General features: G+C 42.1%; 6 protein-coding genes, 1 long non-coding RNA gene and 1 pseudogene across 15 annotated transcripts; 3 read left to right on the top strand and 5 right to left on the bottom strand.

Annotated features, from left to right (window-relative positions):
- Positions 1–1,888: 1,888 nt before the first annotated feature.
- Positions 1,889–6,543, bottom strand: LOC112221410. Its single transcript, XR_002949020.2, has 6 exons — positions 6,361–6,543; positions 5,506–5,611; positions 4,995–5,113; positions 4,776–4,903; positions 4,585–4,686; positions 1,889–2,489 (listed from the first exon to the last, which is right to left on the bottom strand). It is a non-coding gene; the product is annotated as an uncharacterized LOC112221410 (long non-coding RNA).
- A 13,778-nt stretch (positions 6,544–20,321) lies between these two features.
- On the top strand, positions 20,322–28,572 carry LOC112221811 (mitochondrial ubiquitin ligase activator of NFKB 1). Of its 4 annotated transcripts, none has more exons than XM_024384166.2 (5): positions 20,322–20,345; positions 22,652–22,789; positions 23,107–23,315; positions 23,620–23,831; positions 27,756–28,572. In XM_024384166.2, exons 2-5 carry the CDS (start codon positions 22,670–22,672, stop codon positions 28,271–28,273), a joined length of 1,059 nt encoding a protein of 352 aa, XP_024239934.1. In that variant the 5' UTR covers positions 20,322–20,345; positions 22,652–22,669; the 3' UTR covers positions 28,274–28,572. The 4 variants fall into 4 exon arrangements, with proteins under 4 accessions (XP_024239934.1, XP_024239931.1, XP_024239932.1 ...); XM_024384163.1 differs by lacking the exon at positions 20,322–20,345 and adding an exon at positions 21,920–22,000; XM_024384164.2 differs by lacking the exon at positions 20,322–20,345 and adding an exon at positions 21,927–21,985.
- Positions 28,573–59,127: 30,555 nt separating this feature from the next.
- Positions 59,128–100,487, bottom strand: vwa5b1 (von Willebrand factor A domain containing 5B1). The gene is made up of 22 exons (XM_024384162.2): positions 99,983–100,487; positions 95,862–96,048; positions 95,450–95,611; positions 94,926–95,148; positions 94,437–94,591; positions 92,817–92,948; positions 91,498–91,622; positions 82,018–82,194; positions 80,212–80,322; positions 79,512–79,714; positions 72,415–72,529; positions 71,748–71,933; positions 71,215–71,422; positions 70,836–71,038; positions 68,153–68,420; positions 67,724–68,032; positions 66,376–66,513; positions 64,971–65,093; positions 64,185–64,256; positions 63,632–63,701; positions 61,225–61,348; positions 59,128–61,140 (listed from the first exon to the last, which is right to left on the bottom strand). Exons 2-22 carry the CDS (start codon positions 96,043–96,045, stop codon positions 60,406–60,408), a joined length of 4,023 nt encoding a protein of 1,340 aa, XP_024239930.1. The 5' UTR covers positions 96,046–96,048; positions 99,983–100,487; the 3' UTR covers positions 59,128–60,405.
- An 877-nt stretch (positions 100,488–101,364) lies between these two features.
- Positions 101,365–106,334, top strand: LOC112221808 (ATP-dependent RNA helicase DDX19A). 2 transcript variants are annotated; one of them, XM_024384159.2, is made up of 12 exons: positions 101,365–101,606; positions 101,959–102,028; positions 102,134–102,184; positions 102,281–102,416; positions 102,627–102,719; positions 102,955–103,081; positions 103,350–103,464; positions 103,726–103,903; positions 104,137–104,374; positions 104,486–104,648; positions 104,810–105,001; positions 105,095–106,334. In XM_024384159.2, the coding sequence occupies exons 1-12, from the start codon at positions 101,550–101,552 to the stop codon at positions 105,154–105,156; spliced, it is 1,482 nt and encodes a 493-aa protein (XP_024239927.1). In that variant the 5' UTR covers positions 101,365–101,549; the 3' UTR covers positions 105,157–106,334. The 2 variants fall into 2 exon arrangements, with proteins under 2 accessions (XP_024239927.1, XP_024239928.1); XM_024384160.2 differs by having other exon boundaries at positions 102,979–103,081; positions 105,095–106,331.
- Positions 106,335–106,375: 41 nt separating this feature from the next.
- On the bottom strand, positions 106,376–108,018 carry ubxn10 (UBX domain protein 10). Of its 2 annotated transcripts, none has more exons than XM_042303756.1 (2): positions 107,911–108,018; positions 106,376–107,470 (listed from the first exon to the last, which is right to left on the bottom strand). In XM_042303756.1, the coding sequence occupies exon 2, from the start codon at positions 107,430–107,432 to the stop codon at positions 106,605–106,607; it is 828 nt and encodes a 275-aa protein (XP_042159690.1). In that variant the 5' UTR covers positions 107,433–107,470; positions 107,911–108,018; the 3' UTR covers positions 106,376–106,604. The 2 variants fall into 2 exon arrangements, with proteins under 2 accessions (XP_042159690.1, XP_024239929.1); XM_024384161.2 differs by having other exon boundaries at positions 106,376–107,495; positions 107,911–107,993.
- A 3,371-nt stretch (positions 108,019–111,389) lies between these two features.
- LOC112221807 (ceramide-1-phosphate transfer protein) lies at positions 111,390–117,519 on the bottom strand. 4 transcript variants are annotated; one of them, XM_024384156.2, is made up of 4 exons: positions 117,419–117,519; positions 116,719–116,771; positions 116,404–116,552; positions 111,390–113,021 (listed from the first exon to the last, which is right to left on the bottom strand). In XM_024384156.2, exons 1-4 carry the CDS (start codon positions 117,483–117,485, stop codon positions 112,499–112,501), a joined length of 792 nt encoding a protein of 263 aa, XP_024239924.1. In that variant the 5' UTR covers positions 117,486–117,519; the 3' UTR covers positions 111,390–112,498. The 4 variants fall into 4 exon arrangements, with proteins under 4 accessions (XP_024239924.1, XP_024239926.1, XP_024239925.1 ...); XM_024384158.2 differs by having other exon boundaries at positions 117,426–117,511; XM_024384157.2 differs by lacking the exon at positions 117,419–117,519 and having other exon boundaries at positions 116,719–117,401.
- Positions 117,520–122,132: 4,613 nt separating this feature from the next.
- Positions 122,133–133,639, top strand: LOC112221518 (annotated as a pseudogene).
- A 2,555-nt stretch (positions 133,640–136,194) lies between these two features.
- LOC112221409 (lysophosphatidic acid receptor 6) lies at positions 136,195–137,440 on the bottom strand. The gene has a single exon (XM_024383558.2). The coding sequence runs from the start codon at positions 137,438–137,440 to the stop codon at positions 136,457–136,459; it is 984 nt and encodes a 327-aa protein (XP_024239326.1). The 3' UTR covers positions 136,195–136,456.
- Between the last annotated feature and the right edge of the window lie 6,739 nt (positions 137,441–144,179).

The following is a 144,179-nucleotide window of genomic DNA, read 5'->3' as shown; positions in this document are numbered from 1 at the left end:
TCAAAATAGGCTTTACAGCCAAAGCTAGACAAGCATTTGTGTAAGTTTATCGATAGCCTAGCATAGCATTTTGTCCAGCTAGCAGCAGGTAACTTGGTCACGGAAATCAGAAAAGCAATCAAATTAAATCGTTTACCTTTGATGAGCTTCAGATGTTTTCACTCACGAGACTCACAGTTAGATAGCCAATGTTCCTTTTTTCCAAAAATATTATTTATGTAGGCGAAATAGCTCCACTTGTTCTTATTCGCCTGCAATATCAGTTCTGTCATGCTCACAGACAATATTATTACAGTTTTGGAAACTTTAGAGTGTTTTCTATCCTAAGCTGTCAATTATATGCATATTCTAGCATCTTGTCCTGACAAAATATCCCGTTTACTACGGGAACGTTATTTTTCCAAAAATGAAAATACTGCCCCCTAGTCACAAAAGGTTTTAATAAAGAGAACAGTAATAATAGAATAGTCCACACATCTACCCCCTTTTCATTCTGAGGGGCATTATAGAGAATCAGCTTTGTCCCCGTGGCATGGTAAAAACAGTCATCACGCTGTGTAATGAAGTATTTGTGTCCCATGTTCATTAGACAACAGCACTGGAACAAAATGTCAGTTGAGGAAAATTTGGCAACTCCATTGCTGCTTTATCATTAACTTGACTGTGACCGAGAGGGTGGAGTCGGCTACTGCTATTAAAGGCCAGCATCCACTTTGCTGAATGAGCTGCAGTTTGGGTTTGTTTACAGGAAGCTGGAGCCTTTGTATGAGTCTTAAATAATGATCCTACTCCCTATAAAAGGGCAAAAACATTTACCAGATCCATATACTGACCCTTCTCTAAAGTATTACACTTCACAGGGAGCCATATCAGGATGCACACTTGGACACAGCTTCAGCTCCAACCCTTAGCCCAGCTGGCTTTTTCTGGCACCCTCACCCTTGTCCATTTGTTATCAGCTCTCACATGTGCCCCAAGCCGGGGTGCAGAACGCTCCTATAGACGGATTGGTTGTTTAGCAACAAAACCGACGCGTGCGCAACTATGGAGCAAAACAGACTGGGTTGGCTTAGACTGTTAATAACATGTCAACTATATTTGGTCTCTGACGTCTATTGAAAACAAAGTTGCAAAACGGGCACTTGTTTCTCCAATACATTGTTACAGTTGTTGGTTGGTTAGCTAGCTAGAAAATCTTAGCCATATTAGCATAGATGTGACATCAGTCAAAACAAGACATGGCATCAAGAACAAGATCAAACAAGCTGAAACGAGACACTTAAGATTCACCACAGGGCAATTTCTTGTCATTGTTGCCAGCCATCTGGCCATCCAGAACCATAACACACGGCCTTCTGCCCATTTGAAACACACATAGTTGTCAATAGCAATCAAATTACTCTTATCTGAGCCCCCCCCAACTATATGCTACATATTTCTGTCTAGCGGGGCAAGCTAATTGAATTCGGCTCCCTCTTCATCACACTACACGTATCCATCGGGCTGTAATCAATGAAAATATATATATATATATATATGTGAGAGTGAGAGAGAGTGAGAGTGAGAGAGAGTGAGAGAGTGAGAGAGAGAGACCTGTCTGCCTTCTCTTAGTTGTCTGATTCATGGAGCTACATGAGAGCTAAGAATAGGACAACAAACTGCATCAACCAGGATCTTTCTGATGTTGCACTCTCTTGAAAAGAACCCTGATATGTATACTACAATTCTACTCATGGTGCAACAAAAATCTTCCAGACATAGGGTCTGTACTACTGTTGGCTATTGTCATTCCGTGTAACACAATGAGAGCAGTAACTTGGAACAGCATTGTGTAAACCTTTATCCATGTCAAAACTGTTATGCTATTTATTGTTAAAGTCAAGAACAGTTTAAATCAATTTATTGCACCCCAAAACAGATGTACAAGCCACTTTTTTTCAAATAAAAAAGCTCAACAAATTATTTCTGGCACAGGCTTCTGGAAATTCAAATTATATATATATATATATATATATATACACACACAATAAACCAAAAACAGGCACAGTCTGACCTTTAATGCTTTTAACTTCTTAAGAACTCTTTCAACCCCTTACTCATTAGCACTCCCACTTACCCCCCTTGTGGTAAGGTACATATTTCAGGGAGGTTGAAGTCGCCTGTAGTATTTCTGCCACTAGCCTTTGATTAGCCAAGACTCACACGTGGTGTAAAGGTGGAAAACAAACATAAGCTAGAGAAGTTATCCAAATGTCATGACTTGGACTCCACTGTACCTATAATGACAATGTAAAAATTGGAGTCGTCGAAGGCCCTCTATTTCCATTCATATTGAACGTTGACATGAGGCCGTTTGTCAGAACACAAAATATATACTTTACAAGCAACACACCATGACCTCACTTAAAAGCGAAACATATGGTAATAGTTTACTGGTGCATTGCTCTCTTCACCCAGTCTGGGATGTCTCCCCCCCAGCTTTGAGAGATCTGTAATTTAAACAAAAGGATGCATTATATGTGTGCAGGATTTTTCCATCCAGTACTATGCAGCAATATACAGTGCATTCGGAAAGTATTTAGACCCCTTGACTTTTTCCACATTTTTATTTTTTACATTTTTACCCCGTTTTTCTCCCCAATTTCATGGTATCCAATTGTTTAGTAGCTACTATCTTGTCTCATCGCTACAACTCCCGTACGGGCTCGGGAGAGACGAAGGTTGAAAGTCATGCGTCCTCCGATACACAACCCAACCAAGCCGCACTGCTTCTTAACACAGCGCGCATCCAACCCGGAAGCCAGCCGCACCAATGTGTCGGAGGAAACACCGTGCACCTGGCAACCTTGGTTAGCGAGTACTGCGCCCGGCCCGCCACAGGAGTCGCTGGTGCGCGATGAGACAAGGATATCCCTACCGGCCAACCCCTCCCTAACCCGGACGACACTAGGCCAACTGTGCATCGCCCCACGGACCTCCCGGTCGCGGCCGGTTACGACAGAGCCTGGGCGCGAACCCAGAGTCTCTGGTGGCACAGCTGGCCCTGCAGTACAGCAACTTTTTCCACATTTTGTTACATTACAGCCTTATTCTAAAATTGATACCATTTTCCTCATCACAATACCCTATAAAAACAAAGCGAAAACAGGTTATACACTTCTGCAAATGTATAAAAAAAACTGAAATACCTTATTAAGTATTCAGACACTTACATAAGTATTCAGTATCATCCTTGTTTCTACAACTTGATTGGAGTCCACTTGTGGTAAAGTCAATTGATTGGACATGATTTGGAAAGGCACACACCTGTCTATATAAGCTCCCACAGTTTACAGTGCATGTCAGAGCAAAAACCAAGCCATAAGCTTGAAGGAATTGTCCGTAGAGCTCCTAGACAGGATTGTGTCGAGGCACAGATGTTGGAAAGGGAACCAAAACATTTCTGCAGCATTGAAGGTCCCTAAGAACACAGTGGCCTCCATTCTTAAATGGAAGAAGTTTGGAACCACCAAGACTCTCCCTAGAGCTGGCCGCCCGGCCAAACTGAGCAATTGGGGGAGAAGGACCTTTGCCAGGAAGATGACCAAGAACCCGATGTTTACTCTGAGAGAACTCCAGAGTTCCTCTGTGGAGATGGGAGAACCTTCCAGAAGGACAACCCTCTCTGCAGCACTCCACCAATCAGGCCTTTATGGTAGAAAGGCTAGACGGAAGCCACTCCTCAGTAAAAGGAGTTTGCCGAAAGGCACCTAAAGACTCTCAGACAATGAGAAACAAGATTCTCTGGTCTGATGAAACCAAGATTGAACTCTTTGGACTGAAAGCCAAGTGTCATGTCTGGAGGAAACCTGGCACCATCCCTACAGTGAATCATGGGGGTGGAAGCATCATGCTGTAGGGATGTTTTTCAGCAGCAGGGACTGGGAGACTAGTCAGGATTGAGGCAAAGATGAACAGAGCAAAGTAAAGAGAGATCCTTGATGAAAACCTGCTCCAGAGTGCTCAGGACCTCAGACTGGGGTGAAGGTTCACCTTCCAACAAGACAACAACCCTAAGCACATAGCCATGACAATGCAGGAGTGGCTTCGGGACAAGTCTCAATGTCCTTGAGTGGCCCACCCAGAGCCCGGATTTGAACCCGATCAAACATTTCTGGATAGACCTGAAAATGGCTGTGCAGCAGTGCTCCCCATCCAACCTGACAGAGCTTGAGAGCATCTGCAGAAAATAATGGGCGAAACTCCCCAAATACAGGTGTGCCAAGCTTGTAGTGTCATACCAAAGAAGACACGAGGCTGTAATTGCTGCAAAAGGTGCTTCAACAAAGTACAGAGTAAAGGGTCAAAATTATTATGTAAATATGATATTTCCGTTTCTTCATGAATTTGCAAAAATTGTTAAACGCCTGTTTTTGCTTTTTAATTATGGAGTGTTGTGAGTAGATTGATGAGAAAAATAATTTCATACATTTTAGAATTAAGGCTGTAATGTAACAAAATGTGGAAAAAGTCAAAGGGTCTGAATACTTTCCGAATGCACTGTATGTCATTCAACTCAAACCAATGAAACATTTAATTTCTTACCATATATTTTTAAATCATTCTTCATTAGCTGCTCTTCCATCTTTAATAATCTTCCCGTCACAGATGTCACAAACGAGATATAGGACTCTTTTTTTCAAAATTCTGAAAGTAGTTTTACATTTGTTCACTTCCAAATCGAACAGCCTAATTTAAATATTCAAAATGATTTAAAAAGGAAGTGTCATAGTTACTTCCGGCATAGGAAAAGGGTCTGAGCTTTTGCAGCGCTTTGGTGAGGGGCATCTCTCATCTGAAGAAGCAGAAGGAGACCGCTGTCTCCCACATGAATGATCCCTGGAGAATGAAGGATCAAGATTCTCTGCAGTAAAAAATTGGACAACATCATGGCAATTCTTGGTACAACTAGAATACCAATTGTGTTGGCTTTCGTTGTGAAGGGTCCTCCTCACCTATAACTACTTGGTGGCTTTCGTAGCATTTTAGTTTGCTATTTCCACTCACCACCAATACCTGGTGGCTTGCAGGGAGTTTTCGCCTTTTGCTTGTTAGTGGCACCGGCACAGGTTTTCTGGTGAGCCGGAGCAGATTTTAGTGGGGGCTTGGGTAGGCCTTAAAATCCAACACATTAAAGTGTAAAACATCCAGCATTTCTCTACACACATTTGTAAGGCAACCTAAAAGGCAACCTAAATCTAAGTTTAGGTTTCATACTTCATACAGGAAAAGGGTCTGATCCTTTGCAGTGATTTGGTGAGGGGGATACCTCAATTAAGAAGGCAGAACAGAAGGATACCTCGAGCCCTCATGCTCCAGGATTAAGCCATGTGAGAGACCAAGATGATTATCCGCAACAAAAGATTGGACAACATCATGCCAATTGTTTTTACAACTAGAAAACCTTTCTCAAATGCAATGATCAAGAATAAGGAGTTGGCTTATGGTGTGAATGGTTGTCCTCACCGTCATTAGTTGATGGCTTTTGCTGCGTTTTAGCCTTTTGCTTCTTGGTAGCGGTGGCACAGGTTTCCTGGTGCTTCAGGCATATTGTGGTTGGAGCTTGGGTTGCCTGAAAATAAACATGTAAAATAATAAACGTGTAAAACAACATCGAGCCTTTTTCACATTTGTCATGTGTTCAAGTCTTCTTCCACTTCAATAACTTAAAGTCAACCTAAAAATGACCAAACTTTAAACCAAAATCTACCCTCCCAAGCCCCTAACCCCTAGCCTGGAAATCCAGGTAGATTTCAAATCAGCTTCACGTTTGTTTCACTACACTAACAATGGTGAAACATGGATTGATTCCGTCTGGGCTATCTTCCCACTAGCCACATGCTTGTAGATTTGAAAGGATCAGTTAAAGTAATATGGTACAAGGTCCTCCCAGTCTATCAAAAGGCAAGATTTATTATTCAGTGGCTGGGGTTTAGGGACAAAGGGTCGATTAGTAATCAGTATTGCAAGCTACCATACTTACATAACCTGGAGGCAGTAGTGGCTGGAGGTGGGAGATTACATTCCTCGTGTGATTATAAATGTCAATTTAAAGAATATAAATCCTGCCAAGTAAATTGAATATACACAAACTGTCAATGTGTGTTTAAACATACAGTACCAGCTATAAATTCTTTGAAAGTAGTTTTTTCGGTTTCTCTTGGCGACCTCCTCCACTTCACTTACTTTGGTGACTTCGACGTTGTCACATTGCTGTTTTGATTCTGAATGGTGGGGTGAGCTTTCGAACAACTAAAGGTCATCTATAACGACAAGCAGTTTTTACCTGATACTTGAATGCAATAAGTATCTGCTATTTACCTGATGTCAGTTGTAACGACAGAAGCTTGAATGACTTCCATTTCAGAGAGGGTGTGGACAAATCCTTTATTGTTTTCATATTTATTTTGGAGACATCACACAGTTTGGTCTTTGATCCAGTGCTCTGGAGTAACACCTACTTCCTCTTCCATCCACACTGCTCTGGCCCACATCCTCTGAGATTTGAACCTGGGCAAATATAATATAACAACAACATAATATAAGCCATAATCGCAAACCAAACTACTCCAATAGATGTGATCTTACTTGGCAAAACTGTGCAACAGAGGGATCATTATGAATTGCCTATGATAGGGCAAACACAGCCTTGCTGATTAGGTCCTCGGGATAAATAATGTTTATTTAGCATTTGCGGATATTTGCGATACTTGCGGAGTTGAAGTCTTTGGAAGCGCATGGAAGAATGAAGAAGTTGTCCGTTTGAGTATGGTGAATGACATCGCAGACAGGGTTTCCATAGTCTCTTATTTCTTTGACAAATGTCCTGGAGGAGGAAGCCACTATCTTGCATGTTATTCTTGTTGTATGCTTGGATGTTCTTGGCAGTATGTTTTACTTGGTGTGATTCAGACAGTCGCCTTGTCATTTGTACCAATGGATTATGTGGGCTTTTGGTGGCATGTTTAAGCCACCGCAAATGGTTCTCAAACTCTAAGCAATCAAGGTAATTGAGTGAGCAGTTGTGAAATGCAACATGTGCCAAGTGAGTGAGACCATGTACATTGTAAAATGTATCACCATAGACACTCTTGCTCAACAAAGTGCATCAGCATCTGTTTGGCATCATCAAGGTAATGCCTCATCTGATCATCTCAATCTATCAAAATTGACATGGCTACTACACTGAGGGACAAAGTGGTGATAGACCCTTTTGGAAACAACATCCTTCAATACTATGGCACCAGTGTAGAGCAACATCTGCCTGTACTCAGTGGCCATCCATCGTTCAAGTTCTGCAAGTGACTGAGGTTGTCGGGTAAACTATTTGCAATCAGTCTCAAATAGAGATCAGGAAAAGGAAAATCAACATCCTCCTGATGACACTCAAGCACACCATATGCATATAATGTAATGAAAGCACTGAAATACAAGAAACACAGATTCAACCACGACCAGGGAGGTTTTTTAATGCCTCACAAAGAAGGACACCGATTGGTAGATATGTATATAAAAAATGTAAAAAGCAGTTGCTGAATATCCCTTTGAGCATGAAGTTATTAATCACACTTTGGGTGGTGTATCGACACACCCAGTCACTACAAAGATACAGGTGTCCTTCCTAACTCAGTAGTTGGAGAGGAAGTAAACTGCTCACAGATTTCACCATGTGGTGATTTTAAAACAGTCACAGTGGTTGTGATATGAGAACTGAGAATGGATCAACAACATTGTAGTTACTCAACAATACTAACCTAAATGAGTGAAAAGAGGGAAGCCTATACAGAATAAAAAAATATTCCGAAACATGCATTCTGTTTGCAGCAAGGCACTTAAGTAATACTGCAAAAAAAGTAGCAAACAAATGTACTTTTTGTCCTGAATACAAAGAGTTATGTTTGGGGCAAATCCAACACAACACATCCCACTCTTCATATTATCAAGCATGGTGGTGGCTGCATCATGCAGTGGCCTAGTTATCGTTTTGACTTAAACATGCTTGAAAATCTATGGCAAGACTTGAAAATGGCTGTAAAGAATCAACTTGACAGAGGTTGAAGATTTTTTTCAAGAATATTGGGCAAATAATGTGCAAGGGTTTCAGGGACTTACCTAAAAAGTATCACAGCTGTAATCACCACCAAAAGAGCTTCTACAAATGATTGACTCAGGGGTGTGAATACTGATGTAATTACATTTGTGTGCGTGCATCTTCCGGAACATTAAGCCCCTCTTCTCTGAGAATGACCAATAAACGACGTACTGCACCCATGGTGAGCTTGTTTTCATTAGCTCAAAATACCAGCTTCACACATGCCACCATTTGTTGCAGTTTGAGAAGATCCTGCATCACACACTATCAGACAACCGCTCAATCTTATCACTATCAAACAATCTTTCAGTTTACCTGGAAATTCAACGTTGAATTCTACTGTACATTGGGCAGAAATGTGTACCTCAGGTCTCAGGACCTCTTATAAGCCAAAATGTTGAATAACATTCTATTTTAGCGTACTTTACCAGTTGTCCGTGTGGTTGATCCATTTGGCGGTCAGAATGAAGATTTTCACGATATACTACATAACCAACCAAAAGTATGTGGACAACTGCTCGTCGAACATATCATTACAAAATCATGGGCATTAATATGGAGTTGGTCCCACCTTTGCTGCTATAACAGCCTCTACTCTTCTGGGAAGGCTTTCCACTAGATGTTGGAACATTGCGGGGACTTATTTCCATTCAGCCACAAGCGCATTAGTGAGGTGGGGCACTAATGTTGGGCGATTAAGCCTGGCTCGCAGTCGGCGTTCCAATTCATCCCAAAGGTGTTCGATGGGGTTGACGTCGGGGCTCTGTGCAGGCCAGTCAAATTCACACTGATCTTGACAAACCATTTCTGTATGGAACTCGCTTTGTGCACGGGGGCATTGTCATGCTGAAACAGGAAAGGGCCTTCCCCAAACTGCTGCCACAAAGTTGGAACCACAGAATCATCTAGAATGTCATTGTATGCTGTAGCGTTAAGATTTCCCATCACTGGAACTTAGCCCGAACATTGAAAAACAGCCAAAGACCATTTTTCCTCTTTCACCAAACTTTACAGTGGGCACTATGCATTGGGGTAGGTAGCGTTCTTCTGGCATCCGCCAAACCCAGATTCGTCTGTCGAACTGCCAGATGGTGAAGTGTGATACATCACTCCAGAGAATGCGTTTCCACTGCTCCAGAGTCCAATGGCGGTGAGCTTTACACCACTCCAGCCGATGCTTGGCATTGCGCATGGTGATCTTAGGCTTGTGTGCAGCTACTCGGCCATGTAAATCCATTTTGGGAAGCTCCCGACAAACAGTTCTTGTGCTAACGTTTCTTCCAAAGGCAGTTTGGAACTTGGTAGTGAGTTTTTTTTTACCATTGTTTCTACAGAATGTTTCCACTTCACAATAACAGCACTTACAGTAACTGAGCTCTTCAATAAGACCATTCTACTGCCAATGTTTGTCTAAGGAGATTGCATGGCTGTGTGCTTGATTTTATACACCCGTCAGCAAAGGCTGTGGCTGAAATAGCCAAATCCACTAATTATAGCGTACCAGTATTGTGATAAAAACAATACCAGATTTCCCATGGCAAAAAGAAAACATGAATTAATCTAAACTCTACGCTCCTATAAAAAGTGACATACAGTACCTACCCTAATAGGAATGTGAGACAATATAGCCACAGAAAAGTATAATTATATCAACTTTTCAAAGCGCTGGTAGTGCATTTAGATGCCTACCACCTGAACCATGCAAACCAGTGCACGAGCTCGGCAGTTATGGATGTGTCTCCTGGATGTATTTTTATCTTGTGCGCATGCTTCAGGTGATAGAAATCTGAGCACACTACCAGCGCTTTGAAAAGTGGATGTTATAATACTTTCTTGTGGATATATTCTCGCATGCCTACCGCCACACGGACAACCGGTAAAGTACGTTAAAATGTCCTTTTATTCAACATTCTGGCTTGTAGAGGTCGTGAGAGGAAACTTTCCTGATTCAAAAGCTAATTTCTGCCTGACGCAGAATTCAATGCAGTTCAACGTTGGGTTTCCAGGCACCCTTTTCAAACAATCACTTGTTGTAACGCTGGAGGAGGTGTCACTCAAGTAACCATCTACACTGGTTTAAAATGTCAGAATTTAGAATTGACCGTTTATGATAAGCCATGGCTAAATTGTAGTTGTCCAACAAACATTCAAACTAAGTTATATTTGCATGTATAGGTGACACAAGGATTGTCTTCTCCACAGGGCTTGAAATTGGTTGTGCTCTGCGTTAATTATCATAGGCTACCCATACTAATAAGGCAATCAGGTCAGTTGACGTCACGAATAGGTTGACAAGACACTCTTTTCACTTCAATGTAAATTTGTAAACCACAAAACGTCATATGGCAACTTAGCCCTAAAAATAGAAGAACAAATGTATGATATTAATATTATAAACATTTACATGTGGATATTGTCATATATATATATATATATATATATATATATTATGAACAACATATTTATAAAACACTATCTAAAGGGAAAAGTTAATATCATGAATTTGGCATCCTATTTATAGGGCTAATGGTAACCATTTCTAAAGATCAATCACGAATGAATGATGGCATTGCTAGCTACACGTTGAAATGAAGGTGTCCTTTGGGCAAATCAGCTGTCAATGTACTACGTTGAATGTAGCCTACATAAACACAACGTCACTCTGAATTTAATTTCACATAGCTTGTGCAAAACAAGTTTGAGACGTTATTTTCAACTATTCAGTGTTAAGGTAGAGCATAGCGACGCGAATGAGTATGGAAACTGATCAGTAGCATACGTGTCGGCATGATAGCTCAGCAGAAACGAATACAGCTTGTTTCCAAAGCTAAGCAGGGTACCTAGAGGTAGGCAATCTGGATGGTAGACTAGTTCTCACTTAAGTGCATTACCCATCATGTAGGAGTCACTGTTCAGGCAGGGACTGTGGCTTCAGATTTTATTTCAATATACAGTAAGCATCTCTTTATTTAGGTTGATGGCATGATGTTGAAACAATGACGTTGATTTAAACATAGCATTTTACTATCAATATTGAAACAAGGTCTAATCAAATATGAAATTCAACAACATTTCAACCACCCACTATACTGTATATGGATGAAAAACAGACTTTCTGTGCTTCCAACTTTGTGGCAACAGTTTGGAGAAGGACCTTTCCTGTTTCAGGATGACAATTCCCCTGTGCACAAAGAGAGGTCCATACAGAAGTGGTTTGTCGAGACTGTTGTGGAAGAACTTAACTGGCCTGCACAGAGCCCTGACCTCAATCCCATCGAACACCTTTGCGATGAATTCGAAAAACCGACTGTGAGCCAGGCCTAATCATCAAACATCAGTGTCCGACCTCACTCATGCTCTTGTGGTTGAATGGAAGCAAGTCCCCACAGCAATGTTCTAACATCTAGTGGAAAGCCTTCCCAGAAGAGTGGAGGCTGTTATAGCAACAAAAGGGGGACCAACTCCATATTAATGCCCATAAGTTTGGAATGAGATGTTCGACGAGCACATCCTTTTGGTAATGTGGTGTATCAATACACACTTGTACACGTGTGAAGTAGGACAAATATAAGCAACCACCTAAGTATCATATATTAAAATTGGAACGCTTTTGAGTTGAGGCATCATCTTTTAGAACTTACGCGTAGGTCACCAAACATGACATTTACAGAGAACCTTCACAGAAACATCTGACTCCCTTCACAAATAGTAATTGATTTGTGTTCAATATATCCTGAACCCAAGAGCCTTATGAGCAATAAATACAGCTCAGCTGTAGCCTACTTTAATACAACTGTTTCGTACAGTATACAGAGGATGTTCTGAACAAGTTCCATGCAGTATGCTCAATTCTATCCCAAACGTACAGCTTCATAATCAGAATCCTTAAATGCTCCTTCTTTAGATGTAAAACATTTCCCTAAACCCACTGCTTATGGAAACACATGACAGTGGCTAGATTAATGGCACCTCTGTTGGAATGATTCAGCATCATTTGCATTGTGTAATTCTGCATTCTGCATGTATATTATAAACGCGCTTCACGTTTGACGTTTTCTAAAGGACAGACAGGAAGAGAAAATGAAAACCTGCCATAACACAAGCCTGGCCAAATAGCTTCATTACTCATCCTGTGCTGCTTTTGTTTGGTGTAATCCTCAAAGGCAACACTCCAGGCTTTTAACTTATAGCACATACTGTACCTACCCAGAATGCCATCTGATTTGAATGTCTGAGTGATGTGGTTTCTGTTTGATCACATGCTTTATCAAATGCTTTTATATGCAGGAGAAGAAATAACAGGGTCGATGTTAAAGAAACACTCCAAAGCCATTATAATAAGTGCAGAAGAAAGAAAAAGTACTGAGTCCTTAGTTCTTTCTAAGGGTGTTTACAAGTTACAGGGAAAATCTCATGATCAGATATGACATGTTTCTCGTTGTAATATCATCAATAATCCATTTTTATTGAGCCAATCTTCATTTTACATTACAGATAAATTGGATTCATTTAGCAGACACTCTTATCCAGAGCGACTTACAATTAGTGCATTCATCTTAAGATGGCTAGGTACATTTTTCCTCAATAACAAAATGATCAGCAAAGTCAGTGCTAGTAGGAAAAGGGTAAAGTAGTTATGATACTGTAATAGATGTAACAGGCATCACCATCACACTGACTCAGGATCAGAGCATCATAGTTCATCCATGGTATTGTATCGTTGAGTCCTATGTTGAATCTGTGTTACAGATCCTTATCCCCCTTTTTACGAAACTGAGGGAAATACCGAAGCATACCATACCATTCATACCAATGTGGGATGAAGAAAACAGAGAATCCGTTACAATTTCTGTAACATTCCTCACCACACATATTTACTTTGCACATTTTGATGAGAGTTGGTAGAAAGAGCTGCTAGATATGAATAATATTGCAGATTCTCAGAATTGACAGCATGAAAAGACTGGGGAATGCACAAATCTACTTGACTACCAGATGAGCATGTACATAATTCCCAATCAAAACAAATAAGCAGGCTACACATCCAGGCCTGGAGCTACATCACTGCATCAAGGTGACTAATATTGAGATAAAGACCTCAGGCATGTTTGGTTCCCTTTTTCAGTTGATATGGAAGAGGTTATGCTACACCTCTCTTGTATTTGGGGCTCCCGAGTGGCGCAGCGGTCTAAGGCACTGCATCTCAGTGAAAGAGGCATCACTACAGTATCTAGTTTGAATCCAGGCTGTATCACATCCGGCCATGATTGGGAGTCCCTTATTGCGGCGCACAATTGGCCCAACGTCATCAGGGTTTGGCCGGGGTAAGCCATCATTGTAAATAAGAATGAGTTCTTAACTGACTTGCATAGAGAAATTTAAAAGTTGAATGATCTCAAAGCCTGATTCAGTGTACTGAATGTTTTTATTATATATTTTTTAATATAAATTAATTCCCCATAGCATTCAAAGGAGAAACCAATTTTTTTTTAAATATCAAATGTTTAATTATCGATACAAAACATTTTAATCGTTGATATCAAAAATGTTGTAACGATTCTCCTCATCTTCTGAGGAGTAGGAAATATCGGACCAATGCACAGCGTGGTAAGTGTCCATGTTGTTTATTAAAACCAGAACACTGAAGCAAAACAAAAATAGAACCAAACGCAACAGTTCTGTCATGTACTACTCACACACAACACTAAACAGAAAATAATCACCCACAACTCAAAATGGGAAAACAGGCTACCTAAGTATGGTTCTCAATCAGAGACAATGATTGCCAGCTGCCTCTGATTGGGAACCGTACCAGGCCAAATACATAGAGATAGAAAACATAGAATGCCCACCCCAACTCACACCCTGACCAAACTAAAATAGAGACATAAAAAAGGAACTAAGGTCAGGACGTGACAAATGTAAATTATTATTATTTTTTAAATTATCAATATCAAAAATGTATTTCTCCTTTGAGAAATTATATCAAAATAATTTCACATATTTAGCATTATTAAGAGGTGGTACCACAGATCCCAGAGTGGTGTGGGGCACGAAAAAAATCTGGGGCCTGTAGTTTTTCCTGATCTGATAACCCAAGCAGGTAAAACTCCGGACCTTATACGGTATGACGTGGTGATTCTGTTGTGAAAAGGTTTAATATGGGCTATGATTGGATCAGATTAGAAACAATCAGGTCACATGATTTAAAACAATTCCTGGATGAAAACCCTGTCAAACTGCTGCAAACTTGTCCATATAAATGATATGTTAAAGAAGGACTAGGGGGGTTTCCTAGACACAGAAAGCAACATCACTGAACAATAAAACTCACAGGGCCTAGCTTGCTTTATACAGGTTTGCATCGTGTAGGTTAGTCCTGCCCTATTCAACTGTAGGCCTAATAAAATAAAAAATCAGTCTGTCAGCTATTGTGTTTATTGATTAATTAAATCTAGGTAGCCTAGTCAGCCCAAGTTTGAATATAAACCAAATTTGATCCTTTTCACATTTTATCACAAACAAAATGTTACTGCGTTGTTTTACCTGGCCAGAGGGACAGGGTACATAGTAGGCTAGACTATGCAGCCGCTGTTGTTAGTAGCCTACAGTTGATCAGACTTAAAAATAGCCTCATTACCAAATCAAATCAAATCGCATTTTATTTGTCACATGCGCCGAATACAACTGGTGCAGATTTTACAGTGAAATGCCTGCTTATTAGCCATTCCCAACAATGCAGAGTTGGAAATTGTGCAAATTGTAACACGAGAGGAATAAAATCAAATACACAAGAATGGAGCTATATATAGGGAGTACCAGTACCAGAGTTTCCATGCAATACAGCATGTCAGATCGCTAATATTCCGGTGTATATGTCAAGGCTCAGGAGAAGACCCAGATGCAGACAGTTTCGATGTAACAAAAGTTTATTACAAAAACTGGGGCAGGCAGACGACAGGTCAAGGGCAGGCTGAGGTCAGTAGTCCAGAGCAGAGTTCGAAAGGTACAGAATGGCAGGCAGGCTCAGGGTCAGGGCAGGCAGAGATCAGTAATCCAGGGTGGTATAACAAGGTACAGAACGGCAGGCAGGCTCAGGGCAGGCAGAGGTCAGTAATCCAGGGTGGTATAACAAGGTACAGAACGACATGCAGGCACAGGGTCAAGGCAAGCAGAATGGTCAAAAACCGGGAAAGCTAGAAAACAGGAACTAGAGATGGACAGGAGCATGGGAAAAACTGCTGGAAGGCTTGATGAAACAAAACAAACTGGCAACTGACAAACAGAAAACATAGGTATAAGTACACTGGGGATAATGGGGAAGATGGGTGACACCTGGAAGGGGTTGGAGACAAGCACAAAGACAGGTGAAACAGATCAGGGTGTGGCAGTATACTGTAGGCTGCGACATTTACGTTTAAGAGTTTTTACTTGTGTCAGGAGTGATGTTATCACTCTTGCTGAATAAATACCGGAGGTAAGTGGAGAGTGTGCGTTCAGCTTTGTGCGTTGTGCCCGGCCCGCATGACCTGCAATTTCCATGAATCTGATTGGTCAAGACACTCACAAAGCCTGCAGCAGCACTCCTATGTGAAGGACAGAGAAATTGTGGGAGAGTTGACAAATTATGAGGCAAATCGGCCAAAAGAAACGCACTTTGCCCTCTTGATTTAGTTCAATAAAATAAAAAGTGACTGAAAAGTGCTGGGGCAAATCTCGCCTCACCATTCGTTTTCCAGCGGCACTGCCATAATTACTACTTGGTGGAAGCACCATTAGCAGCCATTAAAGATGTGAATAATTTTGAATAAGATGAGTACTGTGGTGGCAGCATCGTGCTATGGCTATGCTTGTTACTGGAAGGGGCTGGGGAGTATGTTTGGATCAAAATAAGTATTAAAGTAGCAAAGGACAGGAAAACCTAACCCTCCGATAGTTCATTTTTTTCAGAGGAACAATTACACAAATTCTAATGCCAAAGACCCACCAGAATGGCTTTCCAATAGGTGTTGAGTGTTCATGAATAGTCTAGTAGTCTCAGCCCTGACCTAAATCTGCTTGAAAGTCAGTGACAAGCATTAAATATTGTTGTCCATCAATGATTCCTAACCAAATGCACTGAGCTTGAGTAATTTTGACAAAAACAATTGATATGTTGCCCAAAGAGTTGTACAAGGTTGTAACGCACTTCTATGAGTAGTGGGTGTGGAGTCAGGTGCAGGGAACAGAGGGTAAAGGACAACCAGGTGCATAACAAAGACCGGCCCAAAAACAGGACCCAACCAGTCTGGAGAAAAACACATAACCACAAACATGAATAGAGGAAATAAGCCCACACAAAAGCAGGTGGGAATCACCGGCTTAAATAGCCCAACTAAAACCTAAACAAGAAACAGGTGTAACCAATAAGACAAAACCAACAGAAAAGTGAAAAGGGATAGGTGGCAGCTAGTAGACTGGTGACGACGACCGCAGAGCGCCGCCCGAACTGGACGAGGAGCCACCCCCCCCGACGCCGGCCTCGAGGGCGACCCGGAGGGCGAGGCGCATGATCCAGATGGAGACGATGGAAATCCCTCAACTTTGACGGAACCAAGATGTCCCCCACCGGTACCCAGCACCTCTCCTTCGGACCGTACCCCTCCCAGTCCATGAGGTACTGCAGGCCCCTCACCCGGCATCTAGAGTCCAGAACAGCACGTACTGTGTACGCCGGGGACCCCTCGATGTCCAGAGGGGGCGGAGGGACCTCCGGCTCCTCACCTTCCTGGTCCCCTACCAGCTACCACCGGCCTGAGGAGAGACACCTGAAATGAGGGGTTAATACGATAGTAAGAAGGGAGTTGTAATCTATAACACACCTCGTTTATCCTCCTCAGGACTTTAAATGGCCCCACACACTGCGGCCCCAGCTTTCGGCAGGGCAGGCGGAGGGGCAGGTTTCGGGTCGAGAGCCAGACCCTGTCCCCCGGTGCGAACATGGGGGCCTCACTGTGGCGGCTGTCAGCATTCCTCTTCTGCCATCCACCAGCTTGCTTAAGAGATTCCTGGACGGCCCTCCAGGTCTCCTTAGAGGGCTGCACCCACACCTCCACCGCAGGAGCCTCGGTCTGACTCTGATGCCACGGTGCCAGGACCATCTGGTAGCACAACACGCATTGAAACGGTAACATGTTCATGGAGGAGTGGCGGAGTGAGTTCTGAGCCACCTCCGCCCATGGGACGTACCTTGCCCATTCTCCTGGCCGGTCTTGGCAATACGACAGCAGAAACCTACCCACCTCCTGGTTCACTCTCTCCACCTGCCCATTACTCTCAGGGTGATAACCCGAGGTCAGGCTGACCGAGACCCCCAGACGCTCCATAAACGCCCTCCAAACTCGGTACGTGGACTGGGGACCCCGATCAGAAACTATGTCTTCAGGCCGGAAGACGTGGGTAAATAGGGCCTCCGCAGTCTGTAGGGCCGTAGGGAGACCGGGCAATGGGAGGAGACGGCAGGACTTAGAAATCCGATCCACAACGACCAGGATCGTGGTGTTCCCCTGAGACGGGGGAAGATCGGTAAGAAAGTCCACCGACAGATGAGACCACGGCCGTTGTGGAACGGGGAGGGGCTGTAACTTCCCTCTAGGCAGGTGCCTAGGAGCCTTACTCTGAGCACAAACCAAATAGGAAGAGACATAGAACCTCACGTTCTTAACTAAGGTGGGCCACCAGAACTTCCCCCCAAGACCCCGCACTGTCCTCGCCACACCAGGATGATCCGAAGAGGGTAGCGTGTGAGCCTACTGTATCAATTGATTTGACAATGTGGAGGCGCAGGTTCCAACCGTAAAACCCGCTCGATGTCCGCGTCCACCTCCCATACCACCGGTGCCACCAGCCTTGAAGCTGGAAGGATGGGAGTAGGATCGATGGGCCGATCCTCGGTGTCATAGAGATGGGACAGCGCGTCGGCCTTCGTGTTGCACAGAAGCAGGCGGGCATCACCGGCTTAAATAGCCCCCCGAACAGGAAGAGGAGCCACCTTCGGTGGGAGTCGTGACAAAGGTTAGTAGAATCTTATTAAAAATTATTCACAGCTGTAATGGCTGCTTCCACCAAGTATTAACTCTGGGGTGTGAAGACATACCTAATTAATACATTTTAATTTTAAAAATTCAGGCAACAAAATGTTGAAGAATGGGTAAGGGATGTGTAGACTTTCACTAGCGACTGTATGTAGGAGCATGCACATGTAATCCTGCCCCCATGAAGGTCATTACCTTAGATTTTATTTATATCGAATCTCTGTGCCTTACCCAATTAGCACAGGCATACAGTGATGTAGAGATACAAATATATAAATCCACATTCATCCCAAATGTTGTAGGTAAGTACACGACAGGCCTATGCATTGTAAATGTAGCATCATTGTCACACGTTATTTGTAGATGTTGCATCCTTGTCACATCTTGTGTCCACTGTATTTCATTGCATTAGTTATTTGACCGCAAATATTTTTTAGGAAACCAAGTCCCATATGCCCCTGCCTGTAACCCTGTAACTAAATATCAAATTGGCTATGACTGTTGAGTGTGGAAAACCAGCTGACGAAGCAGAGAGATTTTATGCTAATCCTGTACTCATTATGATTGCCCCCAAAAATGTGTAGGGTGCATCCCAAATGGAACCCTACTCCTTATAGAGCACAACTTTTGACCAGGACACAATGGGCTCTGGTCAAAAGTAATGCACTATGTAGGGAATAGGGTGCCATTTGGAAAACAGATCTAGTGAGAGAGAAGAGAATGGTGGCTGCTGCCTGTTAGACAGTGGGGCTGGATGAAGTGAGAGTAAGTTGGTGGATTTATGCACAACAGGATCAATTGAATGGTTCTGAACTGAAGCCTGCTTTTCTCACTGCTGCATGCTGGCACTTACCATATTTCACCCTGAATAATTGAATGCTCTACATCTTTATTGCTTCTCTGCACTTCTCCATTGCATCATTGTTCATTGTCCTTTATGAACGAGATCAAGTTGTGATGTGTCCCAGTTTGATATCAAGTCTTGTTGTATTATCCTCTTTGGCTTGTTCAGCAAATTGCAATGGGCTCTCCTACCCATTTATGTAGGCCAACATCTTTACATGAGAAGGAGGAAACAGAAAACATTGGCAAAATCACTTGAAATCACTGGCCACTTTAATAATGGAACACTAGTCACTTTTTAATAATGTTTACATATTTTGCATTACTCATCTCATATGTATATACTGTATTATATTCTACTGTATTGTAGTCTATGCTGCCCTACCAAGCAAAAAGGCAGTAACTGCTCATAGTGTGGAACTGAGAAAAATGGCTTTTTATTGACCTTGGTTTCACAGTAACTTGATGCAGTTACTGCTAACATGACCCCCATTTTCTCCAAAACACAATACAATAGAGGCAGGATACTTGTCCACATCATTAAGCAGTAACTTCATCTGCTTAATCCACATGATTAAGCAGTAATGTAGAAAAATTGACATTAACTCATCTTCGACCAAATGAGCAGTTACTGCCTTTTTGCTTGGTAAGGCAGAATGCCGCTCTGACGTTGCTCGTCCAAATATTTATATAGTCTTAATTCCATTCCTTTAGATTTGTGTGTATTGTGTGTATGGTTGTGGAATTGTTATTACTTTTGAGATATTATTGCACTTGTTGGAGCTAGAAACACAAGCATTTTGCTACACCCGCAATAACATCTGCTAAACATGTGTACAGTATGTGACCAATAAAATGTTATTTGATTTGAAAGTGCAGTGATGTTCACAAAATTCCTTAAACTCTCCCACCTTGTTTCCTGTAGCTGCATGTACTAATGTCTCTCACACAATAAAATGCACATTTCTGTATGTTGTAAAAACGCTACATGGTCGCTGCCCATATCATTGCGTAATGCAGAAGTCAGGAGCAATTGCTTGCATATGCGTTACCACTCCACTATGTGTCCCTGTCATGGCTTTTGAGCCTTCAGTACAGATACCAACACATCTTGACCACCAGTCCATTTCATGGCACAAAGCTGTCCAGTACTTAAAAAAAAAAAAAATCCTCTCACGTTGTAATGGTTTCCTGTGGTTTGCAGAAGAGGATGTTTATGTGACCTCACATAAACGTAACGGACATATACCAGGAGCTGTGCCAGGCCCAACACTTCTGTTGACTCATCCAGCTGTAAGGTATATAATTTAATTGTTTCAAAACATCTCCTACCATGTCACTGATGTGTTGTTTGATGAAGGAATTGTCTGTATAGTATTTTTTTTTTTTTTGGGGGGCAGTAGGGAAATTAAGTCCTCCACAATAGTATGGGCCTTGCCTGTCCTAGCTACTCGGTAGCTCACCATATATGTCGCTTCTAGCACCTTATTAGTGGTATCTGTTGCTTTTAGACATTTGTTACTACTCGAAACTCGTCTTTATTCTCGCTCAAAAAACTCCTGTGACTTATTTTTCAAATGGTCATGTTTCGCTTGTAAATGTCTGCGCATGAGTGAAAGTTTCCCGCGAGAGAGTAAGTAGCGGTTAATGTGATTGGATGATAATTATTTGACGAGGCTACCTGTATTTGACATTGTGTTGTTATTTCGCAAAACACTAACGTTAGATGGTTTCATTTTATTTTTGGCAGACGAGAAAAAACCTCACCCAAATGTATAGCCCCGTTAGAAAATATAAATGTACTGTTTGAAAATGTGAAGATTTTTTTTTTTAAGTAAAAAACCTTTTTGTGAATCACATTTTTATTTGGCGTACCGCCAACGGCATTGCGTGTACCTAGTTTGGGAATACCTGGATTTGAGAATTGAGTTATTAAAATTACCAAGAATAAAAGTTTTTTTCAGTGTTTATGTTCCTGTGTTTCTTTTATTCAATAAACCACTAGAAAGGCAATACATTTTGAAGGTATGTTTCATTTGGGCTACACAATATTATTTGTCATGAAATCAATGGTTCTTATTGACCATTCTAACATTGATAACCGCTCTAAACGTGATATAATCTAATGTTTTATCACAGGGCCCATAAACAGATAAAAACGAATCTGTGCTGTGCTTTTCAATTGATAAATGATTGAACACTGCCCCCTGCTGGTCAAATGGCCACATTGAACTGCCTTTATTTTGAATTGAAAAAGGGTGGAACCCCCCAAGGATCAGATATCAAGGATCAGCATGTCCCGTGCGAGAAAGGCAGGTTGATGTTTCCAGGGTTAGAGTAGTGCAGAGGCAGTGAAGAAAGTAGAGGAAGATGGGTCAAGGGGGAGGGATCCTGAGAGGAGTGGTGTGAGTAGGAGATCTGTACCAGTACAGAGGGATAAACCAACAAGTGATATATGTTTCAGTAAGATTGGATTTTTGGCATTTATAGCAATGGTTATTAACTGTAATGCAGAGATGGAACGTAAGTCGCAGAACATAGAGGTTGTGGTGGCAGCTGCAGAGAGGCAATTGGGTGTGCAAGACTTGACATCAGAAGAGGCACAGGATGTGTTAAATTGTGGTCCCATCCTTTCAGGTTGTTGGCCTGAAGTAGGACTAAATTGATTTAAATAGTGGAGTATGGTATTTATTATTATTTAGAATTTTTATTGTGAGTGTAGTGTTAGATGGTAAGGTATGTGTTGTGTGTGTGTGTGTGTGTATATATATATATATATGTGTATATATATATATATATATATATATATATATAAGGGAGTTATACTCCAGTATAGTAGGTGGCAGTAATGCAACATTTATTGGATGCCAACCACCGTTAAACCTCATCGAAGAAGAAGTAGAACATAAAATAAAAAATATAAAACAATTATTACTATGTAAGGAAGTGGAGGGTGAGCCCAAACTAGCAATTCGATGTCGCTTTATTTAGCTAATCTTGGAATGAAATCAATAGTTTTTAAATATAAAAGTAGCCAGTCTATTAAAATTAGCTTGATGAGAAATATGTGTTTACAACTAGCTAGCTAGCTACGTCGGTGCAGGGCTAAATTGCAGAGCCCGGACCTAACTAGTTATGTGAGGTAACATTAACTACAGTAGCTAACTAATTAGGTAGCTAGAGTAATGTCAACAAACCTGTTTAGTCAATCGATTTTGTACAATTGCATGATACCAAATATGTTATTTTGAATTTTGGCGACAACGTTATCATTAGTATTTGAAATGGTCACTCCGCCTCCAGAAAGTCACTCATCAACCCAAGTTGATTTTGACTAGCCCAAAAGAGAGAACTCCAGGGTTAGCTAATAATAGCTAGGTGGCAGTCAAGTCTCTGTAAGAATGGGTTTTTAGGCTGACAAATATAATACTGTAATTCCATGGCATTCATACATTCCATAAGGTCCAACTAACACATTGAATCACATGACCATAGCCTTATAGACTGTCAATGGCAGGGCAACAGTTGTCATCTGATTTACGGCCCAGATGTGGATCCATACACCTTGCTCTTGTGTTCTTTGACATACTCTTTGTTGTTTCAGATCAAACAAGATCACAGGATGGATACTAGTGGGAAACCCTCCACAGCCCAATTTCTGCTATTGGCCACCAGCTCAGCACTTACTGCAGTCTTCTACTCTGTGTACTGGAGGAGGACAACAACAGTAGCAAGATTAAAGGTAATAACATTGCAGCCTTGCCTCATCTATCTTATCTACCTTATCTCTTTAAATCTGTTAGTAGCATGTTTAGTAGTTAGGCTAAACATTGGCAAGCGACACATTGAAGGTGGTTTAAAATATTTTGTTTGCAACTTACCAGAGCACACCACCTGCGCCCAGAAATCCAATGTAACGTTATCAATAGTTCAGACAGTGTTTTTATATCATTGCAGTTGACCAGGAAACGATTTAACTTAATCACAGTGACTATAACTGCATTGACAATGAACATTTGAGGTTTTTGATTGTTATTCAATATCATTTATGTTTTACAGGGAGCCAAGAAAGTGTCTATTGATCAGGATATGAAGAACATCCTGACAGAAGCACCAGGAAAATGTGTCCCGTACGCTGTTATTGAAGGTGTTGTGAGATCTGTGAAAGAAACCTTGAACAGCCAGTTTGTGGACAACTGCAAAGGGGTCATCGAGAGGTTAACTCTAAAGGAGAAGAAGATGGTGTGGAATCGCACCACTCATCTCTGGTAAGTGCTAAAGTACACTAAAGTGTTATAATATTTTGCACCCTCTCTTACTGTTAGGAGGCTCAATTTGTGTGGATTTATTTTTTGTGTGTGGAGACACTTTCACACACTGACGATGGCCTAGTAATGGCTAACTTTTGTCCGCTTATGCTACCTCCTAGAATGAATTAATAAATATGGTACCTTTTTTAAAAGTAAAAAAAAATTATAAAAACAAACTTGATGAGGAAAAACATTATAGTCTATACTGCATCTTTTTGTGGATACACATCTCTGTAGGTATCTAATATTTTATACCTGTCAGGAACGAGAGTGAAAAGGTCATCCACCAGCGTACCAGCACGGTGCCCTTTGACCTGGTGTCCCACGACGAGGCTGTGGCAGCCACCATTCGGGTCATCCGTCCCCTGGACTCCTCGGAGCTGGACCTGGAGACCACCTATGAGAACTTTCACCCCACTGCCCAGTCCCTGACCAACGTCATCGGCCACTTCATCAGCGGGGAGCGCCCTAAAGGTGTGGTCCTGTGTGGCTCAGTTGGTAGCGCATTTGTCTTTGCAACACCAGGGTTGTGGGTTCAATTCCCGCTGGGGCCACCCATACTTACTAAACTAGGGGGGAAAAATACCATGAAATTCAATAAATGTAATCCATGGAATGGTCCTTGGGAAGAAGGATTGTTGATATATATTTGACATTTGTATCTAAAAGCATCATTTTGAAATAATTAATCAAAGCAAAGTTAATATATTTATGCCATTTTGGACCCAGGCCTCCTTCAGGACTCGATAATGTTTAATCTGTAGGTTTCAATATATTGATGAACATTATACAGGCATATCAAAGTTCCAGATTGGAATCGCTGCAGCTTTTAGAGTTATGATCAGTGGTGTAGTGGAGGGTGAACACACTTTTTCAAATAGTTTCAATATTCAAATAGTCTGGATAACCATTTGATTAGATGTTCAGGAGTCTTATGGCTTGGGGGTAGAGGCTGTTTAAAAGCTTCGTTGACCTAGACTTGGCGCTCTGGTACCGCTTGTCGTTAGGTAGCAAAGAGAACAGTCTATGACTAGGTTGGCAGGAGTCTTTGACAATTTTTAGGGTCTTCCTCTGACACTGCCTGGTATAGAGGTTCTAGATGGCAGGAAACTTGGCCCCAGGGATGTACTGGGCCGTACGCTCTACCCTCTGTAGTGCTTTGTGATCGGAGGCCGAGCAGTTGCCATATTAGGCAGTGATGCAACCATGCTCTTGATGGTGCAGCTGTAGAACCGTTTGAGTATCTGAAAACCCATGCCAAATCTCCTGAGGGGGAATAGGTTTTGTCATGCCCTCGTCACAACTGTCTTGGTGTGCTTGGACCATGTTAGTTTGTTGGTGATGTGGACACCAAGGAACTTGAAGCTCTCAACATGCTCCACTACAGCCCCGTCAATGAGAATGGGGGTGTGCTCGGTCCTCTTTTTCCTGTAGTCCACTATCATCTCCTTTGTTTTGATCACATTGTGGGAGATGTTGTTGTCTTGGCACCACACGGTCAGGTCTCTGACCTCCCTATAGGCTATCTCATCGTTGTCGTTGATCAGGCCTACCACTGTTGTCATCTGCAATTTATTTATTTATTTTTATTTAACTAGGCAAGAACAAATTCTTATTTACAATGATGGCCTAGGAACAGTGGATTAACTGCCTTGTTCAGGGGCAGAATGACAGATTTTTAACTTGTCAGCTCAGGGACTTGATCGACGGGGCGGCCTGTCAGGAGGTTCAGGATCCAGTTGCAGAGGGAGGTGTTTAGTCCCAGGGTCCTTAGCTTAGTGATGATTTTTGAGGGTACTATGGTGTTGAATGCTGAGCTGTAGTCAATGAATAGAATTCTCACATAGGTGTTCCATTTGTCCAGGTGGGAAAGGGCAGTGTGGAGTACAATTGAGATTGCATCATCTGTGTATCTGATGGGGTGGTATGCAAATTGAAGTGGGTCTAGAGTTTCTGGGATAATGGTGTTTATGTGAGCCATGACCAGCCTTTCAAAGCACTTCATGGCTATAGACGTGAGTGCTACGGTTCGGTAGTCGGAGACCAGGGAGGTTTTCCAATGCTTCGCAAAGGGCACCTACTGGTAGATGGGTAAAAATATCAAATGCAGACATCGAATAACCCTTTGAGCATGGTGAAGTTATACACTTTGGATGGTGTATCAATACACCCAGTCACTAAAAAGTTACAGGCGTCCTTCCTAACTCAGTTGCCAGAGAGGAAGGAAACTACTCAGGGAATTCACCTTGAGACCAATGGTGACTTTAAAACAGTTATAGTGTTTAATGGTTGTAATATGAGAATGGATCAACAACATTGTACTTACTCCATAATACTAACCTAATTGACAGAATGAAAAGAAGGAAGCCTGTACAGAATTTAAATATTCCAAAACATGTATCCTGTTTGCAACAAGGCACTAAAGTAATACTGCAAAAAATGTGGCGAAACAATTAACTTTCTGACCTGAATACAATGTTATGTTTGGGGCAAATCCAGTTCAACACATTACTGAGTACCAGGGCATAAAATGTACTTTTTGGTCTACGAACCGCTGTGGCAGGTAGATTTAAAAATCTACCAGCCACTCAGATTTTTTACCTATGAAAATATTTTTGAAACCACTAAAATTACACCAACAAAACACACAAAAAACCAGATGAGCATGCTTTGTAATGTTTAAAAAAAATACATGTATTACTAGTAAGTAACTAATGTGGTATATTGAATAATACAAACAGTATTTTAACCAAAATATCACAGATGAGACAAAAATGTTCACCTGCCCCCTTTAAGGGCGGAAGGTTACCTTGGTAGCGAGAGTCGAGTCATGTTTGTGCCTGTGATATTGAGTCTGACTAGTAGAAGTGGTTTTCTCTTCCCTAGCAGTTGAAACTCAAATGTATAAAACAACCTCGCTTGTGAACAAAACAATGTAAATAGCCAAGAAACGCAAGGATAGTCTCACTTCAGTAGACTTTTTATTTCAAGTGAATTAGAGCATATTTTATGCCTGTGCACAGCACTTCTAAAAAGGTGTCTTTCACTCAGCTCTTCAGGTGCGTGCAGTGTTGCAGTGTGAGGCGGAATAGGCTACAGTATATAGGATTCTTAGTTCTTTGACTTTGTGCGATTAATTTACCAGCTATGAAGCAAAACTGTGAAAGTACGATGAAAACAGCTACTGTTGCATTTATTTTACTATAAATGTGATCATACTTTACTATTTTTATTCACAAGTGAAATGCCTGCACTGTAGAGCCCTGACAACCCGCCAACGTGGCTGGTGAAATAGACATCTTTACCCGCCTGTCTGCTTTCCACTAGACACTGGGAGATGAATTTACCTTTCAGCAGGAAAATAACTTAAAACACAAGGCCAAATCTACACTGGAGTTGTTTACCAAGAAGACAGTGAATGTTCCTGAGTGGCCAAGTTACAGATTTGACTTAAATCTGCTTGAAAATGTATGGCAAGACCTGAAAATAGTTGTCTAGCAATGATCAATAAACAATTTGAGCTTAAAGAAGTTTAAAAAAGATTCATGGGCAAATATTGCACAATCCAGGTGTGGAAAGCGCTTACACTTACCCAAAAAGTATTGACTCAGGGGTGTGAATACTTATGTAAATAAGATATTTCTGTATTTAATTTTCAATAAATAACCCAACAATTTCAAAAAACCTGTTTTCACTGTCATTATGGGGTATTGTGTGTATGATTGGTGAGGGAAAACATTTTTTTAATCCATTTTGAATTCTGCCTGTAACACAACAAAATGTGGAATAAGTCAAGGGGTATGAATAAGGGATTTATTATTCAGAGTCTGTCACTGTTTGTCATAAGTTTTGAACAGGGTGCCTTTCCTTCGCCGGTTGGGCCGTTAGGATTTTTTTTGTGCCAAATTGGAGTATTCCCACTTCTCCAGGCACCACTACACCACTGGTTGTGATCCAATTAGATAAAATGTCCGAATGGGAAACTGTATTCAAAATGGTTGCTCTCTGCTGGTGATTTGCAGGATGTGCAATGTTACAAGTAAGTAAAATGAGGCCTTTGATTGGTTACATTGCCTACTATGCCAATTTCTTTGGGCCATAACTTTTAACCTAGCAGAAATCCCTGGGTAAGGCCAAAATGTCAAATGTGCCAACTTTGATCAATTATTTCTCAATTATGCTTTTAGATACAAACGTCATATGTCAACAATTCTTCCTCCAAAGGACTATTCTATTGATTATTTTGTGAAAATCTCCAAAATCATGGTCTTTTTTTGTCCTGGTTTCGTGAGGAATCAGTCATTTGAATAATGTAATGTACTTTGTGATTGATATACTTTTATCCAATAAATCAATCAATAAAATTCCATCATAAATGGTATGTTATTATTATCTTAGGTATCCACGAGATGGAGGAGATGTTACGTCTGGGGGAGAGTGTGACCGGGGTCGGGGAGCTGGTGCTGGACAACAACCTGGTGAAGCTCCAGCCTCCCAAGCAGGGCCTGAGGTACTTCCTCAGCCGACTGGACTATGACTCCCTGGTGGAGAAGCAGCAGAGCACAGTCAGGTTCTGGAGGATCCTGACTATGATGTTTGGTGTAGTTGCTTCCACAACGCTCTTCTTCATCCTGTGGAAGCAGTGGGCTTACCATACACAGAGGAGGAAGAAGAAGAATGTTCTGGAGGAATTCAAGGAGCAGCAGAGGAAGAGGATGAGGGAGCTGAATGTGGAGGAGGCCAGTGTTTCCCCTAGTGCCTGTACAGTGTGTTTGAGCCAGGAGCGTTCCTGTGCGTTCCTGGAGTGTGGGCATGTCTGTGCTTGTGACCGGTGCTACCAGGCACTGCCAAAGCCAAAGAAGTGCCCTATCTGCAGGGCGACGATAGAGAGGGTAGTGCCTCTTTATAACAGCTAATGGACAATGCCATTTGGATGGCCATTGTAAATGGACTGATCTAATGTCACTGAAAAAAGGATTGTTGGCTTATTTTTCTGTTTTCTTTGCTTATATAATGTTTAATTGAAAGATCAAGCTGACTTGTAGCTTGATTTGAGTTATAGCAGTTGAACTGAAAACATGTAATATCCAGGATCCTTCTTAGTTGTAAAATCAACTCAGAACTTGAATGTTTTCACCTCAATGTTTCTCCAAAGCACACATCAAAGCGATTTTGAATAAATAAAGACAAACAAAATAAATATATCCTCAACCTATTTTACAAATCTGTTGGCCCTATACTATCCACACACATTTATGTAAATGTTTATGGCTGCAGGAGAGGGTGATGTCTGCCTTGCATACCTTTTCCACAGGGAAGAAAGAGTACATCATATTTTATGATTTATATAAACCATTGCATTTGCTCTAAGCAGAAAAGGCACAGAAATCATGTACAAAATAAAGGTATTTGCAAATTAAAAACCATTTGATAAAGTATCAAGTTTTTAAAGTGACAATCAGTAAGTTATCATAAAAGAAGGCGCAATACACAATGGTGTTGATAACTTAGTCATGAAGTGTTGACTGTTACGGGATGTCCATTGAACCGAGAAAGTAAAGAATAAACACAATATCACGAGCGTGTCGTGACGAGACAAGTGAATGCACCAGGAAAAGGCTACCTCAGTCGGTGACGGATCTTCTGCCAATTCTGCTAGGGATTGTTTTGCATCGCTCTCCTACACTATTTGCATTTCTCTCCATCAGACTTTTATTCTGTAAATGACTATTCCATCGATAAAATACTCATTAATTCGTAAAGAGGATGGAAGATTTTGGATAAAATGTGTTTTATGCAAGCGATATCATAGGCTACAGTATAATGTTCAGTTGATTATCAAATCATCTTTTTCACTGACGTCTTTCAGTATCGATTATTGACTAAGCTTTTATTGTGAAGACATTGCGGAAAGTATTGCCTTACAATGAGAAAAACTCATTATGGTGCTGATGGCGACAGGTCTCCATCACCGGTCTCCTTGCAGGATGCCAACAACTTCTATTGTAGCCTACTTCACAGACTAAAAAAAACACCTAAACTCTGACAGATTGGGAGAAGTGAAAGAGGTGAGAGACTATTGTCAGCCGTAGGACATCTCTAAATCATTACAGTAAAGGCAATAAACACTTTTGGAAATAGGACAAAGGCCTATTGTGTGTGTGTCCAAAAATACAGTCGGCCTCTTATTGGAAAATGTGTTCATATTTACCAGTGGCATTACTGGACACAGCATGTAAAATGAACTTTCCCATGAATAGATAAAGGCTGAGTTGAAATCCACTATCTCGTAGTTGATGCTTGCCTGCATCCTGAATCAGAATCTGACTGAATTCTCACAATTGTGTTCTCTTATCAGCAGTTGTCATTGAAGATGACAGAATAGATGGTGTGCTGAAAGACCCAACAAAAATAACAACTGCTGGTGTCTAAAATATGGTTGGAAGATCAAATATAGGCCTACCCTACCCTCCTTGCTCAACAAATAAACCATTTGGAGTGTTATGGTGTTGTAATCCTCAGCAACTTGTCCTCCAAGTTTAGCTTGAGATGTAGACCCCCCCCAAAAGTACTTGAGCAATTTGATTGGTTGATGATAGGCCTGTGACATCAGATCTCAACAATGATTGGAGAAGTGTTTAGCATCACCAGTAAGCTTAGGCTACCACATCCTTATATATACATTTGTTTCATAAGCGCAACATGACTGCAAGACAGGTTGGAATGTCTGACTGAAATACGGGACAAATCAACCTTTCTAAATTGGTGGTGTTTGAATTTGTTGATAAAACGCGGGATATGATTGTTTGGTTGCGGGGCGAAGGGACAAAATGCAACACTGTCCAGCACAATCCGAGACGTGGTCACCCTACCTTTTTGCAGTGATGAAATACTGAACCACTTGTTTTTTACAGAATGACAATTGAAGGAATACCATTTGTATTAATCATGCACTTGTTGCTGTTCCTAGTTGTATTTATGCCATTGCTCTGAACTGCCGGCTCATTCTAATGTGAAAATGTATTTTTGTATCAGGCAGCTACCTAGGAAACAACAAACAACTAGAATGACTTTGGTGATGTCATTTACAAAATAGCCTCCAACACCCTACTTAGCAAATTGGATGCAGTCTATCACAGTGCCATCCATTTTGTCACCAAAGCCCCATAAACTAACCACCATTGCAACCTGTATGCTCTCGTTGGGTGGTCCTCGCTACATATTGGTCGCCAAACCCACTGGCTCCAGGTCATCTATAAGTCTTTGCTAGGTGAAGCTCTGCCTTATCTCAGCTCACTGGTCACCATAGCAACACCCACCCGTAGCACGCACTCCAACAGGTATATTTCTATGGTAATCCCCAAATCCAACACCCCTTTGGCTGCCTTTCCTTCCAGTTCTCTGCTGCCAATGACTGGAACGAATTGCAAAAATCACTTAAGTTGGAGACATATCTCCCTCACTAACTTCAAACATTGGCTGTCAGAGGAGCTTACCATTCGCTGCAACTGTACACAGCCCATCTGTAAATAGCCCATCCAACCAACTACCTACCTCATCCCCATATTTTTTTTATTTTTTTAAATCTGCTCTTTTGCACACCAGTATTTATACTTGCACATCCTCATCTGTGCATCTATCACTCCAGTGTTAATTGCTAAATTGTTATTACTTCGCCACTATGGCCTATTAATGTCTTGATTTAATGCCTCCTTACTTGATTTGCACACGCTGTACACAGATTTTCTATTGTGTTATTGACTGTACGATTGTTTATCCCATGTGTAACTCTGTGTTGTTGTTTTTGTCGCACTGCTTTGATTTATCTTGGCCAGGTCGCAGTTGTAAATGAGAACTTGTTCTCAACTGGTTAAATAAAGGTGAAATAAAAAAGGTATTTAACCTACCTGGATAAATAAAGGTGAAATAAAAAAATTAAAAATCATGTTTTGGTGATTGTAACAGTCAACACATTTGATAGTATTGTGCTGTCCTAGGGTCACAACAGGTCACAACTGTCCCAAATATCTCAGATGATGCCAGCACATTAATTTATTCTCAGTGATACACTACATCACCAAATGTATGTGGACAGCTGCTTGTCGAACATCTCCTTCCAAAATCATGCGCATTAATATGGAGTTAGTGCCCCCCCTTTGCTGATATAACAGCCCCCACTCTAATGGGAAGGCTTTCCACTAGATGTTGGAACATTGCTGCAGGGACTTGCTTCAGCCACGAGCATTCGTTAGGTCAGGCACTGATGTTGGACGATTAGGCCTGGCTCACAGTCGGTGTTCCAATTCATCCCAAAGGTGTTCGATGGGGTTGAGGTCAGGGCTCTGTGCAGGCCAGTCAAGTTCTTCCACACGGATCTCGACAAACCATTTCTGTATGGACCATGCTTTGTGCAAGGGGGCATTGTCATGCTGAAACAGGAAAAGGCCTTCCCTAATCTGTGTGTGCCTGAAATAGCCGAAAACACTCATTTGAAGGGGTGTCCACATACTTTTGTATATACAGTGCCTTATTCTAAAATTGATTAAATAAATAATTTCCCTCATCAATCTACACACAATACCCCATAATGACAAAGCGAATAAAATAACAGAACTACCTTATTTACATAAATATTCTATTGATCATCCTTGAGTTGTTTCTACAACTTGCAAAAACCAAGCCATAAGGTCGAAGGAATTGTCCGTAGAGCTCCGAGACTGTGTCGAGGCACAGATCTGGGGAAGGGTACCAAAAATGTTCTGACTATTGAAGGTCCCGAAGAACACAGTTGCCTCCATCATTGCCTCCATCATTTTTAAATGAAAGAAGTTTGGAACCACCAAGACTCTTCCTAGAGCTGGCTTCCCAGCCATACTGACCAATTGGGGGAGAAGGGCCTTGGTCAGGGATGTGACCAAGAACCCAAGGTCACTCTGACAGAGCTCTAGAGTTCCTCTGTGGATATGGGAGAATCTTCCAGAAGGACAACCATCTCTGCAGCACTCTACCAATCAGACCTTTATGGTAGAGTGGTCAGACGGAAGCCAATCCTCAGTAAAAGGCACATGACAGCCCTCTTGGAGTTTGCCAAAGGCACCTAAAGAACTCTCAGACCATGATAAACAAGATTCTCTTGTCTGATGAAACCAAGATTGAACTCTTTGGCCTGAATTCCAAGCGTCACATCTGGAGGAAAACTGGCACCATCTCTACAGTGAAGCATGGTGGTGGCAGCATCATACTGTGGGGATGTTTTTCAGCAGCAGGGACTGGGAGACTAGTCTAGATCGAGGGAAAGATGAACAGGCAATGTACAAGAGAGATCCTTGATGAAAACCTGCTCCAGAGTGCTCAGGACCTCAGACTGGGGCAAAGGTTCACCTTCCAATAAGACAACAACCCTAAGCACACAGCCAAGACAATACAGGAGTGGCTTCGGGACAAGTCTCTGAATGTCCTTGAGTGGCCCAGCCAGAGCCTGGACTTGAACCCGATCTAACATCTCTGGAGAGACCTGAAAATAGCTGTGCAGCGACACTCCCCTTCCAACATAACAAAGCTTGAAAGGATCTGCAGAGAAGAATCGGATAAACTCCCCAAATACAGGTGTGCTAAGCTTAGCGTCATAACCAAGAAGACTTGAGGCAGTAATCACTGCCAAAGGTGCTTCAACAAAGTACTGATTAAATGGTGTGAAAACTTATGTAAATATGATATGATATTTGCAAAAATGTCTAAACCTGTTTTTGCTTTGTCATTATGGGGTATTGTATGTATATTGAGAAAAACAATATAATCAAGGCTTTAATGTAACAAAATGTGGAAAAGGTCAAGGGGTCTGAATACTTTCCGAATGCACTGTATTGTGTTGCTTATAGCGCTTCTGAAGCATTTTCCAATATGAGTTTAAATTGAAAACCTTCCTCTTTCATGGTTTGCTACAAACACAATCCCTGCCTGTCAATTTATCAAAGGTTCAAATGCTCAGCTGGCAGACAATGGGGACTAGGTTTGATGTGAACATTTACTATTCATTATATACCAACAGAGACTCAACATAACCTCCGCTCGAGCCCAGAGAGCGACAAGCCATCTCATTGAGTGGCAGCGGATGCTCATGTCACAGTCGGACAGGGTTATTGAAAAGATCCAGGGAAAACCACCCAAACACAGGCAGGAGGCACACCATCAGGAAAGGGTAGTATGATATTCTCACTTTCTTTTCTTCCTTTTGGCTCCACAGACATGGTTTACATAACGGAGGATCAGATATCCTTGCTGCTGAGTGACTGTCACCAGGACAGTAGTGGCTGAGTGGCAGTTATATAAGATGCCATGTAACTGTAAGCAATACTGGGTTCAAGGGCCTGGCTACAGTTATTGCGCTTTTCACGTGCAAAGGGCAGATGCAGTACAGTTCTCTATTAGAGTTAATGAGCACCATTCACCTCCTCATTTGGTACAGCTTGGTGACCTTTTCAGTGGTTACAGTATGCCTAGTTCAAATAGGACTGGTGTGTGAAGTTTCAAACTTAATGGAATATGCAACGTTCCTATACATCAGATGATTTTTAAAGGCATAAACTGGTTTGCTATGTCAGCTTGAAAAGTTATGCCCACGCATACTATAGATTAATTTGATGCTAAATGCTTTTGGGCACATTAACAAATCAAATCAAATTGTATTTGTCACATGCATAGATAATAACAGAGAGTAGTAGCAGTGTTCCGGGGGGGTCAATGCAAATGGTCTGGGTAGCCATTTGATTAGCTGTTCAGGAGTCTTATGGCTTGGGGGTAGAAGCTGCTTAGGAGCCTCTTGGACCTAGATTTGGTGCTCCGGTACCGCTTGCCTTGCGGTAGCATAGAGAGAACAGTCTATGACTAGGGTGGCTGGGGTCCTTGAGCATTTTTAGGGCCTTCCTCTAATACCGCCTGGTATAGAGGTCATGGATGGCAGGAAGCTTGGCCCCAGTACTACCCTCTGTAGAGATTTATGGTCGGAGGCCAAGCAGTAGCCATACCAGACAGTGATGCAACCCGTCAAGATGCTCTCGATGGTGCAGCTGAATAACCTTTTGAGATCTGAGGACCCATGCCAAATCTTTTCAGTCTCCTGAGGGGGAATAGGTTTTATCGTGCCCTCTTCACAACTGTCTTGGTGTGCTTGGACCATGTTAGTTTGTTGGTGATGTGGACACCAAGGAACTTGAAGCTCTCAACATGCTCCACTACAGCCCCGTCAATGAGAATGGGGGCGTGCTCGGTCCACTTTTTCCTGTCGTCCACTATCATCTCCTTTGTCTTGATCACATTGTGGGAGATGTTGTTGTCTTGGCACCACACGGTCATGTCTCTGACCTCCTCCCTATAATGCTGTCGCTTCGGGGGTGTGCTCGATCCACTTTTTCCTGTAGTCCACAATCATCTCCTTTGTCTTAATCACATTGAGGGAGAGGTTGTTGTCCTTGCACCACACGGTCATGTCTCTGACCTCCTCCCTATATGCTGTCGCCTCGTTGTCAGTTATCAGGCCTACCACTGTTGTGTCATCAGCAAACTTAATGATGGTGTTGGAATCATGCCTGGCCATGCAATCATGAGTGAACAGGGAGTACAGTAGGGGACTGAGCACGCACCCCTGAGGGGCCCCCGTGTTGAGAATCAGTGTGGCGGATGTGTTGTTACCTACCCTTATCACCTGGGGGCAGCCCGTCAGGATGTCCAGGATCCAGTTGCAGGGGGAGGTGTTTAGTCCCATGGTCCTTAGCTTAGTGATGAGCGTTGAGGGCAATGGAGATTGCATCATCTGTTTTGTGCAGTATGCACATTGGAGTGAGTCTAGGGTTTCTGGGAATATGGTGTTGATGTGACCATGGCCAGCCCTTTTAAAGCCTTTCATGGCTACAGATGTGAGTGCTACGGGTCTGTAGTCATTTAGGCAGGTTACTTTAGTGTTTTTGGGCACATGGACTTTGGTGGTCTGCTTGAAACATGTTGGTATTACAGACTCAGACAGGGTTGAAAATGTCGGTGAAGACACTTGCCAGTTGGTCAGCACCTGCTCGGAGTACACCCCCTGGTAATCCGTCTGTTCCTGCGACCTTGTGAGTCTTGACCAGTTTGAAGGTCTTACTCACATCGGCTGCGGAGAGCGTAATCACACAGTCGTCCGGAACAGCTGATGCTCTCATGAATGTTTCAGTGTTACTTGCCTCGAAGCGAGCATAGAAGTTATTTAGCTCGTCTAGTAGGCTTGTGGCCCTGAGCAGCTCTCGGCTGGGCTTCCCTTTGTAGTCTATAATAGTTTGCAAGCCCTGCCACATCCGACAAGCGTCGGAGCCGGTGTAATACGATTCGATCTTAGTCCTGTATTGATGCTTTGCCTGTTTGATGGTTCGTCGGAGGGCATAGCGGGATTTCTTATAAGCTTCCGGGTTAGAGTCCCGCTCCTTAAAAGCGTCAGCTCTACCCTTTAGCTCAGTGCGAATGTTGCCTGTAATCTATAACTTCTGGTTGGGGTATGTACGTATAGTCACTGTGGGGACAACATCGTCAATGCACTTATTGATAAAGCCAGTGACTGATGTGGTGTACTCCTCAATGCCATCAGAATAATCCCAGAACATATTCCAGTCTGTGTTAGCAAAACAGTCCCGTAGTTTAGCACCTGCTTCATCTGACCACTTTTTCGTAGACTGAGTCACTGGTGCTTCCTGCTTAAATTTTTGCTTGTAAACTGGAATCAGGAGGATAGAATTATGGTCAGATTTGCCAAATGGAGGGCGAGGGAGAGCTTTGTGCCTCTGGATGAGCGTTTTCCTGTTTGCTTATGGCGGTATACAACTCACAGAGCGCGGTTTTAGTGCCAACATTGGTCTGTGGTGGTATGTAGACAGATATGCAATATAATAGTCCATTATATTATAACACCTTAATGTCCCCCCCCACCACCACCACCAATACCACCACACACACGCACACACACACTGAGCAAACACAAGTAATTACAAGGTCTAGCTCCACACAGCAGTCCATAGAGATGCATCGTGGTGCAGATCTATAAAAATAAATCCTACCTAGTCTCAACATTGAAGCAACAACTGCACTGGGAGACGGAGCTGGAGGCTTCGAGCAGTTGCCAAGGCAACTGACCTGGTGCTGGCAGTCTGTCTGGTGTGTGTTATGTGTTACGTTTTCTCAGCTCACAGTTGTCATACCAAGAGTGCCGCCATGTGTTATCACAGTTTCCTGAGGAAATTGCTGTACCCCAGGGTGTCTAACATGATGATTCCTATCACATTTTAATGATATCAGCAGGAGTTAGAAACTTCAATTAAGCCAACAACCAGACAGTGTAAGGCTAAAGTCTCACACAATGTAATGCATGGTGTGCACTGTTTTTCAACAGTATGGATCACTAAGGCTGCATTTACACAGGCAGCCAAATTCTGAACTTTTGCCAAATTATTTGCAAAAGATCTGTTTTGTTTGGTTAATTAGTGGCAAAAGAGAAAAATTGGGCTGCCTGGGTAAACACAGCACAATTGCCTCATTGCCCTGTCGTATGTCTCAAATTTTGATCAGTAATTAATTTACTCATTATATTGACATGCTCCTGTAAGATGGAGAAATGCAGCATCCTGATCATCTGAAAAGCAATGTGAGACCATGCTGGTGAAGCATTTTAATATACTGTCATGTGCTGTGCATTGAAACCTGAGAAACAAGCTTCCAGATAAATGAGTCTACATCCTATAATGTTGGTAAATGGCTCCTTTGCAGACAAAAATAATTCAGCAGATCTTTTAATCGGCAACATGTAACTTCAGTATAAAACAGGGATTGTGAGTTTTTCTTTTCCCATCTTCTTACTCTGTAACACACACACTTCAAGTCCTTCTGATTAATAATGCACATTTACTATGGGCTGCATATTAGATGTTTGAAAGTGAGGTGTTGTTTTGATTAAGCGTTGTGTGTTTTGTTCCTCAATCACGTCAGTTAAGGATGATCTTTCAAAATGACATGTTGACTCCCTTCAGTTGGGGCCTATTCCTTGGGGAGCCCTCATCATTCCACAAATGTGTTCTATTCCAACACAAGCACTCCTGATTCAAGTAGTCAACGGACCTAATCATCAAGCTCTTGATTAATTGAATCAGGTGTACAGTGCTGGAATAACAAATATGTCCATGACATGATACTGGGTTAAAATATATGTAATGGATTATGTGTGCCAGGTGGAATTACTGTAATATATGGTAGAGTTGCTCATAGTGGGCTCTTCTGTATCTAGCTGAATATCATTGATGTAGCCCTTACATCCAAACCATGATTTCAAATGATTTATCTATTGTGGCTGGCATTTCCTACTGGCCAAACAGAGCTATTGAGACAAACACACTGAGCACTGACAATGTTGTTTGTTTTATGAAAACAAATGAAGTGTATTATGTATTCATGGAAGCAACCAGTCCACCTGCCTACATAAGATAATACAAATCAACCATGAGGAATATGAGAAATATAATTGATTAATTATACATGAAAATGGTTCCGCTTTTATCAACCTCGTGATCATTTATAATATTTCCCCTCCTATAGCGGTAAGGATAGACACCATTCTAAATAGGAGTTATATCCGTTGTCATTAAATATGCCCCCAATTCAAAGCTAATGCAGCTATATACAATAATTGTAGATACAAATCAGGATACTAATCATCGCTGGTCATTTACGATTGTAACCTATACCGTAACGATACTAGTACGCATACCCGTCTCTGTACTATATTTTCTACTAGCCCAGATTATACCTTTGTCTTCCTCCTTGAGACCTGGGCCTTGCCTGTGAGCTAATTGAATTCACCGGTGTGTAATTACTCTGCACCTCTGTCAGACCGATTGGGCCGTGTAATAGTAGCTTTGAAAGGCTACAACGATTACTGGAGCAGTAGTGGATATTCAAGTGAATCTTTTGTTCTGTAACAATCTTTAACCCCGTAGTAGTGAGAGAGACATCAAAGGGTGGTTCTGCATTAAACAGAACATTTCTATTCAAATATAAGGTTGGTCTAGGTACAACACCGAGCCACACTGAGATGGTAAAAGCAATAGGAGGTCTTCAAGGAGGGAGTGAATCAGTGAAGTTGCCCAAGTAGCTGTGATGTGCACTTTTAGGTCATCATAAAAGGATTACCAGTGAGAGGAGGGCCATTAGGTTCATCTTGCTTGATTATCTGAGAATAGTCTGGGGTCCTCAGAGAGTACCACTGTCAGTTAATACCTCCTCTGATGGGGAGTGCTGTGAACAAAAAGGGTCTCAGGGTAGCTATAATGATTATATGTGGTAAATGGCTTGTTTGGTTGTAGGATAGTGCGAAGAGACTCAGGGTCAGCCAGGGTAAAGAAAAACACAGTAGAGAACTCAATTTCACAATTTATTACTGTTTCAAAACTGTTTCTAGCTCCTAGCCAACTGTACATTACAAATATAGCTCTGTTCAGTGCCCTCTTTTGCCCTATTTTGTTCATTGAAAAGAGTGCATACACAATATTCAAAGAAGATATTCTTGAGGTCTGTCATTCCAAGTTCCAAACAATATGTATGCCAATTTGTTTTGTTTTTTTGTTTTTTTTAACACTGAGACACTTCTGTTCTGACTATTCCATGCAAGGGCAGATATAGACAGCCCTCAAACAAACATTACAATCAGAAATGCACATTGGACCATCCGACATACACATGGCCAAAAGTATGTGGACACCCCTTAAAATTTGTGGATTTGGCTATTTTAGCCACACTAGTTGCTGACAGGTGTATACAATCGAGCACACAGCCATGCAATCTCAATACAAAAACATTGGCAGTAGAATGGCCCGTACTCCACTGTCATAGGATGCCACCTTTCCAAAAAGTCAGTTTGTCAAGTTTCTGCCCTGCTAGAGCTGCCTCGGTCAACTGTAAGTGCTGTTATGGTGACGTGGAAAGTCTAGGAGCAACAATGGCTCAACCATGAAGTGGTAGGCCACACAAGCTCACAGAACGGGACCGCCGTGTGCTGAAGCGTGTAAAAATTGTCTGTCCTCGGTTGCAACACTCACAACGAGTTCCAAACTGCCTCTGGAAGCAACATCAGCACAATAACTGTTCATCAGGAGCTTCATGAAATGGGTTTCCATGGCCGACCAGCCGTACACAAGACTAACATTGCCATTCGCAATGCCAAGCATCAGCTGGAGTGGTGTAAAACTCTGGAGCAGTGGAAATGTGTTCTCTGAAGTGCTGAATCACATTTCACCATCTGGCAGTCCGATGGACGAATCTGGGTTTGGCAGATGCCAGGTAGACACTACCTGCCCCAATGCATAGTGCCAACTGTAAAGTTTGGTGGAGGAGGAATAATGGTCTGGGGCTGTTTTTCATGATTTGGGCTCGGCCCCTTAGTTCCAGTGAAGGGAAATGTTAATCCTACAGCGTACAATGACATTCTACATGACGCCAACTTTGTGGCTAGAAGCTACACTTTATATACAAAAGTATGTGGACACCCTTTAAAATTTGTGGATTTGGCTATTTCAGCCACACACAGTTTGGGGAAGGCCCTTTCTTGTTTCAGAAGGACAATGCCCCTGTGCACAAAGCAAGGTCCATACAGAAATTATTTGTCAAGATCGGTGTGGAAGAACTTGACTGGCCTGAACAGAGCTCTGATCTCAACCCCATCGAACACCTTTGGGATGAATTGGGACGCCAACTGCGAGCCAGGCGTAGTCGCCCGACATCAGTGCCTGACCTCACTAATGCTCTTGTGGCTGAATGGAAGCAAGTCCCCGCAGCAATGTTCCAATATCTAGTTGGAAGTCTTCCCAGAAGAGTGGAGGCTGTTATAGCAGCATAGGGGACACTAACTCCATATTAAATGCCCATGATATTGGAATGAGACATTCGACAAGCAGGTGTCCATATACTTGGCCATGTAGCGTATGCCTACTACAATTCTTCTCATGGTGCAAAATGTATTTTCCAGACATAGGGTCTATACTACTGTTGGCAATTGTCATTCCGTGTAACACAATGAGAGCAGTAACTTGGAACAGCATTGTGTAAACCTTTATCCATGTCAAAACTGTTATGCTATTTATTTTTGTTAAAGTCAAGAACGGTTTAAATTAATTTATTGCACCCCAAAATAGATGTACAAGCCAATATTAGCTAGAAAAGGTATCCAAATGTCATGACTTGGACTCCACTGTACATATAATGACGATGCAAAAGTTGGAGTCCTCAAAGGCCGGCCCTTGTTTCCATTCATATTCCTCACTGACATGAGGCCATTTGTCAGGGTTCTATATAGAACACAAAATATGTACTTTACAAGCAACACACCATGACCTCATTTAAAAGTGAAACAAATATGGTAATAGTTTACTGGTGCATTGCTCTCTTCTCCCAGTCTGGGATGTCTCCCCCCCCAGCTCTGAGAGATCTGTAATTTTACAAAAGGAAAATAATGCATTACACGTGGACAGGATTTTCCCATCCAGTACTACATGGCAATATGTCATTCAACTCATACCAATAAAACATTTAATTTCTCACCAAATATTTTGAAAATCATTCCCCATTAGCTGCTCTTCCATCTTTAATAAATCTTCCGGACTCGGGCGACTGTCCTTTAAAAAGGTCACAGATGTCACAAAGGAGATATAGGACTCTTTTTTTAAATTTCTGAAACAAAGTAGTTTTACATTTGTTTACTTCCTAATGTCACAGCCTAATTTGAATATCATTCAAAATGGTTTAAAAAGGAAGTGTCATACTTGCTTCCGGCATAGAAATAAGGTCTGAGCCGTTGCAGCGCTTTGGTGAGGGAGAAGGAGACCGCTGTCTTCCACATGACCCATCCCTGGAGAACGAAGGCTCAAGATTCTCTGCAGTAAAATATTGGACAACATCATGGCAATTCTTGGTACAACTAGAATACCAATGGGGTTGGCTTACTTTTTTGAAGGGTCCTCCTCACTATAATTGTTTGGTGGCTTGCGCAGCATTTTAGTTTGCCATTTCCCCTCAACGCCAATACTTGGTGGCTTGCAGGGAGTTTTAGCCTCAACCCCATCGAACACCTTTGTGATGAATTGGAATGCTGACTGCGAGCCAGGTCTAAACCCCCAACATCATTGCTCGACCTCACTAATGCTCTTCAAATCAAATCAAATGTATTTAATATAGCCCTTCGTACATCAGCTGATATCTCAAAGTGCTGTACAGAAACCCAGCCTAAAACCCCAAACAGCAAGTAATGCAGGTGTAGAAGCACGGTGGCTAGGAAAAACTCCCTAGACAGGCCAAAACCTAGGAAGAAACCTAGAGAGGAACCAGGCTATGAGGGGTGGCCAGTCCTCTTCTGGCTGTGCCGGGTGGAGATTATAACAGAACATGGCCAAGATGTTCAAATGTTCATAAATGACCAGCATGGTCAAATAATAATAATCACAGTAGTTGTTAAGGGTGCAGCAAGTCAGCACCTCAGGAGTAAATGTCAGTTGGCTTTTCATAGCTGATCATTAAGACTATCTCTACCACTCCTGCTGTCTCTAGAGAGTTGAAAACAGCAGGTCTGGGACAGGTAGCACATCCGGTGAACAGGTCAGGATTCCATAGCCGCAGGCAGAACAGTTGAAACTGGAGCAGCAGCACGGCCAGGTGGACTGGGGACAGCAAGGAGTCATCATGCCAGGTAGTCCTGAGGCATGGTCCTGGGGCTCAGGTCCACCGAGAGAGAGAAAGAAAGAAAGAGAGAAAGAGAGAATTAGAGAGAGCATACTTAAATTCACACAGGACACCGGATAAGACAGGAGAAGTACTCCAGATATAACAAACTGACCCCAGACCCCCGACACATAAACTACTGCAGCATAAATACTGGAGGCTGAGACAGGAGGGGTCAGGAGACACTGTGGCCCCATCCAATGATACCCCCGGACAGGGCCAAATAGGAAGGATATAACCCCACCCACTTTGCCAAAGCACAGCCCCCACACCACTAGAGGGATATCTTCAACCACCAACTTATCATCCTGAGACAAGGCCGAGTATAGCCCACAAAGATCTCTGCCACGTCACAACCCAAGGGGGTTGTCTTCAGTGACTCAACCCACTCAAGTGATGCACCCCTCCTAGGGACGGCATGAAAGAGCACCAGTAAGCCAGTGACTCAGCCCCTGTAATAGGGTTAGAGGCAGAGAATCCCAGTGGAAAGAGGGGAACCGGCCAGGCAGACAGCAAAGGCAGTTCGTTGCTCCAGAGCCTTTCCGTTCACCTTCACACTCCTGGGCCAGACTGCACTCAATCATATGACGCACTAAAGAGATGAGTCTTCAGTAAAGACTTAAAGGTTGAGACCGAGTCTGCGTCTCTCACATGGGTAGGCAGACCATTCCATAAAAATTGATAAGGTTTGTATCACAACTAAAGTTGCCAAATAAGTTCTTAGCCTAACTGGCATACATGCGCAGCACATGATTTTCAAGTTTGGGGAAGATCATTTTCACAATAAAAATGGACCTTTATAATAAAATAATTACATTGATAATCACATTTCAAATCAAGGCTAATTTATTTGTCACATGCGCCGAATACAACAGGTGTAGACCTTAGCGTGTAATGCTTACTTACAAGTCCTTAACCAACAATGTTTTTTTAAGAAAATAGAATCAAGAAAACATTTACTAAATAAACTAAGTAAAAAACAACAACAACAAAAGAAGGAACACAATATAGTAACAATAATGAGGCTATACACAGTTGATTTAGTAATTTAGTCGAAGTAATTTGTAAAGTGACTATGCATAGATAATAAACAGTGAGTAGCAGCAGTGTAAAAACAAAGGGGGGAGGGGGAGGTCAATGCAAATTGTCTGGGTGGCCATTTGATTCATTGTTCAGCATTCTTATGGCTTGGGGGTGTAAGCTGTTAAAGAGCCTTTTGGACCTAGACTTGGCGCTCCGGTACCGCTTGCCGTGCGGTAGCAGAGAGAACAGTCTATGACTTGGGTGACTTTTTGTGGTCACTTTTGTGGATGGTATTTTCCTTCTAATGGAACTGTCACGCTTATAGCCTACTGCCGTGTGCGCATTGTTGCGCTTGTAATCTAAATAAATAGTCTAATAGTGTCTCAACATGGAGGATAGTAGATTGACATAGGCTAGTGCTTTTGCTGTTCGTTGGGCCTACTCATCTTGTTGACTGACGAAAATTAAATGTGGACAATTCTTCCAATATCTTCAATATGCTCCTCGGAATTAGATAAGGATACAAGCAGTTGCATCCCCGATGTGTCTGTCTTCACTTGTAGCTTGTGAGAAAGACCCAATCGGAGAGCCATGTGAGTGAGAGGTGCTTCTGCATGCAGCTGGAGAAGATAATTATAATTAGTACATTCAGCCCAAGGGCACAACGGCCACTGGCCACAGAAAAACATGGATTTTTTTAGGGTGCGTTACAGGCACACAAACGGGTTGCAGTCAGGTAATTCAGAGCATTATCAAGTGCTTGTCAAATTGTGAATGAGAGACTGATGAAGTGTGTACAGCCTGCGCAAAAAAAAGAAAGCAGAACTCATGCCTTTCATGCAACTTTTTTCAAATTATCATTAGAGTCGCATCATGTAGCCTTAGAATGTATTGCAAATCAAAACGTATAGGCTGTCACGACGAAGTTGGCTCCCCTGCCTGTTCGGGCGGTGCTCGGCGGTCGTCGTCACCGTCCTACTAGCCACCACCAATCCCTTTTTCGTTTGTCTGTTGGTTTTGTCTTATTAGTTTCACCTGTGTGTATTTTAGTTTAATTAGCGTCCTTATATTTAATAGGTTGTCCCGCCCTTGTTTTGTGCGGGATTGTTTTTGTATTCCTGTTATTTGGTGGTGTTCATGAGTTTTATTCTCCGGACTATTTTGGTCCTGCGTTGGATTATTCACCCTGTGTGTTGGGTTGACCATTGTTTTGTGCGCCAGAGAATAAACTGTCTAATAACTGAAACCTGCTCTCTGCGCCTGATTCCACCCACCTTAGTAATTTGTGACATAGGCCAACATTTGTATCACAACTAAAGTTACATACATAACTGAGTTAACTCTTTGTTAACTGTTCAACACAGAATAGCCCCATGTGCACACATTTTATTTTATTCAGCTATGTTCAATTGTATTCTTCATACTATAAAATAGTGTAAAATAATGCCATGGAATTCTAAGCAAATCTTGTCTCCTAAATGAACTAGTGTAGCCCACAGCCATATGGAATTGCCAGATCAGGGCCTAACATACCACAACTCAGAGTATGCTATTCTGTTCTTCTGAAATAGACTACATTTTCTTCATATCATGTTTCTTTAGACCTGTCTAAAATAAATCATGGATTTATTGTGACGGTGTACCTTATATTACATGGATATATTAGACTTTTTAAACTGTAGATGTTCCAAAGGCCTCAATCAGTGGCTTGTAGGCTATGCCTTGGAAGCCGGGAGATGCCAAATAGGTTTATGTTACTTAATGGTCAATTCCCATGTGATCGGCAGTTATTTCCTTGACAATCACCTTCTTGACCGCCACAACCCTATGACTGTTCAAAATAATTTTTCCCAGTCGGAGCTTGTTTCTTTCCAAGATCCTAGTTGTCTTGAACGAACTGAAGTCAGAATTTCGGTGATTTCTGAGTTCCCAGGTCCGAGTTCCCAGTTGTTTTGAATGCTGCATTAATGCTCAGAGGGAGATGGCTGGGTATTCCCTTTGAGTCAAAGCCAATTTAAGCTTCATCCGAAAATGTGGTCGGAGGCTTTGTATGGAGAGTGTGATGCAATTGCGGAGCCTCCGGGGGCATGCGGTGACCAAATCAAGCTCCGTACTGCATTGTCTTTCACCTCTCAAATTTTGTAACAATGCACAGGGCTCTGTATAGCTCCACCTTGAAATGATTGGTTGATGGTAGCTCTGCAAAGTGCAAAAAATATGTTTACTCTGACTGCTGCAGAGGCCGCTTTGCAGTAAACGCTGTACAGCCATTGCAGATGTCAGACTGACCATGCAGAGCCTTTTAGGAACCGAAACTCCATCATAGTGACGTGTGAATGCGTTGTATGCAGCATTCGGTCACATGACAGCTCAATCAGCTGTTCGATTTCACTTACCATGTCAACTGAGCCAGGATCACAGTCAAAAGGATTGGGAAGTAGGTCCGTCCCAAAGTGCTCTTCCAAGCGTTGGAGGTGAGCAGTCATCACTCGACACTTCCTGATGCTGTTTTCTGTTATTTTCTTTTCATTACACAGAAAGTCAACCAAGTCTGTTTTTTTGGTGTTTTTTTTTACATCTATTGTGAATAACAACAGTTCCTCTCTCAATGCGAAAAATCTTTCCAACACTCCCCCTCAGTAACCACCAAGCCTCCGCGGGAAGTACTGTAGACATATGTTCCATTTCACACCGATGTGTGGTGGTTATCAAGGGCGAGCGTTGGAAAGATTTTTCACATTGAGAGAGGAACTGTTGTCATTCGCAATGGATGTAAAATAAACAGATTTGGTTGACTTTCTGTGCTCTTTTCACGCTCTGATCCCATGTCTCCACGTAGGTTTGCAAGCAGGCGCGCACGTAGTCGATGTGGTTTGAGGTAGTTTACAATCAAAGTTACCTGTTGCAATAGATGAAGGACCTTAGGGTTATTGGCACTGAAAATTGTCCCCAAAAGTTTATTCCAAAATCCCCATAGGATGAGGGGTTCATCGAGGAACCTCCTTAGTTGGTAGGGCTTCTTGCAGGAATCTAACTGCCCAACTGAAGTATTTGGATTTGAATTTGAAAGGACAGCAGGTGTAGACGCCTAACTGAAAAAATGTAAAGATCTCCTAAATTTAAGGTAAGGTTTGTCCCCTGTATGATCTAAATTGATATTGTTTTATGACAATACCGTCTAGCTTTTCATATTTGTGCAAAACAGAAAATGGACACAGTTCAATGGATATCAATCAACAAAGGTAAGAATATGTATACTTGTAACGGTTGACGAGGAGGAGTAGTTGGAAGGACCGGGGACCAATGCGCAGCGTGGTAAGTGTTCATGATATTTATTATAACTCAGAACACTAAAGAATAAAACAACAAAGAGACCAAAATGAAACCGAAACAGTTCTGTCTGGTGCAGACACAAAACAGAAAATATAATCACCCACAACTCAAGGGTGAAACCAGGCTGCCTAAGTATGGTTCTCAATCAGGGACAACGATTGACAGCTGCCTCTGATTGAGAACCATACCAGGCCAAACACAGAAATACCAAATCATAGAAAAAAGAACATAGACTGCCCACCCAACTCACGCCCTGACCATACTAAAACAAAGATGTCACAAAGGAACTAAAGTCAGAACGTGACAATGCTCTAAGAATATGTTGGAGACTAGCTGTATTGGTTGCAGATGACTGAACTGCTCACTTTTGTGTCTGTGTCTGTAGGTATACTGTCAATTGGTATGTTATGCAGATCACATGTACCATCCTCCTCCCTTACCTCTTCGATGAAAATCCCATAGGCCTCTACATTATGGACAAGGTATGTGTAGGAAAACCATAATCAAAACAGTTATTTACATTCACATTTACCACAAAAAAACAATAATGTCATGTGCATGTTTTGTTAAAAATATATACAATTAAAAACATTTGTATTCACAGACTTCACCCTCCCTATACCCCTGATGAATATAACAGGAAACCTGTAGGGAAAAAAGGAGGAGGAAGGGAAGGGCTGCTAAGGTACACAATAGTAGATTTTGGTCGACAGAAGGTGTTCTTTGGTAAAAAGGGGTAAATTGGTTATCAAAAAGAAAGGAGGACCAAGGCACTCTTCATATAATTAATTACAATGCCTTCATTTGTTTTTTTTTAACCTTTATTTAACCAGGCAAGTCAGTTAAGAACACATTCTTATTTTCAATGATGGCCTAGGAACAGTGGGTTAACTGCCTCTTCAGGGGCAGAAGGACAGATTTGTACCTTGTCAGCTCGGGGGTTTGAACTCGCAACCTTCCGGTTACTAGTCCAACGCTCTAACCACTAGGCTACCCTGCCACCCCTGTTCAATAGAGACAAAGTCAGGGAGTACAAAGAAATGATAATACAATGTCCTCTTTTGAACAGCTTTTTCCAATCAGCCCTAATTAGAAGAGTGAGCTGTTACAAAATTGATTGGACAACACCTAGTAAGTAATATTATACACATTAAAAAGTGAAATACTGTAGACATGTTATCAAAATGTTTTACTCCAAGCTAGAAGCATCAGAACGCCTAGAAAGGTAGTTCTAACCTTAAATATGACTGTTAAAAAGCCACCACTAACATTGAGTGGCTGCTGCCAACACAGACTCAACTCCAGCCACTTTAACAATGGAAATTGATGTAAAAATACATCACTAGCCCCTTTAAACAATGCTACTTAATATAATGTTTACATACCCTACATTACTCATCTCATATGTATATGTATATACTGTACTCTATATCATCTACTGCATCTGTATGTAATACATGTATCACTAGCCACTTTAAACTATGCCACTTTGTTTACATACCCTACATTACTCATCTCATATGTATATACTGTACTCGATGCCATCTACTGCATCTTGCCTATGCCATTCTGTACCATCACTCATTCATATATCTTTATGTACATACTCTTTATCCCTTTACACTTGTGTGTATAAGGTAGTAGTTTTGGAATTGTTAGGTTAGATTACTCGTTGGTTATTACTGCATTGTCGGAACTAGAAGCACAAGCATTTCGCTACACTCGCATTAACATCTGCTAACCATGTGTATGTGACAAATAAAATTTTATTTGATTTACCAAGAAAAGGAAAGCAATATATTCCATAGTACACAGCAAACATGGACAACAACAGTCTGAACATAGCTGAGGGCAAAAGAGCAAAATGTCCACTAGATGACAGCAAATAGACCCATCACAGCCCTACAGAAAAGGTGAGAAATCCATATCTTCATTTAAACCAGGGTACTTAGTGGCCTGTAGTTTGTAAGTCCCAAAACGTTCCCTTTGGTTTAGCTGTTTAAGACAGTCCCCTTTTCTAATTGAGGCCGGAACATGATCAATACCCATAGATTGTAGGAAGGCAGGGTTGCCATGGTGTAAGGACTTGTAGGACTTGTAGTTGCCATGGGGTAGTCTTCATTGCCTACCCGTATGGCTTACTTGTGTTCCAATAAGCGTTCTTGAAGGCGTCTCTTTGTCCGTCCAATGTAGAACACCTTGCACTGTGGACATTCCAATCTGTAGATGACATGAGCGGTTTTGCAGTTAATGAAATGCTTGACGTAATACTCAATTTTAGAAGCGCTGTCAACAAAATACTTCTTCTGTGCAATAGTTCTGCAATGGTTGCAATGGTTACATTTAAAAGAGCCCTTGGGTTTGTGGTCTAGCTAAGTGTTTTGAGTCACCCGGAAGATAACTCTGGACTAATTTGTCATTTAGGATAGGACATCTCTTAAAGCTTATGACTGGTGGCTCATGAAAGACTTGGCGTAGTAGCGTATCACTTTGGATGATTCCCCCAATTATTTTTCTATGCTTCAGTGCTGTATTTTCTAACAAAGTACACTCTCTGATGTACCACGAGGCTCTCCCCTTCGCAACAAGGTCTCTCTGTCAAGGTCTCTCTGTCAAGTACCTGCATCTTTCAGGACCTAGCCCCGATTCAAGAAGCGATTCTCCAATTCAGCAGATTTGACACTGCAGTCTGTTTCCTGATCGAAAATTCTACGGACTCTTTGGAATTGGCCATATGGAATGTTCTCTTTTAGCCTTTTGGGGTGAAATCTGTCTGCCCTTAGAATGGTATTACCATCTGTAGGTTTCCTAAGGATTGATGTGTGCAAACAATCTTTGTCCTTTTTTACTGATGTCAAGGTCCAAAAAATGAATTATCCTTGCTGTACTCCATAGTTAGTTTGATGTTAGGGTTAATACTGTTAAGGTATTGGTGGAAGGAAATAAGTTCATCTTCTGAGCCGGACCAGAACAGGAAAACATCATCAATATAGCGTCCCCACCATATAACCCGGTCAAATAAATGCTTATTAGAAGGATCCAAAATGATGTAATTTTCCCATTTACCCAAGTACAAACCAGCGTAGGAAGGGCTGTAGCAAGCTCCCATGGCACATCCTTTGACTTGTTTAAAAATACGGTCCCGAAAGACAAAGATGTTATTATTAAGAGTCCATTCAGTCAGTGAGACAATGAATTCTGTAGGAGGCATCTCAGTCTCAGACCGGGTACTCAAAATGGTGCATTGCTGCCAATCCTTGTTCATGCTCAATGGTGGTGTATAGAGACTCCACATCCATGGTGACTAAAAAGGAAGCTGTATCTATATTGTTCAAATCCTTCATTTTGTTTAACACGTCTGTGGTATCTTGATGGGCTGGGAGTGACGTCAGAAAAGGCTGAATAAAGTCATCAATGTACTTAGAGATGGGTTCTGTCAGACTTTCTTTACCACTAATGGCTGGTCTGCCTGGGGTGGTTTTCAAGATTCTTGTGGACTTTTGGAAGAAGATAATACGTTTCTATTGAACATGCCATACAAATAAAGGCATTTTAATTCATTATATGAAGAGTGCCTTGGTCCTCCTTTCTTTTTGATAACAGGAAACCTGTTCTATCACCATGCACTGCAAAATCATTCTGGCTATGAATATGGAGAACATCAACACATTAACATCAACACGCCAGAGGATATACCCATTGGACTTGGGGCTCTGCTGGGAGTTTACCTCATATTTATTTATTTTTATTCTGCTTTGCCACTAAAATTATAGTGTGTTATTGTTGTTATTATTCATAATATGCATAACGGAGGGGGGCTAAACTAAAAAAATAAGGGTTCAACAAGAGTTCTAAGATCCTCAAAGTTCTTTGAAGAATATATATACAGTACCAGTCAAAAGTTTAGACACACCTACTCATTCCATGGTTTTTCTTTATTTTGACTATTTCCTACATTGTAGAAGAATAGTGAAGACATCCAAACTATGAAATAACACATATGGAATCATGTAATAACCAAAAAAAAGTGTTATACTAATCAAAATATATTTTAGAAGTAGCCACCCAAAGTAGCCACCCTTTGCCTTGATGTCAGCTTTGCACACTCTTGGCACACTAATGTCAGAGAATGAAAGAGCACAATCTAATTTCATGGCAATCCCTGGTGCCACTGTCCGTGGCTTGCAGAAAAATCCTGTCTCACGCCATCATAGTTGAAGGGTTGCTGAGGTTGCCTTTAGAGCTCATTTTCCTGACGATGGCTCAACGCTCTTTGTACATGGAGACTTCAACCTCCCGACTGCTGCCTTCGATTCATTTATTTCATTTATTGCCTCCTTTGACCTCACCCTTTCCCAGCCATTGCAATCTTTGCTCTCTCTCTCCCACTGTTCTGGCCTCTTCTATCCTATCATCTCTCCCTTCTGCTAAATCCTTCTACCTCCTGTCTCCTGATTCTGCTTCTTCGATCCTACTCTCCTGTCACGGTCTTCCTCCTCTTCATCTGAAGAGGAGAGGAGAGAAGGATCAAAGGACCAAAATGCGACGTGGTATGTGTTCGTAGTGAATATTTAATTAAAGAAAGTACTGAACACTGCATACAAAAACAATAAACCAATAACGACCGTGAAGCTATCATAAGGACTGTGCTGACATAAGCAACTAGCATAGACAATCACCCACAAACAGTGCAACCCAGGCTACCTAAGTATGATTCTCAATCAGAGACAACTAATGACACCTGCCTCTGATTGAGAACCATACTAGGCCGAAACATACAAATCCCCAAATCATAGAAAAACAAACATAGACTGCCCACCCAACTCACGCCCTGACCATACTCAATCAATACAAAACAAAGGAAATAAAGGTCAGAACGTGACATCTCCTCCCATTCCGCAACCTATGACTCGCAATGTCCCCTTTCCTCCCGGCCGGCTCTCCCTTCCTGCTCCGTGTCTGAGTGACTCTTTGCGAGCTTACAGAACAGGGCTGCGGTAAGCCGAGCGAAAATGGAAGAAAGCTAAACTCAACCCCATCCCTTCCTCCCTTCTCCAGACCATCTCTGGAGACCTTCTCCATTCCTCACATCCCCCATTAACTCATCTCTGACCAGTGGCTGCATCCCCTGTGACTTCAAAATGGCAGAGTTGCTCCCCTCCTTAAGAAACCAACACTCGACTCCTCTGATGTCAAAAACTACAGACCAGTATCTGTTATTTTCTTTCCAAAACACTCAATTGCGCTGTCTATGACCAACTCTCTCACCATCTCACTCAGAACAATCTTCTTGACCCTAACCAGTCAGGTTTCAAGATGGGTCACTCAACCAAGACTGCTCTATTCTTTGTTGCTGGGGCTTTCCACACTGCCAAAGCTGACGCTCTCTCTCTTCTCATCCTCCAAGATCTATCCTCTGCCTTTGACACAGTGAACCATCAGTTCCTTCTCTCCACCCTCTCAGGACTGGGCGTCTCAGGCTCTGCACTCTCTTGGATTGCATCCTACCTGGCAGGCCACTCCTACCAGGTGACGTGGAGAGGATCTGTGTCTGCACCACATACTCTCACTCTCGATTCTAGGCCCTCTCCTCTCGATACAACAAGTCACTCGGCTCCGTCATATCCTCACATGGTCTATCCTATCACTGCTATGCGGATGACACTCAACTACTCCCCCCCCCCCCGACACCCAGATGGCGACACTATATCTGCATGCCTGGCAGATATCTTAGCTTGGATGTCGGAACACCACCTCAAGCTCAACCTCGACAAGACGGAGATGCTCTTCCTCCAGGGAAAAGCCTACCCGCTCCAAGACCTCTCCATCACAGTTGACAACTCCACGGTGTACCCCTCCCAGAGTGCAAATAACCTTGACGTGACCCTGACAACACCCTGTCGTTCTCTGCAAACATCAAAACAGTGACTCTCTCCTGCAGGTTAGTTCCCTACAAACCTCAAACTCAACTCTATGTGCAATTAATTATCAGGTAGAACAGAAAACCAGTTGGCTACAGACTTCATAGGGTAAGAAATGAGTACCCCGCTCTACAACATCCGTAGAGTATGACCCTATCTCATACAGGAAGCCGGCACAGGTCCTAATCCTGGACTACTGCAACTTGCTGTTGGCTGGGCTCCCCGCTTTGTGCCATTAAACCCCTGCAAATCTCTCAGAACATTGTAGCCCGCCTGGTGTTCAACCTTCTCAAGTTCTCCCATGTCACCCCACTCCTCTGCACACGCCACTGGCTTCCAGTCGAAGCTCGCATCCACTTCAAGACCATGGTACTTGCATACGGAGCAGCAAGAGGAACTGAACTTCCCTACTGTGAGCGGACCAAGTACTTGGAGGTTGCTCTACAGCGGAAAGGTGGAATGAACGATTCAGGAGCAGGTTTTATTAGTTAAACCAAGTTCTCTATTGAGGTATTTTTTTCCCTTCTCAAACACTTCAACACAATAAAGGATGATATCCCAAGGAAAACACAAATCTTCACAAGAACAAGGAACACAGGTGAGTATCTTTAAACTATAACATAAATCACGGGTGTGTCACCGCCTTCCCGATCAGTCCGTGGAGAGCTCCCTTCAGGTGGTCGTCCGGATCCATGGTGACCATCCCCAAGAGGTGGTGTGTCCCCTTCTCCCTTCTGAAAGGTATGTCCTCTCCTTTGTAGAAACAAACACTCTTTTCTCCCCTCTCTTCCGGTTCCCTCCTCTCTCTTGTCGAGGAAAGAGAATAGCTCATTAGTACCGTCAGCTGTGCTTAGCTGCCTCTGATCACCTTGACTCACATGCCGGGCTGGGCTACTGTCCGTGGGAGCAGCCTGCCCTCTGGTGGTCCTTCCACACTACCTACATCTCAACCCAAGCACTCCATTCTGACATCTTTGGTCTCTTGGCCACCCCCACCTGTACGGAAGGGAAGCTCCCGCTCAGCCCAGTCCAAACTCTTCTCTATCCTGGTACCCCAATGGTGGAACCAGCTTCCGCCTGAAGCTAGGTTAGCAGGGTCCCTGCCCTTCTTCTGAAAAAATCCCAAACCCTACCTCTTCAAAGAGTATCTTAAATAAAACCACAGCACCGCCTGCAAACCCTCTTCACCCGACCTTTTTCTGAACTAACACTCGCACTTTTTCTGGATGAGGGATTCCGCTAAATGACTAAAATGTACAAAAATGTATTGAAGCTTTATTTAACTAGGCAAGTCAGTTAAGAACAAATTCTTATTTACAATGACAGCCTACCAAAAGGCAAAGGTCCTCCTGCAGGGACGGGAGCTGGGATTAAAAAATACAACATTTTTTAAAAATCAGGACAAAACACACATCACGACAAGAGAGACAAGACAACACAACACTACATAAAGAGAGACCTAAGACAACAACATATCATGGCAGCAACACATGACAACAACATGGTAGCAACACCACATGGCAGCAGCACAACATGGTAGCAGCACAAAACAGGGTACAAACAGTATTGGGCACAGACAACAGCACAAGGGGGCAAGAAGGTAGAGACAACAATATATCATGCAAAGCAGCCACAACTGTCAGTAAGAGTGTCCATGATTGAGTCTTTGAATGATGAGATTGAGATAAAACTGTCCAGTTTGACTGTTTGTTGCAGCTCGCTCCTGTCGGTAGCTGCAGCGAACTTAAAAGACGAGTGACCCAGGGATGTGTGTGCTTTGGGCACCTTCAACAGAATGTGACTGGCAGAACGGGTGTTGTATGTGGAGGATGAGGGCTGCAGTAGATATCTCAAATTGAAAGGCACATTTCCCTCCCCTGCACTGGCTTCGGAGGGTAGCTCTTCAAAGCAGCGTGTAGTGTGTACCATGTGTACCATGTGTTCCATGTGTACCATGTGTTCCAGCAACAGGACCAGCTGTAGCTCTGTGTTTGATCTCCATAAAGAAATGGTCAAGATGGACTTCTGTTGCATCGCCTGTCCTTACACTAATGAGCCTTGCTTCATCTTTATTCACGCTCTCTCTCTCTCTCCATATCTCTCTCCCATTCTCTTTCTCTCTCCCACACTCTCTCTCCCGTCTACCTCCACCTATCCCTCTCTATCGCTATCCCTCTCTCTCCCCCCCCGCTCTCTCTCCCCCTACCTTCACCTCTCTCTCTCTATGTAGAGATATGTGCTTCACCAGGTCGTGGTGTTGGTAGCATGACCAGATCCTTTCCACTGGGCACAGACGTCTAGTTTTGATTGACATTTGGTTGAGTTTTCAACTAATGTGAATTCAACATGAAATCAACAAAAAATTGCACGAGGTCAAAAGACGAAATGTCCTTACGTTGATGACTTTTTGCAAATCCAATCAGTTTCCCACTTTGATTCAACGTCAATACATAGATTTTTGGGGTTGAAATGACGTGGAAACAACATTGTTTCAAACCGTTTTTCCCCAATGGGTTGTTATCCTAATGAGCTCTTTGATTTTCTCAAGTCATGGCTCCTTCCTACACTTGTTGTTAATGAGTCAGGTCTAGCTTACCTGACCGAGTTGACAAGCAGTCGTTAGTGAGTGATCCTGTAAAATATGAAAACATATTTTCATTTCAGTGAACATAGTGGCCTTTTGGTACAGACATTCTATACAGTTGCATGAGAGAACTTCGCATTTTAACTATACTGAACGAAAAATATAAACGCTTCTTTACATCCCTGTTAATGAGCATTTCTACTTTGCCAAGATAATCTATCCACCTGACAGGTGTGGCATATCAAGAAGGTAATTAAACATGATCATTACACAGGGGCATCTTGTGCTGGGGACAATAAAAGGCCACTCTAAAATGTGCAGTTGTGTCACACAACACAATGCCACAGATTTCTCAAGTTTTTAGGGAACGTGCAATTGGCATGCTAACTGCAGGAATGTCCACCAGAGCTGTTGCTTGAAAATTAAATGTTAATTTCTCTACCGTAAGCCGCCTCCAATGTAATTTTCGAGAATTTGGCAGTACGTCCAACCGGCCTCACAACAGCAGACCACGTGTAACCACGCCAGCTCGGGACCACCACATCCAGCTTCTTCACCTGCGGGATTGTCTGAGACAGCCAATAGGACAGCTGATGAAACTGTGGGTTTGCACAACCAAAGTATTTCTGCACAAACTGTGAGAAACCATCTCAGGGAAGCTCATCTGCGTGCTCATCATCCTCACCAACTTCAGTGGGAAATAATCACCTTTGATGGCCACTGGCACGCTGGAGAAGTGTGCTCTTCATGGATGAATCTCGGTTTCAACTGTACCGGGCAGATGGCTGACAGCGTGAATAGCGTTGTGTGGGCGAGTGGTTTGCTTATGTCAATGTTGTGAACAGAGTGCCCCATGGTGGCAGTGGGGTTATGGTGTGGGCAGGCATAAGCTATGAACAATGAACACATTTGCATTTTATGGATCACCTCATGCTTCAGCATGATAATGCACGACCCCATGTGGCAAGGATCTGTACAGAATTCCTGGAAGCTGAAAATGTCCCAGTTCTTCCATGGCCTGCATACTCACCAGACATATCATCCATTGTGCATGTTTGAGATGCTCTGGATCTACGTGTACGTCAACGTGTTCTAGTTCCCCGCCAATATCCGGCAACTTTGCACAGCCATTGAAAAGGATTGGTACAACATTCCACAGGCCATAATCAACAGCCTGATCAATTCTATGTGAATTGCATGAGGCAATTGGTGGTCACACCAGATACTGACTGGTTTTCTGGTACACGCCCATACTTTTGTTTGAAAGTTATCTGTATTCCCAGTCATGGGAAAGCCATAGATTATGGCTTAATGGATTTATTTGAATTGACAGATTTCCTTATATGAACTGTAACAGTAACAACTTTGAAATTGTTGTGTGTTGCGTTTATATTTTTATTCAGTGTACATAGTTGACATCCACTGACTATGAATAGTAGTCGTGGCCAAAGGTTTTGAGAATGACACAAATATTAATTTCCACAATGTTTGCTGTTTCAGTGTCTTTAGATTTTTTAAATCAGATGTTACTATGGAATACTGAAGTATAATTACAAGCATTTCATAAGTGTTAAAGGCTTTTGACAATTACATGAAGTTGATGCAAAGAGTCAATATTTGCAGTGTTGACCCTTCTTTGTCAAGACCTCTGCAATCCACCCTGGCATGCTGTCAATTAACTTCTGGGCCACATCCTGACTGATGGCAGCCCATTCTTGCATAATCAATGCTTGGAGTTTGTCAGAATTTGTGGGTTTTTGTTTGTCCACTCGCCTCTTGAGGATTAACCACAAGTTCTCAATGGGATTAATGTCTGGGGAGTTTCCTGGCCATGGACCCAAAATATCGATGTTTTGTTCCCCCGAGCCACTTAGTAATCACTTTTGCCTTATGGCAAGGTGCTCCATCATGCTGGAAAAGGCATTGTTCGTCACCAAACTGTTCCTGGATGGTTGGGAGAAGTTGCTCTCGGAGGATGTGTTGGTACCATTCGATATTCATGGCTGTGTTCTTAGGCAAAATTGTGAGTGAGCCCACTCCCTTGGCTGAGAAGCAACCCCACACATGAATGGTCTCAGGATGCTTTACTGTTGGCATGACACAGGACTGATGGTAGCGCTTACCTTGTCTTCTCTGGACAAGATTTTTTCCTCAAACAATTGGAAAGGGAATTCATCAGAGAAAATGACTTTACCCCAGTCCTCAGCAGTCAAATCCCTGTACCTTTTGCAGAATATTAGTCTGTCTCTGATGTTTTTCCGGGAGAGAAGTGGCTTCTTTGCTGCCCTTCTTGACACCAGGCCATCCTCCAAAAGTATTCGCCTCACTGTGCGTGCAGATGCACTCACACCTGCCTGCTGCCATTCCTGAGCAAGCTCTGTACTGGTGGTGCCCCGATCCCGCAGCTGAATCATCTTTAGGAGACGGTCCTGGCACTTGCTGAACTTTCTTGGGCACCCTGAAGCCTTCTTCACAACAATTGAACCTCTCTCCTTGAAGTTCTTGATGATCCAATAAATGGTTGATTTATGTGCAATCTTACTGACAGCAACATCCTTGACTGTGAAGCCCTTATTGTGCAAAGCAATGATAACACGTGTTTCCTTTCAGGCAACCATGGTTGACAGAGGAAGAACAATGATTCCAAGCACCACCCTCCTTTTGAAGCTTCCAGTCTGTTATTCGAACTCAATCAGCATGACAGAGTGATCTCCAGCCTTGTCCTCGTCAACACTCACACCTGTGTTAACGAGAGAATCACTGACATGATGTCAGCTGGTCCTTTTGTGGCGGGGCTGAAATGCAGTGTAAATGTTTTTGGGGGATTCAGTTAATTTGCATCGTAAAGAGGGACTTTGCAATTAATTGCAATTCAACTGATCACTCTTCATAACATTCTGGAGTATATGCAAATTGCTATCATACAAACTGAGGCAGCAGACTTTGTGAAAATTAATATTTGTGTCATTCTCAACTTTTGGCCACGACTGTACTGCCTTTCGGTGCAATTATTTTCAAATGCCAAACGTCATTAACTGAACATAAAACTGGACATAAACCACTACTGCACCATTCAGGGTAACGTTCGTTATATTGTTTGTGTGACCAATGGGACCAATAGTTTTTGCTTTGTCTCAATACAAACTTTTACGGCTTTATGAGTAAACACATTTTATTACATGCAGCCCCAAACAAACAGTCAACAATCTTTTCAAAACACACAGCAGCAATGGCGAGGTACACTACATATATATAAAAGTATGTGGACACCTTTTCAAATGAGTGGATTTGGCTATTTCAGCAACACCCATTGCTGACAGGTGGATAGAATTGAGCACACAGCCATGCAATCTCCATAGACAAACATTGTCAGTAGAATGGCCTAAGAGCTCAGTGACTTTCAATGTGGCACCGTCATAGGATGCCACCTTTCCAACAAGTCAGTTCGTCAAATTTCTGCCCTGCTAGAGCTGCCCCGGTCAATTATAAGTGCTGTTATGGTGAAGTGGAAAAGTCTAGGAGCAACAACGGCTCAGCCGCGAAGTGGTAGGCCACACAAGCTCACAGAACGGGACCGCCAAGTGCTGAAGCGCGTAACACATAAAAATTGTCTGCAGTGGGAACGCGTTCTCTGGAGTGATGAATCACGCTTCACCATCTGGCAGTTCGACGGACGAATCTGGGTTTGGTGGATGCCAGGAGAATGCTACCATAGTGCAAACAAAATTTTGGTGGGGGAGGAATAATGGTCTGGGGCTGTTTTTCATGGTTCGGGCTAGGCCCATTAGTTCCAGTGAAGGGAAATCTTAACGATACATCATACAATGACATTCTAGACGATTCTGTGCTTCCAATTTTGTGGCAACAGTTTGGGGAAGGCCCTTTCCTGTTTCAGCATGACAATGCCGTGTACAAGAACTTGACTGGCCTGCACAGAGCCCTGACCTCAACTCCTACGAATACCTTTGAGATTAATTGGAAAGCAGATTGCAAGCCAGGCCTAATTGCCCAACATCAGTGTCCGACCTCACTAATGCTCTTGTGGCTGAATGGAAGCAAGTCTCTGCAGCAATGATCTAGTGGAAAGCCTTCCCAGAAGAGTGAAAGCTGTTATGGCAGCAAATGGGGGACCGACTCCATATTAATGCCCATGATTTTGGAATGAAATGTTTGACAAGGAGGTGTCCACATACTTTTGGTCATGTAGAGTATGTTTGACCTCGAAACATGAAAAATACGACTTCTCACAAGTAAAGCCAGCCACCACAACCACAATAAGCTTATACAGATCACAATTACATTATGACATTTCTAGAGATGCGTCCCAAATGGCACCTTATCCCCTATGCAGTGAGATACTTTTGACCAGAGCCCTGGTCAAATATAGTGCACTATAAAGGGAATAGGGAGACATTTAAGACACACCATAGATCTCATCTCTGACAGCCAAATGCAGCAGAATAGGTTGACTGTGGGGGAATTGCTTTGCTCCAACTGTTGATACATCTTTTAAAACACAAACACCTGGTTTCCATGCAGCGGGATGGATGCAATGTCAAAGCCTGAGGAAAATAATATTACCTGAGTAAAACAACACAAGTTTATGAGTAAATATGAGAGCAAAGCACAATGCCTTGTAAAAGATAACAAGGACCAAGGAAAACGTTTATCAAATTATTCAGAACTACGAAAACATCTACAAAGAAAACATGCTGAGCATTTTCTTATAAAGGAAACACAATTAATACAGTATTCCAAACAACATGTTGATGAATGGACAATGCATCAGCAAAACATCCAAATACGTATTCCAGATAACCAATCGTTGTTTGTGTTGGATCATTGTTAGGCACTTATGGCTGATGAAAATACAATAAAAACACATTAAACATGAGAAGAGGAGTTCGCAAAGTTGGCAAAATGGCACAAACAGATCTGCTACCAGGCTCATTTTTATATCACAATATGGGTTTTGAAATGATGGTGACGAGCAAACACATTAGATGCAATATTAATAATTGGTATTGTTTTGGCAGATTCTCTCATCATTGGACATCAATATGATGGACATATTAAACACAAACAAAACATATATCTTCTCTCAAATATGTAAACAGTCAGCAAGTAACTTTACAGCATGTTTACGCGAACACTTCGGATTTCTTTCACTGACCCATAGCTAGTGAATGCATGGTCTGTATTCATCCACATGGAGACAACAAGCATGCCTCTGAGAAGCTTCTGACATGTTTAGAAGTTATCACAACAAGATTAATCCAACTACACAATGCTCACAACAACCTCACTAACAAAATCATCAGAACAGCAAATACAATTTTTTTGTTTGTAAAGCGTTAGTCAGTTAGCATAGTTGGATATGTCGGGGTGGAGGATGGTGCATGCGATGCGATCAGACACTGTTGGGGTTGTAGCAGAGCATGTTGAGCTGCAGGTTTTCGTCCCAGTGTCTGAGGATGATAAAGAGCTGGTTGGCAGCAGACTTGACCGAAGCTAAGTCCTTTCCTTCAGGGATGCTCTGGGCACTGAGCCACATGCTAGCCTTAGCTGCTATCAGCTCCCACTCTATGAAGTAGCTGGCCGAGCTGTGCTCCAGCCAGGCCAGGGCTACAGCCGTGGCCCACACCATGCCCTCCGTATCCAGCCTCTTCTCAGACCCAAGGGGCGCTGCTGGGGGGGTTTCCACACTCTCCGACTCCGAGCCCCGTCCGCCGTCAGTCAGGGAATGAGGGTAGAGAGGGGGCTCGGCGTAGGTGGTAGGGGTGGAGGGGCCGCCCAGGAAGAAAAGAGAAGATCCTGGCCCACCCTCCATCCGGAGACTCCTGGCCAGGTCTGAGGGGCCTTGGCCCGTCTGGCTGTGGCTGCTGACAGCCAGGTCTCCAGTCTGGTGGTGGCCTGCCAGGCTGGTCTCTGTTACCTTAGCTGAGCTCTCAAATGGAGATGGAGAGGTGGACTTGTGGCTGCTGCTGTCTGAGCGGCAACTGGCTGAGTGGGAGACGTGGTGACTCAGACTGACCCGGTGGCTGGTGAAGGGAGATGTCCACTTCAGCTTGTCCATGTGCACATTGATGGCCTCACACAGAGCGCTGTCCAGGCAGAACGCACCACACGCCAACTGTAAGGACACCTGTACCAGAGAGAGGGAGATGTAGGGTGTAAAAAGATAAACATTTATATTTTCAAAAACATTTTGTCACCACTGACCACGCACCAGAGGAATGTAGTCTTTTTTTTCATTCTCGCTCTCCCCTACAGAGTTGCTGGTTTTGCTGTTTGAGCCAAACATGAAGCCCCTGGCAGCCCGGGTCAGGAGTCTTGTCCGGCTGAGAGTCAGTCTGTAGAGGACAGGAGAGAGATGCAGCATCTCAAGATCAACTTCAGGTTTCATTCATTGCCATTTGTAAGCCCAAATACATACACTGGATTTTCTCTGTGACATCACGAAGCATACGCAGCCCTTATTTCCTGCTCCTAGCATAACCCTGCCATTCTCAGCACATACCTATAGTTCAACATAAGTGGAATTGTTTTCATTTTGAGAATGGAGGGGAAAGGGACATTTTTCCAACACTGGGAAATGCACAAATGATGCATAGCGGATAAAGGCGACTGAGTAATGTGTGCCTGAGAGATACGACTGGGTGAGATGAGGATGAAATGGAGAAAGGAGACATTACATCACACAAAAAACTATGTACTCAAAGTAGGGATGTCCCCAACTAAAACTAATCTTACTCGACCGGTCAAAATGTTAAAACGTGTATTTTTCCATATATGTGATTTGTTTAAGGAAACTAGGCATATGTCGCACGTCACTACTTCAGAGGACAGGGATGTGAACATAAACATTTATTTTCTTATCAAAATGTGTTTTTTTTGGTAGAAATGCCTTCTGAAACATCTGAACTTTCATGTGCCTTAATAACAAACTTGTATTCCATCCATAAATAGAAATACATTTTTGAAATTCCGAGCCTAGTTGGTTAAGCCACGGAAAAAGACAGGAATTTTACCGCTAGCCATGATTGGCTGAATGGGCTGGACATGCCGGGAGATGAGTTTGGATTGGTCTGCCATGTAGAATGCTTCTGTTTGTAATGTGAGCTGTTCAGTATGTGTTGCTAGTCCTTTCTACCGCGCCATTTAAAAAAAATAAAACGTTAGCCATCGAGAACTACAAAGGTTTTGCTACTTTTCTCCACAACATTGATGCCCTGAATTTAGCAGGTGCTATCAACAGTTCAGTTGGAAAAAGTGATGTACTACTTTCTGCACACGCCACGGTCAGTGTGAACCGGAGTGACTTGACACAACATCGGCCAAACAAGATGTAGCTTCAAATAAAGCATAGTTAAATGGTTCCAGTCTGCCTTGAAATGTTCATCCATGTATACAGGTAAGAGTCTAGCTACATTTTCAGATAAACGTTTCTAATTTAGTCAGAAAGTCGTTTTTATTGCAAGTTAAAGCGTACTGTTAGTTAGCTAACGAACGTTAGCTTTCTGGCTCACTAGCTAACTTTACGTGTATGATCTGTCTAATAGTATTATTAGAATCAGAAATCAATTTGCATTTCTAGTTAAAGAAAAAATAACACATGACATTTTGTCCCCTTTCATGCTGAGTGGTTATCGAAAGGGAGAAATATATATATATAGGCTATGTTGAGGAACTATTGTCACTCTCAATGGATGTAAAAACAGACTTTGTTTACTTGCTGTTTGAGGCAAAAGAAAAAAATACCTTGAGAAGCTCCACAGTAATGGTGAGTTATGACAATCAGAAATAGTAGCAGATCCCAAAATGGGCACATTTATAGGCCTACATTTGCGCCCAGGCCAGGTAGCCTAGGCCTACTTCTATACGTAATCAGATGGGTGTCCTTACTCAAAATTGACAGGAGCACTCCAAGAAAAAGACAATGAATAAATTAACAACTAAATGGAATGAAATAAGCAAAAACAGGTGTAGCCTAGTAAGACTGTATCAGTTAATATATTGAATGTATTAACAGAAATTACCTTAACCAAACAATGTAGATGAGAAATGATGGAAATTAATGGTAGGCTAAATGTACTACTGGTGATACTGGTGTGCCATCCATATGGCCTATTCAATGGATTAGTCCACTCAGACAGGCGGGAATCAGACAGGTGTCTCATAAGCCAAAATGTTTTTTCCCAAATGTTGTTATGTTACAGACTTATTCTAAAATGGATTACATTAAAATGTTTCCCTCATCATTCTCTGAATACTAATGGGCAAAAATATGTAAACCTGTTTTTGCTTTGTCATGAGGGGGAAAAAACTATTTAATACATTTTAGAATAAGGCTGTAACGTAACAAAATGTGGAAAACGTCAAAGGGTCTGAATACTTTCCAAACGCACTCCATTTGCCACTGCTCTACTAAAAATATCTTGGTCAACCAACCGCCTATCGACCAAACAATCAACCAGTCGACTAAATAGGGTCAGTCCTAACTCGAAGTCACTAGATCTAGCAGGTGCCCTCAGAATATAGAGTAACAGGAAGTAACAATTATCAGTTGGCAATGAGACAACACTAGCAGTCTAGTTAGTATTTTATTCTCCACCCTGGCCCTCTCCATCACCCACCTGGCTGAGAAGAGGCTCTCCACCAACTTCTGTGATTGGTCTGAGGTCACAGACGGGCTCCTCTGGGGGGCTGAGAGAGACAGAGAGAGAAAGACAGTCAGTCAGGGCAAGTTAGTTTTCCATTTAGCTCTCTCTCCTCTCTACCCTGAGCATCACGACTACACTCCACATGACACCACCACACAGTACACAGATAAGACACCCACAGAAGGCTGGAAGCCACAGCAGAGGACAAACACAATCTAGCAGCTGTGTGGGGTGTGTGTGTGTGTGTGTGTGTGTGTGTGTGTGTGTGTGTGTGTGTGTGTGTGTGTGTGTGTGTGTGTGTGGGTGTGTGTGTGTGTGTGTGTGTGTGTGTGTGTGTGGGTGTGTGTGTGTGTGTGTGTGTGTGTGTGTGTGTGTTTGTGTGTGTGTGTGTGCGTGTGAGCGTGCATGTTTAGACGCTATCAATGTAGACCATAAGAAAACAAATGGGCTTTTTAATGAAGACATTAATATTATTTGCAAGCCAGTGATTTTCCTTGAAAGCAAAACAGGCCAGATAAAAACTCACCATTTGTAAAGCTGCTTCTTTCCCAGCCAGAGGATGAGGGGGTGCTGCATGGAGAGGCCCCATCTTCCACACCTAAAACCCAGCAAAAAGATAGGTCAATGTCATTTGAAAAGTTTCACTGTGGACAACATGAATAGTATACTACACAGGTAAAACACTCAAAGCATATTCATTCATTAGACTGTGATATGTGGTTGTCTCACCTACGTAGCTATGTTAATATGAATGCACTAACTGTAAGTTGCTCTGGATAAGAGCATCTTCTTAATTACTCAAATATAAAATATAAATGTTTTACATACAGATCTCACATTACTGTATTGATTCAAACTTTTAAAATATTGTTCACAGATGTATTCTTTGTACAGTTTTTTTAAATTTAATGTAGTTATTTGTTACATTTGACTGTTTAAAACCTAGCAGTACTACTTGTTTTTCTGAGAGTGAGGCGGATATATAGCGTTTTGCCTAAAAACATGATTATTTGTCCGCTCTGAAATGAAACCATCAATTGATAGAGTTCGAACAAATACATGTCTGTCATTGCACAACCCCATGCCACGATTAGATAGTCAAAAAACACACAACCTATTTCATAACTTCTTTAAACAATAAAAGCTCATTTCAACACTTCTGAAAATAGCGTTTTGGAATGAAGCTTTTCATATAGAAATGACTAAAAACCTGTCAGATCTGTCTGTTTGGCAGGTGTATGACCTCTTCAAACTATCACCCGTCACACATTTTCACACATTCTTCTACTATGTAGTACGGTAAAGGTCTTACTGTGGTGCAGATGCCCGTCCTCAGCCTCCTCTGACATGCAGCCAGACTGGGAGCGGCCCAGTCCGATGGAGTAAACCTGGTTCTTCCTGCTCCCCGAGCGAGAGCCCCACTTCAGACCCTCACCTGAAACACCCAACAGAGACACAGTGTATTTCCTAACCTAAAGGATGACAGCAGTCTTAGAACTGTTCACATTTGTGGTATTAAAGGACAAAGTTACCTTGATTTTTAATAAAGGTCTGAAGAAGAGTCAATGGTTAAAATAAGCATTAAAAAAAACTCCCATCCATTCAATGTGAACGTATGCATACCAAGAATTCAAAAAAGTTTTGGAGAATAACTTTCTCCATGGAGAATAAGAGCAACTAAGGCTAACTGAGGCTAAGAAACATAAATCTACGATAATCGATCATTTCAATAAGCATTTTCTACGGCTGGCCATGCTTTCCACCTGGCTACCCCTACCTCGGCCAACAGCTCTGAACACCCCCCCCCCAGCTGATGTTCCGAAAGAGCTGCAAATTCTGGATCCCTACAAATCAGCTGGGCTAGACAATCTGGACCCTCTCTTTCTAAAATTATCAGCCGAAATTGTTGCAAACCCTATTACTAGCCTGTTCAACCTCTCTTTCGTATCGTCTGAGATCCCCAAAGATTGGAAAGCTGCCGTGGTCATCCCCCTCTTCAAAGGGGGAGACACTCTAGACCCAAACTGTTAGACCTATATCCATCCTGCTCTGCATTTCTAAAATCTTCAAAAGACAAGTTAACAAACAGATCACCGACCATTTTGAATCCCACCGTACCTCCTCCAATCTGGTTTCTGAGCTGGTCATGGGTGCACCTCAGCCATGCTCAAGGGCCTAAATGATATCATAACCGCCATCGATAAAAGACAGTACTGTGCAGCCATCTTCATCGACCTGGCCAAGGCTTTCAACTCTGTCAATCATCGCATTCTTATCGGCAGACTCAATAGCCTTGGTTTCTCAAATGCCTTGCCTGTTTCACCAACTACTTCTCAGATAGAGTTCAGTGTGTCAAATCGGAGGGCCTATTGTCCGGACCTCTGGCAGTCTATATGGGGAGGCCAACGGGTTCAATTCTCGGGCAGACTCTTTTCTCTGTAAATATCAATGATGTCGCTCTTGCTGCTGGTGATTCTCTGATCCACCTCTACGCAGACGACACCATTCTGTTTACATCTGGCCCTTCTTTGGACACTATGTTAACAAACCTCCAGACGAGCTTCAGCTTTAACTCTGTGTTGTTGTTTTTGTCGCACTGCTCTGCTTTATCTTGGCCAGGTCACAGTTGTAAATGAGAACTTGTTCTCAACTGGCCTACCTGGTTAAATAAAGGTGAAATAAAAATAAACAAATAAAAATGAACAGGAGTGTCTCACCTGGGTTGATGTAGTCGATTAAGGTCTGTAGATATTCATTAGTGTCCAGATCAACAGGGACAAATGCAGTGTATTTACTGAGAATGTTACAGGCCTTGCTGGTGTGGATGGCATACAACTGGCATCTTCTGCCAGAACCTGGAAAATAACATGTTGTCACCTTATCATCTTTGATTTACATAAATTCCATTATAAAACTGATTTGAAGAAGTAAACTATTACCAAAACAAAACAATAAAAGACAATCACTCCAAAGGATACAATTTGTGACTGAATTCAGGTTATGTCAAATTTTCAAGGTTAGCTTTTTCTACAGACTCAGAGCTTCAAAACGGTGTATCATACATTGCAGTTAGGGGAAACATGGGAATGTGATAAACGTTGTGGCAGACGGCAGGGAGAGGTGAGGGGAGTGGTTATTGAGGGGAGATATCTTGCAGCCCACTGGCTCCACCCCCGAGCCTTATATGGACTTCCTGCCCCAAATAGACAAGAATGTAGATCGTTAAGCCAGGGATTGCTTGGGGATAAAGGAGGAAGCAGCCTGCACAAAGGGTCAGAGTAAGGAAAGAGCAACGTGCGTTATGAAGAGTGGGAGAAGAGAGAATAATATCTGTGAGACTACCCGTTGTGACCTGGACACAACGGGTCACAACGGGTAGTTGTGTACTGCATTGGCTGAGGACCCGAGTTTTAGGATTATCCCTGGAGAACGGAACAGACAACGAGAATGGCTTGTGGACTGTGAAGTAATTGGTGAATTCCCCCTTCTTCCCCAGTGTACAAAAATCCCTAATAACTTCACATTTGCATTCTAGTTGTGCTACTGGTGTATGTTTTGTTATTGAACTTGGTGACGTGGAGCGTGCTACACCCTTGAGCGTGCTATGTGTTATATAACTTTGGAGATGAGGAGATTATTTTTACTACCATTTAGCAATGTTCACAACTTAAGCCTTAGACCCACCCATCTCTAAGAATTCATATGTAAATGCATGAGTCAGCATGACATTCTCCTCCAGAATGTCGTCTCTCTGTTATCCCCCTCCCTTATCTCAGCCAATCATGGATCCTGCCTTTCTCCCTATATATAGCTCAGTGCATTCTACTGGGCTAAACTCATTTTGAGATTTTTTTTTCTTCATATTTACAGATCCCATACAAGTTTGTAATGAAGGCATATGAAAGTTAACATGTTCAAGAAGGCATTTCTGCAACAACAAAAAATAATCTTTTTTTTTTTTTTTACATTTAACACCCCTACTGTGATGTAGGATATCACATCAAACACCCCGATCCTGAATCCGGTCACATTTGAGCAATGAGATATTACCCATGTCTTACGCACCATGCTCAATCTCACACTCCTTATCTGCCATGTTTTCAAAATCCTGAATAATGGAACGTCCAGCCAGATGATGGAACGTTTCGTTCCACAGTTCCTCGTGAACTTTCTCTTCCCGCTCTCTGCCCTTCAGGTAGGGGTTTATGTCAAAGGTCACCTCCCACTTGACTGGCTTCCCGCAGAGCAGGCCCGACACCACGGCCTTACAGTCCCCCTTCACCACCTCCTGACAGTCTGGGGTGGTGTTCAGGTCTGGCGTGGCTGGAGGCTCCTGGGGGGTTTCTATCTCACACAGCTGATTGGGGTAGCAGTCTGGTAACACAACAATGAGAAGTTAGACGTCTTGTCTGGGATATCAGTTATTTGATCGATTAGTGTGTCTACCATTGCTCAATGTTAGGGTGAGTGGGAGGGCTGTGGTTGTGGACGCACCTGCGTCTCCTAAGCTGCCGACAGAAGGGTCAGTGGAGGAGGAGCAGTCCTCCCAACCGGTGCTCCTGGTTCCTCCTGGAGTGTGCTCTGGGTCAGCCCTGCTCCTGGTGACTTCGGCCTGCAGGTTGGAGCCGGGGGGCTGGGCCTGCTCTGGGTCCACCTCTTGGGGAGCCCACTCCAGATGGGGGGAGGGTGTGTGAGAAGCGCCGTTGGCAGGGCGCTCCCTGGAACCCGTGGCAGATGTGGCACACAGGTTCACTAGCTGTGGCTGTCAGGGGTTAAACATAAAGATACATGTTTAGCTAAATACTATGACCAAAGATGTTATTAAACTTTATTACAATGTTAATTTAAGTCCAGAATAATTGCAATAGATCCACTGACTTACTCCCCACGAATGTGAACCGACCATAGACTAATTGTGACCATGCCCATTCAGGCAAGAAGCTCACTTAAGTGTTAATAAGGACCATTACAGTGATGGCATTGCGCATGCAGTAATGATAGACTCAGTCATCAGAGCAACGTGTTTTTGCTCATTCCACTGATTACAATAAATCAGTGGTTCCCAAACTTTTTATAGTCCCGTACCCCTTCAAACATTCAACCTCCAGCTGCGTACCCCCTCGACTAGCACCAAGGTCAGCGCACTCTCAAATGTTGTTTTTTTGCCATCATTGTAATCCTGCCACACACACACACTATACAATACATTTATTAAACATAAGAATGAGTGTGAGTTTTTGTCACAACCCAGCTCGTGGGAAGTGACAAAGAGCTGTGTGTTGTCCTCCAACTTCTTAATCATAGCCTCAATTTTGTCCCGCACATTGAATATAGTTGCGGAAAGTCCTTGTAATCCTAGATTCAGATCATTCAGCCTGTCACGACTTCCACGAAGTCGGTCCCTCTCCTTGTTCGAGCGGCGTTGGGCACTCGACGTCACCGGCTTTCTAGCCACGGCCGATCCACTTTCATTTTCCATTTGTTTTTTCTTTGTTTTACACACCTGATTCAATCCCACAATTACTGTTTCATTATTTAACCCTCTGTTCCCCCATGGGTTTTGTGAGTGATTGTTTATTGTATTTTCAGTCTGTCATGGTGTGTGTGTGTATTTGTTGCTTGGTATATTTTACATTTTGAGTAAAAGTAGGTTGATTACTAATATCTGCTGTCCTGCGCCAGACTCTCTACACCAACTACACATATGACCCATTACACAGGCGATAAAAAACATCACCCGGATACATCATTGCATATTGCAGAAAATACACAAGAGTTTAGGGGTTTGCTTTAACAAAGTTAACCATTTTCACTGTAGTGAAATGTCTTTCAAGCTGTCAGGCATTCCCTTAGCAGCAAGAGCCTCTCGGTGGATGCTGCAGTGTACCCAAGGCACTTCCCAGGAGCAACTACTTGCACGCGGGTTACCACTCTACTATGTCTCCCTGTCATGGCTTTTGCGCCATCAGTATTTTTACTCAAAATACCAACATGAGCAGCACCTACGTTTGGCTTCATACGGACCGTTAGTGGAATTCCCGCAAGAGAGTAACGGTTAATGTGATTGGATGTTAATCATTTGACAAGGCTACCTGTATTTGACATTGTGTTGTTATTTCGCTGAACACTGAGGCTACTCAGGCGAGAAAATATGTCATCACATTTTTATTTGGCGTACCCCCCACTGCATTGCTTGGGAATACCTGCACTAAATCAAGGACAACGCCTTTTATGATATGGGTTATGCCACAATTTGAATTAGCTGATGTCAATTTATATAAAATGTTTTCTTATATTTCTTTATACGCTTTCTGTTGATGACCATAAAACCTGTTTTGTCTTAATAAGCAGATTAATAATTTCAGCAATCAGAACCAAGTCTTGCATGCACTAGTAACTATCACACTATGCAGATCAAAGTCAAATTCCAAGTATATCATTTGTACAAGGGCAGAAACCATGGAATGACAGGTGAGCCTTGCCTCATTATGCCAATGCACTCTGGGCAACTTTCAGACAGTCCATTATCATTCATGAAATGATGGTGGCCCTCATTAGTGATGAGAGAACATTCCTCTTTTGTATTTGTGATTACACTCCAGCTCAGCCCAGGGCCAGATCGCTTTTCCCCACGCCATTATTACTCATCCAACGTCACTGCAATTTCAACACTGACTTCCTGGCATATCTTATCGAAAAGACAATATAATTGTCCGAAAGAGATTTGGGGTTTTCGTGTTTGTGTACAAAATGCCATATGCTGCAAGATCAACCTGTAAAAAACTATATTTTCCAGAATAATGGTTTTTACTTTTACCATGAAAGCCTATTAATTTTGCACCAATGTCTTAGATATTCTGTGGTGTTTCTTAAATTGCTTTTGTGTGGTTATGAACAAAGAATAAATTGGATTGTCACTTAAACGAATCTATTTGAAGATTGAAATCAATGAACCATGTGTATCATATTAAGACATGTTTCTAATGATTTCTATACGTCTTTTTCTTTTTTGAACAATTCCCCTCGTAGTCATTTTTCTTCAGGTTATAAGTATAGTGTGAGATAGATGAGGACAGAGACACAGTAGAAAGAGGGGACATAGGAATCGAACTGCAGTCTCCAGGGTCGAGACCCAGATCTGTTGGCAATGCCACAAGATCACAGACACTGCACTCACGTGGTATTCAGTCTTCCACTGTGCTCCATAGTCAGGGCTGGTCTGTCCATTCAGCTCCTGGACCTTAGCTCTCCTCAGTGGGTTCTTCCCCTCTACAGAGCTGGGGTCACTGGGAGTGCAGGTCTTCTTCATGTTTTGGTTGTATTCCACTATCTGGCTGGTGCTATACACACGTCTTCTAGGTGACGTTTTGTTCTCTATTCCTATGGGTTTGTGAAAAGATCACATTCATTTGTGTGCACAAATACACGTTTTCATGTCTGAATGTGTGATCATGTCTGACCAAGTGATCGTTACCGCATGAATTGGACCAACGAAACAAAAATGGCATTTGAACCAGTGGAAAGGAAGAGATGATCTCAGACCTCTAGATTCTTACCCATGGCTTTGTGTTCTGTGGGGCCAGAGCTGCTTTCTGACATGGAGTCCAGATAGGAGTCCAACGGCAGGCTGGAGTGTATGTCCCTGTGCATCCCTGGACCGTCAGAGAAGCCTGTAGTCGTCTCTGGGTCCTCCTCTTGGGAGTGGTAAAACACTGAGCTAGCTGACACATTGGAATGCATCATACTGTATCGCCTCCTTTTATCCTGGCGGAAGAGTTGAAAGAGAAATGTCTGAGTGCTACATCTCTACACCACTTGGGAGTGTAATTGATAGTTGCTGACCGAGACATTCATTTCAAGATATAGCTTTTCGACACCTTTCATCAGAGAGGATATTTTAGCCTTCAAAAAAGAATCCACATCCTTCACTTGAATCACTTAACATAGAGACGTTCTATTGAATTGAAATAGAGGGAAACAGATGATGTGCTTGATTCTCATTCAGGAGTGAGGAGACTATCTTAATCACACTAAGAAATATGAATACATATTACATAGCCACGTTATGTCAAGGTGTAGGCCTACTTACAGATTTGGGATTGGGATGGTAGCGCGTGGTGTCGCACACCACGCTGTAGCCAATCAAACAGTCCCCAGGGAACAGGAATGTGGAGCCCACTGGGGAGAGCAACACCTCCTTGGTGTCAGGGAACAACCAGTCGATGGCTATGTCACTCAGCACTGGGGCCATGGTCTTCTTCAGCGACTTAATAATCTGGGAGAATATACAGATAGAGAGATGCAGTTGAAATAGAATAGAAACAGAGATCTATTGAAGTTATTCTTATGAGTTTCAGTGATCTGGGAGAGTACGGGCAGAGATGCAGAGGACATTGCTTTCCTTGAGTGCCAGCATTATAGAGGTAAAACGCGGATTCCTAGAATATTGCATTGTCTACTGAAATTATGACATTCCCTCCGTCTGTGCAATGCAATTTGTTTTGTGAAAACAAGACTAGAGCCTGTAAGCCTGTGAGAATGGAATAATAAAGGACCCTTTTAAAACATAATTTATGCTGTGAATTAGACTGATTCTAATGGGCGTTTTATTCAACAAAATGAATTGTTAATTGCTAACAGTGAAGAGCACTCTGTCTGAACAATTTGCATCCACTGCATAATGGCCCTCCTCTATGACATTCAGAATAGCTGGTTTACGCAAAGAGGAGGATAAACATGTCATTGGAAATGAGGACCTTGGGCTGCAGTCTCTCCCCTTCTGCCAAGAACTCTGCCGTTCCTTTGGAAACGGCTGCCAGTCCTGTCATCAGTCTCCTGCAAGCACTCTGACCGATGCCGAAGGTGTAGCACCTGCCAAAACAAGATTCACATCTCAGTGGCTTAGTGGCCTGGAAAGACCAGCGGCCTGAAAATGTCTGTAGGTATCAGAGTCGCATAAGCATCAGACACCCTATTTCTCATAGACATTTATTCCCTCACAGAGACCTCTTGAGATGGTCCAGTAGCTCAAAATTGTGGTGGTATTTTACACCCCCCCCCCCCTCAAAGGTTTTGGTTTATAAGTCCATGTAATTTGCTGCACATAGCAGCAGAAAACTAGATGATGCGAAATGTAGTTAATTCTCTGCAATGAGAAGTATGTAGCAAATGACAGAGCAGTGGAAGAACTTAGTGTGTCGTCAGGCACCCCCAAGGCAGTCAATGAATGCCTTGCGCCAGGAGTAGTTCACAAACTAGACCTCGATTCAAATGTATCAAGAAATATGAATTTGTATGCCTAGCAATCAACAAATGTCCATCGTTTAGAGCACACGTTTACAAGTCTCAGTCACAAATGACAGCTCCAATAAACCCCCTATGGTGAACAACATTGGTGCTTTCAAGACAACGGGGAACTCTGAAAAAAACGAGGACGAATCATGAAGTCAATGAAAGAGATCCGAGTAGGAATTCTGAGTTTTATGACCCTTCAAAACAAATTTCCCCAGTTGGAGCTTGTTTTCTTCTGAGTTCCCAGTTGTAGGAGAAGTAGGAGATCTCAGAAGTAGGAGATCTCCCAGATCTGAGTTCCCAGTTGTTTTGAATGCGGTACATGTGAACAAGAGGCTCGTAGAATCATTCATGACTCTTTTCGAGTTTTCAGTTCATCGTTCGTCGGTAAATAAAAATGGATAGGGGGTCCTAGTGGCTCTGGCAATTATTGAGTCAAATGAATGAAATTAGTCTAAAGATTTGCTCTTTTGACTAAATTAGTCGAAAAGATCAGAGTCAGTAAAAAGAGCAGAACTACCCATCACTAGCCTGATGAGGACCGAGAGTGAGACGGACTCTGTTGATCGGACTCTGTTGATGGTCAATTTGATGGTCAATTTTCATCATCATGCAGCCAAATGCCATGTCTCCTTATCAGTTTTCCCCATTAGGTTTGTCAATTTCACTTCACATGTCACACTGAGTACAAATTAGAGATGTCAATCTCCATCTCAGCATCAGCCGATGCACCAGTGATGGCCACTCTGCATAGTTGTTGAGGGCAAACAACGGGGATTAAAAAGGAGGCGCAACCTTTAGCATAGCTACATGTCTGAAAGTGGTCTGTGTCCCAAATGGCACCCTATTCCCTATACGGTGCACTACTTTTGACCAGGACCCATAGTGCACTACTTTTGACACTATGTAGGAAATAGGGTGCCATTTGTGATGCAAACCTGGTAGCAGAGGTTCATTAGTATTTTCGCTGTCCACTGACCGGGGATGTGCTGATTTGTGAGTGTGGAGCAATAATGATTCTGGACGCACGGCCGGATTGGCCAGACCACTGTGTATCTAATCCAATCATCTAGGGGTTATTCATCCTTTAAAAAGGGGAATATTTAAAGTTAATTACATCAGTTGTAGTTCAAGAAAGGATGACTGCGGACTGGGATTGGAGATGCAACAACCAAAGTGAAACAATAACCAATTCCCTGCAGACAGTATTGTGTTATTGGCGGTCTTGGTCTATCAACAGCTGGTGTTTTGATTCTTCAGGGGCATGTTCAGAGCATCTCCCCATGTTCAGATGTTGCAGTGTTTGAAAATATTAGCATATTACCATATGACTTTGTTGACACTGTGATTTGCTTTGACTTTACCATACCCAATAATGTTGCGCAGGTTGTTTCATAACCAGCAGTCTGCGCGGGGCGGGTTTAGGGCCATTAAATATTGTGTGGATTAAGGGCGGGTGGTGGCGGGCGTGTTGAATAAAGAGAAAACATCCATAAATGTAGCCTATCATTCTTGTGCAATTTATATCTATAGGCTACATTGGCATTTTTATTTCATCATTTTATGCTCTGGCATTTGCCCATAAGCCTGAACTTTATAGGCCAAACTGTATGAATGCCAAACAGCCTACACGCTAATCGACAAATGCTTTTAGTAAATGTTAATGTCTGTCCATGGAGGCGAAAAGGACAATGTTGGAATTTAAAGCTGCAATACATGTAACTTTTTGAGTGACCTTACCAAATTCACATAAACATTTGTGTTATAGATCGGTCATTCTAATTGAAAGCAAGTCGAAGAAGCAGTAGATCTGTTTTATGTGCACTATTTCTATGCTTCCCGTTCTTACGTTTCGTTTTTGCATCTTTTATTTTCGGTTTTGTACACCAGCTTCAAACTGCTGAAAATACAATATTTTTCGTTATGTAAAATATATTTCACAATGGTTTAGATGGTGCAATGATTCTCTACACTATACTTGCTTGTTTTGTCACGTAAACTGAAATTAGGGGACTATTAGAATTTTAGCAACCAGGAAACAGAGGAGTGATTTCCGCATAGCGCATCCTTAAGTCAATAAGCGAAAAGCTGTGAAATGCGGAGTTGAAAATAAAGAAAAGGGAGGGCCAGAAAAGTAATGTTTGGAAACTATGGATACTATACCAATTGGATAGTCGCATGGCACCTCAAGGAAACTGTAGCCTACTGTTTAGATGGCTTAATTGGAAACTGAACTCTGGACACTGCAGGTCTATAACATCTTACATGACCTTTATATTAACTCCTGCAGAATTAAGCATTTCTTGCAATAAAATGATACACCAAATGTAGGCAAAATGTTGACTCGGGAACAGGAGTGGAGAAATATGATTGATTCCTTTCAGCATCTTGAGAGAATGTGAATGCAGTTCCATCTGTAGTGTTGCTATCTTTAAAAGCTGATAGTAGCCTATTTCAACTACATAAAATATGGTCATTTTCATAGCTGTTTGGTCGTTTTCATAGCTTTCTATTTCTTACAACAGGTCAAACAGATGTGATTTGGAAATTTTGCACAGAAAATATTTCCCGTTTTTTTTTCTCCCCGGTCTCTAAACTTCTTTGCTCAGAGAAAGAAGCAGAAATCACATGGAAAACTTTATCGAAGTCAACTAGATTGAATAATTCATTCTATAGATTTATGACATTCTGATAAGTAAGGGTTTATTCAGTCTTCTAGGGCAACATATAGGCCTACTGACAGAAGAGAAGCTGTATGTATATACTGCAATTATAGACAAGTTGACAAGTTGACTAACAAACATCCTATCAAAATGTCGGAAATTATAAGCAGAAATAACTCAAATCAGGCAACATCAAAAAAACAATCCTGCACCCCCTGTCAAATTATTCCATCATCTCTGACTAGCCTAAAATGCATTTTCTATATTATCAGGTTAGGGTTGGTTGTGGGCCTCAGATTTTCACTTTACCACATATAGTGCCGTCGGAAAGCTCTGGAGCAGGTTTTCATCAAGGATGTTTCTGCACTTTGCTCCGTTCATCTTTCCCTTGATCCTAACTAGTCTCCCAATCCCTGCCGCTGAAACACATCCACACAGCATGATGCTGCCACCACCATGCTTTACCGGGGGGATGGTGCCAGGTCTCCTCCAGGTGTGATGCAGGCCAAAGAGTTCAATCTTGGTTTCATCAGACCAGAGAATCTTGTTTCTCATGGTGCCTTTAGGTGCCTTTTGGCAAACACCAAGCGGGCTGTCATTTGGCTTTTACTGAGGAGTGGCTTCCGTCTGGCCACTCTACCATAAAGGCCTGATTGGTGGAGTGCTGCAGAGATGGTTGTCCTTCTGGAGGGTTCTCCCTTCTCCACAGAGGAAGCTATGTCAGAATGACCATTGGGTTCTTGGTCACCTCTCTGACCAAGGCCCTTCCCCCCCAATTGCTCAGTTTGGCTGGGCAGACAGCTCCAGGAAGAGTCTTAGTGGTTCCAAACTTCTTCCATTTAAGATTGAAGGAAGCCACTGTGTTCTATGGGACCTTCAATGCTGCTGAAATGTTTTGGTACCCTTCCCCAGATCTGTGCCTCGACACAATCCTGACTCTGAGCTCTACGGACAATTCCTTTGACCTAACGGTATGGTTTTTGCTTGGACATGCACAAACTAAACTATGGGACATTATATAGACAGGTGTGTGCCTTCCCAAATAATGTACAATTAATTGAAATAATGTTCAAACAAGTTTTAGAAACATCTCAAGGATGATCGATGGAAACAGGATGCACCTGAGCTCAATTTGGAGTCTCATAGCAAAGTTTCTGAATATTTATGTAAATAAATATTCAGGTTTTTAGATTTTTTTGTGGGGATTGTATTACAATATATTGGGGATTGTATTACAATATATATTGTAATACAATCCCCACAAAAAAATCTAAAAACCTGTTTTTGCTCTGTCATTATCGAGTGTTTTGTAGATTGCTGAGGATTTATATTTATTTTATATAATACATAATATAATATATAATACACTTAACAAAATGTGGAAAAAGTCAAGGGGTCTGAATACTTCCCGAAGGCACTGTATATTCGGAAGGTTGCGTATGGGTTATTAGCAAATGCGGGTGCGGTTTAACAAACAGCTGACCCGCACACCCCTAATCCAATCCTGATTGAGCTACAGGTTTTTGAAGTCACACCTAATAATATCAAGTAATGTGCGAACATAAGGTACATATTTCCCAGCTTAATTTTAAAAGGATTACTGAGCAATAACAGCACAGCCACCACATAACGTTCTGAGAGCCATATGTTTCTTAGAGCTTAATGAGCGTGGTGGTGTCATATGGTTATTTTGCATACAACCATCACACAACCTTCTGGGAATGGTGTAGGATAGTTGCTTGGCTTTGAAAATTCGCAACACATTTAAACATACATTTGTTGGTACTGTAGCCCAATGACCAAAAGTGCCCTCTTTGGCCTCATGGGTGGAATGTTATTAATATTTTTCATAAAGATAATTTTTTTTAAATGATTGAAAATCCGGTGTTTCTATATAAAACAATTGTTATATATTTCAGTCTTCTGTGTTGTATATAAAGTGTAATATTGGGATGCAAAATTGAATACATTTCAACTTTATATCTGACATGGCACTGGTGTCTTCTTTCTTTAAGCCCATAACCATGTGTGTGAGGTGTATCCTTTAGTTTCAAAGTAGATTTGCTTAAGACTACTAATAATCACTGTGGCCCTGATTTAGCCCATTGCAGTAAAAGGTTAACAGATAGTTTCCTAAAAGTTGAAACATCGGTACATTTAATTACATTTTTAATTTAAATGTTGGTAATGTTATATGAACGTCCTCCAACTGGTTTGACATTAGGAATGTTCTCAAATAGTTCAAAGAACTTTAAGAAACAACGTTCTTCTGTGGAAATCTCAGTACTTCAACATAACGTTTCCTACAGGTTTCCTCATGGTTCTATTTAAAGTAATGTTCTCATATTAACCCTTCGCTAAACCCCACCTCCCTTGGTTACTGTTGCAACCTCGGACAACATTTTCCCCGGGAAGCCCATTTCCCCATATGAACCACTGGCGAAATCACCTCACAATGATCTTAAACTGTGTTTTTAATACATAATGAAATGAAACACAGACTACCCCTTGCTAACCAGGAAACGCTTGGGTATGTTGTGGTGGACTGTCATTACAATTGCTTTACGAGAACCTGATGAAATTTGTTTTGTGGTGTGGCTAGCCACTGAATGGCTCTGAATTCACTGTCAGCATGCAGGAAATGCTACTAACCACTTTTGGAGCTAACTAGCTACTGCTTTCAAATCTTGATGTCGACAGCAGTTGGCAGTTGTATCAATAACATGGCTAACTTAACTAGCTAATATACATTTCAAAAAGCAAGTTATATTAAGTGGCTAGCTAGCTAGCATTAGCAACATTTGGTGGCCAATGAGACAGAGCTGGCTAACCAGCTGAGCTAGCAAACAATGTAACAAAAGTATAATTTCGGATTCGAAAAATACTCCATCAGGCTCTGCATTTCAGGAATCAGTAGCAAGTACCCCTGCTGCGCTGTTAAATTACTTAACAATTTAAACAATGTATTTTTTTAAAGAAAACTCAATTTCATGTTTTAAACTTGAGCTTGTCCGAGGTGTAGGACTCGACGACAGTTTTTATCCATTGGAGCACTGGTTGCCACAAATTCTTGAGGGGCTTAGCGAAGGGTCAGTTGTTCCGAGAACGTTAAGAAAACTATCCATAAAAACCACAAGAAAACTTTGAGAGAACGTTCTAAGAATGTTATTTAAAAACATATACATTCCGTTGTCAGCATCAACAAAACTCTCTATCCTCTTCCTTGTTAAGTGTGTTCAGGTGTGTTGACCACGCCCACTTATTGGCCACACCTGATCTTAATGAGTGCTTGATTCGTTTGATATGAGGCCTGTTAGAATAGACGAAAATTAACAGTTTTGCATGTGTAAAAAAAAAAAAAAGTCAGGGCATGCTAGCACCATCCTGGTGGCGCAGTGGACTAATTCCATGGATAGAGAACAGAAGATTATAGACTCGAATCTTACTGATGCCTTGTCACCAATGTGAACTTCCAAGGAACCAAATGTGCTAGCTGGGAAGGTTTTGCAATAACGCCCCCTCCAATCCCCTAGACTTGATTACATGTCTGAATGGTATGTTGTTTATTTGCTTTGTGCATAATGCGTTAGCAAGCTCAATCAGATTTAATATGACTACTGTGCTAGTTAGTGTTGTGCTGCTATTGTTCTTGTGTCCAATTCCATTACAACTCTTAAAGTGGTGCCCGAGGCCGTCTGATTCACACGTGGTATCAAATGGGGCACTTTGTAACGGGTTTAGATTAGAAGCCTCCAGCTAGGGCAAAACGAACAGCAATTTAACAATACCGATAAACCACTTTACACCATGGTGTAAAGTGGGTTTGCATACTGATTGATTCCCCCAGTGCCTGTAAGAAGAGGAAGTGAAGGACAGGTATATGTTGATTGTCTGTTTACCTGGTGTAGCGGGCATGGCTGCGGACCAGCTCGATGACCTTTCCTGTGTTGTTGACAGCCCCGTCCGTGAGCAGGAAGAGCATGCGAGGATGACCTGCGTGCATTGGTTGCCTCAGGATCCATTTGAGCGGTGCCAGGATGTTGGTGCCGCCCATGTCAGCTCGGATCTTCTTGATGTACTCACAAGCCATGGTTACTGTTTCCTGAAAAATGTAGAAAGCAAGAGAAAAAGCATAGTAGTATTTAATAGCCTAGCAGTTAGAAAGGCTAGCCTGCAACCGGAGGGTTGCCAGTTAAAATCCCAGGTCTGACTGGAAAAATATGGTGGCAAGTAAGCTGGCAACCAGAGGGTTGCTTGTATCAAATTCTAGACGCTATTGCCTGCAGTTGTGCCCTTGAGCAAGACACTTAACACCCCAAAACAACAGCGCTTTGGGCGCCCAGTGTGGCAGCCCCCGCACCTCTCCTATGGGCTGGGTTAAAAGTGGAAGTCAAATTTCGGTTGGATATTGTGTGCAATTGACCAATAAAGTGATCTCTCAATAGACAAATGTGTCTCTGACTCACACTTTGATTACCTGTAGTTGTCAAATCTGGCCTGTGAGATTAAGTATTTACTAATAGAGATTTTATCACTGACATGCAGTTAATTAATATTGACCTGAAAGCAGAAACACTACATGTCCTGCCAGCCTCATACCTCATCATAGCTCTGACTGGTAGTAAACAGTGTTTTGAATGTGGAGCCGAAGCCAATGATGTTGAAGAGGCTGGCAGGCACAAGGCTCTTCAGAATCACCACCATGGCATCCTGGAAACAGAAGAGACATGATAGAAACACAAGGTCAAGAGGTAGAAGAGCAGAATGAGAAAAGTGGGAAAGAGTGAGGAAGAGAGCAAAAAGAAAAGAAACAAGACAGGCAGACCAGGCAGTCAATTTTTAAGTCATTGTCTAACAATCAACCTTGTTTACCTGCTGCAAGTGTTCTTTACCTATATGAGGAAAATTGTTAAAACATTTTTGGCTGCAGCAGTACGACCAGATTACAGCTCCTCTAACACGGTCTTCTCTGGCATCAGGCTAGTTATTACAAACAGTTTAAAGTTTAAAGTGTTATTAGTCGTATGTACAGGATACACGTGGTATACACTGTCCAACAAAATGCTTACTTACAGGTTGCTTCTTGATAATGAAACAACAATAAGAAATAAGAAAAGATAAGAATATGAACAGAAAGTAAAATGGCTTAGTAGAATAGACATTTTAGCATATGTATAATACAGGAAGTTTGTAGTAAATTAATTACGTTTATGTATCAGGGAAGGGCGGATTTGGGTGCAAGTGTTTAAATTGTGCAGTATTAGTATTGTGCAGTAACCTCTGAGATCAACTTCGTTTTTACATTTAGCTCATTAATTTACTTCCCCAATTACTGCAGATAGAGCAGCTTGCTGTGGATCGGGTAAGATAGTTGTTTACATGTCTGAATGGTGCAGGCACGAAATGAGACTGAAATTTCACGGGTGGGGAGAGAGCGAGAGAGAGGGGTAGCCATGGAGGGGGCTTGGCTTGAAGAACTGTAATATCATGACATGATGTGAATTGGAATGTGTTTAGCCTATCACTAGCATTATAACTTCACCAAATTACATAATTATATACTAGGGGGTTTTAGGCTGGGTTTCTGTACAGCACTTTGAGATATCAGCTGATGTACGAAGGGCTATATAAATAAATTTGATTTGATTTGATTTAGACATGAGTCATAATTTTGGAGCTAAAAATAAAATGATTTACTGGTTCTCAAGATTTGACAATAATGGTTCTGTTCCGGAAAACTAGAGATCAACCACATAATCTCCTCCTCTTTTTCCCTCCTTATTTTAAAAGGTGGTATCAAATAGATGTTTAAATTTCTCATTCTCTTTATATTCAGTCAAAGGTGGTATCAAATTGGGGCCTGGCATTTTAGGGGAGTTTCTGGCTGTTCAAAGAAACAGAGGAGGAATGGTTGCATCGATTTGACCAGCCTTTAAGCCAGACTTTGGGGTATCAGAGAGTGTCAAAGGAAGAGGAGGCCCATCCCTCCACAATCAGAAGCTATCTGAGTCACACTGGCCCGAAGTGCATCACAGACTGAGAGAGGTTAGTCAAACATCACTCAGCCTGGCCCATTCAGGTAACGTTACGGTCAGATGCACTGGAAATAAAGTCTGAACTGGGCTGAGTTTCCATTGACCATTCCATTTAAAGGTGTGGCAGCTTCACTCCATCTTTGTAAAGACTACTTTCTATGAGCAGTGAGTCATTGAGTCATTAATAGCACACCCATTTGTGTATAACCGCACTTACGACGCCTAATTAGTATACTACATCATTCCTTTCTCATTAATTTATTTTTCTTTGCCCTGAATTAACAAGTTTAGAATGTAGTTAATTATGCTTACTATATGCATTTCCTATGAATGTGTTATGTATGGGTTATTATGAAGTCTCGTACAGTACCTTGACACGGCTGATGTTGACCCCGCTCATGCTCCCACTGCGGTCAATGAGGAAGATGTACTCTCCATGCACCTTCCTCAGGTCAGAGGTCATGGACTTGAGGTCTGGGCAGAAGTTGAGCATGACCACAGGGTTGTGAAGGATGTCCTTGTGGAGACGCTTACGAATGATATCCACCTACATATGGCCATGTGACCAGAGGATAACATGGTGAGTGAAGTGCTTGAGATCTAGTCTACACATGGTCCAGAGGATAACATGGTGAGTGAAGTGCTTGATATATAAGAGAAGGGTGAACGAAAGAAAATTAGATCAAAATTACATCATGCAAGCTTTGAATGAGAGCCATATCCACATATTGAAATAACTTTGTACATGCATTTGTTTTTAAATATAGTTATCTTACAAATCACATCTGATAAGATCAGCATTAAAAAGAGCTAGCTCTTAACAAAACAGTGTTCCCTTAAGCTAAACTACAACACAGCTGTTTCCTTAATGCAAAAAGGTGCATGAAATACATAGATCTAACAGTTAAATATTCTCCACGCGGAATGTTTTTGATAAACTGAATTACAGCTATGCTTCTTTAAATAAAAATATTTCATAATTCAAGGATTTTCTTTTCTTTAAGAGACACATTATTTGAGAAAGAAAGGGCACTCGATCAACTGGTGCATGTGTTCTTGCAGGTAGATCCAAGCAGAAGGCTGAGGACCTTTCATTGTTTCCATAGTAACGCCTTTTTAATCACACACACACCATTTTAGGGCGTAAGTGTTTTCTCTCTTCCTCCCGTTTAGGTCTACTGGTCACTGAGGATGTATGTGTGTCTGCCACTGTTGTGCCATTCTGACATGTGGAGAATAAGGTACAATCTGTTACAAACACATGATTTCACCTCAAGAAAAATGATAAACTCACCATTTAAATAACATACCGTAGCTCCAATGTGTGTCATATGTGGTTTAACAATAATTTCAGAGAGGTGGAAATAAATCAAACACTTTTATGTAATAATAATGGACACAGGAATGATGTAAAATACCTGAATCATGCAAAACTTGCAAAATGTATGGGGGCAAAAACCCTGTGCTATTCTGGAGCACAGGACATTACAGGGCTGCTTCCGACCGTTCTACGACAAATTCTGGGAGCTGACGCTGTCATAGTCCATGTGGGGTCAAACGACATTAGGAAGTCTAGCTTAGAACTTCTGAAAATGTATTTTTAAAGAACTGAAAGATTCCAAAAAGTTGCCAATTATTTCACGTCCGGTACCATCAATGGGCTGCGGGTGTGAAAGATTCAGCAGGCTACTGGCATTACACAACTGGATATAAGATTACTGTATCTCTGTTGGAATCACTTTTATAGATAACTTTGGCACCTTCTGGAAACGGAAGATGCTCCACAGGAATGACAAAGTCCATACAAATCATCTTGGGTCCTTGGACACTGTCCACACATTTCAAGGCTGCGTTGAGACAATGAGTTATCAATGGCCCACGCCCAGCACAGATAATCCCGATCACTGTCTTGCTGAGTTGTCGTGGGTGCTGCTGCAAATGTACATTGTCCCAGGGGTGTTGGCAGACACAATGTAAGTAACTTAATTTATGTCCCTCTAACTCCCCTGAATGTCTCTGTTGATCCTACAGCTATAGTATGCAATAATCATCTGCCTATGAACCAGAGTTATACTGTTAGCATGAGGCAGTGTGCCCTAGTAGGAAGTCCACCGTGTGCAGCTCACCCTGCACAGCTCAAACATAAATACTATTGTCATGTCTACTTCTCATAAGCTTCCCAATAAAGCAATAAAAACAATCAAGCATCCCAGAAAAGTGCTAAAAATAGCCCACAATAACATATGTAGAGAAATAAACAAGGTTCATGAAATCAATAACATGCTAGTAACAGATGATATTCATATTCTAGCTCTGAAACTCACTTGAATAATACCTTTGATGAAACAGTGATAGCAATATATGGCTATAACATGTACAGAAAAGACAGGAATGTCAATGGGGGTGGAGTTGCAGTCTATATTCAGAACCACATTCCTGTAAAGATTAGAGAGGATCTCACGTTAAATACTTTTGAAGTAATATGGCTACAGGTTCATCTGCCTCACCTAAAGCCCATTCTTGTGGGAAGCTGCTATAGACCACTAAGTGCTAACAGTCAGTATCTGGATAATATGTGTGAAATGCTTGATAATGTACAGTGGGGAGAACAAGTATTTGATACACTGCCGCTTTTGCAGGTTTTCCTACTTTCATAGCATGTAGAGGTCTGTAATTGCTATCATAAGTACACTTCAACTGTGAGAGGCGGAATCTAAAACAAAAATCCAGAAAATCACATTGTATGATTTTTAAGTAATTAATTTGCATTTTATTGCATGACATAAGTATTTGATCACCTACCAACCAGGAAGAATTCCGGCTCTCACAGACCTGTTAGTTTTTCTTTAAGAATCCCTCCTGTTCTCCACTCATTACCTGTATTAACTGCACCTGTTTGAACTCGTTACCTGTCCACCCACTCAAGCAAACATACTCCAACCTCTCCACAATGGCCAAGACCAGAGAGCTGTGTAAGGACATCAGGGATAAAATTGTAGACCTGCACAAGGCTGGGATGGGCTACAGGACAATAGGCAAGCAGCTTGGTGAGAAGGCAACAACAGTTGGCGCAATTATTAGAAAATGGAAGAAGTTCAAGATGACGGTCAATCACCCTCGGTCTGGGGCTCCATGCAAGATCTCACCTCGTGGGGCATCAATGATCATGAGGAAGGTGAGGAATCAGCCCAGAACTACACGGCAGGACCTGGTCAATGACCTGAAGAGAGCTGGGACCACAGTCTCAAAGAAAACACACTACGCCGTCATGGATTAAAATCCTGCAGCGCACACAAGGTCCCCCTGCTCAAGCCAGCGCATGTCCAGGCCTGTCTGAAGTTTGCCAATGACCATCTGGATGATCCAGAGGAGGAATGGGAGAAGGTCATGTGGTCTGATGAGACAAAAATAGAGCTTTTTGGTCTAAACTCCACTCGCCGTGTTTGGAGGAAGAAGAAGGATGAGTACAACCCCAAAAATACCATCCCAACCATGAAGCATGGAGGTGGAAACATCATTCTTTGGGGATGCTTTTCTGCAAAGGGGACAGCCCCGTATTGAGGGGAGGATGGATGGGGCCATGTATCGCGAGAACTTGTCCAACAACCTCCTTCCCTCAGTAAGAGCATTGAAGATGGGTCGTGGCTGGGTGTTCCAGCATGACAATGACCCGAAACACACAGCCAGGGCAACTAAGGAGTGGCTCCGAAAGAAGCATCGAAAAGGTCCTGGCATAAATACTTGTGTCATGCAATAAAATGCAAATGAATTACTTAAAAATCATACAATGTGATTTTCTGGATTTTTGTTTTAGATTCCATCTCTCACAGTTGAAGTATACCTATGATAAAAATGACAGACCTCTACATGCTTTGTAAGAAGGACAACCTGCTAAATCTGCAGTGTATCAAATACTTGTTCTCCCCACTGTATGTGATATCAACAGAGAGGAATATTTTCTAGGTGATTTCAATATTGACTGGCTATCATCAAGCTGCCCACTCAAGAAAAAGCTACAAACTGTAACCAGTGCCTGCAACCTGGTTCAGGTTATGAGTCAACCTACCAGGGTAGTTACAAACAGCACAGGAATGAAATCATCCACATATTTTGATCACATCTTTACTAATGCTGCAGAAATGTGCTTGAAATCCGTATCCAAATCCATCGGATGTAGTGATCACAATATAGTAGCCATATCTAGGAAAACCACATTTCCAAAGGATGGGCCTAATATAGTGTATAAGAGGTCATACAATACGTGTTGTAGTGATTCCTATGTTGATGATGTAAATCATATTTGCTGGTCTGTGGTGTGTAATGAGGAGCAACCAGACGCTGCACTTGACACATTTATGAAATTGCTTATTCCAGTTACTAATAAGCATGCACCCATTAAGAAAATGACTGTAAAACTGTTAAATCCCCTTGGATTGATGAGGATTTTTTAATTGTATGGTTGAGAGGGATGAGGCAAAAGGAATGACAAATAGGTCTGGCTGCACAACCGATTGGCAAACGTACTGAAATTGAGAAATCATGTGACCAAACAGAATAAAAAGAACTAGAAGCTATACTAGGAAACAAAGATAAATTACATAAAGATTGATAGTAAAAAGCTTTGGAGCACCTTAAATGAAATTTTGGGCAAGAAGGCAAACTCAGCTCCATAATTAATTGAATCAGATGGCTCATTCATCAAAAACCACGGATACTGCCTCCTACTTTAATGATTTTTTCATTGGCAAGATTAGCACATTTAAGCATGACATGCCAGCAACCAATGCCGACACTACACATCCAAGTATATCTGACCAAATTATAAAAGACAAGCATTGGAATTTTGAATTCCGTAAAGTGAGTGTGGATGAGGTGAAAATATTATTGTTGTCTATCAACAATGACAAGCCACCGAGGTCTGACAGCTTGGACTGAAAATTACTGAGGATAATAGCGTACGATATTGCCCCTCCTATTTGCGATATCTTCAATCTAAGCCTATTAGAAAGTGTGTACCCTCAGGCTTGGAGGGAAGCAAAAGCAATTCTGATCAGCCCTTAGAAAACTTTTGGCAAAAATGGTGTTTGACCAGATACAATGTGATTTCACAGTAAACAAATTGACAACAGACGTTCAACATGCTTATAGGGAAGGACATTCAACAAGCCCAGCACTTACACAAATTACTGATGATTGGCTGACAGAAATTGATGATAAAGAGATTGTGGGAGCTGTCTTGTTAGACTTCAGTGCAGCTTTGACATTATTTTTTATTTTATTATTTAACCTTTATTTAACTAGGCAAGTTAGTTAAGAACAAATTAGTATTTACAATGGCCTACCAAAAGGCAAAATGCCTCCTGCAGGGACGGGGGCTGGGATTAAAAATAAAAATATAGGACAAAACACACATCACGACAAGAGAGATACCACAACACTACATAAAGACAGACCTAAGACAACCACATCGCATGGCAGCAACACATGACAACACAGCATAATAGCAACACAACATGGCAGCAGTAACACATGGTAGCAGCACAAAACATGGTACAAACATTATTAGGCACAGACAACAGCACAAAGGGCAAAAAGGTAGAAACAACAAAACATCAGGCGAAGCAGCCACAACTTTCAGTAAGTGTCCATGATTTAGTCTTTGAATCAAGAGATTGAGTGTTTTTTGCAGCTCGTTCCAGTCGCTAGCTGCAGAGAGCTGAAAAGAAGAGCGACCCAGGGACGTGTGTGCTTTGGGGACCTTTAACAGAATGTGACTGGCAGAACGGGTGTTCTGCCATGTGGAGGATGAGGGCTGCAATAGGTATCTCAGATAGAGGGGAGCGAGGCCTAAGAGGGTTTTTATAAATAAGCCTCAACCAGTGGGTCTTGCAACGAGTATACAGAGATGACCAGTTTACAGTATAGAGTGCAGTGATGTCCTATAAGGTGGCAAATCTGATGGCCGAATGGTAGAGAATATCTAGCAGCTCGAGAGCACCCTTACCTGCCGATCTATAAATTAAATCTCTGTAATCTAGCATGGGTAGGATGGTCATCTGAATCAGGATTAGTTTGGCAGCTGGGGTGAAAGAGGAGCAATTACGATAGAGATTGAACCGTAGCCTGCAGATTTGATATGTGCTGAGAGAAAGACAGTGTACTGTCTAGCCATACTCCCGAGTACTTGTATGAGGTGACTACCTCAAGCTCTAAACCCTCAGAGGTAGTAATCACACGGATGGGGAGAGGGGCAGGTTAAGGGCAGCGAAAGCTTGTTGAACACGAAGAAAACTTTGTTGTAGAGCGTTTGTTGTAGAGAAAACTTTGTTGTAGAGTACCTCCAAAACTCCGGGGAGGTGCCAGTTGAGTATGACTGAGTATTTGAGTATCTGCATATAAATGGATGAGAGTGCTTCCTGAGCTATGTTGTAGATGTAAATTGAGAAAAGAGTAGGGCCTAGGATCGAGCCTTGGGGTACTCCTTTGTTGACAGGCAGTGGCTGAGACAGCAGATGTTCTGACTTTACGCACTGCACTCTTTGAGAGAGGTAGTTAGCAAACTCCTTAGCAGGCCCACAAGAATGGAATTGTCTACTGTATCAAAAGCTTTGGCCAAGTCAATTAAAATAGCAGCACAACATTGCTTAGAATCAAGGGCAAAGATGAAATCATTTGGCACCATTAAGGTTGAAGTGACACATCCATAACCTGAGCGGAAAAAAGATTGCAAACCAGAGAGAATACTATAGACATCAAGAAAGCCAGTCAGTTGATTATTGAAACGTTTTTCCAACACTTTTGATAAACAGGGCAAAATAGAAATTGGCCTATAACAGTTAGGATCAGCTTTATCTCCCACTTTAAATAAAGGACTCATGTGGCTGCCTTCCAAGCAATGGGAACCTCCCCAGAGAGGAGAGACAGGTTGTCAAAGTTCTGTTTCATGTTCGAGTGTGCTCCCTTAGGTTACCGCTGGAGGGCACCTTACTTTGTTTCTAGTGTCTAGGTTCCCCTGATTGTTATACTTCGTTTCACCTGTGGTTGATTGCCCTGTGTTTGATTCACCTGTGGTTGATTGATTCTCAGTTCACATGTTGCCTGGCTATTTAGGTTCCTCTGTGGGCAGGGATCTTTGCTTAGGTCTCATGTTTTGATTAGTGTACTATTGCTTTGTTTTTTTCTGTGAAGACCTTAGTAAATGTTCTGGATTTACCCTTACCTCTGTCTGCTGTGTTTCTCTGTGCCTGGGTCCGAGTTCATACTAGTATTATTGTCACACAGGTTAAAAAGGTCAGAGATAGGCTTGGCGATGATAGGGGCTGCTACCTTAAAGAAGAGAGGGTCTAAACCATCTGACCCAGATGTTTTTTGGGGGTCAAGTTTAAGGAGCTCTTTTAGCACCTCAGACTCAGTGACCACCTGCAGGGAGCAACTTTGTAGCAGGGCAGGCGGAAAAAGAGGGAGGAACATCAGGGCTAATCGCATTAGAAGGGGTGGCAGATGAGGAAATGTTGGACAGGCAAGGAGGCATGGCTGAGTCAAATAGGATTCCTAACTTAATGGTGATTAAAGAGCACAGCCATCCTTGTCAGTAAAAACCACATCATCAACATTAAGGGACATGGGCAGCTGTGAGGAGGAGGGTTTATTCTCCAGGTCTTTAACCATTTCCAGATGTTCTTAGACCCACAGAGAGAGAACTGCTCCTTCAATAACTAACTTTGGCCTTCCGGATAGCCTGAGTGCACTTATTTCTCATTTTCCTGAATGAGAGCCAGTCAGCCTGATTATGCGTGTGCCAAGCCTTTCACCAAATGGAATTCTTGAGGTGGAGGAGGACCTCTGCCAGATCACTGTCGATCCAGGGGCTGAACCTGTTTTTAATAACACATTTTCTTTATGGGGGCGTGTTTGTTAACAATACCACAGAAAATATAAAATAAGTTCCAAGTGTTTTTGACAGAAGGGATAAAGCTGATTCTATAGAAATGTACAGAGGCCAGGTCATGAAGGAAGGCTTGCTCATTAAAGGTTTTTAGCAGGCGTCTATGACAAATAAGGACAGGTCGTTTTGCTGAGCAGCCATTACGAACACAGGCTGTAAAACAGTGATCACTTAGGTCATTACAAAAAACACACGACTGATTCCTATCAGGATTATTTGTGAGGATAACATCAAGGAGAGGAGCCTTTTCTGGGTGTTTGGAGTCATACCTTGTCGGATTGGTAATAATCTGAGAAAGACTTAGGGAGTCGCATTGCTTTAGGACCTGGTCAGGTGGTTTATGCATGTCCCAGTTTAGGTCACCTAGCAGGACAAATTCAGACTTAGTGTAAGGGGCCAGGAAAGAGCTTAGGGCAGCTAGGGTACAGGCCGGTGCTGATGGTGGATGATAACACCCAGCAACAGTCAACAAAGATATATATTTTTAAATTGAATGCTTAAAATCAGAAAATCTAATTATTTGGGGACAGAATTGGTGGAGACAATCAAGCACTGAAGGTGTTGGAAAAACATATGTGTTACACCATGCTATATTGTGGATAAAGAGTTACCTGTCTAACAGAACACAGAGGGTGTTCTTTAATGGAAGCCAATCCAACATAATCCAGGTTGAATCAGGAATTCCCCAGGGCAGCTGTCTAGGCCCCTTATTCTTTCAATCTTTACTAATGACATGCCACTGGCTTTGAGTAAAGTCAGTGTGTCTATGTATGCAGATGACTCAACACTATACACTTCAGCTACTACAGCAACTGAAATGACTGCAGCAATGAGCTGCAGTTAGTTTCAGACTGGTGGCAAGGAATACATTAGCCCTAAATATTTCAAAAACGAAAAACATTGTATTTGGGACAAATCATTCACTAAACCTTAAACCTCAAGTAAATCTTGTAATAAATAATGTGGAAATTAACAAGTTGAGGTGACTAAACTGCTTGGAATAACCCTGGATATTGATACAACAGTAGCTAATATGGTGAGAAGTCTGTCCATAATAAAGCGCTGCTCTCTCTTCTTAACAACACTATCAACAAGGCAGGCCTACAGGCCCTAGTTTTATCGCACTTGGACTACTGTTCAGTCATGTGGTCAGGTGCCACAAAGAGGGACATAAGAAACTTACAATTGGCTCAGAACAGGGCAGCACTTAAATGTACAAGGAGAGCTAACATTAACAATAATTATGTATGTCAATGTCTCATGGCTTAAAGTGGAGGAGGGATTGACTTCATCTCTACTTGTTTTTGTAAGAAGTGTTGACAACTGAATGCACTGGGCTGTCTGTTTAAACTACTAGCACTGCTGGACACCCATGCACACCCCACAATACATGACACCAGAGGTCTCTTCACAATCCCCAAGTCCGGAACAGACTATGGGAGGTGCACAGTACTACATAAAGCCTCGACTACAAGGAACTCTATTCCACGTCAGGTAACTGATGCAAGCAGTAGAATCAGATTGGTTTTAAATTATAAAAATACACCTTATGGAACAGCGGGGACATTTTGTATTGTAGATATGTAGTGGTGTAATAATGTTATATGATGTACTGTTTTATTATTTGTTTTATGTGTAATGCAAGTGCCTTAATGTGTTTGGACCCCAGGAAGAGTAGCTGCTGGGGTCCAAATAAATACAAATACAAATATTTGCAGAAGGTCTTATTGTCTGATGAGTATATTTGAATATTTATTATGCTACACACTTTTCTTCTTTAATTATAAGCAGCATCTTGCCATTTTACAAAGCCTGTTTAATCTAAAAGTAATTTTCTGACATCTGTTTCTGTCTCTCATTAAGGCTGCTGTGTAAGATGCATATCAGATCTGATGCAGCACTCACTTTCTTTTCATTGCTGGAGTCCTTCTTGGTGGCCTTGATGAAGTCACTCTTCCCCGCGAGGTGATCATCGTACTCCTCCAGTGTCATGTCTCCATCCTCAATCAGCACATGTGGCAGATGAGGATCTAGACAAGAGGAGATTGTGGCCATTAGACTAATGTGATACGGTATCACCTAGACAACAAGCATGTTTCAGTATGAGCTAGATAGTGGCTAGATATAGTACGTATTTTTTCTGTCACAGAAGTCCGTCTTGGATTTAGATTTCCAAGTTGTAATGATGTCGGAGTCAAAATGATAGTCCCATTACTGTTATTTCCTGCTCAAATTCTGCTCTCCACAGGCATCTCTCAAAACATCTCTCTGCAATGAACTTTATGGCGAGCTGTTTTTATTGACCGTTTACCAAATCAATAGCGTTTTCTTTGAAAACCGACAATCATTTTTCATAATCATTCAAGTTAATTTAGCTATACCAATACTGACGAAAAACCGGCAAGCACTCCATTCATCGCTCTATTTTTGTTTCACCTTTATTTAACTAGGCAAGTCAGTTAGACCGCTGCGCCATCCATTTGGTTGAGCTCAGCAATTTCCTTGATGAGATTGAAACCCCAGCACCACATCGGGCTGAATTGAATTGCACAGCGAGCAACTGGCCCCAGGTCTGTTTGTAGACAAAGCCATCTCTTAGCGCCTGTTGAATAAGAAATCTGGGGATTTATTATTGCCTCTGGGAGACAACTGGTCCATGCAGAGGTCAAGACAACCAGTAGAGGATAGATAGACAGGGAAAGAGAGCAAGAGGGGGGAGAGATAGAGAGAACGAGAGAGAAAGGGAGGGAGACAGAGAGTGAGTGTGAGCGAGAGAGAGAGTGGGTGGCTGGGTAAGCCCGAGGACTGCTCATACATTTGCACAAGGTGGAGGGTGGATGGAGTGGAGGGGCTGAGGGTGAACAGATATGCTGAGAGAGAGAGAGAGTGGGTGGCTGGGTAAGCCTGAGGATAGCTCATACATTTGCACAAGGTGGAGGGTCGATGGAGGGGAGGGGCTGAGGGTGAACAGATATGCAGAGAGAGAGAGAGAGGCTGATGATTCCCCCCATGTGATCTGATTAACTGTCCTCGTATAAATAACAGGGCATTATCTAAATGAATGGTTTGCTGCAGATAGTCAATGATTTAACACCGAGGATAGGTAAACACTGGTCTATTCTGGGTATGTGATACTGTATTTTGAAGAGGAGTGAGTAATTGTTGTGTCTGCCAGGCTGAGTGGTGGGTGGTGGATGGTGTGTCTCCTAAAGTGCAGTACCCACCGCTGGGGTAGATGAGGATCTCCACAGGGCAGTCGTAGGTGTATTTGTCAGCCAGGGTGATGACAACGCTGGTGGCTGAGCGGGCCAGGGGGTCTGCGTCGGCCCGGATCGCATGAGAGGGGCTCTCCACACCTGCACAAAAACACCTCTAAAGCATCTAGTGTAAAATCTACAGTGTAGTATAAACAGTGGCATCCACTGTGATTTCACTTGACAAAGACATAAGCTATATACAAAAGTATGTGGACACCCTTCCAATTAGTGGATTTGGCTATTTCAGCCACACCCGTTGCTGACAGGTGTATAAAATCGAGCACACAGTCATGCAATCTCCATAAACAAACATTGGCAGTAGAATGGCCTTACTGAAGAGCTCCGTTACTTTCAACGTGGCACCGTCATAGAATGCCACATTTCCAACAAGTCAGCTTGTCATGTTTCTGCCCTGCTAGAGCTACCCCAGTCAAGTGCAAGTGCTGTAAGTGCTGTTATTGTGAAGTGGAAACCTCTAGGAGCAACAACGGCTCAGCCACAAAGTGATAGGCCAAACAAGCTCACATAACGGGACTGCTGGGTGCTGAAGCGTGTAGAAATCGTCTGTCCTTGTTTGCAACACTCACTACCGAGTTCCAAACTGCCTCTGGAAGCAACGTCAGCACAAGAACTGTTCATCGGGAGCTTCATGAAATGGGTTTCCATGGCCAAGCAGCCGCACACAAGCCTAAGATCACCATGCGCAATGCCAAGCGTCAGCTGGAGTGGTGTAAAGCTGCCACCATTGGACTCTGGCTCTGTGGAAACGCATTCTCTGGAGTGGTGAATCACACTTCCCCATCTGGTAGTCCGATAGACGAATCTGGGATTGGCGGATGCCATGTGAATGCTACCTGCCAGAATGCATAGTGCCAACTGTAAAGTTTGGTGGATGAGGAATAATGCTCTGGGGCTATTTTTCATAGTTTGGGCTAGGCCCCTTAGTTCCAGTGAAGGGAAACCTTAACGATACAGCATACAATGACATTCTAGATGATTCTGTGCTTCCAATTTTGTGGCAACAGTTTGGGGAAGGCTCTTTCCTGTTTCAGCATGACAATGGCCCCGTGCACAAAGCGAGGTCCATACAGAAATGGTTTGTCAAGATCGTTGTGGAATATCTTGACTGGCCTGCACAGAGCCCTGACCGAAACCCCATCAAACCCCTTTGGGATGAATTGGAATGCCGACTGCAAGCCAGGTCTAATCGCCCAACATCAGTGCCTGTCCACACTAATGCTCTTATGGCTGAATGGAAGTCCCCGCAGCAATGTTCCAACATCAAGTGGAATGCTTTCCAAGAAGAGTGGAGGCTGTTATAGCAGCAATGGGGGGACCAACTCCATATTAATGCCCGTGATTTGGGAATGAGATGTTCATGAAGCAGGTGTCCACATACTTTTGGTCATGTAGTGTATCACAAAAATACTCAAATAAATCCTGTTTGTGTGTGGAGGTAGCTTTTTACTCATAGTGGAAGGATGTCTATATCGGTATGCAAGTCACTGTTGGTCAGGAACATAAATTGCATTTATTATTATACAAATGAACTGCAATGTGTAGATGGTTGTGTGTTGTGTCTCTGACCTGCAAGGAGATAGGGGGCTCTGATCTCCAGCTGGAAGCTAAACTCATAGTCGATGGAGTTGATGGCCTCTTCCTCTAGTAGCAGGGCCATGCACAGCTGGGGATTTATGGGTGTCTGTTCATGTGGACCCAGGGCACAATTATGCCTGTCCCTCCTGTGCAAAAATACCACAATACAAAATCATATCATGTCTTGTCCACGAGTCAGCTCTTTCTCTGTCTAGAACATTTAAAATAATTTATGTCTAATACCGAAAGTTTGTGAATAACTTAACTTCTAAGTTCACTGTCAAAGGGATACTTCAAAAGTTACAAGACTATAACTACCAATTGGATACCACAAAATTGGGCAGAAAAAGGGGTGAAAAAAAAATAAAGATCAAGTTTTCTTTAAAGATCAAAATGGCACTATACATTTTTTATTTGGACAAGACAGCATTGACATTCAGTTGTGGTTATGATGATGACACATTGTCACAGCATTCTTACGTTCTGTTCTGGAAGTTAGGGGAGAGTCCCTGCTCCTCGTTGATGGTCCTCTGGACCCTCGGGGTGCACACGGAGGGTGACGTGACACGGATTCCCCCGTCCGGCAATGTGGGCAGCTCAGAGGAGGTGCTGACCAGCACGTTGACCGTCTCCAGAGGTGGGATGACCCCCAGATTCACCACCAACACCGTCCTCTCCAAGTCCTCGTCCAGCACTATCTGTCCTGGAATACCATAGCAGAACAACTCACATAAATGGTAATGTTTTGTATTTTTCTGAGCAATATTATCATTATTCACTGGATTATATTCTAGATACGTAGTTGGAACCAAAACCACTAGACTGGTCCCTGTTTGGACTGTCTTGTCATCTCCAATTGTCATTGTCACACAAATGACCATAGGAGTTGGCAAGATGGCACAAAGAGATCTGTTGCCAGGCTACAGAACCACTGACCACTTCATGACAGTGTGTGACGATTCCTCTAACCTTTAGAGGTGACATGGCGTGAGACACATTCTTACCACTGCCACTCTGAAGGGCTCCATTAGCTGTAGTGCAGCAATCAAAGTAACAGTCATCCATCTTGGACTTGTCTTTGATTTGCACTGTTATTATTTGGCTGGAGATCATAGCCTCGAATCCCACAACGGTAGAGCATTCTTCCAGTGGGTAAATGAAGATACCTGCATCAAATGAAGACAGGTAATTAAGTCAAACTAACGCAATTATGTCAATACAGCCCCTGGACAGTGCCTATGTAAATGTTTACATTGGAAAACATTGTGGAAGCTCTAGAGGCTACCTAGGAGACAAGGGAAGTAAATTCAGAATAATAATTTTAAGCACACTTGTATAAGGCCCCCAGGGAGTGTTCATGATCACTTGTAGTAATGATCTTACTTTGTTGTATAAATGTACAAATGAGGTCCTTACCTTCAATAGGATGGTCCTCGAAGTTGTTGTAGGTCATGGATGCTGTCAGGGCTAGAGTGTAACCTCTGACACAGGAAGTGATCTCGGAGACACTGAGAGGCAGAGCATTCTGTCTCTCCTTGTTGATCAGGCCTGGCATGGTGATGCTTCTTTTATGTTTGAGTTTCTTTTCATTACCAATCATAGACTGGGGGTAAATAACACATTTTTCAGACACATTTTTAATAACTCAGGAAAAAAAGAAAAAAACTATACAAACAAACAGTTTTCATTATAAATTCTGATATCCTCTCCCTTGTATTGTTATCCAGCAATAACATCAAAGAAAACAGAGCGGGCCTTATTAATGCCTTTGACATAAATCAAAACTTTCTTTAACTAGGCAAGTCAGTTAAGAACTAATTCTTATTTACAATGACAGCGTACACCGTCCAAATCCGGACGATGCTGGGCCAATTGTGCGCCGCCCTATGGGACTTCCAATCACAGCCGGGTGTAATACAGCCTGGATTCGAACCAGGGTGTCTGTAGTGATGCCTCTAGCACTGAGATGCAGTGCCTTAGACCGCTGCGCCACTCAGGAGCCCAAAACGTTACATCCCTGCAGGCAGGCCCAGACAGTAAAACCACAGGGAAATTAAAACTATCAGTTCAGTACATGCGTGCTTAGACTACAAAAGTGATTGAAAATGAAAACAAAAACATTAGAGATAGAGAGATCATGTTTTTTACTGTAGTATGACATGAGTGGGGGTCTCTGATCTACATGTAAAGCAAAGGCAGCAAAAAACAATATAACACATTTGTCCAAGGTTATATTCAGGACACATTTCAAGTTCCCACTATAGAAAAAGCATGAGTCATCCAACAAACAGAGGATCAACATCAAAGTTGCACTGGTCTGGTAGAATATTGCATGAATGAGTGTGTGAGATGCGACGTGGCTATGAGAAGTGGACAATGCTTATGGCCAATATTTTCATGCAAATGTCATGTGACATGGCAGCTCAAACTTTATTACCAGTCAAAAATTTGGACACACCTACTCATTCAAGGTTTTTTCTTTGTTTTTATTTTAATTTGATTTGTTTTCTACATTGTAGAATAATAGTGAAGACATAAACTAGGAAATAACGCATATGGAATCATGTAGTAACCAAAAAAGTGTGATATAAATATATATTTGAGATTTTTCCATGTAGCCACACTTTGCCTTGATGACAGCTTTGTACATTCTTGGCATTCTCTCAACCAGCTTCATGAGGTAGTAACCAGGAATTACATTTCAATTAAAAGTTAATTTGTGGAATTTCTTTCCTTCTTAATGCATTTTAGCCAATCAGTTGTGTTGTGACAAGGTAGGGGTGGAATACAGAAGATAGCCATATTTGGTAAAAGACAGAGCATCATTACTTTAAGACATGAAGGTCAGTCAATCCGCAACATTTCAAGAACTTTGAAAGTTTCTTCAAGTGCATTCACAAAAACTATCAAGCGCTATGATGAAACTGGCTCTCATGAGGACCGCCACAGGAAAAGAAGATCCAGAGTTACCTCTGCTGCAGAGGATAAGTTCATTAGTGTTACCAGCCTCAGAAACTGCAGCCCAAATAAATGCTTCACAGAGACACATCTCAACATCAATTGTTCAGAGGAGACTGTGTGAAGCAGGCCTTCATGGTCGAATTGCTGCAAAGAATCCACTACTGAAGGACAACAATAAGAAGAAGATGCTTGCTTGGGCCAAGAAACACAAGCAAATGACATTAGACCGGTGGAAATCTGTCCTTTGGTCTGATGAGTCCACATTTGAGATTTTTGGTTCCAACCGCCGTGTCTTTGTGAGACGCAGAGTAGGTGAACAGATAACCTCTGCATGTGTAGTTCCCACCGTGAAGCATGGAGGAGGAGGTGTGATGGTGTGGGGGTGATTTGCTGGTGACACTGTCTATGATTTATTTAGAACTCAAGGCACACTTAACCAGCATGGCTCCCACAGCATTCTGCAGCAATATGCCATCCCTTCTGGCTGGTGCTTAATAGGACTATCATTTGTTTTTCAACAGGACAATGACCCAACACACATTTCCAGGATGTGTAAGTGCTATTTGACCAAGAAGGAGAGTGATGGGAGTGCTTCTACAGATGACCTGGCCTCCACAATCACCCGACCTCAACCCAATTGAGATGGTTTGGGATGAGTTGGACCGCAGAGTGAAGGAAAAGCAGCCAACAATTGCTTAGCATATGTGGGAACTCCTTCAAGACTGTTGAAAAAGCATTCCAGGTGAAGCTGGTTGAAAGAATGCCAAGAGTGTGCAAAGCTATCATCAAGGCAAAAATAAAAAATAATCTAAAATAAAATATATATATTTTGATTTGGTTAACACTTTTTTGGTTATTACATGGTTCCATATGTGTTATTTCATAGTTTTGATGTATTCACTATTATTCTACAATGTAGAAAATAGTAAAAATAAAGAAAAACCCTTGAATTAGTAGGTTTTTCCACATTTTTGACTGGTACTGTATGTGGTGTTCTGGGTCTGTCGTGTCCAGAGAGCCATTGCCTGAGCGTCTAACACTGGCTTTATGCGAGGTGTTGTGAGGAAAGCAATTTCCATAGAAACTGAGAGGCTGCCTGCCTAATATACCAGTATTAGTGGCTATAAGACTACACAGACTACAATACCTCCACATAGTGAACAACTCTACCTACTTCTTTAGACAAAGAATATTTTCTGTGAAACCTCAAGATCTTAATTATCTACATGATGGAGCTCAAGATTGTTGCTCTCCCTGGCTCCCTGGACTCGATAAGATGACAACATTTAACAGACGAGACCACTGTCTGTGGTCATAATGCAGCCACACTTTACAGGATCCATAATTCATTGACAAAATGCGTTCCCCCTCCTCGTACTACTTAATCAAAGGGAGGTTTTGGCTGGCCGGCACAGCATTGTCATTTATTGAAAAGGAAAAGGTCAAACAGATGCATCAACATTGCTCACGTCTGCTCTGTTCTGCAATCAGTGTCAACCGTGCCACCATGTGTCCTAAGGGGCACAAGCTGGGAATATTGATATAGTATTATATTTAATTATATTATTAATATTGATGTTGTAGAGATGCAGTGTCTTGTTCCTGTAAGTCTCAAAATCTCTCACAGTACATTGATGCCATTATTCGTACTTTATTCTAAAAACAAATTGAACAGCATAACCGGACTGTAAACTGTTTTAGCTATGACAACACAGAAATGCATTGTGAAATCAGATGGCCTCATATTGATGTACAGTTATAATGCAAACATGATTAATAAACTGGAATCCACTTTTTTTTATAGCCATGCTAAGCAATCATGGTGGGGGGAAAAGAAGAAGAAAAAAACACACACACACACACACACACACACACACATATATATATATATACATATATGTTTTTTTTCTTCTTTTCCCCCCACCATGATTGCTTAGCATGGCTATAAAAAAAGTGTATACGTATATATATATATATATAAATGAGAACAGGAACTCAAATTGAGGGGGAATATTCACATAAAATGTTCACAATTAAGTCGATTTATCTTATGCACAAAACTATCCCCTTTCAATAATGCCAGAATCTTGCTTCAATTATTTATGTCCAGTGGTCATAAGGCAATCTATTAGCGTTTCTCTTTTAATGGGAGTTTCCTTTTTCAGTCTGACGGGTCATGATATTGATTGTGTCCAAGTGATAGACCCCATGAGACCCCCCTCCTTGTCGTATGAATCATCCTGAAATCTCCAGAAAGGTTCATCCGAACATAACCTAATTTCATCCACTATAAATATACCAGAAGCCATGATTTAATACAGTACAGTCATAATAACATCAACAATAACAACAGCTTTCCAAAGAAACAGGTCTGAAAAAAAACACCTGTTGATTGCTATTGCTCGATTTCATTGCAGACTCATATAATTGAAAAAATATCAATGCCGTTATACAATATACATGCACAATATTTAGCAACTTTTCAAATAAACAAATCATATTTAGAATGTAGAGAATGGAAGCAGCATCATGTCATGCAATCACTGACATCATCTGATATCAACACGTCTTCTTACCTTTCATTTGTGTCAACTGGGAGTGAAATTATGTCTGTCTTTTGGATGCCCACTTTTCATGAAAAATGTCCTTTCCCTTCTATTTCTCTTCCCTCCTTTTTTTCTTCCCTCTACAGTATGTGGCGTAGAGGAAATGCCAGCTGTCACAGGTGGGCAGAGAAACTATTAATTAAATGGCTCTGGCTTTTCACAGAGGGACTAAACAAATCAAAGAAGGACAGTTGACAGGCAGCAACCGTGGCAGCAATTCAGTCAGCACAGCAACATGTGGTTATAAAAAGTATCTCTCAGCTCAGTCGCTGTCCTCCCTCCTTGTGGCTGGAGTTAGAGGCTTTCGCTAACGGAGAGAGAGAGAGCGAGAGAGAGAGAGAGAGAAAGAGAGAGACAGACAGTCCTTTGCAACAGATTAGCATCCCTTTCCCCTACTACCTCTCCTCTTTGCATTTATAGCATCAGCACCATCACTCTCCTTCCCTGCAATCGATGATGCGAGACCCCATTTATGGATCCTTTTTGATAGCTGGGGGATCAGACTAGATAGATGAAATGCAGCACCAGGCATGGAGGACTAGTGGGGGGCATAAAGCATGTCTCTCTTGCCTCCACCCAGGGCAGGCATCAACCTTCCCACTCACCATCGCTGACAAGTGCTCTGTCTCTGGTTTATTGGAAAGCCTATAATGTTTTTATTCTAATGTGGGTAGTGGGAGTTTAGCTGTCTGCATTGTGGCCACTGTTAGTCTGATCCACCTATAATTTTTTTCTACTGAGGAGGTAACCATGACAATCGATATAGAGTTCTACTGGCATCTTAAAAGACATTTTGGTTGGCATGAGGGAGGGGGTTGTGTGGGTGGAGGGTATTGGCTGAAGCTGCATCCGCTCCTCAATTAAATTAGCATAATGCTGGCCATAACCCCCTCTCTCTCTTTCCTCTTTTAATCTGTGTGTGTGTGTGTGTGTGTGTGTGTGTGTGTGTGTGTGTGTGTGTGTGTGTGTGTGTGTGTGTGTGTGTGTGTGTGTGTGTGTGTGTGTGTGAGAGAGAGAGTGATGTGGACTGTCAGGTCTCTACCTGGCTGGGTCACTTTCATTGGGACCGATCAGGACATCCATAGTCTCTTCTCCTCCTACTCAATTTGTCTGGGTCCAGATGACGAATCAAAAAATAATAAACCATATCAAATTAGATATAAATGACATATAATGTATAGCTGTGATATGGTAACGATTAACAAACAATAGTTTAAACTGACAAGTAAAAAATAGCCAACCTTGCTTATCTGATAAAGATTGTATTATTCCAATATAGTCTGTGTTATTGCTAATTTTAAACCACCTCCTACACAAACACATTTTGGGGTAAAACAAAGTTGATTGGAACTCAGAATTCCACTTCCGAGTTTCCATCGGAATGAATGCAGCTGAGCTAGCTAGAGCCGGTGCGCTTCAGCGGTAGCTTCTTTGGCTTGGCAGGCAGCATCTCTTTCGACGCCCAGCTTGATTGCATCGTTTGTGTAGCTAAAACTTCGGAAACTTGGTCTAAAATAATATACATTAAAGGTTAATCATGGCTACTGACTCTTGGGCCCTTGCTGTCGATAAACAGGAAGCTACGACTGACTCAGTAAGTTTAAATGTATAGGCTAGCAAGTTTAGCTAGCTTGGTACAATTAGCTAGACAGCTATATTCTCAGCTTTACGAAAAGTATCTAACTTTATGCTGCTAGTTTGCGAGCCCAGCCAACTGCAACTGGGGCAATTTGTGGCCGAATTATTACTTTAGCATACCATGTGCTGGTGGTGTTCCACTTACTGACACACCTTTTGAAAGCACTGCCATTGACTGTAGCTGTGTTTGTCATGGCTTTGTTGTTGGTAGAATTTGACACTTGCTTGCCAAGATTTTATGAGGGCAAGCTTTCATTCTGAGACGAGATATTTGCGTACTAATAAAACATTTTTGTTTCTCTTACCAGTTCGGCTCCTTGGTGATAAGATCTCTACCTCGAGGTGGAGGTGATGCTGCACCTAATAAGGCAAAAAAGGGTAAAACCACTGATGCCAATCAAACATTTGCTCTTGATATTCTTCCATGTATTGTCCATTTCATTTTTGTGATAAAATTATGTGATGAATTTGTTTTTCTGCCAGGTACCACAAAGCAAGTGGAGAATGGCACCAACGTCGAAGGGGAGGAAAAAGGTGTGAATTCTTAGCGTTTATTCTCATCTCCCTGTCATGTCTCCATTCAATTAGTGTCGTCGAACAGGTCATTCACCTGTCACTCTTGTCTTTTAGAGGACAAAGCGGCCCAGTCATTGTTGAATAAGATGATCCACACCAGCCTTGTGAACACTACCAATCAAGTAGAGGTTCTTCAGAGGGATCCCAACTCTCCTCTTTACTCGGTCAAGACATTTGAAGAGCTGAGGCTGTAAGTGATATCTGATTTCAAATTCACCATTGCTTACACCTCACACGAAGCCTAGATTATACAGTGCATTTCAACCCGAGTTAGGATCTGGAACGTTTTTTTTGTTTTTTTGTGGCATTGTGTGGTGTTTGGTCAGCCTTTTTATTATATGTTGTCCTTTTCGTGGCCTCAATGCTTCTTTTTTAAATTTTTATTGTACATCCATCTCAGGAAAGATAAGCTGCTGAAGGGAGTGTATGACATGGGCTTCAACAGACCCTCTAAGATCCAGGAGAATGCCCTGCCCATGATGCTGGCAGAGCCGTGAGTACCCATTTATCAATAACAGAGGAAATAGCCTAGATATTCTGGACATACAAAGGTGTTGTTGTGATGCGTGTTCTGATGTTACACATTTCATTTCCACTTTCAGTCAGATGTAGTCAAGCTAGTTGTTAACCATTGTCTATGTACACAGTAATATAGTTGTTTGATTTAATTTTTTATGTGAAATTAATGGAATCTACCTTCTTTTAGTCCCCCATTAATCTCTCTTCAGCGTGTATTATCCCTCTGGTTCCAGACCTCAGAACCTGATTGCCCAATCACAGTCCGGTACAGGTAAAACAGCTGCCTTCGTGCTGGCCATGCTCAGCCATGTCGACCCAACTAACAAATGGGCACAGGTGAGTGGCATCTCCATCTTCAGCAATGCTATGGTCCATTAGTATTAGTCAGGCTATGAGAGAGGTTAGACTTCAAGAGGTCAGGTAATCAGTAAGGTCAGAAAGAGTTTTAGGTGGATGTTTATGGGTTGTTTTATTAAGAGCACCTACAGATCAGAGCTACAGGAAATTGTCTTAGTTTAGAGAACATCTATCACAATGTGTTGCTTTTGTTGATTTTGTAGATGGAAGCCTCTTATTACTGAAACTTCTTATTTTGCCCCCTCAGTGTCTTTGCATTGCCCCAACGTACGAGCTAGCTTTGCAGACTGGTAAAGTCATTGAGCAGATGGGAAAATTCTATCCTGAGGTCAAATTGGCATATGCCATTCGTGGCAATAAATGTAAGTCTCAAAACATTCCTACTTTGTATTTATTTTGAATACAACCTGTAATGTTTGGGTGCCTAATTTCACGGGGAAATGGTAGGCCTATGCTGTCACTGCCAGTGCTCTCACAAATTTCATGTCGAAAGCATAACTGTCAATGAAGAAAATGCCACACGTGTATTATAGAGTTGATGTTCTGTAAATATAAGATGCTGATGAAAAGCATCATTGTAACAATATCATTAACTGTCCTGTTTGTCTCTGGGTGTTGAGCAGTGGACCGAGGGGCGAAGCTTCAGGAGCAGATTGTCATCGGGACACCTGGCACGGTCTTGGACTGGTGCTCCAAACTGAAGATCATCAACCCCAAGAAGATCAGCGTCTTTGTCCTGGACGAGGCTGATGTCATGATCGCCACACAGGGTCACCAGGACCAGAGCATCCGGATCCAAAGGTGAGTTCTCCATATAGAAAGTTGTAAATGCACAGTACTCTCATCTAGCAGAACTTAAGTGATACCAAACAAGTTCATCTTGCAGGCCAGTAATCACGAGTGCTGCCATTTAACTTTGTTTACAGACACCTGTAAAAGGGCTCTTAATGACCGCTGATGATTTTCAGATGCTATTCGACTCAATAACAGCGTAACAGTCTGGTTATCTAAGGACATTTCATTCCCCCATTCAGAATGTTGCCAAAGGAATGTCAGATGCTGCTGTTCTCTGCCACCTTTGAGGACTCCGTGTGGAAGTTTGCTGAGAGGGTTGTGCCAGACCCCAACATCATCAAGCTGAAACGTGAAGAGGAGACTCTGGACACCATCAAGCAGTATTACGTGCTTTGCAGCGACAAGGAGGAAAAGTTTACAGCACTCTGTAATATCTACGGCGCCATCACCATCGCCCAAGCTATGATCTTCTGTCACGTGAGTATCCTCAACTTATCCTAGGATTGAAGGAATTCTCTGAGGGATTTGATTTGATACGGTACATAGACTAATGAAGTAAAGAAATAAAGTAGACTTCTTTGCCCCTAGACCCGAAGGACAGCTGGCTGGCTGGCTGCAGAGCTGACCAAGGAGGGCCATGTGGTGGCGCTGCTGAGTGGGGAGATGACTGTGGAACAGAGAGCGACCATCATCGAACGCTTCAGGGAGGGCAAGGAGAAAGTCCTGGTGACCACCAACGTATGCTCCAGAGGTATAAAGACTGTCATTGAAAGCTAGATTAATGGTACCATTTATCCCAAGTAGGAGGGTGAGGATGAGTGTTTAATTCATTTTTAATTATATATATATATTTTTTTACATTGAATAGGCCTAATGGCGGGCATGTTTTTTTCTCTCTTTTTCTATTGATAGGCATTGATGTTGAGCAAGTTTCTGTGGTGATAAATTTTGACCTGCCCATGGACAAAGATGGAAACGCTGACAACGAGACATACCTTCACCGGATTGGTCGCACAGGACGTTTCGGCAAGAGGGGCCTTGCAGTCAATATGATTGACAGCAAACACAGCATGAACATTCTCAACCAAATCGAGGAACATTTCAGTACGTCACTCTGTTTCTAGAAGTCTTCACAAGGTTGTACATTTTGATCTATAAGACAATGTTCTAATAATTTCCTGTTTTTTTTTTCCATAGATAAGAAGATCAACAAGCTTGATACCGATGATCTCGATGAAATCGAGAAAATCAGCAACTAGATGCTGCTAACCTTGATCACTAATCATTTAATGCAACTATTTATGCAGTTTGGACTATTAACTAATTTGGGCTTTTGGACTTGTCACTTTAAGGATTTATTTGAATGTTTACATTAAATTACAGCTGTTAGCCATACCTTAAATGCAAAGCATTTTCAGGACAATAGTTCATACCAAAGAGAGGTCATGGCTAGGAGGGATGTCAAAAGTTGACATTTTTTTTGTATTTTAGCGAACCCTAACCCTTTTCCTAACCTTAACCTAATTCTCATAACCTGCAATCAAAAGTAAAATCTGACAAAAGCAGGATACCTTCATTGATACTATTAGCATTATGGTTGATGTTCAGTTGCTATATATATATTTATTTTATTTTATTGAGTGGTTGCACTAAACTAATATTTTACCCTCTAGATCTTGAAGTCTCTCTGAGGCATGTATAGGTAGCCATTGGTTGTTAGCAATATACAATATATTGAATCAAACAAGACTTTGCAATTGTTAGAATGGGGGAAGTTTGCTGTGCTGATTGGTCTTAAAAACCCTTTTCTTATAGAATAATACTAGTGGAAGGTAATGTGATTTGAAGTTGAGCAAATGGGAAGTAGTACCCAAACTGGAGAAATGTCCATTCCTTATTAATGAGAAGGCAGGCAACTCATGATCAGTCTAGACTAACAATCCTCAAGTGATATAAAGCATTTCAGGATCACAGCACTAAATACATTCTTGATTGTTTAGATGTGTGCCTCACAATAATCCAAAGATTCCATTGTAGTAAATACTGCAAGTATTGGAGCAGTTGCTCCCTCTATTTTATTTTTTCCCCCAATAGGTTCTGCAAATCTCTATTGCGGGAGGTTGTTTCAGTGGAAACAAGTTTTGTTCAGTCACATTCAAGCTTATTCTGTCACCTGACAGAAGTTGGTCACTTTTACCAAGTAAAATAATATTGTATGGAATATACCTAAGTTGTTAGGAATAAATATTAGATCTATTTCAAGAGGAAAAGCTTTATTGAGCAAAACACCATTGAATTGTTTTATTTTCTACCTCCAGTGAATATGATTTATATTTGGACTGCTTGAACTAAACAAGAGTTTAGAGTGTTTACCTTGGCTATGAAAGCTAAAATAGCCTCTGCTGAATCTCTTCTCTTATACTTTCTGCACTTTTTTTGGTTTTGTCATTTCTAAATGGTGGTTGTACTAAAGATTACTTACCTAAAGTATGTCTGTCTGGGCTTATTCTGTGGCACAGTGGCTGTGAGAAAAGGCTAGTTTTTTTTTTTAACCTTAAATGCAAAACACACCTTCCTAAGCTCCTCTTTACAATGGAAACAAGCACTCTTTCCTCTAAAAACATATGGCTTCATTGTTAATATAATATATAGGCCTACTTGTCATAACTTTAATGTTTGTTGTTATACTGTGTCATCCATCTTGAGTTCAGGCAGAGTCCATATCCTCCTGAAAGATGCACAGTACTGATCTATTTAAGATGCCACATTGGGCCAAAGTCATGTTCAGGTCTGTGAATGTCCTTCGGAGGGGTCTATCCACAACACTCTTAATGTAGCCATCCATGATCTCAATGTAACCATGCTCATATCTGGCCCCATACATGGCCTCTGCACTGGCAAGCACCGTCAGTAGGGTGTCTGTGGGTAGGAAGTGGTACTCAAACCTCCTACCACACGGAGCCCGGATGGCAAGGAGTAAGCTCAAAGGATCAGGAGTGCCAGGGGAGAATACTGGTGTGCTTTCTGCCTCTGGGGTTGTGGCCATCACGTTGAGGTTGGGAGTGGGGCAGACCTTGCAAAGCACCTCTGACACGTTGCCTATCTCCGGGTTGCTCTGGGATTCTGCTCGGGTCCTCACTGAGGACAGCTGATGCTCCCCTTGCCGAGCCTGGACAATGAGGCTGTTGGACAGACTGAGCTTGGATGTCTTCTCCTCCATGCCCCTCAAAGAGACACCCTCCTCTGACGTCTTCTTCTCAATAGAGGGGAGGGGCTTGTATTTGTTCCAAGGGAAGGGAAGAGAGGGTACCTTGGGAACAGTGTCTGGGTCTTGTTTCACGCTCAGCTGGCTGCCCTGCCTGAAGAGGGATTGAGAGCGGGAGCGGAGGCAACGATCTGACCTGTCGTAGCCCATTGAAGGAGGCTTCGGGATCAGTGGTGTGTTGTGGAAGCTGTCAGCCACATCCATGTTTGGCCTGTGGCTCAGGTTGGGTCGACTACGCCCTTTTGAGGACTTTGGCCTGGTCAAATGCATTCTCCACAGCAGTTGAATGTTTTAGATGTGACTCAACTCTAAAAGATGGGAGATAAGAGAGAACTGAAATATAAATGTAATAGCTATTCTGTGACATTCTCTGTCTCATCATAGTCACACTGTGAATGACATTCTTGCTGAGAGCCTCTGGGTGTGCAGGCTTTTGTTACATCCCTGCTGAAAGTTATGTTACTGTCTGCTCATCAGGGTTGGCTCAAAAGTCTTCATACCCAGTAGCTGCTAAGGAGACTGGCCACCCTTTTTGAGAGCACTGGCCAGCTTGAAAGTTTACTAATCTTGAAATGCCAATGACAGAAAATGTCTTCCGTTTGATTTCCTTGTTGACCAGTTAACGTTACCAAATTAACGTTAGGTAACTAAGCTGTCCGATCCAAGTAGGTGACAAAGAGGGAATATACTTGGCACTAGAATTACAGATAGTGCACGATAAGAATACTAACAAGCATATGCAGCATACCTTGCATTTCAGCTGATAGATCAGTCTCTTTTTTTGCTTGTCAACACTCGAGGGAAGTTTTCAAGCTTTTTCAGCAGGCAGCGTAACTCAAGTTACCGATACAGCTATGGTTACCTTGACAACGCTGCTAGTCTCACACAGCAACAAAGCTGCCCCCTGGTGCAAGTCAATGAGCGTGCAGCATCAGTCGTATCTATTCCATTTCTAATCGCACTGCTCCAGACTAGGGTTGCAAGATTTCAGGAACTTTCAATAAATTCCCTGGTTCTCGTAAATCCTGAGTAGACGATCCTGATTCCGTATTTCCTGTTTATTCCCTCCGGATTCAGGGAATCCTCCAACCGAGACTTTGGGGATACCAGAGAATTTATTGAAAGTTCCTGTAATTTTGGAACTGTACTCCAGACAGAGATGTTTTGCATTATCCAAATTGTATTTGAAACATTGCACTAGATTTAACGCTAATATCCATCTTCATTCTTAGGTTATATAACACCATGACACAATTATGAAGAAACATAAATCACTGCAGAAATAGAACAAAGACAAAGTCTAGACTTATCAGGTCTCTGTGTTTAATTTATAATTTCATTCATAGTCAACAGAAAAAAATGAAAAACTGTAAGATTAAGTGGTACATATTTTAAACAATAAACAAGGCAACAGTAAACGTCATCCACCCCCTTGGGCCAATCAGTGTAATTTTGTAAATAACAAGACTTCTAAGGCAAAACCAGAGGAGGCTCCTTAGAGAATGAACGGGAAGACCATCCTCCTCAGTGAATTTCAGAAAAATGTCAATTGTAAAACATTTAAAAAGTTATCATTTTTAGATAAAACTATACTAAATATAATCACATCACCAAATAATTGATTAAAACATTATTTTGCAAATGTCTACAGTAGCCTCAACAGTACTCTGTAGGATAGTACCATGGTGTAGCCGGGGGACAGCTAGCTTCCGTGCTCCTCTGGGTACATTGACTTCAGTACAAAACCTAGGAGGCTCATGGTTCTCACCCCCTTCCATAGACTTACACAGTAATTATGACAACTCCCAGAGGACATCCACCAGCCTATCAGAGCTCTTGCAGCATGAACTGACATGTTGTCCACCCAATCAAAGGATCAGAGAATTAATCTAGTACTGAAAGCATAAGCTACAGCTAGCTAGCACTGCAGTGTATACAATGGGTGAGTAATTAACTCAAAGACAGAGAAAGACAATAGTTGGAACAGTTTTGATCAAATTAAGGGGAAGCAAGAGAAAAATAGAGATTGTTATTTTTCCCCACTTTCAGAATCACTTACTTTGCTAGCAAATGCAGCTGGCTAGTTTAGCCTACTGAAACACCCTGCTCAAACAGAGTGATGCTATGTTAGCTAGCTGGCTATGACTTTCCAACCTAACACTGGAACTCCTCCAAGTTGTTTTTAAAAAATTTTCTCCAAGGTTTTTCCAAGGTAAGCTTTTGGTATTACTAATTTATTGCCATCGGGGCCTCGTTGACGTAACTGCTCACTGACCGTACACTGTAGCGTTACTGCCTGCCGGGTTTACAAACGCGTTAGTTCTATTATCTATGCAGACTATGACATTACTTTAGCTAATATGGTGACAATGATGTAGGCTGTGTGTAGCGGTTTGGCTTACAAAGGTTTTTTCCACCTGGTCACATACAGCTGATGTGTTGTGCATTGAAGTCCACAACAAAGGGAAGAGGTGAGAGGAGGAGAGATGCGAAAAGGAATACAACGTGGCTGTTATGAAAGTGGTGTGTTTACACATTATCAGGGGTGTATTCATTCAGCCAATTCGGTTGAAAAACGTTTCTTAGATGGAAGCAAATGGAACAAACAGGGATAAACATACCTGAATTTGTCCAATAGAAACTTGTTTGCAACTGTTGGACTAATTATGACACCCTTTGTCTCTCGACCTGTGTGCACCTACGTTGTAAACTTTCATTCATAGGCTAGGTTGTAGCAACCTCATGATGGGTATAGGGAAAATTTGAGTATCATGTAGTAGTCTAAACCTATCACTGTTACATTGAACTAGGTGAATGGAATATGAATTAGTCATCCAATATCCTGTAATAGAAATAAGGCCATGCTCATGAAAAACATTTGTCCTCCCTCATCTTAAACGGCACTGACCGCCACTGGGAAAGACTCATCATTCACCCAAGTTTCCTCAAAAATCAGCCAGTGGTATCTGATAGTGGTGCACGATTCAGAAGTTTGTTCAGCTGTTTACGTACCTACCCACAATTGCTAATAACCCATCTGCAACCACTGACTATGTATGTTAAAGTGAAAATCTGAGGCCCGCACCCGACCCTAACCAGCAAATATAGAAGATGCCCTGTAGGCTACAGTCAGACCACAGAATACGTTTTTGACAGGAGGTGGAGGATTTTTTGTGTGTGCCTAATTTAGTTATGTTCCTGCTTATAATTTCAGACATTTTGGTAGGCTATTTGTTAGGTAACTTGTCTATATTTAGATAGGCCTACATGCAACCTCTCTTCTGTCATTATATGTTGCCCTAGAACACTAAGGGTGAGTTGGTAAATTCACTCTGGCTATCTACTAAGATTTCAGAGCACTACTCTGAGTATGCCTGAGTGCAGAATAACTGATGAATTTAAGAATGCACAACTCCCGTTTAATATGATCGGTCTCTTCCAAATAAAGATTAGTTTTGAAACTGCAGTAAAAGCGTAGTAACTAGCTGACTGTGGTATTTTGGATGCAGTAATAACTGCAATACACTGCACTGTAACTCCAGATACACTGCAGTTATAAAAAAAAAAAGTTTTATTTTGGACGCAGTATTTGCAACATACTGCAGTTATACGGCAATCTTTTTTTGTAAGGGGTGTCAGTAAACATCAGCAAAACAAACGTAATTAAATTGTTGCCAGCAGCACAGTTAGTCACCAATGCTCAAGCATTTCGCTACACTCGCATTAACATCTGCTAACCATGTGTATGTGACAAATAAAATTTGATTTGATTTTGATTTGATGCTCTAGATAACATGAAAACAGCCTAATCAGCTCTGCAAGGGCTAACTAAAATGGTCAGAGTGAGGTGTTGTCATTTGTGTCTGGAAGTAGCTAGCAAGCTAACCAACTTTAGCCAGTTAGATTGGGTGCCGTTGTGAGGTCAGAATGCTTGGATCAACCCTACTTCTCGGCCAGAGCGTTCAGTGTGCACTCTGAACACTCCGAGAGGGAAGCACTCTGAATTTGTGAACCGACTATCTGACAATGCTCTGAATTTAAGATCGCACTCTGGCACTGCCAGTGAATTTACAAACACACCCTAAATAAACCCTTGCTCACCAGAATTGTATAAATGATAGAATGATTGCTTGAATTTAGTTGACAACGGTAAAGTTCTCCCTGTCATCTCTGCTTCTTTCACAGAGCAGACATTTAGGGACTGGGGAGAAAATGCAAGAACAAAAAAAATGGGAAAGATTTACTGTGCAGAATGTCCAAATGACATCAGTTTAACCAGTTGTAAGGAAATAGAAAGCTGTGAAAACAACCCAACATGTTTCTGATAAGATCTCCATTCGACTTAGTATTTCAACCACATAAAATATACATCCATCAGCTTTTATGATGCTGATAAAGATGGCACCTCTACAGACTTCACATTTGCATTCTCTCAAGACGCTGAACTAAACCAATCATATTTCTCCACTCCTGTTCCCGAGTCAAAGTGTACACTTGGTGTATCAGTTTACTTCAAGAAATGCTTAATTCTGCTGGGGTTAATATTACGACTACGTGAAAAGTTATAGACCTACAGTCAGTCTCAGGTTTTCAGTTTCCATTTAACCCATCTGAACAATGGGCTGCAGTTCCTTTGTCACACGCCATCTGGATAATCAGTGTAATTTTGTAAATGCCTGATTTCTATGGCAAGACGCATCATTCCACAAAATTGCTGTCGATTTGTCAAAATTGGGACAGTGCGGTCCGAGATATCACGTGTGACAAACGAACGTACTAACAGACAGATCCACCGTCCCCTCCCCAATTTCATTGTGGGGCGACAATTATGGACATGTATATCTTTAGATTAGACAAGACCGACATACAACCTAAAAATATGCTATTGCATTTGCAATGAATACATACTCTTCCCGTAATACAAAACCTACTTTGAGCGCTAAAAACTGATGCATGCTTAAACAAATTAAGGAGAGACTGAAATGCAAAGAGATGTGTTGCACAAAAACAGCACTGAATGCCATAGAAATCCCATTTCACAATTCTAATTAGAAATAAATATATGGGTAATGCTGCCTTATTACATAAATGTAATGTACATACAGTAATACACCCATCTCCATACACCAGAAATTGTCACCAAGAAACAATAAGGAGCAGCACAGCTTGCCAGCATTGATGTGCTGGTTGGACTACGAGGCCTACAGTAGCCTGATGGTCTCCGATCTATTTATGCTGTCTTGCCAACTCTTATAAACAATTCCATTGGAGTTGGCAAGATGACACACACAGATCTGGGACCATCAGGCAACTACTACTACAGTACTTCCTGCCTACTAGGGCAAGTCCAATATATTGTTCTGGGCATAGAGGTCCTCTGTCACTTGGTACACCTCAGAGATGAGCGGCAGGGCATCCCCTAGCATGGTCACTACCTGCTCTGGGGTACCTACATTCATCACATCAAAGAACGTAGCACGCCCTGGGAGGGCCCAGAAAGCTGTACCGGCAGCCTTGCGGATGATCCATGCATGGTGTTGGGAGAGGGACTCATTATAGGCCTCAGAGCACATGAGAGAGGTCTTGCTTTCCTCAGTGCTGGTGCGCAGCCGTTCGAGAAAGAGCTCCAGCCAGCGCAGGGCACGGTGAAGCCTCAGTAGGGTGCGACAGCCGGACTCGGGGAAGCTGCCTCTCTTAGTCAGGTCCACCAGTTGGTTGTCCAGTTCGTATTTGACCATAGACTGGACAGTGACGTAGTGGGCCCCATTCTCACCGTTCAGATGGTTGATCAGGATTTGGATCTTGTTGACAGCATCCTTGGCGATGAAGGAGAACACACTCCCCAGGCTGTTCATGAATCTGGATACAAAGGACAAAACACACATTTAATACAACAAGTTTTTTTATTGGAAGAGTCTTCAAATATTTCATTATACTAAATGGCTATATATATATATTTATTTTACCTTTATTTAACCAGGTAGGCAAGTTGAGAACAAGTTCTAATTTACAATTGCAACCTGGCCAAGATAAAGCAAAGCAGTTCGACAGATACAACAACACAGAGTTTACACATGGAGTAAAACAAACAGAGTCAATAATACAGTAGAAAATAAGTCTATATACAATGTGAGCAAATGAGGTGAGATAAGGGAGGTAAAGGCAAAAAAGGCCATGGTGGCGTAGTAAATACAATGTAGCAAGTTAAAAAAAAAACATGAATGGTAGATTTGCATTGGAAGAATGTGCAAAGTAGAGATAGAAATAATGGGGTGCAAAGGAGCAAAATAAATCAATACAGTAGGGGGAGAGGTAGTTGTTTGGGCAAAATTATAGATGGGCTATGTACAGGTGCAGTAATCTGTGAGCTGCTCTGACAGCTGGTGCTTAAAGCTAGTGAGGGGGATAAGTGTTTCCAGTTTGAGATTTTCTCAGTTCGTTCCAGTCATTGGCAGCAGAGAACTGGAAGGAGAGGCGGCGAAAGTAAGAATTGGTTTTGGGAGTGACCAGAGAGATATACCTGCTGGAGCGAGTGCTACAGGTGGGTGCTGCTATGGTGACCAGCGAGGTGAGATAAGGGGGGACTTCACCTAGCAGGGTCTTGTAGATGACCTGGAGCCAGTGGGTTTGGCGACGAGTATGAAGCGAGGGCCAGCCAACGAGGGCGTACAGGTCGCAGTGGTGCGTAGTATATGGAGCTTTGGTGACAAAACGGATGGCACTGTGATAGACTGCATCCAATTTATTGAGTAGGGTATTGGAGGCTATTTTGTAAATGACGTCGCCGAAGTCGAGGATCGGTAGGATGGTCAGTTTTAAAAGGGTATGTTTAGCAGCATGAGTGAAGGAGGCTTTGTTGCGAAATATTAAGCCAATTCTAGATTTAACTTTGGATTGGAGATGTTTGATGTGAGTCTGGAAGGACTAACCAGTCTAACCAGACACCTAGGTATTTGTAGTTGTCCACATATTCTAAGTCAGAACCGTCCAGAGTAGTGATGTTGGACGAGCGGGCAGGTGCAGGCAGCGATTGGTTGAAGAGCATGCGCATAGTTTTACTTGTATTTAAGAGCAATTGGAGGCCACGGAAGGAGAGTTGTATGGCATTAAAGCTCATCTGAAGGGTTGTTAACACAGAGTCCAAAGAAGGGCCAGAAGTATACAGAATGGTGTCATCTGCGTAGAGATGGATCAGAGACTCACCAGCAGCAAGAGCAACATCATTGATGTATACAGAGAAGAGAGTCGGTCCAAAAATTGAACCCTGTGGTACCCCCATAGAAACTGCCAGAGGCCCAGACAACAGGCCCTCCGATTTGACACACTGAACTCTATCAGAGAAATAGTTGGTGAACCAGGCGAGGCAATCATATGAGAAACCAAGGCTATCGAGTCTGCCGATGAGGATGTGGTGATTGACAGAGTCGAAAGCCTTGGCCAGGTCAATGAATACGGCTGCACAGTATTGTTTCTTATCGATGGCGGTTAAGATATTGTTTAGGACCTTGAGCGTGGCTGAGGTGCACCCATGACCAGCTCTGAAACCAGATTGCATAGCATAGAAGGTATGGTGGGATTCGAAATGGTCGGTAATCTGTTTGTTGACTTGGCTTTCGAAGACCTTAGAAAAGGCAGGGTAGGATAGATATGTCTGTAGCAGTTTGGGTCAAGAGTGTCCCCCCCTTTGAAGAGGGGGATGACCGCAACTGCTTTCCAATCTTTGGGAATCTCAGACGACACGAAAGAGAGGTTGAACAGGCTACTAAATAGGGGTTGCAACAATTTTGGCAGATCATTTTTAGAAAGAAAGGGTCCAGATTGTCTAGCCCGGCTGATTTGTAGGGGTCCAGATTTTGCAGCTCTTTCAGAACATCAGCTGACTGGATTTGGGAGATGGCTTGGGTGAGTTGCTGTGGGGGGTGCAGTGCTGTTGACCGGGGTAGGGGTAGTCTGGTGGAAAGCATGGCCAGCCGTAGTAAAATGCTTATTGAAATTCTCAATTATAGTGGATTTATCAGTGGTGACAGTGTTTCCTATCCTCATATTGAGACAACCAGAATAATTTCAGGGGTTGACATCAAGGAACCATTAAGATCAGTACTGGGATTTTGTATTTGTGTTGCTATCAGTAAATAAAAAAATCTCAGTGCAGGCTCAACTTGCCCGGGTTGGCTGACATCACGAAAATTATGCGTGCGCATTGATGTGGCATGCGTTCTTATGATTCTGAATGGTCAGATAGCAAGCATCAATGACAAAAAGCTGCCATGTGGGAAATAGTAGATGGCTCATTTCAGCTCGTAGCTTATTATTGATACCATGTCTTGTTTTGACTGATGTCATGTATATGCCAATATGGCTCAAATGTGCTAGCTACCAACAACTGTAAAGATATATTTGAGAAACAACTGCTCATTGTCAAAATGTGTGTTTTCAATAAACATTTGGAGACTAAATACAGTTTACATGTTATCAAGTCTACGCCAACCCCGTCTGTTACAACCAACCTGTCTATAAATACCATACATTGTCTGTCTTTCACTTAAACAATGGTGAGGGTCCAGAAAGATCAGTTTTAGGCTAATGGAATTCTTTGCATTTTGGTTATTTTGTCTTTTTAAAAATTAACATGCACAATGGTGCAATCTCAGAGCAGGCTCAACTTGTGCGACTACTCCCTTCACTTGCCCCAGGCAATAGGGCAACACTTAAAGCTAGAGTCCTTAGTTGCTACATCCATTTTTTTTCGTAAATATATAATTAATTTACGATATATACCCATTGATTCTTGAAGAATATAACGTATAAATGCCTCCTGAGCTTTAGTTCAACTGTTGTACGCCATCAGAACCTAAACATGAGCTAGTTTTAATTTATTTGTAAACTATGTAAACAAACACTGTAGCTATAGGCCCAAAACATAGTTCAAACTATAATTTTGATATCAGGGATGGTCAGTCCTTGCATAAATAGCTATTTCTACGAATTTGATTGTGGTAACATTTCTCCAGGCCAATCTCTCAGCTTTTTATCAAAACAAAGGTGGGGTAACGCTTTGTTATTGTTTCAACTAAGGATTCCAACTTTAATGTTAATCTCTGTAATGTACATAGCAGATTTGTTTTTAGTACATATAACTAGATTATGTGCACTCAATGATTTGCCAGCTGTGTGTTTAATGTTAGCCCAGGGCTACCTAGTTAGCTAAGAATCTAGGCTAGCATAGATTTAAACGACTTACCTTACAAGACCAAGCCATCCTGCTACATAATGTTCGAGGAACACTTCTTTGTTTTCAGATAGGCATGACTTAAAAGTGTCAAGAACCTCTTGTAAAGTGAATTTCGGGTCCTCTACTGCAACAGAATCAGCCATGGCTACACGGAAGTACTATACGTCGAAAAATGATATGAATGAGTGCAGCAATTCTACAATATTGTTTACGTGCTAATACAGATCTTAATATGAATGTTTTATATTCAACATGCGGGCATCCTTAATAACCTGTTATTATTAGAATTGCTAACAAATTAACTGCATTCTGATAATATCGTACTTGCGAACTTTGTCGTCCCACGGAAGTAACGTTACTAGCTAGGTTTCCACTAGCTTCTAGCAACAAAGTCGGATTCCACAGCCACAAAATAGCAAAAAATGCAATAACAAAAAACAAAGTAGACAGTTAGCAGTGTGCTTAGGGTTATGATTAAAATCACATTTTAAAAAGAGAAATTGTAATAATGTGCGGGGTTTATGAAGCTATTGAAGACCAAAACACTGCGAACGGCACTGCGCAGGTCCAAAGTTCGTGAGTACTGCAGTGCAGTTGCACACCCTCGTCAATTGGTGTCGATAATGATGGGTGAAGCGCTTTGGAACAAACAGTATAAACACAGATAAGCTAATGAGACCATCTTTGGTGTAAGGGCCACTGCTAGCTAGCAACAACACACGCTGCTAACCCATCTTTCTAAAACAAAACTGCTTCTTGCAGCCATCTAGCGAGCTAAATACTTTTTTTGCAGGGAAAGCTTTGTCCATCATAATTTAGCCGCTAGGGTTAACTACTAGCTGGCAAATCAGTCTACATTAGCTAGCTAGTCAGCTACTTTTCGACCCATTCTAGTTTGAACACTCAGCCAGGATGCCTAAGATAAGTGACACCACTGGTTAAATCGAAAATTCTTCAAAATACAGAAATGTAGCTAGCCACGAACTTTGGAGCACGTTGTTTACCGCTAGATTAGCTAACTCGCCTATAACCTGTGATTCCACCAGCGTTTCTAAGCCGTCTTTGATTTCACACTCATTCGAAAGAGACATCTGCTAGAACACAGATAATATTTTATATAGACCAGATACTCTAGTGGCCACTCTCTACTTCTTAGCTGAGCTTTAACGGCGGTTGGCATCCAATAAAATGTTGCATTACCGCCACCTGCTAGACTGGAGTACAACTCCCTTATACATTGAATGAAAAAATAAGTAAATACCCTACCATCTAACACTACTCACAAAAAAATACAAAATTACACCACCCTACTCCACTATTTACATCTATTTAGTCCTACCTCAGGCCAACAACCTGAAAGGATGGGACCACCACTTAACACATCCTGTAAGTCTTCTGATGTGAAGTCTCACATGACCAAATACCTCTCGGCAGCTCCCACCACAACCTCTATGTTCTACGACTAATGTTCCATCCTTGCATTACAGTTGATAACCATTGCTATAAATGCTAAAAATCCAATCTTACGGAAACATACACCACCGTTCAAAAGTTTGGGGTCACTTAGAAATGTCCTTGTTTTTGAAAGAAAAGCACATTTTTGTCCACCAAAATAACATCAAATTGATCAGAAATAGAGTGTATACATTGTTAATGTTGTAAATTACTATTGTAGCTGGAAACAGCTGATTTTTTAATGGAATATCTACATTTTTTGTTATTCTTTATTTAACCAGGTAAGCTAGTTGAGAACAAGTTCTCATTTACAACTGCGACCTGGCCAAGATAAAGCAAAGCAGTGCGACACAAACAACAACACAAAGTTACACATAGAATAAACAAGCGTACAGTCAATAACACAATAGAAAAAAGAAAGTCTATATACAGGGTGTGCAAATGGCTTGAGGAGGTAAGGCAATAAATAGACCATAGTAACGAAATAATTACAATTTAGCAAATGAACACTGGGGTGATGATGTGATGTGCAAGTAGAAATACTGGTGTGCAAAAGAACAGAAAAGTAAATAAAAACAATATGGGGATGAGGTAGGTAGATTGGGTGGACTATTTACAGATGGGCTATGTACAGCTGCAGCGATCGGTTAGCTGCTCAGATAGCTGATGTTTAAAGTTAGAGGGAAATATAAGTCTCCAGCTTCAGCGATTTTTGCAATTCGTTCCAGTCATTGGCAGCAGAGAACTGGAAGGAAAGGCTGGCTTTGGGGATGACCAGTGAGATATACCTGCTAGAGCGCGTGCTACAGGGCGGTGTTGTTATCATGACCAGTGAGCTGAGATAAGGCGGAGCTTTACCTAGCATAGACTTATAGATAACCTGGAGCCAGTGGGTGGAGCCAGTGGTGACGAATATGTAGCGAGGGCCAGCCGACTAGAGCATACAGGTCACAGTGGTGGGTGGTATAAGGGGCTTTGGTGACTAAAAATATGGCATTGTGATAGACTGCATCCAGTTTGCTGAGTAGAGTATTGGAAGCTATTTTGTAAATGACATCGCCGAAGTCAAGGATCGGTAGGATAGTCAGTTTTACGAGGGTATGTTTGGCGGCGTGAGTGAAGGAGGCTTTGTTGCGAAATAGGAAGCCGATTCTAGATGTAATTTTGGATTGGAGATGTTTAATATGAGTCTGTGAGGAGAGTTTACAGTCTAGCCAGACACCTAGGTATTTGTAGTTGTCCACATATTCTAAGTCAGAATTGTCCAGGTTAGTGATGCTAGTCGGGTGGGCATACAGAGGTCCATTATCAGCAACCATCACTCCTGTGTTCCAATGGCACATTGTGTTAGCTAATCCAGTTTATAATTTTAAAAGGCTAATTGATCATTAGAAAACCCTTTACAATTATGTTAGCATAGCTGAAAACTGTTGTCCTGATTAAAGAAGCTATAAAACTGACCTTCTTTAGACTAGTTGAGTATCTGGAGCATCAGCATTTGTGGGTTCGATTACAGGCTCAAAATGGCCAGAAACAAAGACCTTTCTTCTGAAACTCGTCAGTCTATTCTTGTGCTGAGGAATGAGGGCTATTCCATGCGAGAAAATGGAAGGCTTTCTACCATTCTATTTTAACAAACCATCTCCATTTTTAACCGACTCATACTCCCCCCTCTCTCTCTTAGACCTGCATTCCTCCTCCGTAATCCAAGTATACATCTCCTTATGATTATTATATATACTGCACTTCTGACATACATATTGTTATTGTCTTCTCGAGGGACGCCATTTAACAGTCTGTCACAATCAGCTCAAACCCCTCGGGATGTGGCGCTCAACACTGCATCACACTTGATGTTATTCTTTATCAAAAGCTACCGCAACACTTTTCCATTTCAAAGCGCGCTCTTTCATCCACCGTCTCGCTTCATGCAGTCCCAGAGGCCGCTCTAACAATGGAAATACATTTCTTCAAAAACATTAGATCAGGTGGGACCATTCTAGCCGACGAGAGGGCATATACGGGTGTGAACAACAGGCACAACTGTTTCCACTAGTTGTCATGAAAGCTATACTTGCTTTTTGGTCCTAAGGTTAGGTATAAAATCACATTTTAAGACGATAAATTGCAGAAATGGTTTGGGTGTAAGACTATGGTTGTGGTGATTAGTGACGACCAGGCACAACTCCGACAGTGTTTTTTTCCTCAAAGTTGCCGGGATACACGTGTCCTACTTATATCGGTACACTCCTAACAACCAAATCATTACAAAAGTTATATTCGAGCAAATAAGCCATTCCATATTTTTTGAAACTAAATTAGACACTCTTGTTATGGGTGTAAGATGGCACGAACAAGACTGGTAACTGTCATCAATGACTCTGTCTTGTCATTTAACATCCAAACAACTCTCATTGAGCTCCATACAAAAACTCATCGCTTGGTGTGCAGAAAAAATGCAACCTGCTGGAGAAGACCAATTGTGGATCCAGTTACACCACGCCAACAGTGTCTTTTCGCAAAAGAGTACTTTGCATAATCTAGATATGTGTGCAACAAAAGTTCAATATACACCTTTTCTTCAGGAATGTAGTGAAGTAAAAGTAGTCAATAATAAATACCCCCCCAAAAAACGAGTACTTTAAAGTATTTTTTACCTAGTACCGACAGTGTTATTGCATTTTGGTACACCAGAAGTACATCCATTTCCAATTGAACGTTGCAGAGGCAGTTGCAGTCGTCTTGTGTGGTGCACAGATTGGATGTATCGAACATATGCATAGATGGCTTGACAGAAATGGTAGCAGAAGGTGAATGTGTAACTTTTCTTGCACACATACAGATGATGATGATGCTGTGTACCACTTTCCGCAAAAACACTGTCGGTGTGATGAGGCTTGAAGCTTGAAGCCTCTACCTCTCTGGCTAGAGCTCGCTAGCTTTGGTCCTTACGCATGCATTGGATGCACATGCTGTTTACATTCCTTTCACCTTGATCACACCTACAGTGTCTTGCGCAAAATGGTACGCATCATTATCTGGATAAGTGCTTTGAGTGACTAGTCAAGGACCATATCACCTCCACCCTACCTGACACCCTAGACCCACTCCAATTTGCTTACCGCCCAAATAGGTCCACAGACGATGCAATCTCAACCACACTGCACACTGCCCTGACCCATCTGGACAAGAGGAATACCTATGTGAGAATGCTGTTCATCGACTACAGCTCGGCATTCAACACCATAGTACCCTCCAAGCTCGTCATCAAGCTCGAGACCCTGGGTCTCGACCCCGCCCTGTGCAATTCAAGAGGGTGCTAATAAATGAATGTCTAAACGTAGTTTTCATTGCCCTATGTCATTATGAATCACATTCAACTAATCATTAGATTCTTCTCTACCATTTTATAACCTTAATATGCTTGTACTTAACCGTGTTGAGTGAAATAAGAACCTAAGTTTGTTGTGACCGTTGGTAGTTTAAACTGCCCTGCTCTTGGTTGTATCTCTTCCATTTTCGGCATTGGGAGGTAGTAACATTATGAGGCATTTCCACAGTTTGGGCCAATCAACTAGACCGATTGTCTTCGGGGAGGGTAGATATGGAAATTCAGTCTATTTAGCTTTATAAATCAATAAATACATAGACCCAATTTGTTTTGTATTTAATTTAATTTAGAAAACCCCAAATGTTATCACACAGGAACCTGCAGGCACTAGCTAGCTTGTCAGTTGATTTTTGAAGTTGGCACTGTTCTGGCCGCAGAGCAGTAGCAGAGTTCTATTGAGCAGTGACCACTTTTTGACCATGGTCATATTGACATTCTATTCACTCTAACCATGCTAAATTCTCAGAGTAAATAGTCTAACTTGTGAACCATCTATGTTAGAGACAGGATTTGCACTATTGTTTTTTTTTCTTCCGGATCGACAGGGGAACACACCAACACTCAGACATCATTTACAAACGAAACGTGTGTTTAGTGAGTCTCCCAGGTCAGAGGCAGTAGGGATGACCAGGGATGTTCTCTTGGTAAGTGTGTGAATTGGACCATTTTTCTGTCTTGCTAAGCTTTCAAAATGTAACCAGTACTTTTGGGTGTCAGGGAAAATGTGTGGAGTAAAAAGTACATTATTTTCATTAGGAGTGTAGTGAAGTAAAAGTTGTAAAAAATATAAGTAGTAAAGTACAGATACTGTTGTGGAAAATATTGAGTCTGTCACACTCTGACCTTAGTGTTCTTTGTTTTCCTTGTTATTTTGGTTAGGTCAGGGTGTGACATGGGTGATGTATGTGTTCCTTTCCATGGTATCAGGCAGCAGCAGGAGAGGCAGCAGCAGCAGCAGGAGAGGCAGCAATATTTAGAGAAATGGACTTGGGAGGAAGTCCTAGACCGGGCAGGGCACACGTGTTATGCTGTGGAGACCTGCACTGTGCTTACCGGAGTGCAGAGGGACCGGGCAGGCACATTCCATGCTGTCATATCAGCCGGGCTAGAGTGGGCATCGAGCCAGGTAAGGTTGGGCAGGCTCGGTGCTCAAGAGCTCCAGTGCGCCTGCACGGTCCGGTCTATCCAATGAAACCTACACACACCAGCCCTCCGGTGGCAGCCCCCCGCACCAGGCTTCCTGTGCGTGTCTAGAGCCCAGTACTCCTCGCACTCGTCCTGAGGTGCGTGTCCTCGGCCCAGTACCACCAGTGCCGGCACCACGCACCAGGCCCACAGTGCGCCTTGTCTGTCCAGCGCCGCCAGAGCCTTACATCTGTCCAGAGCCGCCAGAGTCTCCCGCCTGTCCGGAGCCGCCGGAGTCTCCCCGCCTGTCCGGAGCCGCCCCTCAGTCCTGTGGGCCCATTTATTAGGGTTCCCAGGTCAGGGTCGGCGGTGATGGTCGCTGTTCGTAGGAGGCCACAAAAACAGACTAAGACTATGGTGGGGTCCACGTCCCGTGCCAGAGCCGCCACAGTGGACAGACGCCCACCCAGACCTTCCCCTATGGGTTTAGGTGTGCGGCCAGGAGTCCGCACCTTTGGGGGGGGGGTACTGTGACACCCTGACCTTAGTGTTCTTTGTTTTCCTTGTTATTTTGGTTAGGTCAGGGTGTGACATGGGTGATGTATGTGTTTTGTCTTGTCTAGGGTTTTGTATGTTTATGGGGCTGTTTCCTTTCTAGGTGTTTATGTAAGTCTATGGTTGCCTAGATTGGTTCTCAATTAGAGGCAGGTACTTATCGTTGTCTCTGATTGGGAACCATATTTAGGCAGCCATGTTCTTTGGGTATTTTGTGGGTGATTGTTTCCTGTGTTTGTGCCACACGGGACTGTTTTGTTGCTAGTTCACTTTGTTGTTTTGTATTTGTGTTCATGTTGAGTTTTCTTATTAATTACCATGGACACTTACCACGCCGCATATTGTTCCGATCCTTGTTTCACCTCTTCAGAGGAGGAAATCTGCCGTGACAGAGTCAAATATTTACACAGATACCGGAACTTGTGAATTCAATTTAGACTAACAGAGCTGAGCCCTTCCATGGAAAATACTAAATTCTTATATTACAGAGTCCTGCCTTAAAAGTATTCTGTCTTTTCATAACATATAGAGTCCCCTCCCTCTATATGAAAATAGCCTCCCTTGACCTTTCTCCACCATTATCTTTCCATCTCAGTTCTTGCTTGTTAACGCCCACATCTGACAGCCTTATATGTTATAATGGTAGCGGGGCCCTGGTCCTATATGTTCCATTCCTTATTCTGTCTCAGCTCTTCAAAGTGGACAGCCTAGATGCTGCTAATAACGCAAATGTAATCATAGTCATGAGTTTTGCTCCCACAATACCCCAAAAAACTTTTCTTGGGACAGCGAAACCAGGGCCAAAATCACGTAGCGTACACCCGACTTAAAACAGGCTCAAAAGTCCTCCCTCTGGACCAGCGATCACTCGCATGTTCCACACCACCTATAAAACACAATGACTTGAGCAGAGAAAGAAAATGCGTGTTAATAATTTCACACCACCCTTGATGAGAATTAGTTTGGGGCAAGGACCACCTACCCGATCTGTTCCAAGCCAATGGGATGTTAGATCTTCTGCTGGGCTCTGTGAAAATGGGACTCTATTGGTTTCCCTCACACGTTACCCCAGACTTCCCTTCAGATCATTAGAGAGAACACACTCGCTCCCTCTCCTTCGTTCTCGTACTTGGGTGTCATAGCAAACTACGAGTTTTGTAATTACTTAATTGCACCATGTAGTCTGGAAAGCCATATGTATGGCTTTAACATTAAGGTTTTGATGGCATGGTAAAATAAGGCCCCTTCCATTAAGATAACAATTTTGTCTAGCATTGCCCAAGCTGTATATTCAACTATCCACATAATGTGTCCCTTAGTCCATGACCATGTGGTTACTACTGCATCTCGAACAGATTTGGCTATCCCTTTTACACTTCCACCCTCCACAACTGCAGTCACTATCAATGACACGGTGAATCTATTCACGCTGCTAGTCGAAACTCGTAATGAATTCAATTTGAGTGACATTCACTTCTCTTATAGGTTTGTCATTCACCACTAGTGCCTTGGTGAACACTTCACCGTGGTTGGAAGGTGCTGTTATCGCCTGTTCACCCGTGTCTGAGTCTAACACCCCATAAGATTGTTTATCTGCTTCTAGGCTCTTCCATTAGATAACCGTCTGTTCCAAAATGATGCTGCCAGTAGTGTTTTGCTCGCACATATTGGTCAATTTAGGGGCTCGTAAGGGGATTGTTTAGCGGCTCGTAAGTAAGCATTTCACTGTAACGACTACAACTGTTGTATTCGGTGCATGTGACTAATGATTTGATTTGATCAACGAATTTCACTACAATTGTAGTTTTGTTAGCGTATTGCTCGGTTAACATGTTTCTTAGAGTTGTGTTATCCCAGCACAGAATTTTATTGGGTAGGAGAAGCTTCCCCCAAAGAGAGTCTGTGTTTCCATCTTTAACTTGATACACTATCGGCATTTGGGGAACAAACATTCTTTTGACTACTCAGCCCTGAGCTACTCTCAGAAGGCTGAACATCTATGACATGTCTGGGGTGGGTTTCCTGCTCCCTTCTCTCGAGGAGGATGTGAAAGCATATGGTTTCAAGAGTGTCATTTTCACCGCTTCCTCCACAGCAGGGCGGTGTTGCCGCAGGTACAGTAGGAGGGACGGTCTCATCTAGTTCTTCAGACATGAAGTGCCGTTCTGCTCTCTCCAGATCCATTTCTGCAACACAACGACTCCGACCGGGGCAGAACCCACCCTCGGAGTACTGGTTTGTTTTTTACTCTCCTAGAACAACCCACACAACATGTCCACAGTGATTAATGTTCTGCTTCGCACCTGTGACATTAACAGCACTTCTCACCCAATGCACCCTCTCATCTGTCCACTCTCCTATCCATTGTACTGGCATTGAAATGCAGTAATTATCATTGTTCCCCTAAATCACTACTGCTAGGAATACGGTTATCACTACACGGATGCTGTTAGGACAACACTTTTCTTAACATAACAGCTACTCTCCAGTCTCCTTTTCTCCAGCTCTTCTTCCAGCTTACCCATTAGTCAGAACAGATCTCATTTCATATGAGAAGTATGGATCCACCAGGGAGAGGCTGTGGTTTTCACCTCTGTAGGCGCGGTGAGGGGTACCGTTTGGGGTCCGGACCAGCGTTTATTCTCCAAACACACCCACTTGGTGGACTTTGATGTACACTCGGTCCCCCAGACTCAGGCCGTGCTCGCGGTTATCTCCTGGGGTTCCGTTGCTCGTGTGCTACTCTTACCTGTGTATACACACACTGCAAGGCGTGGGTCATTTTCTGATAGTATGACAACATTGATTCTGCCATTATGGAATCACCTCCCTTAGGAGAGTCTGAGCTGCAAAGTTCAGTGTAGATTTATTCACCACACTGAGTGTTGCAGCTAGAAAAGCAGACACACAATTCACGCAAGCATATGTTTATACCTTCCAATTAGGCGGAGTCCTTGTTTATCCTAGAAATATAATCAGTCGCTGTTGCTAGGCAAGAGCTGAGTCTGTTCCTCCTATTGGTGTTATCGTGTTGCCAGCCTCTGTCCAGAACCTTCGTGGGCAGGGATGTGTGTGTGATTAAGACACATTAGGAATGTGACCAAAATAGCTTTTTACCACCTGATTAACATTGCCAAGGTGCGGATGTTTCTCTCTCAGGCTGATACAGAGGGACTCATCCACACTTTTATTACAAGCAGACTTGACTACTTTAATGCTCTCCTGTCTGGTCCCAAGAAAGCCATTGGTCAACTGCAAAACATACAGAATGCTGCAGCACGGGTACTGGCCAAGACCATACAAAGAACACACATTACATTTGTTTTAAAGTCTCTGCACTGGCTGCCTGTGAGTTCTAGAGTACATTTTAAGATTCATCCATTGGTTTTTAAATCCATCCACGATTGTGCACCCCAATACATATCAGACATGCTTTTGAGTTATGTACCCAGTAGGTCCTTCAAATCCTCTGGCACTGGCCTTCTAACTATCTAAAAGCCTAGGACAAAGAGGCATGGAGAGACAGCCTTTAATTACTATGCACCCAGACTCTGGAATAGTCTGCCAGAGAACCTGAGTGGGACAGAAACTGTGGACATATTTAAAATAGCTCTTAAAACACAACTTTTTAGCTTTGCTTTGCCTCAGGGTGCTTTTATAGTCTTTCAGTTCTATTGTTTTCTTTAGTTTTTTTTATCCTCTTATGTTTGAGAGGGTCGCCCACCAAAACTCACGGACCAGGCAAGGAGGGCATTAATCAGAGAGGCAACAAAGAGACCAAAGATAACCCTGAGCTGCAAAGCTCCACAGCGGAGATTGGAGTATCTGTCCATAGGACCACTTTAAGCCGTATACACTCAAGTTTTCTGTTGTTTTGTCTTGTTTCTTGTTTGTTTCACCCCCCCCCCTTTGCATCTTCAAAGTGGTAGGCATGTTGTGTACATCAAATGATTCAAACCCCCCAAAAATCTATTTTAATTCCAGGTTGTAAGGCAACTAAATAGGAACAATGCCGTGGGGGAGAATACTTTTGCAAGCCCCTGTACCACACCTGTCAGGTGGGTGAATTGTCTTGGCAAAGGAGAAATGCTCAATGACAGGGATGTAAACTAATTTGTTCTTAAAATTTGCGAGAAATATTATTTTTGTATAGGATCTTTATTTCAGCTCATGAAACATGGGACCAACATTTTACATGTTTTGTTTATATTTTTGTTCAGTATAAATTACACAGTGAAAAGAAGGAAGTCTGTATATAATAAAACATATTCCAGAACTTGTTTGCAATAAGGCACTAAAGTAAACTGCAAAGAATGTGGCAAAGAAATTAACTTTGTTTCCTGAATACAAAGTGTTATGTTTGGGGCAAATCCAACACATCACTGAGTATTACTCTTCATATTTTCAAGCGTGATGGTAGCTGCATCATGTTAGGGGTGTGCTTGTCATCGGGAAGGACTGGGTTTTTATGGGGGGATAAAAATATATACGGAATAGAGTTAAACATAGGCAAAATCCTAGAGGAAAACCTGGTTCAGTCTGCTTACCAACAGACACTGGGAGACAAATTCACCTTTCCGAAGGACAATAACCTAAAACACAATGCCAAATATACACCGGAGTTGCTTACCAAGATGACATTGAATGTATCTGAGTGGCCTAGTTACAGTTTTGACTTCAAACGGTTTGAAAATCTATAGTAAGACTTGAAAATGGCTGTCTTGCAATGATCAACAACCAACTAGACAGAGTTTGAATAATTATTTTAAGAATGTGCAAATATTGTACAGCCCAGCTCTTAGAGACTTACCCACAAATACTCACAGCTGTAATCGCTGCCAAAGGTGATTCTAGCACGTGTTGACTCAGGGGTGTGAATGCTTATGTAATTTAGAGATTTCTGTATTTAACTTTCAATACAAAAATGTTTTTTTTTCTAAAACATGTTTTCACTTTGACATTGTGTGTAGATGGCTGGGGGATCATTTTTTAAAATGCATTTTTCATCCAGGCTATAACAAAATATTGAATACAGTGCATTCAGAAAGTATTCAGACCCCTTGACTTTTTCCACATTTTGTTACGTTACAGCCTTATCGTAAAATGGATTAAATCGTTTTTTTCTTATCAATCTACACACAATACCCCATTCAGACCCTTTACTCAGTATTTGTTGAAGCACTTTTGGCAGCGATTACAGCCTTGAGTCTTCTGGGCACACCTGCATTTGGGGGGTTTCTCTCATTCTTCTCTGCAGATCCTCTCAAACTCTGTCAGGTTAGATTGGGAGCGTCGTTACACAGCTATTTTGCAGTCCAGGCACTGGCTAGGCCACTCAAGGATATTGAGACTTGTCCCGAAGGTGAACCTTTGCCCCAATATGAGGTCCTGAGTGCTCTGGAGCAGGTTTTCATGAAGGATCTCTCTGTACTTTGCTCTGTTCATCTTTGCCTCGATCCTGACTAGTCGCCCAGTCCCTGCCGCTGAAAAACATCCCCACAGCATGATGCTGCCACCACCATGCTTCAACATAGGGATGGTAACAGATTTCCTCCAGACGTGACGCTTGGCATTCAGGCCGAAGAGTTCAATCTTAGTTTCATCAGACCGGAGAACCTTGTTTCTCATGGTCTGAGAGTCCTTTAGGTGCCTGTAGGCAAACTCCAAGCGGGCTGTAATGTGCCTTTTTCTGAGGAATAGCTTCCATCTGGCCACTCTACCATAAAGGCCTGATTGGTGGAGTGCTGCAGAGGTGGTTCTGGAAGGTTTTCCCATCTCCTCAGAGGAACTCTGGAGCTCTGTCAGAGTGACCGTCGGGTTCTTGGTTACCTCCCTGACCAAGGCCATTCTCCCCCAATTTCTAAGTTTGGCCAGGCGACCGGCTCTAGGGAGAGTCTTGGTGGTTCCAAACTTCTTACATTTAAGAATGATGTAGGCCACTGTGGTCTTGGGGACCTTCAATGCTGCAGACATTTTTTGGTACCCTTCCCCAGATCTGTGCCTTGACCAAATCCTGTCTCGGAGCTCTACAGATGTTTCCTTTGACCTCAGGGCTTGGTTTTTGCTCTGACATGCACTGTCAACTGTGGGACCTTATATAGACAGCTGTGTGGTTTTCCAAATCATGCCCAATCAATTAAATGTACTTGTTGTTAGTTGTTGCCCAATTAGCGTAAACTAATTTTGTACTGAAATTTGCAGACTTTTTCAGTCATCTAAAAAATTATACATGCTTTTAACATTATGTCTGCTTCATTAACTTACAATGGAAGTTAGGACTGATATCAAATATTAATAAAATATGATACGTGTAAAAATATGAATATTAGAATGCATGTAAATTTATGTTTTCAGTTTATATGCTTAAAGTACCAGTACAATTACATGTACTGAATGATATTATGAAACATATTGAAGATAACAGTCATACAGTGAATAATGATATGGATTTGAAAGGATTTTTGGATTTGCACAGATTTTAAAAATCCCATAATATTTCTCCATTGTCCGTTATCTCTAGCTTTGACTTAATAGCATTCCGTTAATGGGCAACTCAACTGACTGGTAGAGGATGTTTTTCAACAGTTCCTAAAATTGTAAATCAACAACATATTAGTAATTTAATCATTCTGAAGTTATGTTTTCAAGGTCAACAACATTTTACAACATTCTCATTTCCCATTTTAAACACAATTAGTCAACTAAACGTGTGGTACTGTAAATGAGGTTTGGTTTTGCTCAAATTATTTAGATCCATGCTTATGTGTTCTACAGTATAATAAACCATTTCCATTCTGTGTTGTCATAGGGCTGCGTGGTTTGATAAGGGTCGGCCTGACATCCTCATCTCAGAGTCTACCTACGCCACCACCTCCCGTGACTCCGGGAAAGGGACTTCCTGAAGAAAGTACATGAGACAGTGGAGAGAGGAGGAAAGGTGAGGACCACCACACAGGTTTCTTCTGTCCCTTTAGCTAATTCTGTCTCTCTAGAACTAATGGAGGAAATGTTGTGCTCTCAGGTTCTGATACCAGTCTTTGCCCTGGGAAGAGCTCAGGAACTGTGCATTCTATTGGAAACATTCTGGTAAGGTTTTGATTCCGAGTTTAATTTGCCAGTTCAATTAGTATTGTGATCATAGTGTCCATTTGTTAAGATGCCATTAATTGTGTGTTGATTTGGCGTTAGGCAATTCAGAAAATGATTTCACAGTAACACTCTCCTCTCCTTCCAAGGGGAGCGGATGAACATGAAGGCCCCCCATCTACTTCTCCACAGGGCTCACAGAGAAAGCCAATCACCTCTACAAACTCTTCATCACCTGGACCGATCAGAAAAACCTTTGAACAGAGAAACACGTTTGAGTTCAAACACATCAAGGCCTTTGATCGCTCCTACGCAGACAACCAAGGACCAATGGGGCAGAAACATCATATTTTTGTATGCTACTACTATAACATTACTTTACAGTTGTAAAAGTTGAATGTATGTTTAGGCATTGATATGCTTTAGATACAGACAATTCCAATAATTTGTCCATTATAGATACTATTCTTCTTACCCCAGTGAATATTCTACATAGTCACTGTAGACCTGTTATTATTAGGTTTATCCATTAAATTGTGTTGGAGCAGATAGTGTGCGACTTTCTAAATGAAATTATTGAAATATCACTACTGAAAAATGTGTGTTCCATGTTGGTCAGGAATGTTGCATGCTGGTCAGTCTCTACAGATTTTCAAGAAGTGCGCTGGCAACGAGAAGAATATGGAGAGTCCCATTTAAGATCTATACCATAAGCCTCCCGAGAGGCGCAGTGGTCTAAGGCACTGCATCGCAGGTGTTAGCTGTGCCACTAGAGATCCTGGTTCGAGTCCAGGCTCTGTTACAGCCGGCCACAACCGGGAGACCCATGTGGCGGCGCACAATTGGCCCAGCGTAGTCCGAGTTAGGGGAGGGTTTGGCCGGCAGGGATGTCCTTGTCCCATTGCGCTCTAGCGACTCCTGTGGCGGGCCGGGCGCATGCGCGCTGACACGGTGGACAGATTACGGTGTTTCCTCAGACACATTGGTGTGGCTGGCTTCCCGGGTTAAGCGGGCATTGTGTTAAGAAGCAGTGCGGCTTGGTTAGGTCGTGTTTCGGAGGATGCATGGCTCTCGACCTTCGCCTCTCCGAGTCCGTACAGGAGTTGCAGCGATGAGCCAAGACTGTAACTACCAATTGGATACCACAAAATTGTGGAGAAAAATAAAACAATTTTTTTTAAATAAAAAGATCTATACCATAACTTCAATTAAATGGCGAGTCTAAAATAGCTACCGGGTCTAAATTAACTGTTTACGAGGTTATCATGAATTACAATCAATTGGTTTAATGTTTGATTTGTTACATTAAAGGTGCCTTATGCAGAAATTGCTCTGCCGTTTCCTGGTTGCAAAAATTCTAATAGTTTGTCTAATCTCAGTTTGTGACAAAATTAGCAAGTATAGTGTAGAGAATCATTGTACCATTTACACCGGTGTGAAATATATTTATTAATGTGTTTGAAGCTGGTGTACAAAACCGAAAGTAAAAGATGCAAATCCGAAACTTAAGAACAGGAAGTATAGACATAGGAAGCATAGACATAGCACACATTGAACAGATCTACCACTTCTTAGACTTGATTTCAATGAGAGTGACAGATCTTTCTAACTAACTGGCAAACACAAAAAGCCTATTTCTGGGGTAAAGACCCCCAGAAATTGGCCAATCACACTCTACTGGCAAAAGTAAGAACTGCCAGAAAATGCACAGTGAAAGTAAAGAATCAATTTTCTGTCATGGGAAAGTGTTTTTATTTTTTTTAGCCATACTAAGACAAACATGACAAAGTGTGTAAATAAGAACACATTAGTGCAGGATATGAAGAAATGTATTAAAATGCTGGAAGTGGATGCTGGAATTAAAATAATTACCACGCGAAGGAGAAAACGCCGTGCACATTAAGGAAATAGAAGCCTCTCTCTAGCAAGTTCCTGTTGTGTTCATTGATTTAAGCAAATAAATTCTGGGCTATTAATTTACGTTTGATGTAGATTACAGAGCTGAAGTAAATACCCATTTCTGCGAAGTTGGGGAGAAAAACAATCCTACTTTTCATTTTATGTTTATCAGATCATGACTGGGTATTGTGTGCAAGGCACCATCAGACTGACACAAGATCCTGAATGGTCAAAAGAAACTGGAGATGGAAAATAGACATAAACTCTAATACAAGATGAGGTTATATTGAACTTTATGTATAATCATGATGTTACTGCAGTAATAGATATCAAATGGATACGTTGAAATTGAGATCGGTGAGTCAACCTGCTGAGTTTGTCCTCTGTCTGTGACCCCTGCAGGTGGAGTACATGTCGTTCAGCGCCCATGCAGACGCTAAGGGCATCATGCAGCTCTTCCGCATGGCAGAGCCTCGCAACATGCTGCTGGTGCACGGAGAGGCCAGGCAAGAAGATGGAGTTCTTCAAGTTCTTGAAGATCGAGCAGTTCAGGGAGTGACACCAGGATGTCCTTGTAACCCTAACTGTATCAAGAATGTCAGGGGTTTAGAGAAAAGGATATAGAATTGCAGTGTGTGCTACATGTTTGAGGAGCTCTGGGTAGTGTTTAGTAGTAGGGCACAGCGAAATGTTTTGCAACAGAAAACAACAGTCTTCTTATTAGACAAGTTCACATTTCGCAGTGGGGAGAAAAAGGTTTTCTCCCCATTGAACAGCCCGGGTATTATCCATTTATTGTGATCGGTGTTCATTGTTTGTGGATTTGTAAAAAGTTATTTAATACAGTCGATGCACTGAAATGAAACGTCCGAAAATGAACACTTGGATTATAGTGATGTTTGTGAGATCAGACATAATAATGTAAAATATGTTTAGATAGGTGTAACCTAGAGCCACGTGTGTTGAATTTTAATCTGAGGGTATCCTGTTATTGACACAGTTGTTGAATTATGCAAGAGAATGTGACAACTAATAAATGAGGCAGTCTAGACCGCACATGCGAGTGCAGGTAGTGTAGACAGAGCAAATGTTGTTTGGTGTTTGTAGCCATGTTCCTCCCCTTTATGTTAATTTAGCAATGTATTTATTCAGATGAGACACAAATATCCTGATTTTTAACACACACACAAAAAAGACCTGATTCAATAAGAAAAAGTATACATGAGTGCATTCTAAGACAAAAAGAAGTAACATTTGAGAGTGAATTGAATACCTGAATTCCCACCCGAATCACTGAATTCCATTCATTATTTGTACTTACCAGTAAAATGTTTTATGTGCTAGAATTCAGTCAATATCTGATAGATGACAAAAATTTGAATAGTTTGGAGTATCTTCATGCATTGTCCAAGAATGTTGCATTTATTACAATTGTTTTTAAAACCTTAACAATTTAGATGACCAGTTGCTAGTGTTTGTAATTCAGGGTGTTTTATACTCTGCCTTTGGCCTTGCAAGTTTTTGTCCTATTATTGCCCTTGGTTCACTTCTCCCCCATTTGTTCCCCTGCTCTCCCTGGGTGTAGAGTCTTCGGCTGGTCTCTCCAGAGCAAGCTCTTAATGAGCTGGGCCTCAACGTGCACCAGCTCCGCTTCACATGCCGAGTGCAGCCCCACGACGCGCACAGTGACCCCGACACCCCCATCAGGATCCACACACACCTCAATAGGTACAGTAAGGCCTCGGTTTTTCGGATGACTGCCTTGCCTGGTTCACCAATTACTTTGCAGACAGAGTTCAGTGTGTCAAATCGGAGTGCATGTTGTCCGGTCCTCTGGCAGTCTCTATGGGGGTGCCACAGGGTTCAATCCTCGGGCCGACTCTTTTCTCTGTATATATCAATGATGTTGCTCTTGCTGCGGGCGATTCCCTGATCCACCTCTACGCAGACGACACCATTCTATATACTTCCGGCCCATCCTTGGACACTGTGCTATCTAACCTCCAAACGAGCTTCAATGCCATACAGCACTCCTTCCGTGGCCTCCAACTGCTCTTAAACGCTAGTAAAACCAAATGCATGCTTTTCAACCGTTCGCTGCCTGCACCCGCACGCCTGACCAGCATCACCACCCTGGATGGTTCCGACCTTGAATATGTGGACATCTATAAGTACCTAGGTGTCTGGCTAGACTGTAAACTCTCCTTCCAGACTCATATCAAACATCTCCAATCGAAAATCAAATCAAGAGTCGGCTTTCTATTCCGCAACAAAGCCTCCTTCACTCACGCCGCCAAACTTACCCTAGTAAAACTGACTATCCTACCGATCCTCGACTTCGGCGATGTCATCTACAAAATTGCTTCCAACACTCTACTCAGCAAACTGGATGCAGTTTATCACAGTGCCATCCGTTTTGTCACTAAAGCACCTTATACCACCCACCACCTGCGACTTGTATGCTCTAGTCGGCTGGCCCTCGCTACATATTCGTCGCCAGACCCACTGGCTCCAGGTCATCTACAATTCCATGCTAGGTAAAGCTCCGCCTTATCTCAGTTCACTGGTCACGATGGCAACACCCATCCGTAGCACGCACTCCAGCAGGTGTATCTCACTGATCATCCCTAAAGCCAACACCTCATTTGGCCTTTCGTTCCAGTTCTCTGCTGCCTGTGACTGGAACGAATTGCAAAAATCGCTGAAGTTGGAGACTTTTATCTCCCTCACCAACTTCAAACATCTGCTATCTGAGCAGCTAACCAATCGCTGCAGCTGTACATAGTCTATCGGTAAATAGCCCACCCATTTTTACCTACCTCATCCCCATACTGTTTTTATTTATTTACTTTTCTGCTCTTTTGCACACCAATATCTCTACCTGTACATGACCATCTGATCATTTATCACTCCAGTGTTAATCTGCAAAATTGTAATCATTCGCCTACCTCCTCATGCCTTTTACACGATGTATATAGACTTTTTTTTTTTTCTACTGTGTTATTGACTTGTTAATTGTTTACTCCATGTGTAACTCCGTGTTGTCTGTTCACACTGCTATGCTTTATCTTGGCCAGGTCGCAGTTGCAAATGAGAACTTGTTCTCAACTAGCCTACCTGGTTAAATAAAGGTGAAATAAATTTTAAAAAATTAAAAAGACAAAGTTGACCATTTTTATTCTTATTTGGGTAAAGCTTGGGCATAAAATGTACAACGTTTGTTCTATGTCTTGAGCAAAGAAAAGTATACATGTATCACAAAAAAAAGTTACAGTAAGAGGACCAATATGAATGATTCATTCTCCCATTTCTCTCTGTATTGCCTCTGTTCTTGTCTACTGAAAGGTTACACCATCCAGCACCTCCCAGGCTCTTCAGCTGAAGAGCTATCAGGTAAGGAGGACGAGTGTTGTAAATGACTGTTATTGTGCCAGACCACAGTGTCTGGGTACACTGTCCATACATGGCTCGAACCAGGGTCTGCATCGCAAACACGCGTGACCGTCTGTTCGACAACGTACTAGCCAGTTGCGCCACTGAAAAGCGATGTGATTGGAGGCAGTTCAAGCTTTGGAGTGTGCTTACGGTGCTAACTGAACCCTGTTGCACTATACACATTATGGTGCAGCCCACAACCTTAAAGAGTCCTGGGGTTTCTATAACTTGAGTCACCGTGGCCATATCCTGTGACGCACTTCTTTTTATTTGACCAAAAACATCTAGCTACAGCAGTACATGTAGCGACCACAAGCCAGAACCTTTTCGAATCTAACCCTTTTTAGATAAACACTATGTAAATGTCAATGATATGATCAAAATACACTTTAGGTTAGTATGTTTCCTGATAGAGTAGATGTACTAATCACAAGTCAAACTACTCCATCACATTCTCAGAGAGTTTATTTCAATCCAAATGATGTCAACCTGGCTTTATTTGTAGGATGAAGATCTGGGGAGCTTTCTGTCTACTCTGCTGAAGAAAGGACTTCCATCGCGATTGTCTTCAATATGATCCCATTGTTCAGTGTAGCTTTCTGTAAAGGTTCGTATGTCTATTGTTCAAAGCTTGAATATATACAGTTGAAGTCGGAAGTTTACATACACTTACGTTGGAGTCATTAAAACTCGTTGTTCAACCACTCCACAAATGTCTTGTTAACAAACTATAGTTTTGGCAAGTCGGTTAGGACATCTACTTTGTGCTTCTGACCCACTGGGAATGTGATGAAAGAAAATCTGAAATAAATCATTCTCTCTACTATTATTCTGACAGTTCACATTCTTAAAATAAAGTGGTGATCCTAACTGACCTAAGACAGGGAATTTTTCTAGGATTAAATGTCATGAATTGTGAAAAACTGAGTTTAAATGTATTTGGCTAAGGTGTATGTAAACTTCCAACTTCAACTCTACATGTATGCAAAGGTTGGTGGTTTACGATGGCAAAGAAATTGCTTCATCAATTGGCTTCAGAGTTTGTGAGTAGAATATAAAAAGCATACAATTACATTAGCTGATTGGATACAGTTGGAGCTAGTTTATCTAAACCATTTACTGTCCCACAGCAATGGTATAGAGCCCACTATTCCTCCTGGCCCAAATCCATCTGAACCTGGCCATGGAGGGACTCCACTTACAGCGACTAGTGGTGAAGTAGTAGAGCAGGGGGTCCAGACAGCTGTTGAGGCTGACCAGAGCCAGAGTCACCTGCCGGGCATTGTAGATGGCATTGGCATAGGGACAGTGGTGGATGGCCCCTTGACGGCGGAGCAGGTGCAGGAAGTGAACCACATGGTACGGCAGGAAGCAGAGCAGGGTGATAGCCAGGATGGTGTAGATGACCCTCAGTGCTCCGCGGGCCGTGTTGGTCCGGATGAGAGCGATGCGCCGTGCCACCAGAGGGTAACACACCAGGATGACCACAGAGGGCAGTAGCGAGCCGAAGACGAGACTGAATAAGCTGTACGGCGCCACACGCCTGTCCCACTCGTGCTTTGAAAAGTTCTCAAAGCAGCTACGGCGCTGGGGGCGACCTCCGCCAGGTTTGCTGTCCAGAGGTCCCACTCGGATGAAGGACAGAACAGCCACTCCCGCCACCACCCACACCGCCACACTCACCACTACAGTATAACACGAGTTCCGGAGCCTCAGATAGATGTGAGGATGGGCGACGGCCGTGTATCGATCCACACAGATACAGGTCATGAAGGCGATGCTGATGTAGATGTTGGCGAAGAACACTGTTCCTGTAATGCGGCAAGCCATGTCTCCGAATACCCAGTCGTTTCTGTTGAGGAAGTAGTGGATCTTGAAGGGCAGGGTGCAGAGGATGGCGGTATCGGCGAGGGCCAGGTTGATCACGTACACGTTAGATGAGGTGCGGGGAGTGATCTTGAAGATGAACATGTAGAGGGCTCCCACGTTTCCTGGCAGGCCCAGTGCCATCACCAGACTGTAGACAGCTGGGAAGAGGTAGAACTGGTAGTCTGCTGGGGTACTGCAGTTGCCAGGGAAATCTCCAACAGATGTATTCATTGTTTCAGGTTGGATAATAAAAATGAGCTTATAGGTGACAGAGCCAGTGGGAGAGTTTACTTCTGCTTTCCTTTGCTGATTATGGAACCTATGGTGAAAGTGTTCACAGTCAGATATTATCACTGTTGATGTTTTACAGAAGATATTTCTCATCCTATCCTCTGCTTGATTGACTTATCATGCCGTAGTTCACCAATACAATCATAGCTTCCATTGTAAAAAGTTGCTGTTTGAATTTCTTTATCTGATTTACATTTTAGTCATCGAATTGAAACTATCAAGATATTTTTACACTTATGAACACCGTGTGATGATGTCTGTATTCTGTGACTATCGGCTACAATTCTTAACTATGACTAAATCAAGTAAACTGTGTTGGTAAAAGTTAAAGTATGTTTCAAGAAAAAAGTACTTGCGTTTCTGAAGAACACTCGCTGGATCCACAATTCCACCAAAAAAAAGTCAGCTAATTATTACACAGTAGGCTAATAAACATGAGCACTAAACAAATGCATTGTCTGTTTCCCCCCACACTTTCATATGAGCTTGGTGTCATGGGCATGGAAATTTCTTTGTGACCTCTGTCGCGTGAGTGGGTGGTGCTCAGTGCTATATCAAACTACACAGGAAATCTTCAGTGCATGTACTGTGCTCCTCCGTGGGTGGGTTGTATCAGACACCCATCATCCTGTCATGTCGTGGCCTTGTTATTATTTTAGTTGAAGGTGTTAGACCTCATTAATAACAGTACAGGACTAGCTGTCAACACAAGCAAGCCATGCCCTTGCCACAAGGTCAGTTTAAGATTGACTTACTTTATAATTGACCTACTGTTTAATCTTCTACTTAACTTGCATGATAGTTTAATGGATCCTTGATACTTCCCTGGGGGTTGTGTCCTCACTAAATGATGCTAAGCTTGTCAAATTGGTGGCACTTGTCAGTGCATTTGATATGCTATTCTGGGTGTCTTGACTCTTCTTCAACACTGGAGGGCGCTTAACACAAGTCAAATGTCCTTTACTGCTGGTCATATCATTGTCTGCAACAGCAACAAGCCATACCGCTGACAGTAAAACAAAATTCAACAGCATAATTATTGAAAGGGATTTTGATCCATATATTTGCTGTGAGGGCTTTATGGCTTTGTCGATGTACTGATGCTTATATGTTATTCAAAATGTAATTAAAATTTTAATTTAATCCAAAATAGGATGTTTTGACGTTGACATTCAAATCATTATTTTGTTCATTATTTTTGAGTTATTCTCTAAAAATAATGCTAAATTACACACAACAATTCAATACCATGTATATCATCATGGAATATCCAGCAATGCATATCTTTCATCCTCTTGGATGTTACTGAAATCCATTATTGATTTGTACTGTAAGGGTTGTTCAAAGAGAATAATCAGGTGCTGTTCATGTTGTGAACTATTCCTGAAAACCGTAGACAACTGGTTTGGACCTGGTTATAAGAACAGATGGGAACCCCCCTCCGTCATCACCAGGGAGAATCCAACACAGCCAGAGTCGGTTGGACACAGGCAGCAATCACCGGCCAGATGTACTGTAGTCTTCTTGGCCAAGCACAGCATGATGGATGGCTGACACACACAGTCACACCCACAATGCACGGCTGATAAGTCACAGAATCAAGTTAGATGATGGCTGAAGCCAGGAAGTAGCTCTCTCTCTCATCCTACCCTCACTCTCCAGCCCCCCCCCCCCTCTCCGCTGTGCTGTTGCCTAGCAACGCTGCTGCTGTACTCACCAGTCGTTCACAACATCCAAAGAAAAAGGGGGATACCTAGTCAGTTGTCCAACTGAATGTACTCCAATGAAAATGTGTCTTCTGCATTTAACCCAGCCCGTCTGAATCAGAGAGGTGCGAGGGGGTTGCCTTAATCGACATCCACGTCTTCGGCGCCCGTGGGAAGAGCACTGCCTCTATCAGTGTTCGACACATTTTACCACAGCCACAAGACACGAGCGAGGGCTAAGAGATATTTTGTAGCTGCTCATTTGATGGTAACTCCATACACTGTAATTTCCCAAGCGGTGTATATGTCTAAAGTAGCCTATGTGAGGGTTTAGTAATTAACCCGTGTGAAAAGTGGGTTGAGAGCTGATAAGTAGTGCTTACTATGGAATCTCTGCATTCAGATGAGTGTCAGAAACCAGACATATTTACTGATGGTGTGAGGAGACAAATTAAATAAAAATGACAAGCTGAAATGTCTTGAATCAATATGTTAGGGCAATCCTAAATATGTTCAGGAGTAAAAATGTGCACTCACTCTGTGTGCGATGACAGTGTGTTAACATGATTTTTTATGTTTACCTCATCTCTGTACCCCACACATACAATTATCTGTACAGTCTGTACTACCCTACCCCCTGTACTACCCTCAGTCGAGCAGTGAATTTCAAACACAGATTCAACTACAAAGACCAGGGAGGTTTTCCAATGCCTCACAAAGAAGAGAGGGGGAAAAAAACAGACATTGAGTATCCCTTTGAGCATGGTGAAGTTATACTTTAGATGGTGTATCAATACACCCAGTCACTAGAAAGATACAGGTTGTTCTTCCTAACTCAGATGCCAGAGAGGAAGGAAACCACTCAGGAAATGGTACCATAAGGGCAATGATGACTTGAAAACAGTTAGAGTTTAACAGCTGTGATAGGAGAAAACTGAATGACAGAGTGAAAAGAAAGACTCCTGTACAAAATAAAACATTTCCAAAATATGCATCCTGTTTGGAACAAGGCACTAAAGTAATACTGCAAAGTTTTTTTCAAGAAATTCACTTTTGTCCTAAATACAAAGTTTTATGTTTGGTGCAAATCCAATATAACACATTACTGAGTACCACTCTTCATATTTTCAGGCATAGTGATGGCTGCATCATGTTAAGGGTATGCTTGTAATAATTAAGGACGGGAGTTTTTCAGGATAAAAAAATTTACGGAATGGTCTTAGCACAGGATAACCTTGTTCAGTCTGCTTTCCACCAGACACTGGGAGATTAATTCACCATTCAGAAGGACCATAACCTAAAACACAAGGCCAAATCTACCCAATGAGTTGCTTACCAAGAAGACAGTGAATGTTCCTGAGTGACCCAGTTACAGTTTTGACTTAAATCTGCTTGAAAATCTATGGCAAGAACTGAAAATGATTGTCTAGCAATGATCAACAACCAATTTGACAGAGCTTGAAGAATTTTGAAAATAATAATAGGACATGTTTCACAATCCAGGTGTGGAAAGCTCTTAGAGACTTACCCAGAAAGACTTACAGCTGTAATCATTGCCAAAGGTGCATCTACAAAGTATAAACTCGGGGGTATGAATACTTATGTAAATTAGATACTTCTGTATTTCATGTTCACAACATCAACAAAAAACAAGTTTTCACTGTCATTTTTTGAGTATTGTGTGTAGATGGGTGAGAAATCAAATATATTTAATCCATTTAGAATTCAGGCTGTAACACAACTAAATATGGAATAAGTCAAGTATCTGCATATCACACTGTATCTGTAACGGCTGTCGTGGGTTGAAGAAGGTGAGGACAATACGCAGCGTGGTAGGTGTCCATATTGTATTTAATACGAATACTGAACACTTGAACAAAAACAATAAAACGACAAAAAAAAAGAACAGTCCTGAACGGTGCAGCAAATACACAGAACAGAAAAGAATCACTCACAACTCAAAGGTGAAACCAGGCTGCCTAAGTATGGTTCTCAATCAGGGACACCGATTGACAGCTGCCTCTGATTGAGAACCATACCAGGCCAAACACAGAAATCCCAAACTATAGAAAAAAGGACATAGACTGTTTATTTGGACATGAAGCTAAAAAATAATAATTTGGCTCTTTACTCCATAAGTATTTGGACAAATTCACTTATAGTGTATTCAATTTGTCAAAAGTTTAGTATTTGGTCCCACATTCATAGCACGCAATGACAACAAGCATGTGACCACAAACTTGTTGGATGCATTTGCAGTTTGTTTTGGTTGTGTTGCGGATTATGTTGTGCCCAATATAAATGAATGGTAAATAATGTATTGTGTCATTTTAGAGTCACTTTATTGTAAATAAGAATACAATCTATTTTTTTCTGAACACCTAAATTCATGTGGATGCTACCATGATTACAGATAATCAGCAAAGAACAGTGTATAATGCTTATCTTCCCTGTTATTGCCAATGGCGAAAGGTTACATGTGTTTTGAAGATATGATCTTTGTGCATCTGTTACTTTCAAACGCATTATTATTCACAATTCATTCATGAGTATCCATAGTCATGGTAGCATCCACATTAATGTAGAAGTATTCTTATTGACATTAAAGTGACTGCAAAATTTGAATTTGTACAAATAGTTGACACCTTCAAATGTGGGGCCTAGATACATAGTGTTTTCATTTCTAAACGGTAAAACAGATACGTTTGGAAATACCTTCAAATTAAAAGGGGACATTCTGTAGCAGAGAGTGTTTCTACAAAACCATATACAAAATTAATAATGCGACTAAATATTTAGGAAGAGGTCATCTTTTCATGGAGTTTGTGAAGGAATAAACCACATGAAAAAGCAGCTTAGTAGTACGCAAATTAAATTGTTTATCAAATTCAGTTTCCTAGTTCTGAGGTTCTGCATAGACCTGCCCATATAGGACCTGCCTCTGTACAATAGCCAACTCTAAAGCTGATTGGTTGACAATAAATTTTCATTTCCATTCACTTTAACCAACAAGCGCCCGCACTGTTGATTCTGAAGGCCTGGGGGCAGATTTTAGATCCCTGGCAACACATGATGGCTGAATATGATTGGATAAAAGATCTAACATAAAGACCAGCCCTCCAAATCTCAACCTGGGGCTGGAAGCAGTGCAACCAAGAGGAAAGCTATGAAATGAAGAGTATAACTCTTACTCGGGGGAATAATTTAATACATATTTGTGGGAAAATATATATTTTTTAAATTATATTCTGATGATGTTTAGGCCAGCAGAGAAGGCCTTGCTGGCCCTGACGGCCCACCACTGAGTCTTGCCCCCCTTGAAGTTCTTGAGAGAGCAGACAAGGAAGTGAGAGAAGGGAAGAAGTCCATTCGAGCAGCAGCAAAGGATAAACACATTGACTGAATAGCTAGGTTTCCATCCAATTGTCCGGATTTTCCTTGCAAGTATTCTAAAATCTGCATAAAGAAAATATGTGGATTTTCCCACCAGTGGTGTTACTCTTGTTTTTGCAGACAAAAATCAGTGTGTGATGACACAGTGCACACAAAATGTACTTTTTCGATTAAGTTTTCATGTACTGGATAAAAATCTAAAGATCAATGTGTTTCCATCGCATTTTCAACTCTACGGATAGTTTTGCCGCACACCATTGCGTTACAAAGCAAATGTGCCTCCTCTGGTGTTGGTATGTGCGCAGTTTCTAACAGCTCGCAAATACAGTGCGGGTAGACTAGTCTACTTGATGAGATTATTATTGATAAGAGCGAGAATATTTTCATCTGTCAAGCAGCAGTCAAGCATCTATCATCATGTCACTCACCAGAATAAGGCCCTTGATATTTATTGGAAAGGAGAATCAAGCTCATCACCGTGCACTTTCACCACCCTGTGAAATTCCTCATCATTTATTTAATCTGTAGCCTAATAACTGCATAGTGTCACGAGTGTCGCTGGACCACACACCATATCATCGCGTCACTCCAAGTTTACTTCAATAAGATGGTTATTTTATCAATATTTGCGCATAAAGGCATTTCCACCATAATTTCTCGTACATTCATTTTAAAGAGACAAAAAGATTCCACCATGTCGAACTAACAAATTATCTGTAGGCATTTATAAAATTGTACAGAAACTTCCAGTGTCCATCATAGCTGTCATGATTTTTATTAATTTAGTGCATTTGGAAAGTATTCAGACCCCTTGACTTTTTTCGCATTTTGTTAAATTATAGCGTTAATTCTAAAATTGATTAAATCGTTTTCCCCCTCATCAATCTACACACAATAACGCGTAATAACAAGGCAAAAACAGTTTTTGTTAACACTTTTTTTTTTTGCTAATGTATAAATCAAATTGAATAACTAATATCACATTTACATAAGTATTCAGACCCTTTACTCAGTACTTTGTTGAAGCACTTTTTGCAGCGAATACAGCCACAAGTCTTCTTGGGTATGATGCTACAAGCTTGGCACACCTGTATTTAGGGAGTTTCTCACATTCTTCTATGCAGACCCTCTCAAGCTCTATCAGGTTGGATGGGGAGCATCGCTGCACAACTATTTTCAGGTCTCTCCAGAGATGTTCGATCAGGTTCAAGTCTGGGGTCTGGCTGGGCCACTCAAGGACATTCAGAGACTTGTCCCGAAGCCACTCCTGCATTGTCTTTGCTGTTTGCTTAGGGTCGTTGTCCTGTTGGAAAGTAAACCTTCTCCCCAGTCTGAGGTCCTGAGTGCTCTGGGGCAGGTTTTCTTGAAGGATCTCTCTGTACATTGCTTCGTTCATCTTTCCCTCGATCCTGACTAGTCTCCCAGTCCCTGTTGCCGAAAAATATCCCACAGCATGATGCTGCACCACCATGCTTTACCGTAGGGATGGTGCCAGGTTTCCTCCAGACGTCACATCCCTGACCAAGGCATTTCTCCCCCGATTGCTCAGTTTGGCCGGGCGGTCAGCTCTAAGAAGAATC

Source organism: Oncorhynchus tshawytscha, linkage group LG22 (genome assembly GCF_018296145.1).
Source record: "Oncorhynchus tshawytscha isolate Ot180627B linkage group LG22, Otsh_v2.0, whole genome shotgun sequence".
In the NCBI taxonomy this organism is placed as follows: Eukaryota; Metazoa; Chordata; class Actinopteri; order Salmoniformes; family Salmonidae; genus Oncorhynchus; species Oncorhynchus tshawytscha.
The sequence above is the reverse complement of the archived record's forward strand: the minus strand, read 5'-3'. Positions and strand labels throughout refer to the sequence as shown.

Coding starts and splice junctions, on each gene's coding strand:
- LOC112221811 (XM_024384166.2), top strand. CDS start 22,670: ATGGATACTAGTGGGAAACCCTCCACAGCCCAATTTCTGCTATTGGCC. Junction 22,790..23,106: donor CAACAGTAGCAAGATTAAAG/GTAATAACATTG, acceptor TATGTTTTACAG/GGAGCCAAGAAAGTGTCTAT. Junction 23,316..23,619: donor AATCGCACCACTCATCTCTG/GTAAGTGCTAAA, acceptor TATACCTGTCAG/GAACGAGAGTGAAAAGGTCA.
- LOC112221808 (XM_024384159.2), top strand. CDS start 101,550: ATGGCTACTGACTCTTGGGCCCTTGCTGTCGATAAACAGGAAGCTACG. Junction 102,417..102,626: donor ACATTTGAAGAGCTGAGGCT/GTAAGTGATATC, acceptor CATCCATCTCAG/GAAAGATAAGCTGCTGAAGG. Junction 103,904..104,136: donor CAGAGCATCCGGATCCAAAG/GTGAGTTCTCCA, acceptor TCCCCCATTCAG/AATGTTGCCAAAGGAATGTC.
- ubxn10 (XM_042303756.1), bottom strand. CDS start 107,432: ATGCATTTGACCAGGCCAAAGTCCTCAAAAGGGCGTAGTCGACCCAAC.
- LOC112221409 (XM_024383558.2), bottom strand. CDS start 137,440: ATGAATACATCTGTTGGAGATTTCCCTGGCAACTGCAGTACCCCAGCA.
- LOC112221807 (XM_024384156.2), bottom strand. CDS start 117,485: ATGTCTCTTTCGAATGAGTGTGAAATCAAAGACGGCTTAGAAACGCTG. Junction 116,772..117,418: donor GGTGGAATCACAGGTTATAG/GCGAGTTAGCTA, acceptor TGTTGCTAGAAG/CTAGTGGAAACCTAGCTAGT. Junction 113,022..116,403: donor GGATGGCTTGGTCTTGTAAG/GTAAGTCGTTTA, acceptor CTTTGTATCCAG/ATTCATGAACAGCCTGGGGA.
- vwa5b1 (XM_024384162.2), bottom strand. CDS start 96,045: ATGATTGGTAATGAAAAGAAACTCAAACATAAAAGAAGCATCACCATG. Junction 80,323..82,017: donor TCAACATCAGCCGTGTCAAG/GTACTGTACGAG, acceptor TTCTGTTTCCAG/GATGCCATGGTGGTGATTCT. Junction 72,530..79,511: donor AGCCATGCCCGCTACACCAG/GTAAACAGACAA, acceptor TTGTTTTGGCAG/GTGCTACACCTTCGGCATCG.